This window comes from Cryptomeria japonica, chromosome 5, assembly GCF_030272615.1.
Source record: "Cryptomeria japonica chromosome 5, Sugi_1.0, whole genome shotgun sequence".
Classification (NCBI taxonomy): Eukaryota; Viridiplantae; Streptophyta; class Pinopsida; order Cupressales; family Cupressaceae; genus Cryptomeria; species Cryptomeria japonica.
Window position 1 is genome coordinate 254,937,801 of NC_081409.1, and position 144,179 is coordinate 255,081,979.

General features: G+C 35.9%; 1 protein-coding gene across 1 annotated transcript; it reads left to right on the forward strand.

Moving 5' to 3' along the window:
* Positions 1-12,896: 12,896 nt before the first annotated feature.
* LOC131058583 (protein ABIL1) lies at positions 12,897-92,746 on the forward strand. Its single transcript, XM_057992322.2, has 9 exons — positions 12,897-13,394; positions 15,810-15,892; positions 17,095-17,245; positions 17,545-17,644; positions 17,741-17,833; positions 18,006-18,090; positions 18,264-18,319; positions 18,568-18,674; positions 92,368-92,746. The coding sequence occupies exons 1-9, from the start codon at positions 13,302-13,304 to the stop codon at positions 92,524-92,526; spliced, it is 927 nt and encodes a 308-aa protein (XP_057848305.2). The 5' UTR covers positions 12,897-13,301; the 3' UTR covers positions 92,527-92,746.
* The last annotated feature ends 51,433 nt before the right edge of the window (positions 92,747-144,179 follow it).

The following is a 144,179-nucleotide window of genomic DNA, read 5'->3' on the forward strand; positions in this document are numbered from 1 at the left end:
AATTTCCAAAGCAAATAGTTTATTACTATATGTGTAAGGAATTGCATGATAATCAGGAATAATTTTTGGTCTTTGTTGAGGTTGAGAGACATCTTGATCAAGGTAGACAAAAACCTTACAGTTCTTAGCACTATGAATGGCATTGATTTGATCTTTTTTAGGTTTTTCATTTTTGGGAGAGATATAATTGGAAACATTATAATGATGAGAAATAGTATCATCCTCTTTATCTAAAGTATCATCATGAGTAAGACAATGTTTAGGAAAGGGACCATCATATATCATTAATTCTTCATCTCTAGAGGGAAGAACATTAAAATAAAAAGAAGGTATGGCATCACAAGGAAAAGTATCCACCATATCACCCTCTTTCACCAAATAATCCTTATGGGGGAGGTACTTTTTAGGAGAAGGATGAACATAATTCTCCAAAGATTCATCTTTAGGAGAGAGATATTTGAAACAAGTGTTCATATTCTCTTTTTGCACCAATGTGTCATCATTAATAGGACCAATTTTCGGAGAAGGTAAATCATAGCTATGAATGAAAGGGAATATTAAGTTATCATCATATGCACGAAAGGGAACATCATTAGCATCTTTAATGTAACTTGAAATTGAACTAGAAAAATAAGATAAGAACTCCATATGATCTTATGATCAAACAAGAAACTCATATGTTATATAACCAAAGTAATGTTCACTCAATATATGCATGAAAAATTGAATAAAGGAGGGAAATTTTGAATTTCAAATTTGAAAATTATGATTAGACAATGCAATGTTTTGTAAAAGTGATTGATTAACCAATTAATTAAGCAATTTAATTTGTGAATTTGAAAGCTAAACGCCTCTAAATCATATCATAAAATATCATAAAGATCAAATCTGAAAATGTATTTGAAAAATTATGCAATCCACAAGTCAAATTAACCAAAATAAAATAGGGTTTTTGTGAATTAAACCTCTAAATTTATGCAATTTGATTAAAACAATATCTATGATGCAAAATTGATAACTGTAATGTTCACAAATAAGATCTAAAATAATTAATCCAAATTAGACAACCCACAAGCTCAATTTTAGAATTAAAAATTAGGGTTTTTGTGAATTTAACCTCTAAATTTTTAAAATTCAATTGGAAATTAAACTTTCAAATGTACATTTGAATTTTAAATTTCATAAACACTCAAATTTGAGAGCATAAATTAGAAATAAAGGTGTAAGGAGTTGGTTTCACCAAAATGTAATGGTGAAAATTAGGGTTTCCACCATTAGATGTAATAAAACCACTAATTTTGCTTAAGGACCATTACATTAAGGAAATATGAGAATTAGATAGATCTAAATTTTGATCTAATCCATGGATCTTGAATGAGACTCTTCTTTCCCTTGAGTTGAATTGATTTGTTGAAGATGATAAAATTAGGGTAAACGGGTTGAAATTGAAGTAATTATACATAAGCAATGAGCTATCGTTATCGAATCAAGCCACAAACCTAGATCTGAGGATTGTAAGAGTATTCAGATCTGTTCTTAGAAGGAGGTCCTAATTTGTCAGGACTGGGATGGTGGTCTCTCTGGTCCTCTGCACTTTTCACACTCCAATGGGGTATTGATTTGTTACTACAAATAAGGCCAATTCTGAAGATCATAGCTCTGTACCTATTCCTACACACACTAGAGAAGGAAAACAGATTGGGAATAGGGGCTTCTCTAGAAGTCAAACCTTGGTTTAGGAATTAACCTTGAATGAAATATTGCAAATACTGAAATAAACAATGGAAAGATGTACCTCAGATATGCAATGATTGATAATGATGCGTTTCTTCTTGAATGTAATCACATATGTTGTATGAAATGGCATGAACATGACAAAGCCCTAATCACACACACATGCTTGCATATGAATGATGTAACTCGCTCCACAATGGTTGAATGAAGGAAATGTAGCCTTGAAGATCTCTAGAAATGCTCAATGATGAACACTTCAATGCTTGAATGCTTGAATATGGAGACTTAGGTTGAAATAAATTGATCAAATGCCTTTATATATGAGATCCTAGGTCAATTTACTGATTAGACTGACATTCCCCATCAGAGCGATAGGTCACACCCTCCTCTTGAAAAATGGGCCCCATTGAGGGGGACCAAGGCGCTATCAGAGACCTCAAATTAGTCCCAAGGAGAAGGACATATCTCTAGAGGATCAATTGGAAGGCGTATATGAAATAAAAAATAGAGTTTAAGGCACTACATGGACCTAGATAAGGGATGAAGAGAAGACACGCTAAACTAGGGGCACAAACATGAGGTGTAAATTGGCCCGGTGACAATTTATGACGCTACAACCTTGTAGAAAAAAATGTGAATTTATCTTGTTATATTGATTTAGAAAATAACTTCCTATTTAAATGCACTAGGAAATAAAAAAATAGTTGTCTAGGCCTTTGAATGAAGGTTAACTATTAAAAAAATTTAATATATTTTTTTTACTCGGCCACCTTCGAACGAAGGTGACCGTTAGTCATATTGTCTATGCTAAGTTTGGGTCTTTGTTAAAAGACACCTTCGAATGAAGGGGTTACCTTCATTCAAAGGTGTCTTTGAATGAAGACCCTAAAATTTCACTTTCCACCCTCCTATGCAACTTTCTATAAAAATTTTACTTTCAAAGCTTGGGTTTAAGGTCCAAATGGAATCAACTTGAGAAAACAAGTTGTAGGATTGTAGTCCTCGAAATGAGCTTTCCAACAAGTATAATTTTGATATATTTTGATTTTATTATGAATTTATTTTTTTGGTTTAACTGAACATGAGTTTTTCACTAAACATCAAGTTCTTTATTCTAAACATGTGAAAAAAATAGTAAATTATTGAAAAAATAAAAAAAATATCTATGCATTAGGGATTGATGTCCTTCTTCCAACAAAAATAAATAAATAAAATTTGATACATACAAAACCAGTTATGTGTGGCATCATACACCTATGTCTAACTTGTAATTAATTTGAGTTAAAAACTTAATTGTAAAAAAAATTCAACAAAACATTATGAAACCAAATGCAAGTGTTAGATATCGATGTTACAAATATAAATTCAAAAAAAATAAAAAATTATCCTTTGTAGAACAAAAGTTATGCGCAACATCGTACGCATCACTTTTTAAAAATGTTGGCTTGATGGTGATTTTTTTAATGGATGACTTCATGTGTTGTCATTGATGGCACATGTATACACACACATATGTTCGCATTGTCATAGTCATCTTAGTTAAGACAAAATGATACTACTCCTAAGTCTTTGTATTGCAAAATCAGTATTATATGTATAGAGAAGTCTAATCGGTTTTGAAGGTGTCTAACTGGTATATGCAGGAATGACATTGGTCATGGTCAATTCTACTTGCACCAGTTTGGAGATACTGCGGAGATCATCAAGGAAGCAAATGGAGGATAATTGGTCTATGAGTTGGAAGAGGTTAACTCTTAACCGGTATCGATGTTCCAACCGGTTTCACTGATTGTGTGATGAGTTATCATCGATCGTAATGAGTTGTCCCTAACCGACAGATTTGGCGGCAATCTGTGATGTGTTATGTTAGATTTTCTAGATACATTACACCTAGGAAATTGTGATGAGGTTCATGAGCCAGCATGAAATCTAATGTCTATATAATGACATTGTGATGAACTATTTTTATAATGCGAGATAGAAGTGTTGAGTTATTGTGATTTACTGAAGGCATTGCAGAGTATGTCGGTGATGCAGTTTTGAGTGAGCAGAAGAGGATCTATTCAAGCAAGAGGTGCTACTTCTAGATCACACCACTTGTTGTTTTCTAATCACTACAACAGTCAAATCCCCTAATAGGGTAATCTCTAACAAGATTCATTGTACAAATCCTCTAACCAAGTGATCCATTAGTTTGGGTTTGAAATCCTCTACCGAGGTTACTCCTAATAGGGTACTACCTTTAATAGGGTATAGCTCCTAACAGAGCTTTGGGATCTTTAACAGGATTCGCTCCTAGCCGAGCACTTTTTAGACCTTAACCAGTAAGTCACCTATTACTGCAGATAGTTAACTTGTGAGTCCCATCTCACCGTGGTTTTTCCCAGTTGGGTTTTCCACATATAAACACTTGTGTTATGGTGGATGTTTTAATTTCTGTGGATGCTTTAATATCATTTTGGATTGCATGCATAATATTAAGTAAACTGGATAACTATCTTTACCAGTCTGTGTTTAAAGTGGTATTGTTTTTGCTGTCACTGATTCACCCCCCCTCTTAGTGCTTTATAAGTCTATCAATTGGTATCAGAGCCAAACTTCCTTAAGGTTTAATCGCTTGGAAGTAAACCCTAAAGCCACCATGTGGGATATGAGTTATTTAGAGATGGATAGAGTGCTTGATGCTACCAAGGAAGAGCTTGAAACCCTGAGGCTTAGATTTAAAGCTTCACAAGTTAAAAGGAGAGAGCTGACTGAGCAACTATTGGAGATATCTGACAATAGTTTTTCAGATGAGGCTAACATTGATGCACTGGTTGAAGAAGCTGAAAAAATGAATGGAGAAAAGCTAAATCTGAGGAGAGAACTTGAAGCCCTAACAATCCACATGAGCCAAGAGCTTGAAGCAAGAAGGGTAGTTGAAGACCTAATCAAAGAGAGAGATCATGAGATTGCTAAGATCAAACAGGAGAATGCAACTTTGCATGAACATTGGCATGAGGAGAAGGAAGAGAAAGAAGCACTGCAACTAGATCTTGAAATGGCAACATCTCTAAGAAAGACTCTGACAAAACACAATGAAGATCTAAATAGAGAGCTCACTGAGGATAATGGGAAGCTTGAAAAGTTCAATAAGAGTTCTTCTATGCTAGATGTGCAGATCCGATCTCAGAGGATGAAAGGTGACACATCTGGACTAAGTTTCAATACATTTGAGAAAGGAGAATCTTTTGGTACCAAGAGCAACATGCACAAAGGTAAAACTGCTCCTAAGGCTAACAAGCCTACCGGTAAGAAAGCTTTCAAACCTGTGTTGCTTTATCTGTCACAAACTTGTTTGCTTTATCTGTCACAAACTTGGACATACTGCTAATGTGTGTAGAAGCAGACCTAATGAGAATACAAGCTATAATGCAAATGCTAGATATATGTCTAGAAGATTTGAAGGTCATTGTTTTACATGCAACATGTATGGATATTAATCAGTGGAATGTAGATATGGAGAAAACAATTCGGCACCTCACATGAATCCAAGACCTAATGGTGACTGGAGAAGAACCTATGACAATTGGGGAAACATGAACTGGTATAAACCCTATGTCAACCAGTTTAGTCCATATGAAATGGAAAAGGTAACAAATGTGATTTGCACCATTTGCAATAATTATGGTCATGTGGCTATGAACTGTAGAAGGAGAATTGGAAGAGGTAATGCAGGACCTTGGATATCATCTGGGATGGCTTGCTATCATTGTCACAAATCGGGACACATGGAAAAGTTCTATAGAACTAGGAAGAACAAACCAGTCAACCACTCTGAAGATTAGAAAGGTAAGCAAAAGGTTGATGTTGAGGAAACCAGAGAAGAGATGAATAGAATCTGGAAGAAGAAGAGTGAGGATAAGCCTACAAAAGAATCTATCCCTTCACCTAGTGTGGAGAATCCTGCACCGGTGAACTAAGCCTTTCAAACAGGCCTAAGGGGAGCATAGTGGTAAATCTACTTCTAGACCCCTTGAAGAATGTGTGGTAAGAGAGTTTTGCATTTTGAGCTATTTTTATGAGAATTCTTAATATCATTGTCTATTGGTTTTCAAAGGATTATCAACCAGTTATATACTTATCGGTACAAGTGAGTTTTGTTAAAGCAGTATATTAGGGTTTGTTGCCCTATCGGTTGATCAATTAATGCAGTGGGTAAGTTTATAAAAGAGAGTTTTACTATGTTATTTTTACCCTAATTGCATTTGAAGGAGAGTTTTTGAGCACCTATAGAGTGAAAAAGAGAATCACTAGCTGATTGTGAATGAATTTGTGTTGTGGATCAAAAGATTGAATCATATTCGAAGATTAGTAAAGGAAAAATGGGTGTACATTCAAGAGATCAACCCGAAACCTTACCAGCGGAAAGGGAATCGGGTATTCTTTTGTTAATCTCTCTCAAATCAGGTTTATCCAGAATGGCATCATCGTCTAAGAAAGCAAAGAGACTTATGATTACTGTTGAACCTATGGAGTCTATGAAATCAGACAAAATAATATCATACAATGCATTATCTCAAGTTCCTGATGGTGTTATGATCAAAGGTGATTTATCCAGTTATATTGATTGTAAAATTAAAGATTTAGGATCACTATCAATCTATACACAACTCAAATCTTTGTGTGATAAAAGCGGGGAAATCAAACTAGAGTACATTAGGGTTTATGAAAAAGGTTTTCATAATGCGACATATTTTCTTGAAGATTTTGAAGAAGAGCATGTTAGGATAATTCTTAGTCATGTGCATGGAGAGAATATGTATCTTGTCAGGCCACACACAATCACGAAGGAAGCAATTCATGCAGTGACTGGTTTTTGGCAAATCGATGAAGTTCCAAAGCTGAGGAAAATTTTAAAAGAGACTGCGATTGCACTAACTTAGACCACCTCTGATGGTCGTGTGTTTTCGGTCAACAACATTAAAGATCTAGCAGTTAGACTTGCAACTATGGTCATTGTTTGTAGGATATTTTATTCCAGCACGATGAACAGTGTGCCATCTGCTGCTGTGCATGCAACTTACATGATGATTGCAGATTATGACTTATGTGAGGCAATAAGGAGCCAATTGATGTTGAACTTGAAATCAATTAAGAAAGACAATAGTCAAAAGTTCAAATATGGTCAACTATTGATTGGTCTATTCTTCTATTTTTAGAATTTCCTATTGGGAATTGGTGACATTCAATGGTCAAAAGACATACCGGTAACGACTCAAATCAAGAACAACATTAAGGTTGTAAAGAACACATTTCCTAATGCTATGAATACATATTTTAATGAGTTCCAAACGAAGATGAGCATGAGGTTAAGGCTACCTGAAGATGTGGTAAAACACTTTGCAAAAGACATCTATTTCACAGTTACCACAAACTTTTGTCTTTGGAGGCCGTTGAATCTAGGGAAGATGAGATGGAAGAAATGAGTTATGAAGTCAACTATAACTTATTAATCGGTTATGCCAATTGTATATGGTGAAAATGGATAACAATAATAACGATATTGAAAGGCTAAATGAATTCAACCACAAAACCCTAGCCTAACAACAACAAAGATCCACCATAACATATGAAGATTACCTAAGACAATGCAAATCAAACGAAATCAAAAAGATTATACCATCACATGTCCAATAGGGTTTGGATCTCCATTCTTCCTATCTCCATTGATCTTGCTTGATATATTTGCTCTCAGATTTTATATGCACAAGAGCTCAACAAAGAACAAAATGTGGTTGCAAGTAGGATCACATATGCTCAAAAGTGTAGTGTAGTCAATTGATCAAGTAGTTAGAATGATTAGAATGATTGATTAGGGTTTGATAATGAAGGAAGCATCTCCTTATATAGAAGACACTATATGAAATGGAGGGATAAGATTGAGAGGTGTAAAAGGAGGTCGGCTATGATTAGAAGGTAGGTAAAAGAAATAATAAAATAATGAGAGGATAGGTAGTGTATGAATTAAGAGATGAATGACATGTGTCATGGGTAGAAAAGGTTAATGAATTAATTAAATAAATAAAGATTTATTTAATTAATAGAAGAAGTGGGATCAATTAAATAAATAAAATATTTATTTAATTTAAGAAAAGGATAATTTAAATAAATAAATGTATTTATTTAAATGAGAAATAAGGCTAGAAGAGGATAAATGAATTAATTAAATAAATAAGGATTTATTTAATTAATAGAAGAATTAGGCTTAGATAATTAAATAAATAAAATAAAATATTTATTTAATTAGACTGGACAATTTTGGGTGTCTACACCAATAACCTTTTGGCATCTCCCAAGGATAAGAAGAAGAAAAGATTGGGAACTTACCAGGAAATAAATGCACCTGCTCAACCCAGTAGTGCTAAAGAGAAGAAGAAGAAAGGCAGTGACCACCGGTACAAGGGTGACAAGAAGTGTTCAAGTCAAAAAGGAACCGACACCCAAAGTATATGCTAAGAAGCAGACTGCAATGAATAAGAGAGGTAGGAAACTCATTCTTCAAGTAAAATATGAGGATACTGATACTGAAGAGGAACCAAAGAAGATGAAAGCGACTGGTAAGAAAGCCAAACCAGTAGGAGATACTTCAAAGTAAAGTATCCCTATTAATGTTTTATCTTACAAGCCTATGAATGATTTTGAGAGAATAGTAAAAATATTAGGGAGGAATAAGTTTGATAATGTGAAAGAATGTTTTGATTCATTTTATGATGAACATAAACAACAAATTTCTCAAGAGGTAATCAACCACTTGTGTCAATACAATCGGTTGCCTCGAGATATTGAAAAGGATATTTCTGATTCTTTGTATTATATTCTTGTAAATAAGTGGAAAATAGTTGTCGAACAAGATCAAGAAATTATTGATAGAGTTTTCATTCAATATTTTTCTTGAGTTACCTAGAGATGAATTGTTAGAATTGATTGATAATTTCAAAGGACAATTTCATTCTAAGGCAAGAAGATTGAAGTTATTGAGTGGAAAGGTTCAATCTATTGAATTTGATACTCACCAGATAGCCAAAAATATTCAAAGGATGCATGAGCAAATGAAGTCTCATAAAACTAATCAAATAGAGACTGCAGCTCAACTAGAGCTAGATGAAGAAGAGATTATTACACTGGATAGGATGACACTACTTCTCCATCGATTATTTTCTTTGTAGATGATGATGACGAAATCCAGGACACTATTGATACAACTGGTAATATCATTGAACTAATTAAGGAACCTTTACAACAACCAAACATTACTATTACACATGAAGCAGTTGAAGCTCCGGTCAATGAATCTAGTGTGGATATTCAACTGCCACTAGAAAAAGAACATCAAGTGGAAAATCAACTGCCACCGGTTACAACAGATACACAAGAGAAACAAACAGAGGCAAAAATAGAGAAAGAGAAACTGGAGAAAGAGGTTGAAGTGAGAGAAACTGAAAAGAGAAAGGAGGAAGTGAAAGAGAAAACAAAGGAGAAGATAACAGAGAAAACATATGATAAAAAAACAACAAAGGTAAAGCAAAATGATGACGAGGATGACTCAATAGGCATCAAATGACCTATAGATGTACATAATATGAGTGCATCTGAACTCATGGAGATTGCTATAGTGATGCAATCTAGAGATCAAAAGAAAAGATTGAAAGAGCAGAGAAAAGAAGCAGAAACAATTCAAATTGCTGTTGAGATTCTGTCAAGTCTCCTACTAGAGACTGACACTAGGAATTTGTCAACCCTTATCGGAAAGATTGGCCAATTGGTTGCTGATGCTTCTGACCAACTGAAGTCCCTTGAAGAAGCTGCTTAGACTTTAGCTGAGAAGAATTATAGAAAGAAGAGAGGAGAGAAAATAATGAAAGATATTGATACAGGGAAGATTGCTTTATCTCTGAATAAAGATCTTTTGAAGACTGCTATTGAAACAGGAGGAAGGATACTGGCCTATACATCTAACATTTCATTTTTCTATCCTGATTTGAAGAAGAGGCAAGAAGAGATAGAATAAGAACTGGAGAGGATATGTACTGCTTACATACCTTTACAGGATTCAACCTTAGCATTTGGCAAATCAATTGATGATTTGCAACATCGGTTAGATATTATGATTGTGAACAGGCTAAGAGACTTCGATCCTTGAAAGAACTAAAGAACCAGTTGAGACCTAAAGTGGACATCTTACAACGGGCATACAAGGATGCATAAGCGGTTTTGGCGACTCCAGAGATGAGCACAGTGGATGTGGAAGAATTTGTTGCACAAGTTATGACAACCATTGAGATCACTGAAACATTATTGGAAACCTGGGATAATGATTTTACTAAGATGAAGATTATTTTCAGTGACATTTTCTTGAAAATTACAATGAACACTCCTTGAAAAAAACTCTTATATTTTTGTGTTTTTGATGCAAATTTTGATATAATATATATGTATTTTACTTTTCAATTTGGCATTGTTGTTAAAGGGGGATTAAAAATATGTATGTGTGGTAAAATTTTTGTATGTATTGTTAAGGGGGAGTAGAAATATGTTTGTACAATTTTTGTAAGCACACTTAGTTGTAAAGTTGTAAAATTTTTCCAAGTGTCGCCATCAATGCCAAAGGGGGAGATTGTTGGCTTGATGATGATTTTTGTAATGGATGACTTCATGTGTTGTCATTGATGGCACATGTATACACACACATATGTTCACATTGTCATAGTCATATTAGTTAAGACAAACCGGTACTACTCCTAAGCCTTTGTATTGCAAAACCGGTACTATATGTATAGAGAAGTCCAATCAGTTTTGAAGGTGTCTAACCGATATTTGTAGACAACCGGTATATGCAAGAATGACATTGGTCATGGTCAATTCGACTTGCACCAGTTTGGAGATACTATGAAGATCATCAAGGAAGCAAATGGAAGACAATCGGTCTATGAGTTGGAAGAGGTTAACTCTTAGCCGGTATCGGTGTTCCAACCAGTTTCACTGATTGTGTGATGAGTTATCATCGATCGTGATGAGTTATCCCTAACCGACATATTTGGCGACAATCTGTGATGTGTTATGTTAGATTGTCCAGATACACTGCACCTAGGAAATTGTGATGAGGTTCCTGAGCCAACATGAAATCTAATGTCTATATAATGACATTGTGATGAACTATTTTTATGATGTGAGATAGAAGTGTTGAGTTGTTGCGATTTACTGAAGGCATTGCAAAGTATGTTGGTGATGTAGTTTTGAGTGAGCAGAAGATGATCTATTCAAGCAAGATGTGCTACTTCTAGATCACACCACCTATTGTTTTCTAATCACTACAACAGTCAAATCCCCTAACAGGGTAAACTCTAACAAGCTTCATTGTACAAATCCTCTAACTAGGTGATCCATTAGTTTGGTTTTGAAATCCTCTACTGAGGTTACTCCTAACAGGTTACTACCTTTAACAGGGTATAGCTCCTAACAGAGCTTTGGGATCTTTAACAGGATTTGCTCCTAGCAGAGCACTTTGTAGACCTTAACCGGTAAGTCACCTATTAATGCAGATAATTAACTTGTGAGTCCCATCTCACCATGGTTTTTCCCAGTTGGGTTTTCCACGTATAAACACTTGTGTTATGGTGGATGTTTTACTTGTTGTGGATGCTTTAATATCATTTTGGATTGCATGCATAGTATTAAGTAAACTGGTTAGTTGTCTTTACCAGTCTGTGTTTAAAGTGGTATTGTTTTTGTTGTCACAGATTCATCACCCCCCTCTCAGTGCTTTATAAGTCTATCATGTCTAACTTGTAATTAATTTGAATTAAAAACTTAATTTTAAAAAAAAATCAACAAAACATTATGAAACCAAATGCAAGTGTTAGATATCAGTGTTACAAATCTAAATTAAAAAAAAAAAGAATTTTATCGTTTGTAGAACAAAAGTTATGCGTAACATCACACACATCGCTTTTTGAAAATGTTGTTTACTATTAAGAACTAGTTATTAAAGGAGATGTAAAAAGAAAATTATAATTTAATTCCATTTTATTTTTAAATACATTTAGAATCTATAGACAAAATCTCACAAATCACTATTTTGCATCATCTTCAAATTCCTAACAATTTTGCTACTATGGGTGTCAGAAAGTGAAGATTTAGTACAAGTTGAATTCAATTATCAAGTTTGGGCACAAAGTGTAATCCATTATCATGGGATCACCCATCACTTACCTAAAAACATTATTGTACACCTTTCTAGTTTACTTCCATGTGTGGAAGTGATCTCTATGTTTGCGGATCTAAACCTAATACATAGATTTGAACCTATAACTCATAAACTTGATCTAGCACAACTTTGTGGTTTGAAACCTTTTCACTTATGTATCTATGTTCTTAATATTTCTAAGGACAAATGATGTTTATTAATACCTTTAGAAATTTTGCTAGTTTGGGATGATCAAATTCACCCCAATCAAACATCTAGATAGATCGATTCAATGTCAATGAACCAAGGTCCATAACAAGAGCCAACATAGAGTATGCTCCCAAGATAATGGTGCAACACTAATGTAATCCATTTTATCTAAATTACAAATAGAAATCTAGATGTGCTCTTAGATTCCTAATGCCTTCCTAGATGATTCATTTTGAATTAGGTTAATTTTTAAATACACCACCCAAGTGTGATTAGAGATTATTCCCACTTTAATCAACTTAATCTTGTTAAAAAGACAACAAGAAATTAAATTTTAAAATTTCAAATTTGATATTAAGATTGAAATCCATAAACAACAAATTGTAGATTTAAAAATAAAAAATAATTTATTTGAATGAATAATGTTAAAATCAAACTTACATCATATAAAAATATTTGCCAACTTCCATACATCATACATAATATATTATCTTAAAGACTAGCAAATACATTTAAAGACAATCTAATCCCATGAACACAAAAACATGAGAAAAAACAAAACTATAAATTTATAAGAGTTATAATAACATAAACGTTATCAATTTTAAAAGACAGAAAAAGTCTTACATTTCCTATTGCCGCAAACTATAATTAAGAATTCCACCATAAATGGCATTGATGCGTATGTACTACTTAAAACTCTACCCCCCTGATATTTTATTAAAATGATACAGACATTTATCGAATTCCCATAATAATCTCACCAATATTAAATGATTTAGATGTACTCTTAATGACGCCAAAAATTTCCCTTCAAATTTAAGCGAAAAAATCAATCAATTTGAGCATCCTTGAGATCTACTCTTTTTCTAGTATTTCCTAAATATTTTTATAATCTGTATACTGACATGTTGCAATGTTTTCGTGTATATCTCACATGGCTTTCTGGGATCTGAACTTTACTACATAGACTGATTACTCAATCATTTCAATGTATGAAATACATGCACACTGTTCGTATACAATCATAGGGTGTTAGAGAGGACAGAAAATTCTGTCCATAAATATAAAGGAGGGCAGGGGACAGGCCCCATATAGCCAAGTGGGTTGCTTAGCTCGAGTAACGAAAAAGATGCAGCAGCAAAGTCCGTCTAAAGAAGAGGAGGCTATGACATATGATGAGGCCTCCATGCAAAGAAGCCAACATTTTATCAGTGCTTTACAGGTACTCTTAATTTTCTTTATGTTTTTTTTGAAAATCTGTAGCGTTTGATTTTTTTTTTCTCATCATCTTCAATTTCATACTAACCAATTATACTACTCTCTGCATTTGAGTTTATTCTCCTGTTTGGCAAGTTTTAGAGATGGAGCTAAAAAGTTGTAATCTCAATTCGCTCGTTGTTTTAGGGATGACCCAAAATATGTAGATCCAAACTGCATTTTAGTGTAGTTTGAGAGATGTTTTAGAGACGACTTCAATTATTCTAGCTCAATTATCTCTGGGTTATTGTTGTTGGTGATGTTTACGAGAGAGCCAATTTTTTGAGTTGAATTTACATTTGGGTATTGTTTTTAGAAATGCTTTAGACTCCAGGCCAATTTGGGTGACCTGGTATTCTTTTTGGAGACATCTTGAAAGCTCGGCCAATGGGCTAATCTAATGTGCTTTTGGGTTTTGTTCTTGTCGACTAGTTAGAGACAGCCAATCTGTTCTCAGAAATGTTTGAGACTAAGCCAATTTATCTCTTCCAGTTTGCCTTAGGATACTGTCTTGGACTTGTTTTAGAGGCTTAGCCAGTTTGACAAATTCAGTTTGCATTTGGGTATTTTTCTTAGAAAATTTGTAGTCACAAGCCAATGTCAGTTTGCATTTGGGTATCGTTCTTGGATATGCTGTAGAGATAGCTAATTTGTTTACCCCAATATGCACTTAAGTATTGTTCTTAGAGGTGTTTTAGAATCTAAGATAGCCACTTTGTTTTTTCTCAATTTGCACTTAAGTATTGTCTTAGAGGTGTTTTAGAATCTAAGCCATTTTGTCTACAAGTCCAATTTAAATTTGGGTATTGTTCTTGAAGATGTTTTAAAGATTCGACTAATTCGGTTTATCCAATTTGTTTTACGGTGTTGGTCTTGGAGATGTTGTAAAGTTTTGGCCAATTTATTTGATCCATAATCAACAGGAAACTCAGGTTCCAGGATGCCCTGCCTGAATCGGTATCTCCTACTAACCATATATAAATGTAATATAGCTGCACCTTTATTAACATGGTCATGCATCCTATTTCAGATTCCCCCATACCCAAAGTCTTCTCTGTAGTTTCATCCCTTTTTTCGTGATGAGTTTAGTCTTTCCGATATGCGTTTGGATATTGCATCTAGAGATACAGTTGGTTTATCTATTTCAACCTGTACCGTTTTACAGATTTTGAGGAATATCACAAATGTTGCCATTCTAGGTTTCTTAGTATTTACATTGCCAAATCCCCTTGTTATGGCTGATTTTTGTATTTCATCGTGCAAGTCTTTTAGTCAGATGTTGGATCTCAACTATATTCCTTGAAAATTCAATTTCAATTTGAATCCAACTTGTGTTTGGGCGTTTTATTCAAGATGTTTTAGAGTTACTGTTGATTTTTTTTCTCTTTCAATATTTTACCTGGTTTTTCAGGGGTGCTCAAATGGTGCAAATCTATTTTTCGTTAGTTTTTCGTGTTTCTTGTTCCCTTATGCATTTCATTTACAAGTCTTTTAGGTGAGTGTTGGATGTTAAATATATTTTTTCCTTGAAAAGACATTGAGTTTGACTAATCCAATTTACATTTGAGTATTTGTCTTAGAGTTGTTTTAGAAACATGGCTAACTTATTTGTCTCAATTGCATTATTTTATAAATTTTTTATTGATGTTCAAGATGCTGCCATCTAGATTTCTTTCTCTTTGTGTTGCCAAATTCCTTTCCTTTTCAGTCGAGGGTTTCAACTTCTATGTAAAATCTAGATTGTTTTTGCAGTCTGATTTGGGTGAAGTCTAGGCTGAAACCTCTTTGGTTAAGAGCCAAGGACTGAGTGGTATCTATTCTGCCAAAGTTGCCCAAGGTACACTGCTGCCCTTATCCCCTTATATTGCACCTCCAGGGGATTCAGACCTTGGTCAATGGTGAAATCCAGGAACATACCATTATCTTCACCAGTTGTGCTTAACCAATTGAGCTACAACACTTTGGTTCCAAGTTCTCTTTTTCTTCCTCATATTATTCGTGCTTTTCATTTGGCATGTCCTTTATGTGGATGTTAAATCTAAACCATGTTTTGTCTTTCACCATCTTGAAAAACCACGTTTCTTTTTCCCTTTTCAACTTCCCCATTTTCTTTTTGGTGCTACTTCTTATATGTTCATTTTGTGTGGTCTATTTTTTTACAGGAAAAGGGAATCTGATTATCTTGCATTAGCAATAGGCATTCTTTCAATAACATATGCATCTTTCTTTTTAAGATTGGTGTTGCGGATGTTTTGGTTGCCAAAGCTTAATAACTTGAGGAAAACATGTTTTTGAAACTGAATTTGAAACCCAATTCCCTGAGCTTGGAGGAGTTTCATGACTTTCCTTTTTTGATTCTTTTTTTCTTTTCCTGATGCAGGAGCTCAAGAATCTAAGGCCACAGCTGTATTCTGCAGCAGAATATTGTGAAATGTCATATCTTCATAACGATCAGAAACAAATGTACAATTTCTACACTTCCTTGATGTTGTCACTGTATGTTTTATATGGTTGGTTAATGGGAAATTTCTATTCTTATTTGATTTGGACACTCCATTGAATAAAAAAGCCAAATTGTTTTCTTTGAGAATAGTCAGGATAGTTTCACATGTTCTTTTATCAAATTACCTGGTTACTTTTCTTGTTTTACGCCAAAATTTGAACTAGTTAGTTTTTTATAGTTATAGCTCTACATCTCAACTGTTCACAAATAAAAATGACAAGCATGGGTAATAGACTGAAATGCTCAATTCTGATTTAGTTTGCTGATGATATATATAGACTTTGAATAAATATTACCCACATTTGTTTGAACAACAGTGAGGCAAGTGCCTTTTGGTGGTGATATTTAATGCAGTTCTATGAAATAGTAATTCCCATCTTATTTGAAACAGTTTTCTAGGAGGACATGATTTAATTTAGTAAATGAAGTTACATGATATGCAATAGGAATCTCTATGGAGGGCAGATGTTCAAGTAACTAATTAAGCTCATTGCCGATCATTCTGTACCATACAAACCAGATTATTCTGGGCTCCGTTGTGAATCTGGTTTGAAATAAATATGAGCTTGTTTGTCATTCCTTGGTTTTTTTCGATTTAGGAATTGAGGAAACCAGATAGAGCATTGCTGAATCTTTCAAAAGTATAATCTTTCCATTGTTTAGTTGTAAGGTACTCTTGAAGACAACATTTAGTGCTTTTGGTCATCACCAACTCTTGGTAAAGTACAATTCATCTGTAGACGTTATTGCATTCTGTGTTGGAAGAATGTATACCAAGCTCCTGTTGCATGTGAACTGCCATGTACTGTTGTGTTACAAAAGGCCAAATATTTAAGTTTGAAATACATTGTGACAAAATTTTACAGATTGTAATGCATATTGTCAACTGAATTATCATTTCCAAGGACCTTTTTGATAGAGCTTCATGTGAACTCAACTGCCCTCATAACTAAAATGTTTTTTTCTATCTATGATGAAGTATTCAGAGTGTAGTAGCTGTGATTTTGACATGTAGTGATTTCATTTTTAGTTGCATACATGGTTTGCAGGAAAATACGTTGTAGATATGAGCCAAAAAAATTAAACATTTGAAGAACTAAATGGAGAATATAACTGCCTCTTGAGTTGTTTTAATGGAGCTTCATCACATTTCTTTGTGTAGGGTTTTGAACAATTTAAAAGAATATGCAGTAAAGGCATTGGTGAATGCTGTTGATCATCTAGGCACTGTTGCCTTCAAGCTTAATGATCTCCTCAGTCAGCAAACTTCTGAGCTCTCAAATGTGGAACTTCGTATAGATTGCCTTAATCAGGTGCTTACATGTGGTAAATAGTAGCTTACCTGGTAGATATTCAATGAAGACTTGAAAATATCATTCCTGATTGGTTATTTCACGTTGCAGCACATTGAACCAAGACACTCTAAAATTATTTGTTATGTTCGGGTTGCATTTAAGTTATTACATATTCTGACACCATCCAGAAGGACATTATGTTTTGCAAACAGCACAGCGAACTAAAACACTCTAAAATTATTTGTTATGCTTGGGTTACATTTAAGTACTACATATTCTGACAACATCCAGAATGACACTATGTTTTGCAATTTCAGAGACTTCATACATGCCAAGAACATACTGATAAAGAGGGAATCAAGCAGCAACAGCTGCTAGATACTGTTCCAAGATATTACAAGCATTATGTTCTCCCAAGTGAGTCCAATATTCATCTTTTACTCGACCTGTTTATTATTTATTGTGCAAATTTAAATGATCTGACTTGATCTTTCTCTTTGTTCAATGTGAAAGGCCCACAAACTGGACGATTTGATCGTGATGCAGATAAATTGTCAAGCATAAATCAGGACAGTGAGCGGGCAAAAGCTCAAGCAGTGCCTTTCGGTATCACTCTATTTCTAGTGGATAAATGATGCTATCCTCTTTCAGTTTGAAACAAGTTCCTTACTCTTCTTTGTAGGTGTGGTTAACTTAGAAGTTCCCTTCTCCATCATAATGGGAACTTCTTATGTTTATTTTGTATAAATCTAGCATTTACATGGTGATGCAATTCCAGGTACAAATGCAAATAAATCTCTTTCATGGTATTTAGCAGCAGAGGCTCGAAATACCTCATATGGAAATTCAGATACTTCATTTAGGTATTTCCATGTAAACATACAAACTATAGATGTTTGATACTTATTTTGTTCTATGCTCATTAGTTATGTCTACATTTCTTCAAATGTTGTCGTGAAGACAAACAGTAACTCTTATCCTAGAAAATATTTTACATCTTGTCTGATGCAAAATATGATTTGTCCATTATTGACAGCAATGAGTTCCATTCCACGTCTTCTACTGTGGCATCTGAAACATTTTACTTTCCAGGTATGATTTGTAGAGCAGTTCTCCTCATTATCTAGAAAGCAGAAAACATATTGTTGCAGCAAATAGTAGGAAATTTAACTATTGGTCGGACATCAGGTTCAGTCTATGAGTTGAGAAGATTGTTCTCATATAAAATTGTAGAGTATTAAGGGGGGTCCCTTTCCTATTCATGTCATTTACGGGTCAGTTTTCAGTTTTACAGCTTCTGAAGTAATCATGCCCTGATACTTCTTGTTGGCTGGTTATAGAAAATGAAGTTTCCATTACATCAGTTTCTGCTTCATCATCTCGCCAGTCAGCAATTGGGATCCCTGGATCTACTACTCCTCCCAATTCATTTGGTGCTGGACGACGGGTAAGCTCAAAAGCTCTGACAAAAACAGTGCAGTTTGTACTAGACTGTTCTGATTGCACCAGTGATCATTCCAAGAAGCCAAAGGAAATTAACTCTTGTCTGCCTTTCTAGCACTTGCATATCTTTATGAATACAGTCAAAGTGAACTCTTCAACAATTACATTGCTTGATAGTGATGCATTGCGTCTATAGTCCTTTGTATTCAATGTTCAAGAATAATCATATTTTCAATAATCTCTTTTCTGTTAAAGATGGTTGCTTTGTGGTGCATGCTGACCACAACCGTTATCTCCAATAATAAATGTGATATCGTATTCATCCTTCTAGTTATTTTTATCTAGATGCTGAAAGCTTTACTCTTATTACACTTATCTGAAATTATGACTCATGACATGAGTAGTTTGAAGCATTTTACACAGTCAAACCAGAGATTTAGTAATAAATTCTCTCAATGGTTCCAGAAAAAACGCCAAATACTTTTTGTTTCCTGTTTGGAAATCTGAAATTGAATACAATATCTGATTATTGCCATTATTTCATATATTTCATCTTTCTGATCAACATAGTTAAGATTTATGTATTTTGAACTAAAATCAATCATCGTCTATTCTCTTAGCCATGCAAGTTTTATGGTGGGATACCATTTTAAATTTCCAGTAGAACTTTAACTGCAGATATTTGTTAATCTCAAAGTCTTTGAGCCCTGTAAATATAAATAAGCATCAACAGTTAGCCACATGGAATGGGTTCTTTGATAATACACATTTTGAGTGTTCTAGGAAAATGTTGTAACATATAACTTATGTGGAAATTTTGTAACATGTAACTTATGTGAATAAGATTCAATCTCATCATGCAACCTTTTCAAGTCCCTGATTTTCATCTTGCAAGGATGTTTTTTTTTTCTGTTGATTTCACTTTATTCATTATTTTTGTAAAAGCTTTGGATATGTAAACATCTTTGGAATAGTTGAATAATGTTCTTTCAGGTGGCACCAGCACACTTTTTGTACAGCTGGGGGACCACCTTACTGGTATCGATTACAAATTTATGGAATCAGTATGACAAATTATATGAAGTAAACCTTGATTGGAAGTTTCTTCTACAGAAATATCTAGTGACTTTGGTATCTTGCCAATGCTCTAAAGATTTAAAATTGTTTCTCCAAAAAGGATGTTTATCAAGTCACAATGTGTATGCTACATTGAGAAGCACAGCAGTATCAAAAACTGATACCTCTATGGCTTGGATGTCAATCCAATATTTTATCTGTAGTTGGAAATTCTATGGATAAGCACAATTCATCATACAAACATTTTCCTAAAATTGAAGCACTTCTGTATCTTCAAAATTCCTAAATTTTTGTAAGAAACTAACTACAAATGAATTGTATGCAACAGAAAATCAAATGCTCCTAATTTTCTGTGTGCAAGTAATACGTTATACAAGTACAAACAATATTGTGAAGAAATATAAAAAAATACACTATACATGAGGCAGAAACATTTGTATATAAAAATCCTCTGGCAGTAGAAACAACAAAGTTAAGAGACTGTTATTCCTTGTGGCACACTTAATGACAGAGTTTAATAGATATGCAGTCACTTTAGAATAATTACATTGCTATTGCTTATTAATAGTAAAAATATTATAGTGGGCTCCTCTGTTTTTCCTAGACTCCCTCACCTCTTCAAAAGGGATTTCAAAGATGACTTATAGGTCCCTTCTTTGATTCCTCTGTTTGTTACTGGAAGGCAAACATTTTTTGTCAATTACATAAAGCTGTTTGCCCTTGCTGCTGTGACACTGAAGGGATATTGACTGGTGCCTTTGGTTGCTTTTGGTTCCTTGGATCAAGAAAAACCATCACCTGGTTGAGAAGTGGATGATATACATATGTCAAGTTTTATATCTTTTGGCCCATATTCATTTGATTTCCCTTAGAATCTCTCCACTCAAAACTAAACCATAATCTATTTTAAATATTTTGTATTAAAAGATCCAGATTCGCCACTTGTCTCTTAGAGGGTTGGGAATATTATTCCTCAAAACTGCCCTGCAGTACAGCAAGGAATGCAAAGGATATCACACAAGGTTTGCCGTTTCTTGGCCTTGCAAGGAGTGCTATGCATCAAATCCCCAAGGAGTTGTCACCCTGATCCCACAGGGGAGGGAGAGGAGTTTGGGAAAGGACATCTTGGTTGATTCCAGCTTGTGCTGAAGATGCCTCTATATTGAACTGTGATCTGAATCAAATCTGTTATGTCCCTTTTGGATATCTTTTTCCTTATATGTATGTAAATTTCAAATGATCCATTTTGGATCAACATTACCAGTAATTCTATATTACACATCTTCTATGTGGGACATGTTAATGTGATAGCTATGGTCGGATCCATCAGACTGACATAGCAAATGGAAAATGTGTGAATGGCCTATCGGCCTTACACATTTACAAAGTCCGATTTAATATTAATACTTATCGACTTTGTATTTGCATGTATATCTATCCTGCCACCCTTGGATAATAAGATGTGTAATAATTATGTAATCATTCCCTAACAAATATAGCCGATCACTAATGAAGAGACATGATTGTTAATAAGAAGCCGACCCTTGAAGTAGATGTGTTGTTTGGCATCACCAATGCATGGGTATATAGTTCGGTTTCCCTTTCACTTCGAAGCAGATCGTATTCTTCTTCGACAGCATTGTGATATTCTTCAGCAGTTCAAATCTCCCACATAGCAAGCAGATCGTGTTCATCCTTAAGCAGCGATACATTCATCTTCAGCAGATTGAATCTTAGTATATCTTCATACAGCAGTTGCATCATAGACAGCGAGTGGACTGCACTTCTCATACACAGCAGATCGTACATTTTGTGAATTGAAGTGTTCAATAAATTGTTTGATGCTAGCTTCAAGGAGTGAAGCAAATTCATTGTAAAAACATCTTGTATATTGATAATACAATAAGGAACATTATTGCTGGGTTTTTCACCTTCAAGAGGAAGGTTTTCCCAGGGTATACTCTGTGCATTTTGTGTGAATTTTCTATCTATCTATTTGATCACTAAAACTTAACATGGTATCAAAGCCACGGTGAAAGAAAGATCATGATCAGATTCTCTACAACATCTAAGCTTTCTCTCCTCTCTCTCTCTCCTTCAAGTAGTATCTACTAAGCCTCGAAAATGGTGAACAGTCTTAAAGTCGAGGATAGGCTTGAAGGTGCATCTAACTTCACCTCATGGAAGTTTAGAGTGCTCGTTGCACTTGAAGAAAACGATCTTCTTCAATTTGTGGAGAAAAAGGATTTATCCGAACCTGAAGATCATAAGGAGAAGCTTCAATTAAAGAAAAATGCCATCGAAGCAAAGAAGATATTAAACGACTCCGTGAGGGATCACTTGGTGCCTCTCATCTCCAAGATGACAACTGCGAGAGATATGTTCAAGACCTTGGAAGGTCTATATGAGATTAACAACACAAGTAGGGCTCTTGCCTTGAGGCAACAACTCCACCAAGTAAAGATGGCAAAAGGAGAATCAGTTATGTCATTTTTCATGAAAATTTTAGAATTGAGAGATCAACTAAGCACAATTGGAGATCAAGTGATTGATAAAGACCTTGTCATGCTAGCTTTGAATGGCCTTCCTCATTCATGGGAGCCATTTATCCAAAGCATAAGTGGAAGATCCAAATTACATAAGTTTGATTGACTTCGTGCGGATTGCATTCAAGAAGAATCAAGATTGGTGGCTAGGGGAATTATCAAAAGTTCCCAAAATGAAGATACTCATGTTCTTGCCACTCAATCTACCAAGAAAGGAAAGAATTGGAAGATGGGCAACTTCAAAAGGAATAGAGATCAAAGATCAGATTCTGCACCTGAATCAAAGAGGAAGAAGAAAGATCTCTCTCGCATCCAGTGTTTTAGATGTGACAAGTTTGGTCACTATGCAAAGGATTGTTTGACAAGACCTAAGCATCAAGGGGCAAACATCAATGAAGTTTCATCTCAGAAGGAGGCAAAATATAACTCAAATGGGTTCCTTTTCATATCAGCATTATCGAGCAATGTTCCTACGGATAGTGATACCTGGTTGATTGATAGTGGAGCCTCTAGACATATCACCGGCTATCGAGAGCACCTTTCAAATTTGGTGGAGAAGGAGTCTAATCTTCAAGTGATCATTGGAGATGATGCACGCTATTCAGTAAGAGGATTTGGTGCTACATCTCTAAACCTAGAATCTGGAGTCTCACTACACCTAAGTGATGTTTTGTTCTTGCCAGGGATCAAGAGAAACCTTGTGTCTATTTCAGCCTTGGAGGATAAGGGCTATTAAATTGCATTTTTTGAAGGAAGAGTTCTAGCATGGCCAAAGAACTTCAACATCAAGACTTCTCGTGTGATCGGAAATTGTCATGAGAGTTTGTATAAGCTCTCCACTCTTCTAGTCCAAGGTCTTCTTCATGATTCTTCCAGTTCCAGCGAACTTTGGCATAGAAGACTTGGGCATCTTCATTTTAGGGCTCTTCCATCAATGGAGAAGATGGTAAAAGTTATTCCTAAACTTAATCATGTACATGATGGTAATTGTAAAGGTTGTGCTATGGGTAAAAATATCGAGTCCTTTTCATAGCAGTGAAAGTAGGTCTAAAGAAATTCTAGATCTTGTACATTCAGATTTATGTGGTCCAATGTCAATTCCATCCCTAAGTGGATGTTTGTATTATGTAACTTTCATAGATGACTACTCTAGGAAGACTTGGATTTATTTCTTAAGGTCTAAAGAGTCTGATGAAGTCCTAGGTAGGTTTAAAGAGTTTAAAGCTCAAGTAGAAAAATTATTTGGAAAGAGAATTAAAGTTTTAAGGTCTGATAATAGAGGTGAGTACACCTCGGGTAGCTTTCGTGATTTCTGTATTGAGGTAGGGATCAAGAGGGAGTTCTGTGTCCCTTACAACTCTCAACAAAATGGGGTTGCAGAAAGAAAGAACAGATCTATTGTTGAAGCTGCAAAAGCTATGATTCATGATCAAGACCTTCAGACCTTTCTATGGGCAGAAGCCTCTAGAACAACAGTGTATGTTCAAAACAGATGTCCTCACCGGATATTGCAAGATATGACTCCTGAAGAAGCCTTTTCAGGGATCAAGCCTGATATCAGTCACCTGAGAATCTTTGGTTGTCCTGTGTATGTTCATATTCCCAAGGACAAGAGGACCAAGTTGGAACCTTCTGGCAAGAGAGGGATATTTGTGGGCTATAGTGAAACCTCCAAAGCCTACTGTATTTACATTCTTTGTCAGAAGCAAATAGAAGTAAGTAGGGATGTTACATTTGAGGAAGATGTTGCATTCAAGAAATCAAAGGGTTCATGCATGGAGATAGATGATGAAAATCATGAGACTCCTTAAGACATGGATGTTGATCATGCTCCTGAGATTCAGAGGGAGTCTACAGAACCTGATGAGAATGATGATCCAATTGAACCTTTGGATCGTATTGATGGGTCTAGAGATATTGTTGTGACTCGAAAGAGACCTCTTTGGGCAAGAAACACAATGCAGGAGGCAGAACAGTTTGCAGCTCCTAGAGGCACATTCAGAGAAAGTAAAAGACCACAGAGATTCTCTAGCTATGTTGCATTGATGTGTAATTTTATTGAGACTGAACCTTCCAGTGTTGATGAAGCCTCAAAAAAGAAAGTATGGAAAGATGCAATGGATGAAGAGTATCAATCCATTATCAAGAATGATGTGTGGGATATTGTTCCTAGACCCGAGGGGAAGTCCGTTGTATCTTCCAAGTGGCTGTACAAGATTAAGCATGCAGTTGATGGAAGCATTGAAAAGTACAAGGCTAGATTTGTGGCTCGTGGTTTCTCTCAGAAAGAGGGAATAGACTATGAAAAAACATTTGCTCCTGTTGCTCGCTACACTTCCATCGGGACCATCATTGCCATTGCAACAACTAAGTGATGGAAGTTACATTAGATGGATGTGAAGACAACTATTCTCAATGGTGTGATTGAGGAAGAGGTCTACATCGAGCAACCTGAGGGGTTCGTGATTCATGGGAAAGAGTCTCATGTGTGCAAATTGAAGAAAGCCCTATATGGCCTTAAACATGCACCTCGTGCTTGGTATGAATTAATTGACAAATACTTAATGGGTTTGGGTTTCTGCAAGAATGATGCTGATCCGAACCTTTACTTCAAGGTATTCAATGGTGATATGTTGATCTTGGTACTTTATGTTGATGACCTATTTGTTATCGGAGAAGATCATCTCATTCATAGATGTAAGGAGTTGACTTCAGAATTCGAGATGAAGGACTTAGGACTCTGTTGATGTGTTTTTTATGCACATGCGAACACAGAATAAAATACCGAAGTATCTTATCCTCTCTTGAACAAAGTTCCCGACTGCTGAAGATCTCGCTGAAGGATTAGTCGGAGTAACTCCAAGGTTCTGTATGTAGGATCTCTATGTGTGGATAAGCTCTCTGTGGTATGACGTGATTTTGCTGGAATCACAAGGGGACTTACACTCAATGACCTGAACGTCTGATTTGCTGGAATCACAAGTCCTACTAACTAACTGGAAGACAAACAAAAGGCAAAAGATACAAGGTTCAGGAAGTCTACTCTACTACCTAGAATGCGAGAAGATGGATGAATGACTAGGTGGATTCCTACTGGGCTGGGTCTCACCATCAGGATGAACAATTCAACACCAACTCAGTGCGATCTTCTAAGGGATGCTTCCAATATGTTTAAATCGTACACCATCATCAGCAAGAGGCTAGTGGTTTGGATTAGACGGATTCCACACAGGTGCATTCAACAATTTCCTTGATTCGATCTAATCATCTACCATCTAGAATTGAAGATTCAACAAGAAACCATGCATATTGCAAGAAACGACACACTTCACCATTACTTCAATGAAAATGGAGTTTGTTTACAATCAATGGCAACAATTTCTTGCCTTGTCCTCCTATTCTACTCTAATTGCTATTCTATCAACTGACTAATCACCTTCTAACTACTCTCTACTCACTAACTCTTTTCTATTATCTATTCTCTTAGCCTTTTCAAATGAAGAGTCGGGGCTTATATAGTGCCCATAATACAATTCGATGGCTAAGATCAATTTGAGATCAATGGCCAAGATTCAATAATGAAAACCCTAATTAGGGTTTGTTACAACCATTACATAGCATTTAATGCTTGACCAATGATAAAATTACATTTTTAGGACACGTCTTCTCCGGAAAATTCGACCAATAGATAGCTAGTGTAGGTACATAGAAGTTTGTGCCACCTTCCATGAGTTAGGTACATTGAATCTGGATATGCTAAGGTGGACCAATCCGACTGGAGAAGTGATGACTGGGATGCCACCTCGTCTGACACTTGGTTGATGCCAATTTGATGTTGCTGAGAAGCTAGCTTTAATTAACTCTTCTGAAACTATCTGCTTCTTCAACGAACCCTTGCTCTAACTTCTTTTGTCTTTGATGTGTAGGATGATGATGTACCTCGCCTTGGAATACTGGATTGGAAGAGGTTGTTCCTGATGATGCTTGACCGAAGAAGGTCGTCCTTGTCAATGCTAGACTGGAGGAGGTTGCCCTTATCCTTGCTTGATCTTCTTTGATGATACTGAGCTGGAGGAGATCATCTTTGTCCTGGACCGGATCTTCTTTGATGAGAGCCTACCGACTAGTAGATGCTCCTGCCTTTGGAGTCGCCATCTTGACACCTACACAACATTTCAAAATTAGTAATATATCTTGAAGTCTAGAAATTAAACTTAAAAGGAAGATTTAAGATTTTAATTAGGAAACTTCATGATAAATCTTGAGTTATCATTTCCTAATTAACCATGTAATACTTAGATTTTTCCAAAACAAATGTCCAAAAATCAAACCTTAAACAAGGGTGTCAAGATGATTTTGCCATACCTCCTCTTGAGTATTAAACTCTAAGAAATGATGTAAAAATAGATGAATTTCGCTAGGCAAAGTTTAAATCATAGCCTCCTCTTGGATGAATCACGCCTCCATTAACCTCCAACACTTAGCAAACTTCGCCTCCAATCTTCTGGATTTCGCTCCTCAAATTGCTCCTCAATTAATAGAATTTCGCCTCCAACATGCTATATTTCGCTCCTCCAATTCGCACTTCAACTTTGCACTTGAAAAAGGATGAATGAATGATTAAAACTTGAACAAAGCATCTCCTCTAATATAGAGCGCTCACTCCTTTACTTCCTCTAGGCCGACTTGGCAAAAAAGGAGGTAAAAAATAAGTAAAATCTCAAAAAAGGGGGCCGACTTGGCTAATAAAAACAAAATAAGGCCTTGAGCGCTTTATTAAAAATTAATTTTAAATGCCTCCAAAATAAATTTCGATTTTCTAAGGCTTAAAATCAATTTATTAAATGCCAAAATGCTTTAATTTAATGCTAATTTAATTTTAATTTTCCAAATGCCTCAAAATTAGCAATCCTAGCGATCAAATGCAATTTGGAGAATATTAATTTTCAAAACAAGGCTTGATTAAACTCCATGATGATTTCGCCCTGGACCCTCTCTGAGGGTCAGGAGCGATTTTCTAATTTTAGCCTTGAATACTTCACATCTTGACTTGAAAATCTCCTGGAGGGTAAATTGATATCCAGTTAATGTGTTGCACTTCAAATTTGACATTTTGCGTGAGGAAAAATAGGTGGAAATGTCAATTTCGCCCTGGACCCTCAGCAAGGGTTAGGAGCGATTTTTTTTGCAAATTGGGCTTAATTCTCCATCATTTTTCATTAAAACTTTGTTCGCCACTAAGCAATGATCTTGCTTTAACCACTCCATCCAAATTTGCTTCGTTGTTGCAAGGTAAAATGAGGATTTCCAACATTTTCGCTCTGGACCCTCTCTGAGGGTCAGGAGCAATTTTTCATTTTGTGACCAAAATCATCAAGTTACAAAGGCAAAACAATATTCATCATGCTTTTGGGGGTCTCTTCGCCTTATCCTAACCTTGCCTTAGCACAATTTCGAAGGAAATATGTTGGTTTTTGATATTTTCGCCCTGGACCCTCAGCAAGGGTCAGGAGCGACTTTTTAGTTTTAGGCATATTTCTCCATCCTTTGGACTCCAAATTGCTTCCAAGGCATAAAACATCATCTCCTCTTCCTATCCACACAAGATTTTGTCTCAATTCCTCAAACAAAGGAGAGAATCCTGAAAAATCGCTATGGGCCCTCTCTGAGGGTCAGGAGCGATTTTTTGCTTTGGGCCCTCTCTGAGGGTCAGGAGCGATTTTTTGATTTTGGGTTGATTTCCTCTTTTGTTGATCATCCAAATTATATTCAACGGGTAGAACATGCTTTCCTTCATCCCTTCCAATCATAAAATCACTTTGATCTTTGCAAGAATAGTGCACTTTTGGAAATCTCGCTATGGACCCTCTCTGAGGGTCAGGAGCGATTTTTGCTACCTGGACCAAAATGCTTCACTTTTCATCTCAAAATTTCTTTGCTAAGGAAGATGCCATCTTCTTTCATGTTATGAATAAGTTCTCATGTCCAAGAAAGGTCAAAAAATGTGCACACAAAGAAAAACGCCCTGGACCCTCTCTGAGGGTCAGGAGCGATTTTACCTTTCTTGGGAAAACTCCTTCAATTCATCATCTTCAATCAAGTCTGGATACTTTATCATGCTCACTTCATCCTCCACCATGCCTTTGACATCTCAAATTGACCAAATAAAGGTAGAAATGACCTCTATAAGTTTTTTCGCTATGGGCCCTCTCTGAGGGTCAGGAGCGATTTTTCTGTTTTCAACAAGGTCCTTCATCATTTCAAGTCAAAACTTCTTCAGGCGGGTGGAGAAAGTCATTCATTTCCCTTTCACGCTCAAAGCTTGGTCTCTTTCCATTGCAAAATGAAGGAAATCAAAATTTCGCCCTGGGCCCTCTCTGAGGGTCAGGAGTGAAATTCGCTTTGGACCTTCAGGAAGGGTGAGGAGTGAAATTTGACTTTTTGAACTCTCCGTGAGGATAATTTTATGGAATATAACATTTAAGTATAAGAAAGAAGAAAGACTTATACTTTAAGTTATATTCCATATATACTTTCAGGATGTTTGAGAGTGGTTTCAGACCTCCAGGAGTTATATTGCAAAATCTAGTTTTTGGAGGTTTTTCAGTTTCCAGACTTAGTCAAATTTCAGGATCAGGATATTCCAGACTTGGCCAAATTTCAGGATCAGGAATTTCCAGACTTAGCCAAATTTCAGGATAAGGACATCACTCCAGCAGGACCTGCTATCCAGGTGATCCCCTTGGCAACACTCAAAATGCAAAGGCTAACAGACAAAACCCTAAAAGACCTAAAAACAAACCCCAGAAAAGCAAAAAGCAGGGGTCCCCATTTGCAATGGGGCGATGTGTGAAATGGTCACAACAGACTCATGCACTTCTTTCTAGGTTTGGAAGTTTGGTAGAGGCCCAATGAGATTATCCTAAGTCAAGGAAAATACACCATTGATATCTTGAAGAGATTTGGAATGATAGATTGCAAATCTATGTCCACACTGATGGAAACTAACTTGAAGAAATTGAGGGAAGCTGCAGGTAGTTCAGATCTTGTGGATCCTACTATGTACAAACAGTTGATTGGATCCTTGATGTATCTTGTCAACACTAGACCAGATATTTGTTATGTAGTGAGTGCATTGAGTCAGTTTATGTGTGAACTGAAACAGATACATCTAGTTGCAGCCAAGCATATCTTGAGATACTTGCATGGCACAATTGGATATGGCTTGTAATACTCTTCGAGTGTGGACCTGAATTTAGAAGGCTATTTTGACTCTGATTGGGTAGGGAGTGTTACTGATTGGAAGAGCACCTCTGGTTGTTGTTTCAGTTTGGGATCTGCTATGATTTCCTGGTGTAGCAGGAAGCAGTCTTCAATGGCACTAAGCACAACAGAGGCAGAATACATTGCAGCATGTGTGGCAACTCGCGAAGCAGTGTGGCTTTGGAAGCTCCTTGCAGGATTGTTTGGACAATCATTGGAGCCTACTACCATTCATTGTGATAACCAAAGCTGTGTGAAGCTTTCAGTCAATCCAGTGTTCCATGACAAAACAAAGCATGTTGAGATTCAATACCACTATATCAGAGATATGGTACAAAGGAATGCTGTTCAGTTGTGATACATTTGTACTAAGGAGCAGATGACTGACATTCTCACCAAGCCTCTTGCCAAAGTGAAGTTTGTGCATTTTCGAGACAAGCTTGGAGTTGTGGAGAATGAAGCCCTTGCTGAGAGGGAGTCTCAACATCAGTGATTACTTGATATGTATTATAATGCATTTTTCTTTGTGAGAGAGAAGTTTGAGGTGCAAGCCCTTGTTAATGCATTCTTCTCTGTGAGAGAGAAGTTTGAGGTGTAAGCCCTTGTCCCACCCTCTACGAGTAGGCATGGTGGATCCACCCTCTGCGAGTAGGTATGGTGGATGTCATGTGATAGACTCCATGACTTGGCACTTGTGTTTATTCACCCTCTGGGGGTAGCCATGGTGAACATCATCACGTTGAGTGTCTCCGTGATGAGCACTTGTGTTCTTTTGCATTTCCTTTCATGGGAGTAGCCATGATGGACCCACCCTCTGGGAGTAGCCATGGTGGATGTCATTATGTGACTCTGATATCGAGAAGGATTCCTCCCTAGCTAAGAGGGAGTGTTAATGCGATAGCTATGGTCGGATCCTTCAGGCCGACATAGCAAATGGAAAATGTGTGAATGGCCAATTGGCCTTACACATTTACAAAGTCCGGTTTAATATTAATACTTATCGACTTTGTATTTGCATGTATATCTCTCCCACCACCCTTGGATAATAAGACGTGTAATAATGATGTAATCATTCCCTAACAAAAAGACGTGTTGGTGAAAATATAACCAATCACTAATGAAGAGACATGATTGTTAATAAGAAGCTGACCCTTGAAGGAGACGTGTTGTTTGGCATCACCAATGCATGGGTATATAGTTTGGTTTCCCTTTCACTTCCAAGCAGATCATATTCTTCTTCGACAGCATTGTGATGTTCTTCAGCAGTTCAAATCTTAGTATATCTTCACACAGCAGTTGCATCATAGACAGCGAGTGGACTGCACTTCTCATACACAGCAGATCGTACATTTTGTGAATTGAAGTGTTAAATAAATTGTTTGATGCTAGCTTCAAGGAGTGAAGCAAATTCATTGTAAAAACATCTTGTATATTGATAATACAATAAGGAACATTATTGCTGGGTTTTTCACCTTCAGGAAGGTTTTCCCAGGGTATACTCTGCATTTTGTGTGAATTTTCTATCTATCTATCTGATCACTAAAAATTAACAGGACAGATCACAGAACTGATGAAGTTGGCAATGTAAAACATGTTTTCCTTGGATGCCTATTGATTGGTTGGACACCTTGGATGTACTTGCTATTTATTATAGCATGCATTTCAAGGGGGTGAAAAAATGCTTGGAATTGTAACACTAGATGACATCAAGGAGTGGAACATAAAAGTGCAAAATGGATGTTTGTAGTGAAGCCTTAGCATTAAGAGCTGAGTTTATTTATGACTGTCAAATGCACATGTTCTGAATTGTGTATGCAAGTATAACTGCTGAATTCAAGATTACACTACCAACTTATGTTGTGATTTTAAAGTATGTGCCAAGCCAATTCAAGCGCATTGTAAAAGGAAATTTTCTCTTTCTTGGTAATTTTGCATAATGAGGAAGGATCCCTTTAACATAAGTGTCTCATGCCTTGCACAAATAAATATGGTGTGGAACTCAAGTGCACCACTATTCTTTAGAGTTGTCTAAGGTGATTAACCTCATCACCTAGTTGTTTAGGTTTATTGAATTCATCATACTTGAAATACTGATTCACTTAAACTTCTATCATTTGCTACTATTTATGTGTTAACCAAAAAAAGTAAATGATAGGAATGAAACAACTAGTATGGTGACATATCAAGATTGTGACATCCCATTTGGGCCTCTTAACCCAATATTTTATTTTGACCACAATTTAATTGCTGCAAAGGATTAGTTGGAGGAAGTGGGTCTGTTGATAGTATTATTTGCAAGTCGTTTTGATCTCCTCATGGAATTAACATTTTATATTTTACAAAGTGAGTAATGGGGTCACATTGGGGTTCATGTTGTTTTAGACACTTGAGCTGGAAAGCACTAAGCTCATTGATATCATGGAACAAAGGGACTTGTAGGAGGTGCAAGATCGATCTATCTTAGCAAGATGAACACTTGACACTCTCCTAATACAACACAAAGAGAGTCCACCCCTTAAGTGCATGGTAGCATTCTTAAGTGCATGGTAGCATTTGGATCAAACACATAGACAATGGATCTCATAGTCCATAATTTTTAGAGCATCATGATTATAGACGAAGCTTAGAGGTCCAACCACAATTACTTTGTACTAGTGAGACCATCAACAAATGCCACTAAGCATATGCTAGTTCAAGAAATAGGGGAGGGGGCCACCATTGGCTATGTGGGCTTGAAACATCTAATGGCACAACAGAAAGTTGGCAAGGGTTCAAATGAATTCGTGAATGTGCATGAGCCATTAGATGATCTAGCATGAGTTTTTATCACATGGTCCACACAATCTCACAATAGCTAAGGGCTTTGACATAGCATGGAGCTATGCAAGCCACACAATCCTCTGGCTTAGTTGGAGATCACATAGTTCTATCAATTTCTAAAAACACTATGTTTGGTCTCCCAAGACCACCACTAGGTAACTTGACCACAAACCAACCAACAACACATCACTAAGAACTTGCAAGCTCTGGCAACACTTAGGGAATGTGGGAGTTTCACGTCACTTGTCCATGTCATTTCCACATCCTAAACAAACATAAATGAGAGGACCTAGCATGGTATACTTGGAACTCTCCAAGCCAACAATGCAATGCTATTCTAACACTTTCAAAGGAACTTCATGCAATTGTGTTGGTCGTTAGATCAACTAAGGATGTGATGAATAATGCACTCCTAGGCTAGTGATGTGCTCTAACAACAATTAGAAGTGTGTGGGCCACTAGATAAAATAAGATCGATGACCATCATTTTCTCTACCAAACTAAGCCTTGTGATTACATATAAAACACTAATAGAGAACTTAGAAGACTGAAAACATCATGAAAGCACAATATCTTGACATAAATTCAATTGGGATGATGCAAAAGACTAAATTGATACAAAGGAGGGTTAGGGATTGGGCTCAACTTTTTTATAGGCATGAGTGGTTAGAAGGGATCCAATTAGTTCATGGGCATGATGCACGATCGAGATATTCAGGCTTTAAACTTGATTTAGGTTTTAGTCCTTAATATTGAGGTTGATGGGTTCTAGGGCACCCTAGGACTACTCAACCTTAGTAATGGGATTTTTAGTTCAATTCTAGTATGGAATATAGTCCGAAGGCTCCAAGTCAGTTCTCAAACTATGTAACTTTACATTCTTGGCACACATGGCATGATGACATTATGTTGAAATGTTGAAACACTAATGATAAGGATTTGCTTTGCCAATATAAAATTATCATTACAAATCCTAATATAAAATTAAACACAAACTCAACAAGTTTCTGCAAAGCTCATGCAACTCCCAACAATTTTTTACCACACATAGAATGGGACATCCGATTGCCATTTCTAAAACAATATTACATTGCTAGAAAATCTTTGGTAAATGAGATATAACTTAATCACAAGCAAGCACTAAGGCTTTAAGATTAAATTCATATTGATGGTATCTAGTTAGAAGTTTTAATGTTCTTAGCCTACATGCCCCTTGTATCAATTTTTAGACAAGAATTTAAAGAACATCCTCCCCAAGTGACAAGGCCACATTGTTCCTCTTACACACCCCTAGCATGGACTTGTAGGGTGCTTCTCTTACTCCACTTTTCATTTGCAATTAAATAAGGCCACAACAAGTCAGAATCTCAATCAAGTGATTGGTCAACCAAAATCAAGCTAGGGAATCAGAGTCATAGTAATTCATTCACATCCTAATCCAAATTTATTGAAACTACTTAACTATAAGAACATTTTTTATTTCCGATAATGCAAAGAGCTCTAATTGGAGTTCAACCCAAGTATCTAGTTTGTTGTTCCTCTCAACCACCTGTTTAATGGAGTATACAATTTCAAGGGGGTGTTGTAAGGTACATGGCTTCAGCTGTTCAATTCTCTTTTGAACTCTTCTTGCCAAGTCCCTACTTTATCCAATGCCTTACTTAGACCAACCCATCGCTCACAATCAACACACACACACACACACTTGACTCAACTAGACACAATCGTATGTATAAGGAGAGCTACAACCTAATCTAGGAGCATCTAGGGTGCAATGACAATCTTGCATCAACTAGAAACAGTTTTCCTAGTTTGTTGTTGTGTTTTCCTTATTTGTTTTGCTTGTATGGGTTGAAGGTTCAATTTACAAAGATTTTCAATTGATTCACGGCTAAGTGACAACATTACCTTGAAGAGAATTCAATTGGGTGTTCACATTTCAAATTTAGGGAGGATCCGAGTTCATTCAGACAAGTTATACAATTGCCGATTTCTAGTCCTATTTGGCCAATTGCAAAACTTTTGGGATGATTGAGATTTGTATCGGATCTGTGCAATGACTTTAAGTTGGTTGATGAGAGGTTCCTATGGAGTTTTCCACATTGCTTGGACTTATGTTGGTACCCCTAAAATCTTTCCAATTCCTTGTGTGCTTGGATTCCATGTAGTACCCCGCAATTGCGGAACTTTACATGTTGAATGGATAATATCCACTTACCCCTCGAATCTCCACAACATTCCAGTACCCCTCAAAATCTCACAATTTTCCCTTAGAGCCCAATTTCCCCATAGAACAACTAAATGGTGGAACTTTCCTAGTCATAAGGACATAACCTAATACACTTTTAACTTTCACAATTCTCCTTATAGCCCCATTTTCTCCACAAAATAGAAGAATTGTGAAACTTTTAGCGCTATGTGGACATATCCACATACCCCTTGGATATTTGCAATTGTTGCCAGAACACTAAGAAAAAACTCAGATGGTTTTAACTACCTACATGTGTACTTCAAGGGCAAATGGAGGCTTGACATGTGTCCTAACATGCTTGGATGTGGGTTAACCGCCTCTACCTCCATTATATACTATAAATAGGGCTTTGAATTCATTTTTGGAGAGCTTTTTGGGAGTCTTCTACAAGAGTTTTGAGTTTGTTGGGCAAAGCTAGAGGAATTCAATGATCAAAAGTTGTAGCATGTTTCCTGGGTTGATGCATGTGAAGTTGTAAGGGTTGAATACCAAGGCTATTGGCGTGATATGTCATTGTAAGGATTTGTAAACTTGCTATAATGATTTTGTTGTTTAATAAAGAAAGTTTATAGTATTGTGTTTGGAAATGTGTGAGTTGTGTGTTTTGGCTACATTGTTGGAATCAATGAACACTGAGAGGGGGGGGTGAATCAGTGTTTTGCAATTTACAAACTTATTAAGCTGATTCTCAAACCACTGGATGCATAAGAATGAAAGTAAAATGCAGAAACATAAAGCAATTAACCACACAACCATAACACCAAGATTTTTACGTGAAAAACCCGGAAAGGGAAAAACCACAGTGGAATTTGAACCCACAATATTATTATACTATGGCCAAGAGTAAGATAATATTACATAAAGGGGAATGCACTTGCATTCAGGCACACTGCCTAGAGCTCATTGCTCAAATACAAAAGGGCTACAACCCGGAGGAAGGCTCACTGCCTTACAAACGATTACAATTATTACAATAATGAATGCACTGCCTTACAGGCGATTACAATTATTAAAATAATGAATGAACTGAAGAATAGCATCTACCAATGCCAAATAACAGTTCCGGTTAGGCTTAGATTAACTTCGGCAACTGTTCTATCTCTCAGCTTTGTTTTCTTGCTCTGTCACACACTGGACCACCAAAACCTTCAATCACATTCACCAAACTTCACACATTTGCTCATACAGACTTCTCACACTCATAACATATATCAAAATGCTCAAATGAATCAGTCTTATATATCTGTATCAACAAAATGAATCATTTACCATGTGGGCTTCCAAAAACTGCATAACACGCATCATGAAACGTGTAACCTTAAGTCGGCTCAATCCGTCCACAAAACTTTATGCGGACCTAAAAAGAATGATAAAAAACTTCATACAAGTCGGCCCAATCACTTCGAACACGAAACCAATCACCGAAATCAACCCAACAATTCCGCATCACATGTTGCACCAAAAATATCTCTGTTCTAATTGAATTTCCGAATACCGGACCTTTAATCTTGCTCAGGAATCAACACCGGATATTGGGATTACGGAATAATCTGCCTTGAACCTCGAATCATTTGCCTTTATCACCGCAACCAAAATTACACAACCAAAATCAAGATATGCACACTGTACACATGTTCTACCAGTTACTGTGTTCCACCTTCCAGACTTATGCCTTATGAACAATATGACTTCCAGTAAATCAAATCTATGTACACCAGATATGATTTCTGAACTGAGTTGCCATCAATGACAACCCCTAAGCATTTCTCATGCATCAATCTTCACCGGAATAGTGTCTCTTGCCAACATACATGATTAGGAAATTTGGTAAGATTCCCTAGTCATGATTGCATTGAGTGGTATCAGAGATGGATTTTGCTCATTGGGCATGCATTTGAGAGGGTTAGGGTTTGTGTTGAGTGAGTTGTGTGAGTGAGTTGGAGAGATGAGGTTATGTTGGCCATCCTCCAACAAGGGTCGAGGTTGGGTGGAAGGTGCCAAAGTGTCCTCCATGGTGGAAGTGGGTAGAGATGGTGTAAGAGTTGCATCTTCTAGGGTTCTCGTTGGGTATAGGATAGGGAGTGTGTGAGAGTTTGTTGTAGGAATCTTGTAACTAAGAGGTTGTATTGGCTATCCTCTAGTAGAGATTGAGGTTGGGTAGAAGGTGCACAATGAGAGGTGTGTCTTCCAAAAACTTTTGTTAGGTAAAATATAAGAAAGAGAGTGAGTTTGTGTTGCAAAGAGGATCTATGATTGTAGAGAGTGAGTTTTGTTGCAGACATGAAAGAGGACTTGTAACTGTTGAAAGTGTGTGTGAAGACAATCAGAGGTCACAGACTATGTGTGGTTGTGTGTGTGATAAGGTTTGTTACAAATTGTAGAGGGTGCAAATTGTGAAGTTGTATGTGTGTAAAGATGTCAAGAAAGAGTAAGTGTATGGGGTTTGTTGTGGGAAGGACATTAGGAATTTCCATGTTGGTGAGGAGAGAAAGAAATACAATGCCAAGATTACTGAGATGAAGAGGATGTTGGAAGGTTTGAAGGAGACTAGAGCAATAGTGGAAAGGAAGAAAGAAGAGGAAAAGGTGGGTGAAGCTAAGTACCATTCTTTTTTTGATCTGTATTTGTGTGCAAATGGACTTACGTGTGTAGGAAGGCGTGAAAAATATGAACCTGTATTGTTAAAGAAAGAGGAAACATAAGAGAAGATTGTAGGAGTGTGCCTTTTGGAAGAAATGAAGGATGAGGAGAAGGGAGTTGTTGCAAAGGTAGAGGGTGAGAAGACAAAAGGTATGGTTGCAGCAAGGACATTTCTGAGTGAAGGCTTGGAAGCATTGATGGCTGAAGTTGTAGCAAAATGTGGTATTGCAATAGAGGCAAAGGATGAGAGAAGAGATGTTACAACAAAGACTGGTGAAGAAAATATTGCAGCAGCAACTGAAGAAAATGCAAAAGTTGTTGAGTGTCCTTTGGAGCACATGAAGATGCTAGAAAGTGCTGAGCAACAGAGTACAAAGAGGTTGGTTGTGAAGCAAGGTGTAGCAAAGGTAGAGAAGATGGCAGATGATGGTGAAGAACCTTATTTTCATCTTTAGTTAATGATTGTTTCATTTAGAAACATCGTCTTGTATTTTTGTATTTAAGGAGATTTCATCTCCATTGTTTAATAGAACATCGATTTACCATAATAAATAAGGAAACTTAGTGAATAGGAATGTTTTGAAGAGAAGCCTTGAGAAGCTAAAGCTTTTTGACTTGACTAAGGAGTTTCCCTTTCCATCCAACTAACTTCTTTTGAGCCCTTTCAATTATATGATTCCAATAGTTATTAAAAGGTTTCTTAGAAATTAAAGGGAGCCCAAGATGGGTAGCCGAAAGAACAACAATTTGGCAACTTATTATCCTCATAACTCTATCCTTAATCAGCTGATCAGAATTGAAGAAGTAAAGAATACGTTTGTTATAGTTAATATGTTGTCCTGAAGCCCAAGTATAATCCTCCAGAGAAGATTTCCAATGACCTGCCTCAACCACCGAAGCTTCCCCAAAAAGTATAGTGGCATCTACAAATTGCTGGTGAGAAGCAGGAGGCAAAGAAGAAGCAGATTTATCTTCTTTCAGCAATCTTAGGTCAAGGCTCTTTTGAAGATTTCTTCCAAGAACTTCAGCCACAATGATGAATCATGAACAGATAAGGAGAAAGAGAATCATCTTGTCTAAGCCCTCTATCACAGGAAAAGTATCTTCTAGGGACTCCATTGACCAAAACTGAACACTTTGGAGTAGCAACACGGGCTTTAATCAAGTTCAAAAATCTTCCTTTGAAATTAAACTTCTGCAGAACAACCATCAGAAAATACCAAGAAACTCTATTATTTTTATATATCCGATTTTAACACCATGCCTGAATTTTTGCTAAACTCCATAGAGTGAATATATTCATGAGTGGATAAAGAAGCATTGAAAATTTGCCTGCCTTTAACATACCCTTTTTGATTGGGGGAAATCAGCCTATGAAGGACAACTTTCACCCTATTAACAATAAGTTTAGAAAATATTTTGTTAATGGTATTATAAACTTGTTGGTCTATAATCTTGCATAGAGGAGGCATCATCTTTCTTTGGAATTAGAACTATAAAGGTAGAATTAAGCTGATTTAATAGTCTGCCTGATCTGAAGAAATTCCTAGCAGCATTTAGAAGATCAATAGAAATAACATCCCAAAAATCTTGAAAGAAAGTAGAAGAAACCCATTAGACCCAGGAGCCTTATATGCACCAAAAGAGAACAACACACTTTTAACTTCTTGAAGCAAAACTGCTTTCCCTAGATCCTTGAGGTCTTGATCATTCAGCACATTGAGGATATCATCAGTCAGCTCATCCAAGCTCGAGAAATCAGGATTTGAGTCAGACAGAGTTTCTTTAAAGAAGGAAACAACAACTTCAACAATGTGATTCTCATTTGATAGATTGATTCCATCATATTTAACTAGAGCCCTTATTCTATTCCTTCCTCTATATTTCATAGTGGATTGATGAAATAATTTTGTATTTTTGTCCCCCTTTGTTAACCATTGAATCGATTTTTGTTTCCAGAAGATTTCCTCCACCTTAGATAGCCTAGTCCATTCGGTGCATAACTCCAGCTATTTAACATAGGTTTCCATATCATTATTCTCTTCACTTTCCACTGGATATATTTAAGGTCTATAGAAATGATCTTTTTGTGGAAAATATTGCCAAAGGATATTTTATTCCATCCTTTAACCTATCTTTAACCCTTTTCAATTTCTAAGACAGAGAATACATTAGAGTACATAGCAAGGGAGATTCTGCTAGCTTTCAACAAGTTCTTTGAATTCACGATGAAAAGTCCACTTTATTTCATACCTAAAAGGAAAGGGGACTTTAGCAGTAACATCATTCCAATTTAGAAGAATAACATTATGATCAGAGCTTGTTCTAGGGAGATCCGATAATGAAATATCCCCTGTACTGAAATAACTGAAAACAAGGAATATTTGACTGTTCGAATTGCATGTTATGCTGACAGAGTGTCTCAGAAATTTGCAGTCTGATATAAAGGTCTTCAAACATATACTTCTCATGAATTATCAACCATAAAAGCCTCCTAATATGTTGGACAATCATCAAAGATGTATTTGCTATTAAATTAAAGAGTTCTATGCTACTTTAGACACACTTACATACACCAACAACTTGCTGTCATTTTGACAAACAGTTGGCAAGTAACCTCAGATAATTCATGTAATAGAAATGCAAACTTGTTCTCCCCTCTTATTCAAACCAATGTTCAATGGATCCTTACAATGACAATACAATGACCAAAACTCAACCTACTTATGACTCAGTATTTTCTGAGGACATTGGCAGGCATGGTTATTAGAACTATCTGAAAATAGTACATAGAATGATGTCAAATGCACCTGATGTAAATCGCCTTGTTGGAAAGTTGAAGAAGCAAGCAATATCATGTGAATTGAAGCCTTCAAGTTGCCAAATCAACCTTATTCCAAACCTTATTCCAAATTCGCCCCTGCTGCAATATAGGTGGTCTGATAATAATTGTTGAACAGCTGCTAACCTTCAATTTCTCCTCTTAAAATGTTCACCTTCACCCTATAAGTATAGCGCCATCTTTTGTGTTGAGATTCGATGCCAAGAAGGAGAGTTTTGAGCAAATCTGATGGGAATGGAGGTCTGATTAAATTTTTGTCTTCAGACCTGTTTGTCACTGATTCCTTCATGAAATACTCGTCCAAAAGGCTTCTAAAGAATCGCCCTTGACTCCCAATACCAGCGCTGTCCTCTTTGTTAGTTTTAGCAATCAGATTAGCAATATAGAACAGAGAATCAGAATGCAAAGTAAATCATACGCATAACGCACATGTACCCTGGGAAAACCTCCCTCTTAGAGGTGAAAAATCCAGCAACAACTATCTTAGATTGTATTATATTAACCACAAAGCAGATTTACAATATAGCCTTCTAGGGCACAAGCACAACTTATCTGAGATATAACAATCAAATCCCTGTAGCTCAATTTGGCAGCCCAGATTTGAATTTGCTGTCTTTGTATGAAGTTCACTCAGTCTTGCAAGATGTTCGCTCACTCTTGATAGGGTTCGCTGGGCTGTAACTCTACTTCGCTTGCTAAAGATTGCAGATCAGAACACAAGGGCAGATTGCTGACTAGTAGATCGCTCACAGCTGGAAGGAGTTCGCTGACCTCTAGATTATGTTCGCTGACTTCTAATACTGATTCTCTATCAGTGAAGATAATTCGCTGATTACAGAAGGCAATTCGCCAATTGATGAAGATAGAGGATATTCGCTGAATGTGTGTCTTGTGACCTCAAGTCACTTCCTTTATATACATGCCTTTAACCCTTATGCCTAGGTCAGCCTTGTCAATATTCCCACCAAGAAGAATAGGTCTAGGTTAAATACAATTACACAATGAATAGGTCTTGCCTCATAACCATTATAAGTTACATAAGTTGAGCACCCAAATAGGGCCTGCCCTTAACATTCACAAGTTACATTTATATCTATTTGGGCCTAGCCCAATTACAAGCTATCCAAATTGGGGCTTAGCCCTAAACATTAATCAATTATATCAATACAATTAATTTTAAGGCCAAGGGCCACATTAAAATTAATTACGCTAGGGATTCGACCTAGCTACATTTCAACACTCCCTCTTAGCTAGGGAGGATCCCTTGAATGATCAAGTTACAATGCGACCATGCTTCATGGACTCTTTCCATGATATCCATCATGCATTCCCATAGAGGATGGTTCCAAGATACATGATGAATTCCTTTCATGATATTCACCATGCATGCCCGCAGAGGATGAATTCAATATACATAATGGACTCCTTCCATGATACCCATCATGCATACCCGCAGAGGATGGATCCACCTTGCATTGCTCGCAGAGGGTGGAAGAGGTCTTTCACCTCAACTTCTCCCTGAGAAGAATTCAATGTCACCTTGCATTGCCCGTAGAGGGTGACTCCACCTTGCATTTCCTGCAGAGGGTGGAAGATGCAACTTAGTGCATCACTAGGACCGAGACTCCCTCTCATTCAAGGCTGTGTTCTTAACAACTCCAAGTCTCTCTCTGAAGTATTCAAACTTCACATGAGCTAGAGGCTTGGTGAGAACATCTACAATCTGCTCATCAGTGCTGACATATTTCAGCTGAATGGCACCTTTTTGTATCATATCACGAATATAGTGATAATGAGATCCCACATGTTTTGACCTGTCATGAAACACGGGATTAGCAGACATCTTAATACAACTCTGATTGTCATAATGAATGACAATGGGTTCCCAAGGTTGTCCGAACAACCCAACAAGAAGCTTGTGAAGCCATACTACTCTTGATGCCACTCTTGACGCAATGTACTTAGCTTGCAGTACTTAATGCAACTGAGGACTGTTTCTTGTTGGCCCAAGAGATAACAACAGAACCCAAACTGAAACAAATTCCTGAAGTGTTCTTTCTATCGGTTACACTTCCTGTCCAATCAGAATCAGAGTAGCCTTCCAAGGTGATGACAGTGTTGATTGGATACTTCAACCCGTAGCCAACTGTGCCTCGCAAATAACTCAGAATATGCTTGGCTGCAACAAGATGAACATGCTTCGGTTTGTTCATGAACTGGCTGAGGGCACTCACTGCATAACAAATATCCGGTCTAGTGTTAATAGATACATCAAAGAACCAATCAGCAGTCTGTACTCTGATGGATCTGCAAAATTAGAGTTAGCTGTAGAAACTCTACAATCCATTATTCAAGATATCAATTCATTGGATCCTTGGCATACTTCTAACTCTAGAGAGTAATGCATTAGGCCTAGTTTTATTTTAAATTTTGAAACTAACTCTTTCTAGTTAGAAATCATATGTAAATCAGAATTAGCATTTCAACATTAAACCGATAGGATCAGCATCATGCTTACAAAATCCTAAGCTTATAGAATATTGTCAATTCTTTCATCAAAGCATTTTACTGAGGATTGTAGGGAGCATAGAACTCTCTCTTAATCCTTAATATAAAGTTGTGACAACCAGATCTTATGAAGATTACATAGTATAAGAATCAACTAAGGAAAGCAACCATCATAAGTTTTCATAAGTCAGAATGAGATATGCTAATTTTTCTTTTCCCTTACTTTCACTTTCTATGAAAAGGACCCATAGCACAATCATTATGAACATGGCATACCTTCAACCATCTTCTCAAGTGAAGGAATGAGTTGAAAGCTTGTATAGACTCTCATGTCTATTCCCAAACTCCCTCTGAAGCTTGAAGCATAATAGTTCAAAACTATCTTGAAGAGAAACATCAATCAAACATGATTCAACATCCCAATAGAATGAATTAATAATAACATGAAAATTCATGAACATGATTTAAATATAAGAGAACTTATCTCTTTATTGGCTAGACTACCACACAATCCACCAACGTTCTTAAGCTGCTCCATTTTCAAGCCCATGGATCTCCGATGGCTGCGTGGCCTTCGACCCTTGCCATCACATATCAGCTACCTTCAGCTCAGCGACGACATATTGGAGTTACACGCAAGGGTCGCTTGGAACTTCACCCTTCAACCCTGTGAATTGCCTTAATTCAAATTTGGTGGCTCTTTAGTGTTGACGTGTATTTTGTACACTGCCTAACACAGAATAAAATACCCAAGGGTACCTTATCCTCTCTTGAATAAAGTCTCTGATTGTTGAAGATGTCGCGAAGAAGGATCAATCAGGGTGACTCCAAGGTTCTTTAATGTAGGGTCTCTACGTGTGGATAAGCACCAGTGGTCGTTGTGAATGCTGTTTCATCAAGGGGCCTTACGTTTCCGTACAGGAACAAGATTTCCTAAAACTAACAAGTTCTCAAAAAGATCAAAAGGTAAGGTTTGCAAGAGATGAATTCTAATCTAATCCTAGGAATGACTCAATGTAGGCTAGATTTGGTAAGATTCTACCAATTTCAGTATTGCCAAAACATAACAACTCTACTGAAGTTGATGCGATCTTCTAAGGTGACTAATGATTTTTTTTTTCAATTCATCAAGAATCATAGACACTACCATGAAGGTACATGTCAATAGTTCAATAATGACTGAAGGTTTAAGTAATCCAAATATCTCCAGTTGACCACACAAGGCGTTCTTACAATCAGTAAGAAGCTAGTGGTTTGGAACGTGAATCTCACCAAAGATCAAGCCCAACACTTAGTCCTTCAAATTCAAATACTACTTCGACCAAGAATGATTCAAGAAAGTAAGCAACCATGAAAGTAGCCACAAGAATTGCAATAAAACACCATAACTTCAATATTTTATTGATCTCAAAGCCAAAAATAGACAACAATTGCTCAAAATTCTTTCTTCAGACTCAATCTTGCTACAAAATAACTTTTTTCTCTCCAAAAGCTCTAATTCTATTCTGCTATTCTCTATCTATATTCTAATTTTCTAATGACAAAATGAAAATGAATGAGGGTATATATAGCATCCTCAATTACAATGAACGACCCAGATCAAAAGAAGATCAACGGCTGAGATTCTGACACCTAAACCCTAATTAGGGTTTATTACAAAAAGTTCCCCTTTTATTGAACAATATTAAATGCATAGCCAAATATTTAATTGGCACAAAAATCTAGGAAACATAGACCAATGATAATTAAGGTGCCACATCATCTATAACAACCTCTCTTCTAGAACCTTGTTCCCTTTCCAATGCTCCTTCTTAGCATATGCAGTGAATCTAGACACAATTCCTTCGATCTCAGCAATAGGAATCTCTGGAAGATTCCTCATTCGTTCCTCCAAGTGGATGACCTGATCAAAAGCCTTGAGAAGAACTGCATCCCATCCAGGCTCGAGTTCCTTGATTTTCTCAATCAGGAGCATAGTGGCGAACATTTGATCTCTTTGCTCATCTGTGATAACATTCTCATCTTTGCAAAAGATGACCTTGACCTTCTCCTCCAACTCTTGAAGATTCACATCTGTCTCATCTTCAATCCTTCTGCCAAGAATAGAACATAACACCTCAAACACCTTGTCTTGAATTGGATGGATGACCTCCTCAACTTGATTGCATTTGGTACTAATGTCTTCGAAAAGAACTTCCTTCATCTGGAGTAGGGTTGACCACTGGAGTAAATTATGAGCTCCTCCATCCATTATCTTTTCTTGTGCTAAGATCTTCCTTGGTGTTTGCCTGATTACTTGCAGAACAGGAATGATAACATCTCTAGTGTGGGCAAAGGCGGTTACTGTTATCATTAGGTTATGAATGATCTCAAGGACCTGGATAGCTCGATGGGTGGTCTGCATCATTCTTGTTGCAAACTCAATGGCAACGGTATGGGATTTGTCAATCCAAGAGCTCATAAGCTGGACCAAGCTCTTAACTCTTTTTGCCTCACCAACTGATTCAAGGGGAAGTGCTTGCACAGGAGATACTGCTGGATCCTGACGTCCTAAAGGCTGATTGAGATGGCTAAAGTAGCCTCTCCAAGCATCGACCTCTCGCTCAAGCTTTCTATTCTTTTCCATTTCTTCTTTAAGCTTGTCTTTAAGTGCCTCAAATGAATCAGTGGCCTCATCCAGTGTCTGCTCGATTGTGAGTGGACCAAGCTCAAATGTTTCTACATCATACTCTTTTGCAAGGATTTCACCTTCATATTTGTCCACTGTTGGTGTAGCTATCTGCAACTTCCTGGACCCTGTCTCATCTCTGATCATCTTGGACATTTTGGTGGCCTTCTTCCTTTCTGTTACTTCCTGAGAATTTCCAACAAGGCTTTCTAAATCAATTACATTATCTTCATCTTCGATCACAATCACCCTTGTTAGCCTCTCCTTTAACCAATCTGGAATGGCGGACCTTGTCTCTCTAACTTGTATTTCTTTAGGCACTGATCCCTCTTCTCGGAGAGGAGATGTCACTTCATCATCATTCTTGTCTTCATGTAGCTCATTGACTTGGGGAGATTGACTTGATGAACGTTGAGGTGCTTGCCTTTCTTCATGTTTATCATTCTGGACCATTGATTCCATAGATTCCTCAACTTCAAGTACCCTCTTCTCTTGTCCTTGACTTGTCCTTTTTTCATGTCGAGAAGATGTGCCAGATGAGTGATCTCGATGGGCCTCTTGCTTCTTCTTGGAGGGTTCCCTTTTCTCAGGTCTTTCTTTCCTCTTCGCGCTTCTAGGATGAGGATTGCCTTCACTTACGCATCTAGGGTGAGGATTGTCTTCATTTGTGCTCCTAGGATGAGGATTGCCTTCGCTTGTGCTTGCTCCTCCTTCCCCTGGCCTTTCCTCCAAAGTAAAAGTCATCGATGTGTTCTGTTCTCTCAACTTTTGATGTTGTATATCCACCCATCTGCGAGTACATGACAAAACCGGAGCCATCAAAGTCCTCAAGTCTGTAATCTCAGGCTCGTTCCAATCTATCTTCACTGTTTTGTCCTCTCGGTCATAAGATGATTGGAGATGTCTGCCACTGTCCTGGGCTTGATCGGCCACTCTGTAAACTTTGCATTTCCTGATGAGATCTAAAGGTAATCTGGAATGCATCTTTCTTTTCACCTCTAAATCACTTGAGAGATTCATCAAAAAGTCCTTTGTCTGAAATTCGTGCTTGTAATTTCTACCAACTGTTTCTTCTATATATCCATAAGGATCAAAATTCTCTCTCAAGGCAAAGAATGAAAATGAATATAAGGCCAACTCCTTCTCTGCATCATCCATGGCTAGAGCATTAGGGCATACCTCAACTGAATTCCCTAGTATGATAGGCACAGGAATTCCATTTCCATGCCTGTGTCTGAATGCCTTTGCATAAGCTACCAACTGCCTAGTCACCTCCAGTAACACTATTCTGTCTGTCAGATATCTTGGCAACATATATGGAGGTGAAGGACACCCATGGACTCTAATATATGTAAACTTCTGGAATTGGATAAACCAAGCACCATACCTCTTTACAAGCTCTTGTGCGTCTTGAGATATCCGATTGTGAATCCCACCTTGCAATGTCCTGGTGATGTTCATCGTGAAGGTATCATTAACTAACTTGTAGTTACTGTGGGTGATGCAAATGAACATAAGATTCACAAACTCTGACTTCCCCGGGTCCTCTTCCGATCACTCCTCTGTGAGGTAGTCCTGCATATTCAAAACTCCTGATCAAGGCATATATGATGTACGAGCTCATGTGGAATGACTTGGTAGCCTTCAGTCTTCTCAACTGCACGTCCAAGCAATGGCTAATAATTCTAGCCCAATGAATTGTTCCTTTCCCTTGAACTATCACTTGGATGAAGTAGAACATCCACTTCTCAAAATAGAAGGCTTGAGGAGCCCCTGTAACTCGATTGAGCAAAGTTATCAAATCTCTGTATTCCTCCTGGAAGTCGATCCTATGTGGTGTGTTGGGAATCTTGCTCAGGCGAGGACGACTTTTGAGTAACCAATTCTTATTGATGATGCTCAAGCAAGTGTCTGGATCATCTTCGTACATGGACCTAGCCCCTTCCAAGCTTTTGTAAATCATATCTTTATGTTCTGGCAGATGGAGAGCTTCACTGATAGCCTCTTCTGAAAGGTAAGCCAAAGTGTTTCCTTCCTTGGACACGATTGATCTTGATTGTGGGTCATAATGGCGGGCACACTCGATCATCAGCTCATGACACTGGACTGCTGGAGGGAAACCGGCCGCCTTAATAATGGCACTTTCAATTATTCTCCTTGCAACAGGTGATGGCTTTCCAATGTAAGGGACGTCTCGAAACTTCTTCACACTGAAGTTTCCCAAGTTGGTATCTCCAATGTTACTCCACTTTGACACGATCTTGGTCTCCAATTCTTCATTCTTTTGATCTTCCTTCATGAGGGCTGGACGATTGGTGGATGCTCCTGCCTTTGGGGTTGCCATCTTGATACCTACACAACATTTCATAATGAGCAATATACTTTGCAACGTAGAAATATAGACTAGATTTAAGTTTTAAATTTAGGAAACTTCATGATAAATCTTTGAATTATCATTTCCTAAATATAACTATGCAATTGGAAATTCAAAATTCAAAATTTCAACATTAAACTAGGAAGATCTCGCCATACCTCCACTTGAGAACTAATTCTAAGAAATAATGCAAAATTAGGCAAGTTCACTAGGCAAAATGTGGATCAAGGCCCTCCCTTCAACAAAATGGTCTTCCTCTAGACTTCGCAAGCATTAACTTTACCACCTCTAGTCTTCAACCAAATTCGCTCCTTCTTAGACCAGATTTCACTCCTTCTTAGACCAGATTTTGCACCTTTATTGCTTCTTCAAATCGCACTTGAATGGATGATTAAATGATGGATTAAAATGCTTCAAAACACCACAACTATATAGGCGCTCATTACCTCATTCCTCATAGGCCGACTTGGTGAAAATAGGCCAAAAAATAAACAAAATTTATTAAAAGAAGAGGCCGACTTTTATAAAAAATATTAAAATAATACCCCAAGCGCTCTATTTTTAAATTTAATTTAATAATAATTAATTTTAAATGCCTTTATAATTAAAAATATCGATTTTTTAAAGGCTTAAATTAATTATTAAATATCAATGCACCTTTATTAAATGCCAACTTAATTAGAATATTTCAAGGTTTTAGCGAATTTGGCATTTAATATGAGTTTTTCAAAGTACGTGCTCAAGCATGGGAAAATAGTAGACATGAATAACATCGCTCTGGTCCCTTGGAGAGGGACAGGAGCGCCCATACATTTTAGACCTCGCATTTCTAGTTTTTTACGTTCAAAATCCCATCCTTGACGTTCAAAATGGCACTCTTGCTTGGAATTTTGAGTTTAATTCATGTGACCTTTGGAAGGAGCTTGCTTTAAAACATTTTCGCCCTGGTCCCTTGGTGAGGGACAGGAGCGATCCCACCTTTTGTCCTTGGACTTCATTTTCCAAATTGCCAATTCATGATGTGAGGTAGGCAATGATCATTATTGCTCGTTCTATGCATGCTTAACTCGTTTCTCCAAGGCAACATAGACTCTCCAAAGATTCTCGCCCTGGTCCTCCAGTGAAGGACAGGAGCGATTTTTGTTCTTGAGCCTAGGATTGTTGATTCTTGGGGTCAATTCTTTGTTCACCATCCTCTTAAAGACATTTCTGACTTTGCACAACCTTGCCTTGACGTGGTCTTGGAAGGAAATGATTAATTTTATGAAAAATCGCCTTGGTCCTCCAGTAGAGGACAGGAGCGATTTTTAGTTTATAGCACAAATTCTTAACCACATCAATATCTAATTTCCTTCAAGGCACAAAACATCATTCCTTATTCCATCTTGAGTGTTGGAAATGAAAGTAGCATTCCAAAATGTTAGGCTTTTAGGCAAATTTGAAGATTTCGCTCTGGTCTCTTGGTGAGGGACAGGAGTGCCCTAGCCATTTTTCATCAAGTTTTGTGGTCTTTGCAACTTCGTTCTTCCTTGAAGCACTTTAAATATCATTCCAATCTTATGCCTTGACCTGGATTCGTCCCAATTTGGGAAGGAAGACTTGATAATGTGTTTTTCGCCCTGGTCCCTTGGTGAGGGACAGGAGCGCCTTGGCCATTATGAGTTCACTTGTGTTTTGCTAACTTTCAAAAATTATCTTCAATGGATCGATTATGCCTTCCTCCATTCATCTCGAACTTGAAACTCGCTTTACCTTTGCCAAAAATTTGTCTTGTGAGAAAATCGCTCTGGTCCCTTGGAGAGGGACAGGAGCGCCTATGGCAACTTGGGTTGATTCTCTCCTTTGTAGGCCACTCAAGTTATATTCAATGAATAAAAAACCCTTCTCTTGACCTCTTCAAATTGCGAAATCACTTAAATCTTGTGAGGATAATGCAAATTCGGAATTCAAGCTCCGGTCCTTCAGTGAGGGACAGGAGCGATTTTTGTCCTCAAGGCCAAATCTTTCCACTTTTCATCTCAAATTTCCCTTGTTGGGGAAGATATCATCTTTGTGCCATCCATGAACGAGAGCCCAAGTCCAATAAGGTCCAAGAAGGTGTGTTTGAAGAAAATCGCTCTGGTCCCTTGGTGAGGGACAGGAGCAAATTCATCTTGCTAGACAAATTGTTCAACCTTTCATTGCTAACGACTAAGTCGGGGTGGTCTATCATGTTGATTTCATCCTTCATTGCACCCTTGGCGCTCCAACTTGACCAATCAAGGCCAAGAATGACCTAAGTAAACCATTTCGCCTTGGTCCTTCAGTGAAGGACAAGAGCGAATTCACCCTAAACCTTCAAAATTTATCATTTTCGAGTCTTCAAAATCTTCAAAATCTTCAATTCACGTCCAATTATATCCCCTGGAGACCCTGCACAAAACAATTAAAGGAAGTTGATAACCAATATGCACCAAATAACATTTTCGCCTTGGTCCTTGGGAGAGGGACAGGAGCGATTTCAACTCTATAAGCCAAAATATCCATAATTTAGGTTTTCAGTCACTTCACAAGGCATAATTAGGTCATCTCCAAGATCGGGAACCAGTTATAAAGCCTTCAAAAATTTGGTCAAAATTTACCCAGACAAAAAAAATGCATAATTCCATCCTCAAAATGCTAACACTTAGACCTAGCTTGATTTTGCCCTCAAAAACCTTGACTGGACCTATCCTGAGACGTGCCTGACCTTCTGACAGGCTCATCCTATTTCAAAATTGCAAGCCTCGGGAGGATGCATAATAATCTTCAAAATTTGATTGGACTTGGCTTGAAAATATCCAATAGAAACCCCGAAGGCTTAACCCTAGTCCAGACAACTCACTCACTTAATCAAAACCCTAAGAGCAGAGAGAAGAACAGGCAAAACAAAAGCAAAAAAAAAGAGGGGGTCCCCATTTTAATGGGGCGATGTGTGAAATGGTCACAACATTTAGTCATCAATTGCTCTTTCTAAATGAGGTCGCTGTGATATAATATGATCAATTCGAATACCTTCAATCATAGTATAAAACTACACAACATTCTATAAATTGTTGAACAAATAACAGTAAGATAACCGCACTTGTGCAAGGAACGGAAAAATGTCATATGTTGATCACATCTGATCATATGTTTGTATGCAAAAATAATGACTAATCAGAAGAACTAAAACAAGTGTATGTCTTCATAAAAACAGTGTACATAAGCCAAGTTGTCTTTCCAGCCAATGCGAAAAACTAATCAGAAGGAATACAGGATAATTATGTAAGCACCAACCACTCAATTGTAGAGACACATTGTATAGTTGAGCACAACCATATGATTGATAAATACCAAAAAGAACTGAGGCCACAAAATCTCCATGGTGGGAGCGCCCACATCATTCTAACTGAATAATGTCTGTTCAATAGGTTAGACACTTTTATTCTGCATTGTTCTTAGGTTCCATCATCAAGAAATTGGACAAAGTCTCAAGTATATTCTGCTTTAATGAAAAGAAAGCAAAAACTAATCAAGCATTACTATTTAATAAATGTTTACTTCAAAATGTAATAGGGAGTGTTCCCCATACAAACTAAATACCAAGCATATGTGCCATGATGAATGAAGAAGAATAGACCACTATATATTATATGTTTCCAACTTTATGATATATTTAGATCACCACATCAAAGCATCATCAATATTCAGATCATCATTGATATTTGGATCATTGCATATTCCTCATAGCAAATCATGGATTTAAGAATAATGTTGAGGTGTGCATACTTAAAAATAGAGAATAGCCGAATACCAACTTCCATAACTCAAACTAGGGTTGGAACAAATAAAGACAAAGCTCGAACTAAGGTGACAGTCACAAACCCTAGGATGACAATTATACAAACCCTTATTAAAATATAAGGAATGCTAGGGTTTGAAGATAGAAGAAAACAAATGCACAAAACCAACATATCTTTGATGAGATAGTTAACAAACAAGAAAACCTTGTGTTCTAGTTAAGACCCCAAACTAGGGTTACAACTAAAAGAACTAATACCAATAACAATAAGTCAACTAGATACAAATCCTCAAACTAAGCGAACCCTTCTTAACAAAAGTAAACAAAGGAGAGTAAAGGAATAAGGACACATGTATTCTAATATTTTATTTGAAGCTTTCATACTCTTGTTACGGCCCCATTGATGCCCTCAATCTTCAAGTTGTTATGTTGTTGTAGAACTATCTGATACTATCGATTCCCAATTGCTAAACTTCTTCAGCCCTAGTCTACAAAAAGAATACAGGATCTACCTTCAAGCTGTTAGGCTTTATAGAAGGAACCCGCTCTGATACCATGTTAGTTGTAGCAATCAGATTAGCAATATAGAACAAAAAATCAGAATGCAAAGTAAATCATACGCATAACACACATGTACCCTGGGAAAACCTCCCTCTTAGAGGTGAAAAACCCAACAACAACTATCTCATATTGTATTATATTAACCACAGAGCAGATTTACAATATAGCCTTCTAGGGCATAAGCACAACTTATCTGAGATATAACAATCAAATCCTTGTAGCTCAATTTGGCAACCCAGATTTGAGTTCGTTGTCTTTGTATGAAGTTTACTTAGCCTTGCAAGATGTTCGCTCAGTCTTGATAGGGTTCGCTGGGCTGTAACTCTACTTCGCTTGCTAAAGATTGCAGATCAGAACACAAGGGCAGATTGCTGAGTAGTACTTCGCTCACAGCTGGAAGGAGTTCGCTGACCTCTAGATTATGTTCGTTGACTTCTAATACTGATTCGTTATCACTGAAGATAATTCGCTGATTACAGAAGGCAATTCACCACTTGATGAAGATAGAGGATATTTGCTAAATGTGTGTCTTGTGACCTCAAGTCACTTCCTTTATATACATCCCTTTAACCCTTATGCCTAGGTCGGCCTTGTCAATATTCCCGCCAAGAAGAATAGGTCTAGGTTAAGTACAAGTTACACAATGAATAGGTCTTGCCCCATAACCATTATAAGTTACATAAGTTGAGCGCCCAAATAGGGCCTGCCCTTAACATTCACAAGTTACATTTATATCTATTTGGGCCCAGCCCAATTACAAGCTATCCAAATTGGGGCTCGGCCCTAAACATTAATCAATTATATCAATACAATTAATTTTAAGGCCAAGGGCCACATTAAAATTAATTACTCTAGGGATTCGACCTAGCTACATTTCAACACTCTTTGCATTGGTAAGATGCTTCAATGGTGAAGTAGAAACAAAGTCGTGGGTTTTGGATGGAGAAGCCCAATCTGAAACTGACTTGCAAATTGATTCAACTCTCACCTAATCTCACTTCCAAATCTCTCCAAAAGCATCTCCTCCCTCCACCAATGTTATCGCTGCCTTCTTGAGGATGATTCGTGGCCTTAATGGTGAGACATGAGCCAAGTCGTGGGTATAAGGGCAGAAAATATGATGTTGTCTCAGATCTGAAATTCTATCAGCATTCACCCAAACAACACTTCCAAAAGATCTTCAATAAAAGCGGCTTCCTCCTTCAATAGAAATCGATGGATTTAGGACTCCAATAGGATAAGTCTGAAAACTTCATGAATCCCTACCACCATGACAATGTAGCAACTCAATAGGCTCAATATGGAAGACCGATTTGTCTCCCACTCTTAGTTGCAACCCCTCGGAAGGTCTTTCACTCCCTCAGTTTTGCTATCTATGGGAGTTTTCGTTCCCAAAGACAGAAGTTTGCAGATACCCCGTGGTTCTACAAAACTTAATCCAATATCCAAATCAATAATCCAATCTACCTTGAAGCTTCAGCTACATCTCCTTTTATACCTTTTTCCCATCCATCTCTAGAAGCTTCTAGAAGTGACATTATGATATAATATTTAATTAAGTCACTTTTATTAAATTAATTAAATATAAAGTCATCTTTTAATTTTAATTTATTTGATAACTTTATAAATAATTAACTTAATATTATTAATTAAAATAATTAATTAAGCTATCCATGAAAAATAATAATTTGGACAACTTAACTAATTAAATTAATTAATCAATTCCTTTCCAAAAATGGGGACATCACAGATAAGGAAAGTTTAGGAAGAACATTCCAACCATTGGTGACCAAGAACATATCAAGTTTAACTTGAATATGATTACATTTTGCCTCCTATTAGACCAAGTGAATAGAGATCCTTGTAATTCAATATCAATAAAACCCACAAAGGGAAAAAAATCAGCAAGATCTACCACATACTATTAGAGAAATCATCCAAGCCCCCCAATTTTTCAGAAGGGAATAGGGGCATGTTAAAATCACCACCAACCATCCAAGAGTTCATTTGTCTTCCATAGATCAAAGAGGCTAAGGAATCCCAAAGCTGAACCCTCCCAGCCCTATAATTAGGAGCATAAATATTAAGCAAATTCCATTTAATAGATATATACAAGTCCTCCGTAGAAGTCAACAAGCTGTTTTTGCAATGGTTTCCTTTGACACCTTTAATTCTAGTAGGATTCCACATGGTAGCTACTCCACCAAAAGCCCCTCTACATCACTAACACAATAAATAGTAGAAGGCCAAATATTCTTAACTACTTGGTCAAAAGTAGACAGTAGCATCTTGGTATCTTGAATAAACAGATTATCATTTTTTAGATCAGCTAAACAATTGTTAATAAGATGTTTCTTAAAAGGGCTATTCAACCCTCTAATATTCCGTGACATACTCTTCATAGCTAGCTAGAAGGAAATATTAGTATCACCTTGATATTGACAGTAGGAGGCAAAGCCTCCAAACCCCATCATTTTGTTTGTTTTCTTGGCCCCGAAAGGCTATCCAAAGTTTTCAATTTACTAGAAGCAACATCATGTGCAACATCGGAAGCTCGAGTTTCCCTTTGGGATGGTCCTCCCCCAACATCTGCTTTTTTCTTCTTTTTAGGTTTCCATTGACTTGAGTCCATTCTGTTGGTTGAAAATTTTGTACACTTGGGGAAATATACAAAATTGTGTTTTCAACTACAGCACACGAGTAAAAACTCTCCTAATTAAGGGAAGGCTCCCCCTATCTAACTACAACTTGGAAAATAAAATTGGATGGGACAGCAACCTTTCTTCTTTTTTTTAAGAAAGACAATATCCTTTTTCTCTTCACAGAAAAGGATAGCGATTGAATAACAGCAGTAACCACTTTCAAGTAAAATGAGAGAAAGGAAGTGAAGTTTCCTGAAAGCTCAAAGACTCCCGTCACTTCCTTCGGGACGGGACAGCAATATCAAGCTCAAAGACTTGACTATTGGAAGTCCTATCTACCCTTTGCTATACTAAATTTTACAACGAATAAAAGATAACAGCTCAAAGACTGAAATAATCTATTCTTTTAACACAAAGACAAGAACTAATACAAGCTCAAAGACTTGCTGCTATTTCTTATCAAACAGTAATTTTCCTCAAGAATAGACGCGAGCTCAAAGACTTGCTGCTCCTTCAAGAGAGTTTCCTATTTTAATTAATCTTCTCTACTTGCAGCTCAAAGACTTCAAATCAGATTGGACTAAGCTCCTTTAGAAACACTTGGCATAGAAGAAATAAAAGATTCAAACTCAAACATGTAGCTCAAAGACTCAAAACTTGAGTAGTCCTTCTTTATTATTTCTTCAAAAAACTTTCAATCCACATACATAAGCTCAAAGACTTCTTGCTGTAAATTTGGCAGAGTTTTTGCTTGCTTTCCCAAAAGATAAATATTACAATAGACTCCTCCAGTATTTATAGAAGAGGAGCCTTGAGAAAAAGGTGGGAGGATCCTAACTAACTTGAGAGATTCTCTCAACCACCAAGACTCATTCAATAACTAACTGAGACTTCATTAACTAACTAAGAGTTACTCCAACTAACTAAGACTTATTCCAACTACAGTCCTAATCGGACACAACTTGTAGTTGTCTTACATGTAATTACAAAAGTGCAAGTAATGTGTAACTTGCATTTTACAAAAAATATTTTTACATGTAACTTGTCAAAACGAAATTACAAATGCATAACTAAAACTATTCCATGTGTCTAAAGACACGACTCTAACTGCATCATCCTTTGTCTTTGATGATCTTCATGTCGCTTCAGGATGCTAGAACTTGAAGTATTCTAGATTGGTAAAGACATCTTGAACCGGAACGGGAACTTGCATCCTTGTCTTCTTGCTTGGGGTAATACTAGCTTTTCAAGAGGGAACGGGCTGCCTTCCTCTTTTCATGTCATGACCATCTTTGTCTTGAAAGCATTCTATGCTCTCAACCATGAATTGTTGTTGTATCTCTTCTTTGTATCATCCTTCATTCTTGAAATCTTCTTGCAAAATAAGGCCCATGCCTTAATCCATTGATTTGGCAGATCGTGTGTGCAAACCGGACTAACAAGGGAAGGGATAAATTGATGCGAAAATGGGCTCACAAGTGAATTTCGGGTTTTGGAAGCTGCATTACATGTGTGGGAAAAACAAGAGCATTAACTTGCAAATGTGGGAACAAACATGCAACTTCATATGTGTAATGGGTAACTACAAGTTTGCACTTGTAATTGGTCCTTTAAAACTCATTTTCAAGTGTTTTTTGAGTGCATTTTGGACCAATTTCGGGTTCTGGATGGCTGACTGCAAGTAGACTTTAAATGGGGAAAATGAATGAAGGTGTGAAATGAGTGGATGAATTGGTATGTACGGATGAGGGAATTGGAAGCGGATAGGTAAAAATGAATTTCAAGAAGATCACTTGGAACTTTGCCAATGCAAAAATGGGAAGAACTTTCAACTTGCAACCCGGATTTCAAAAAAAAGATGGTTAAATCTTTTATCCGTAAGGGAAGAACAATGATTTTCATCCAACTTGTAATCGGAATTTAAAATCCCGAATACAAGTAAAGAGGGAAAATGGGGAAGAACAATGCAATTCTAAAATTGCTTTACAAAAGGGAAAATCTCTCTCACAAAATCTGATTTTTGGGGAAGAACCAACCATTTACAAATTTACAACTAGAAAGAAAAAAACAAGAAAAAAAGAAAAAAGAAACAAGAAGAAAATAAATCTTACCTTGCTCCAATGTGAAAATGCCTCTCCAAAAGATAATCAATCTTTGAAATAAAGAAGAATATCTCTTAAAAAGAAATTAACCGTATTCCAAAACCCTAGCCACGTTTTTGAAAAAATGGCAAAAACTGAAAAACGTGGCAGCAAATGCATGAGAAATGGCATGGAAAATGGCCAAGACTCTTTCTAACCTCAATACCTTAGCATACCAAGCCAAAACGATTCATAACATTGCTGATTCGTGGCATTTTTAATGAAGAAAAACGTGGTTTTTTAGCAAAAACGTGTTTGCTGTTATAAACCTAAAAACCAGCAAACTTAACCTCCATGTGGCGTGAAAGGTGTCTAAAAATGCATGGAAATAGGAAGGAATCCAAAACGCCTTCTATCTCCCAAAAAATCTCCACAAAAATTTGCTAAAAATCTTCAAAAAACATGTTTTTCCTTGCAATTCGGGTTTTTTGGAACAAATAGCAAGTTTAAAATGTATGAAACAATGAAAATCGGGTTTTTTGGAGGATATGACAAGTTTAAAATTTCACTTTTTCAACATGTTAGGCAAAATCGGGATTTTTTGGCCAAATAGCAAGTTTAAAATGTCAAAAATGCACTTTATGAGCAAAATCGGGTTTTTTGGACCAAAGTGCAAGTTTTAAATTGTCACTTTTTCACTTACAAGGCAAAATCGGGTTTTTTGGAGCAAACTGCAAGTTTTAAATACTTGTAAATGGGAAATAAAATCCCTACAACAAGTTATACTTGCTTGCACATATGTAATGGGGATTTAAAATCCCTATTACATGCAAAAACCATTAAAGTAGGGGTTTTTTCACCAAACTGCAAGTTTACTTGCACATATGTAATGGGGATTTAAAATCCCTATTACATGTGAAAACCATTAAAGTAGGGGTTTTTTCACCAAACTGCAAGTTTACTTGCACATATGTAATGGGGATTTAAAATCCCTATTACATGTGAAAACCATTAAAGTAGGGGTTTTTTCACCAAACTGCAAGTTTACTTGCAGTTGAGCCAAAAAATCCCTATTTTAACTTAAAAAAGCCAAAAAACAATAAAAAGATAAAAACAACAAAGGGGAAACTTAAAATAAATTACAAGTAACATATTTGAAATAAAAGTGCACATGTAATTGGTCAAAAATTCCCCTACAAAGACCAAAACAATGAATATCATTAAAACTTGCAGTTTGAAGAAAATTCTCCACCTGCAGTTGGGGTTTTAAAACCCGACTGAAGGAAAGACATAGCAAACGAACCCAGAATTTGACGAAATTCGAAACGTAGTTCGAGGATGGACTGAGGATTAAGCCAGTCCAAGGATTAGTCGAAATTTTGCCTCGGGAAGCGTGCCATAGAGTAAATTTTTTCATTTTTTCACAAAAATTTCATGTAATGGTCCTTCATTTTTGAAAACAAAAATGAGGACAACACATTCCTCTTCCAAAACACCGTTGAACAACTTCAAAGGAGGAGTTTGAGAAGCATTAGCACCAAATCCCAACAATGGGAGGGACTCTTGCTGATCTTTTACTTTGGCCCCCAACAATATTGTTAAAAGCACCATCCTCTATAGTCGTCACATTAGGAACCATAACATCTACCACTTGCTGAACTTCCTTTATATCTATATCAATTTCTCCATCTTCTAAGCCATTGACATTTTTGTTTTGAGGTGAGAGTTAATAGGTCCCTCCTCAAGTAGATCTTCTTTTTTAGGAGTATAGACATTCTGTTCCGAATCAGTGGTAGTCTCCTTCACATCAACCCTTTCATTCTCTCTGCTTAGGTCTATTGAATCTTTCTGAAGAACATCTTTTGCATCTTTATCATTAATTTTTGAAATGATAATTTGATGTTGCAATTAATTAAGTAGAGAATACTCCTTATCTAGAAAATTACAAGATGATCTTTTCCATAATGAAAACGATTGAGAATAGAAACACGAAAGATAGAAAGGAAACTTCCTAAAGCTAACCAAAGATGAAAGACATAAATGGAAGTTTCTAAATACTAACTAAATGACTAAAATGACCACTATACCAATACTACAATTTTATTTTGATACCCTACCTTAATGGTCATTCTACTAACTACCCTATAGAAGATGTGACATAATCTATAGGTCATTTGGCCATGAATGCATAGAAGGCTGCCCCCTTCTTCTTAGAACGCTCTGTGATATGAGCCTGCTGTTGGGACCCTCCCTAGTTTTGTATAACTTCTGGATATGACCAAGTTTACTACAATCCTTCCAACATAATGTTGGGTAATAAAGCCATCTCTCCCTTTATTCAGACACATCGAAATCAGCTTCTCAAAACTCGTGCAAAAAATCCATGTTTTTTTTTTGGAAAAAAAACCAAAAACAACACCCTTCATGATTTTTTGTGGAAAAAATCAGAAAACCCTCGAGCAAAGAAAGAACCCACCATTTTTGTGTGAAAATATTGTGCAAAAAACAACAGAGAAACCACAATTTTTGAAGAGAAAATCGTGCAAAATCCTCCATGATTTTTTGCGGAGAAAAATCAGACCTCAAAAATTGTACAAAACTCCCAATTTGTTCAACAACTTTACTCTCAGCCATTAGGAGTAGTAAACAAAAATAAAAACTCCCTGATTTTTGTGGAAAAAATCAAGCAAATCCCTTCCATGATTTTTGTGGAAAAAAATCAGAAAACCCATCCACGATTTTTGAGGAGAAAATTGTACAAAACCCTTAAATATGTTTAAAAACTTTACTTGCGGCCATCACAAGTAGTAAATAGAAATAAAAACTCCCTGATTTTTGTGGAAAAAATAAGCAAAGCCCTTCCATGGTTTTTTGTGGAAAAAAATCAGAAAACCCACGAATTTTTTTACTAAAAAAATTCACTCAGAAAAAACCTTAGCTTTGATACCATGAAATGATAATTCAATGTTGTAATTAATCAAGGAGAGGAATACTCATTATATAGAAAATTACAAGACGATCTTTCCATAACAGAAACAATCGAGAATAGAAACACGAAAGATAAAAAAGAAACTTCCTAAAACTAACTAAAGACGAAAGACATAAATGGAAGTTTCTAAATACTAACTAAATGGCTAAGATGACCATTATATAATATTACAATATTATTTTGATAATATCACTAGCATTCGCACAAAAGAGACAAGACACCAAGAATACACTGGGAAAACCTCCCTCTTGGAGGAAAAACCCAACAACAATAATCCAGATCAAAGTATTTATAATCAACAAAATGCAATTACAAGTTCGCTCACTTAGAGTAGCATAGATTCAACTTATCTGATCTGGACTATAGGCGATCATTTAGGAGTAGAATTAGATCAATATGAATGCCCAACACATAGACAATCTTCAAGGTAACACCTTCGCCCAGTTCTGGAGTATTCGCATATGAGACAAGGCAGATCGCAGCACATCAATAACACCTTCGCCCAGTTTTGGAGTATTCACATATGAGACAAGGCAGATCGCAGGACATCAAATGGCAGTTGCTTGTGTATTGAATGTGTAGATTGAGTCTTGTTATATACAAGACTCAATCTCTCTTTCATGAGTTGGCTGGGCCTATAAGGCCGACTTGTAAATATTATTTTTTTATTTTATTTCCTTGCTTTTGGCGCCACCTTTTAATTTACAAATTGGGGCCACACTTTACATAACATTGACTTAGGGCCCAATTTAAAATTACAATAGTAATCGCTCACATATTACTTAAATTTTAATTGCCAAAGGCAACATTAAAATTTAGCATAGTAGAATCTGATACTAGCTAGATATTTCAACACTCCCTCTTAGCTAGAGAGGATTCTATGAATAATTGAGTCACATCATGACCATGCTCCATCATGCACTTCTACAGAGGATGGATCCAAAAAAACTTTCATTATGCATACCTGCAAGAAATGAATACACAAATATATATATAAATACACATCACAAATTTCTGTCATGATATCCATCATGCACATCCGCAGAGGATGGATCTGAGATTCAATCATAGATATCCATTATACACATCCGCAGAGGATGGATTCAAAGAATACGGTCATGGATTCCTTCCATGATATTCATCATGCATAGTCGCAGATGATGGATCCACCTTGCATTGCCCGCAGAGGGTGGAAGAGGTCTTACACCTCAAAACTTCTCTACTGAGAAGAATAAACTGCCAACTTGCACTCTGCAGAGGGTGGACCCACCTTGCACTCCACAGAGGGTGGGAGAGGTATTATACCTCAAAGAAACTGCCACCTTGCACTCCACAGAGGGTGGTCCCACCTCGCACTCCGCAAAGGGTGGAAGATACACACAATGTATCATAGGAGCTGAAAACTCCCTCTTAGCCAAAGTATATTTCAAAGAAACAAGGAACACATGTTAGTTCTATCATAAAACATAGAATCATGATCAAGAACATCCTTGTAATAACCATATAATAATTATAAATTCAGAACTGATTTGAATTCAAATGTTTAGCCATACTCTCTCAAAACCAACACTAGAGATGTAAATCAGATTTCAACATCAATGGTTAGAAAACAACAATATGTTTAAGCTTTACTAAATATAATGCATTCACTAAGGATTATGGGGAATATGTAACTCCCTCTTAATCCCTATCTAAGTGATAAATTCACAAAAACTTGCTGATTTACTCTTGCTTACGAAATGGACCCATAGCATAGTTTTTGAAAAAATAAAATAAAAAATCTGTCAACTATATCCTTAATTGAAAGTGAGAGTTGAAAGCTTGTATAGGCTTTCATATCTAATCCCAATGGCACGAGCTGATTTGAGGTTGGACTCCTTAGGCCATGCAAGAACTCTTCCTTCAAAAAATACAACTTGATAACTTTTATCCTCTAGAGCAGATATAGAGATTAGATTCTTTTTTATTCCAGGTACAAACAAAACATTACTAAGATGAAGGGAAATACCAAAATCTAATTTTAACGAAGTAGAGCCAAAACCTTTTATTGCATAACGAGAATTGTCACCAATAGTCACATGAAGGTTGGACTCCTCCACCAAATTTAAGAGATGTTCCCGATAGCTTGTGATGTGTCTAGATGCACCATTGTCAATCAGCCACGTGTTACTATCTGACTGAACATTTCTTGACAAGGCTAAGACAAAGAGGAAGTCTTCATTATTCTGTTGTTCTGAGACTTCATTTAGGTTTGCTTCTCCTTGCATGAGCTGAGATTGACATTCCTTTGCAAAGTGACCAAACTTGTTACATCGGAAACATTGGATGTGAGACAAGTCCCTTGGCTTCTTCCTTGAATCAAGAGCAGAGGGTCTGAAATCTCTGTTTCTTTTGAAGTTATTCTTCTTCCAATGGCCACCTTCCTCCTTAGCTGTGAGGACATGATGAACATTGTCATGAGGGCTTCTGATTTTTCCTTTAGCAGCCAAGTGTGATTCTTCTTGAATGCAATCTCCCCTCAATCGATCAAATTGAGGAAGCTCATCTCTTGCACTGATTCTTTGAACAAAAGGTTCCCATGATGGAGGAAGACCATTTAGAGCCATCATAGTTAGGTCACTATCTTCAAAAATCTTCCCAACAGTAGAGAGCTGATCCTTTAGCTCAGAGATCCTCATGAAGTAAGCAGCTACAGGTTCTTCCTTCTCTAATTTGATGTGATTAAGTTGCTGCCTTAATGATAGTATATGACTGGTGTTGTTGATCTCATACATCTTTTCCAAAGTGCTAAACATTTCTTTTGCAGTCTTCATTTTGGAGATGCTTGTCACAATATGATCTTTGACGGAGTCTATTATTATTCTTCGCGCTTGGTAGTCCTTCTTCCAAGCTTCCTTTTCTTCTTCGCCACTAGGTTCAGCAGCATCCTTACTGACATATTCAGCAAGGTCATTCAAAGCCATCATTATTCTGACCTTCCAAGAAGTGTAGTTGACAGAACCTTCCAACCTATCTTTAGTCCTAAGATAAGAAGCCATGAAAACTGAACTTTGAACAATAGGTTAGATTGAAAGATTGATAAATCTGATCACAACTATTTACGAACCAAGCTCTGATACCATGTTAATTTTAGTGATCAGATTTAGATATAACTCAAAAATAATACAAAGCAATCACACAAAAGAGACAAGACACCAAGAATACCCTGGGAAAACCTCCCTCTTGGAGGAAAAACCCAGCAACAATAATCCAGATCAAAGTATTTATAATCAGCAGAATACAATTACAAGTTCGCTCACTTAGAGTAGCATAGATTCAACTTATCTGATATGGACTATAGGCAATCATTTAGGAGCAGAATTAGATCAATATGAATGCTCATCACATAGACAATCTTCAAAGTAACACCTTCGCCCAGTTCTGGAGTATTCTCATATGAGACAAGGCAGATCACAACACATCAATAACACCTTCACCCAGTTCTGGAGTATTCACATATGAGACAAGGCAGATCGCAGGACATCAAACAACAGTTTGCTAACTTCAAGGAGATTCCCCAATGATGATTAATTGAAGTCGCTAAAGAAGAAGTTCGTTAATGTAGATTGCTGATTGGTAGAGACATTCGCTGATGATAATGGAATGCTTGTGTATTGAACATGTAGATTGAGTCTTGTTACATACAAGACTCAATCTCTCTTTCATGAGTTGGTTGGGCCTATAAGGCCGACTTGTAAATATTATTTTTTTATTTTATTTCCTTGCTTTTGGCGCCACCTTTTAATTTACAAATTGGGGCCACACTTTACATAACATTGACTTAGGGCCCAATTTAAAATTACAATAGCTAATCGCTCACATATTACTTCAATTTTAATTGCCAAAGGCAACATTAAAATTTAGCATAGTAGAATCCGATACTAGCTAGATATTTCAACAGTTGGGACGCTCCCTAGTTTTTTAGAACTTCTGGATATGACCAAGTTTACTACAATCCATCCAACTTAATGTTGGGTAATAAAGCCATCTCTCCCTTTATCTAGACACACCGAAATAAGCTTCTCAAAACCCGTGCAAAAAACCCATCATGTTTTTTTTTGGAAAAAAACAAAAAACCAAAAAAACCAAAAAAGAACACCCTTCATGATTTTTTGTGGAAAAAATCAGAAAACCCTCGAGCAAAGAAGGAACCCACCATTTTTGTGTGAAAATATTGTGCAAAAAACAAAGAAAGAAACCACAATTTTTGAAGAGAAAATCGTGCAAAATCCTCCATGATTTTTTGTGGAGAAAAATCAGACCTCAAAAATTGTACAAAACCCCCAATTTGTTCAACAACTTTACTCGCAGCCATTAGGAATAGTAAACAAAAATAAAAACTCCCTGATTTTTGTGGAAAAAATCAAGCAAATCCCTTCCATGATTTTTTGTGGAAAAAATCAGAAAACCCATCCACGGATTTTGAGGAGAAAATCGTACAAAACCCTCAAATATGTTTAAAAACTTTACTGCGGCTATCACAAGTAGTAAATAGAAATAAAAACTCCCTGATTTTTGTGGAAAAAATAAGCAAAGCCCTTCCATAGATTTTTGTGGAAAAAATCAGAAAACCCACGATTTTTTTTACTACAAAAAATTCACTCAGAAAAAACCTTAGCTTTGATACCATGAAATGATAATTCGATGTTGTAATTAATTAAGGAGAGGAATTCTCATTATATAGAAAATTACAAGACGATCTTTCCATAATAGAAACAATCGAGAATAGAAACATGAAAGATAGAAAAGAAACTTCCTAAAACTAACTAAAGATGAAAGACATAAATGGAAGTTTCTAAATACTAACTAATTGGCTAAGATGACCATTATATAATATTACAATATTATTTTGATAATATCACTAGCATTCGCTTCTTGAATCTTTTCTTTTATTACTATCTTATCCCAAGTCTTATCAGATTCGTCTTCCTCCCTTTGCAAAACATCCTCAACTTGCTTCCCTAGCACGAGTTTGATTTAATAAGAGATCATTTAACCCCAAATTTTCAGCTTGGTTACAAATATCCATCGCTAAGGCATGACTTGGGAAAGTTTCTAAATACTAACTAAATGACTACGATGACCATTATATCAATATTACAATATTATTTTGATAATGTCAGTAGCATTCATTTCTTGAATCTTTTCTTTTGTTATTGTCTTATGCCAAGTCTTCCTCAGACTCATCTTTCTCCCTTTGCAAAACATCCTCAACTTGCTTCCCTAGCACATGAGTTTGATTCAATACGAGATCACCTAACCCTAAATTTTCAGCTTGGTTACAAATATCCATCTCTAAGGCAAGTGACTTGGGAACGATATTATGATTCTATTGACTAGGCACCATTTTATTTTTTGCCGTTAGCTATCTTTTGCATGAGTCGCTCAAATGACCAAATCCCTTATAGGTCTGACAAAAAGCTCTTGCATTTTAATACTCAATGATTTGGTTCCACAAGTCAAATCGGGATTTCAAAGATATACTAGAAAGTAAAATTGTGTTAACATCCACATTAACACAAATCCTAGCAAACACGAGTCTGGACTTTTGTTGGCAACTTTATCAACAGCAAGCAGATGCTCAAAAGAGTTAGCAATACCTTGGAAAATTCTATAATTCCAAAATTCTAGAGGAATTCCTAGAAGGTGTATCCAATTTGGGGCCATTGGTGCAAGGTCAGTCAACGGGTCAAACCCTGGCTTCCATTTACATAAGGAGAGGAAATTCTGAAAATTTTTATCAAATGCCCAAGGGCGTCTAGTGAGCACCTTTACTAGATCTTCATAAACCACAAAATTGAAAAGGAACAAGCCAATTAGCCATTACGTTGATACCAAGACTACCCTTGAGTATCTAAACAACATCTGCCCATGTCCTAACTGTTGGATATTTTGTCATTGATGTCAAAGAATGATGATCAAGGTTGTCTAGTAATTGTTTGTTTGAGCTACTTGGTTGCTGAGCTGAGCGACTGATGCAGAGGATACTGGTCTACAAGCACTCCATTATGCAATACTTGTTGTTTTGTCAAATTGACCTTGGAAACCTTCAAGGTTCTCAAGTCTTCCCCTTTCACCAATGGACTCAAATTGTGTTACCAACTCAAACAACCCAATCTAATACCACCCAGGGTCTTCACATGCCCCAACCAACTTGCCTCAACAATAAACACATACCCATTGGCTTGGTTTACACAAAACCCTCTTACTCGAGTGCAACCTAGGCCTTATCGTAGTAGCCCTACCAGACTAGTTTTTCCCACTTAGTTCAACTTTTCCCCAAAACACTTGAAAAATAAATTGGACTTCTAGATACCCTTTTGGAAGTTTCATAACATATGTGAAAATCAGCTATGGTTCCTTTGGATGAAATACCCTGACCAGTACCCTGCTACACACCGACTAGGCCCAATTAGCCCTGTTTTTCAAAGTAAGCACCAACAAATGGTATGACCACAACACCAAACCAAAAAACAGTCTTGACAAATGTTCCAAAACAAGATATTTTCCAACTTTCAAGGCAAGACACACTCATTTGACAGGTTAGATATCAAACCCTCCTTTTTGGGCCTCCTAACCTAGGGCTCACTCAAAACCACTCCTCCATTCACTTCCAGACTCAACCAAGGGTCATTTCACCTTGTATTCAACCCCCACAAACATCTTCCAGCATAAAAACACCACCTTGTTAAGCTACTTCTTCTGCTGCTATACTCATGCCTCCATTTTCATGCTTTTTCTCACACAAACAGTCACTTTTCTTGGTGATCATCTATTCAATCTCTTTTCCCTGTATTCTTGTCATTGGGTTAGTTAAAAATACATTGATAGGGTCTCATTCCTCAAGGAACAGTAAAGACATAAAGAGGAATGAGCTCTAACTTCTCATTTTGACTCCAAACTAACACAAAAAGAGCACCTACAGTAGGGTTCTTTGGGACAGTCAAAATAAATGATCAAAACAGATGTAAAAACCTTAAAAATGGATTCAAATGCTCATCAATACCCAAAGGAATCACCTGCAATCCATTGCCAATCCTCAAAATCTAAGTTGCAGGGTTCGCCCCTGGGAAGCCCTGGTACGGGTCCGGGTTCGACCGGGTCCGTGGTACGGGTCCGGTTCGACCCGGGTTCGACCAGGGTTCGTAAAACCCAGGGTGGGTTCGACCCGGGTCGAACCCAGTCGAACCCGGGGTCGAACCCAGTCGAACCCGGGCGGACCCAGTCGAACCCGCGTGGCTGGGCGGCCCAATAAGTTAAAAAACAAACCAAATTTTTTTTTTTTTTCAATTCCGCCTTTAAAAAAGCGAAAATTATAACCTAAAAAACACTTCTAAAACATCTTATTGACACATTTCACCTCATTTGTGTTGCAAACAAATTTTTTATGAGAGCAGGTTGAAGAGAGGTTGAACAAAATTTGGCTTCCAAGATCAAAGAGGAGGAGTTGAAGACTGATTTTAGAAGCTTCAACAAGTGTTGCGACATCATTTCCATACATTTTCAAGCTTCCATTGGCAGCAAGAGGTAGGTTTTTAAACATTTTTTTCCAACTATTTTTGTTTCACAAATTGTCAAACATGAAACTTGAATTTTTTTTCATTATTTAGTTTTTGTTTTTGAATATGTTTATTTTATTTCTTGCCATAGGAACTAGAATGGCATCTACATCTTCCTCCATTGGCAATGAACAAGTAATTGCAAAACAAAGAAATGATCCAAATTCTCCCTTATGGAAATATGTGGACATTATAAAACAACTTCCGGGAGGTGGGGGATTCCGTTGGAAATGCCATGGATGTGATATTGAACGTAATAGTTCATATTATCGAGTGGTAGGCCATTTGTGTGGAATAAAAGGAAGAGGCATCAAAAAATGCCCTGGCAAAAATGGTAAACCTATACCAGATGAGATAGTGATGAAATATATTAGGGAGCATGAGGCAGCAGAAGAGAGGGAAGCCCGTAGATTGAACCAAACCGCATCAAAGAAAACAAGGGGAATGCAAGGCCCTTCTAATCCCAGTATTGTAGTAGAAGACCACCCCTTCTTTGCCACAAATGAACCTCAAAGTGCACCACCCTTGACACGTAAAAGAACAAAAGGGCCTTTAGAAACCGCATTCCAAAATGAGAGTAGAGACAATGCTGATCAAGATATAGTAAGGTGCATTTATGCAAATGGTTTGTCATTCAATGTTGTTCGCTCCCCATATTGGAAGCAAATGATAAAAAGTGTTAATGAGGCACCAAGAGGGTATAAGGGCCCCGGTTATGAGAAGGTACGTGGAACATTATTGGAGAAAGAGGTGAAGAGGGTTGAAGATGCATTGAAACCCATAAGGGATTCGTGGGTTGAGACAGGTGTAACAATTGTTTCAGATGGGTGGAAAGATGCTAAAAACCGTCTCTTGATCAATGTCATAGCGGTGTCCCCTAAAGGGGCAATGTTTTTGAGAGCTGTGGATTGTGAGGGCCAAATAAAAGATGGCGAATTTATTGCAGAAATTCTCATCTCTGCCATTGAGTCTATGGGACCCCGCAATGTTGTCCAAGTCATAACGGACAATGCAAAAAATTGTAGAGCTGCTGGTTTGTTGGTTGAGCAACGCTATGATCACATCTTTTGGACACCTTGTGCGGTACATTCGCTCAATCTTATGCTACAAAGGATTGGGCAAAAAATAAAATGGATCAGAGATGTGTATGCAGAGGCTGAGGACATCCAGATGTTCATCACAAACCACCACATGTCTCAAGGGATTTTTAGAACCTATTCGAATTTGGAGCTATTGAAGGTAAGTGAAATAGTAATTTAATTTTACATTTTCTGATTTTTTTGAATTTTCAATGTTAATAATATCATTGTGTAAGCTATATTGTGTATTCTTCTTTAAAGTTTGGCTTTATTTTTTAATAATTTGGCATTAATTTGTGTTATAGGTTGCTGAGACCCGTTTTGCATCAAACACAATCGTCTTAAGACGACTTGTGAAAGTTAGAGTGGCACTATGCAATATGGTGATCAGCACCAATTGGACTGTATGGAAGCAAAGTAGCACTGAGAGGGCAGGAAAAATTAGGGATAGAATATTGGATGAGAAATGGTGGGATCTTGTTACATATCTCCTAAGTATCACTGAGCCCATCATGAGCATGATTCGCTATACAGACATGGATAGGCCTTGCATAGGTGAGATTTATGATGGCATTGATTCAATGCTTGAAAAAATAAAGTTCACTATAAATGAAAAAGAGAATGATCCTCAGGAGAAATTCTTCAAAGAACTGGAATTAATTATTGTAGAGAGGTGGAATAAGATGACCACTCCTTTGCACCTTCTTGCCTATGCCTTGACACCTAAGTACTATAGCAATCAGTTTCTTGATAAACCAGGAAGGATTCCACCATGGAGAGATCTAGAAGTATCTGATGGGTATAAGGCAGCATTTCTTAGACTATATCCCGATGATGATTTGCGAGATGTTGTTACAAATGAGTTCATAGAATTCGCAAATGGGAATGGTCTAAGTGTTGATGCACTTCGTCATAGATCCAAGAAAGATGCTCATAGCTGGTGGTACTTCCATGGCACATGCTTCCAACACCTACAACCCCTCGCTATAAAAGTTTTATCACAAGTAAGTTTAATTAATTAAAATTTTTAATTTACAAGTTTTAGTTTATTTATAGTTTACTTTGTCTTCATAGGTTGCTAGTAATTTTATTTTTATTAATGTATAACTTTAATTGTTTACTTTGTCTTCATAGGTTGCTAGTTCATCTGCTTCAGAAAGAAATTGGAGCACATACTCTTTCATCCACTCAGTAAAGCGCAATAGGCTGCTATCAAAAAGAGCGGAGAATTTAGTATATGTGCATTCCAACCTACGTCTTCTTTCACACAAACAACATGACTACACACAAGGGGAAACAAAGATGTGGGATATAGAGCCAGAGCATACTGATTTGGATGCTCCTGGTTCTCAGCTTCTTGCATTGACACTTGATGACTCGGAAATTGAGCCAACTTATAGTGCAAGTGCAAGTGGCATTGGCTCATGTAATGTCAATGTCAATGAGGATGAGGAGGAGGAGGAGGAGGAGGATGAAGAATTAGATGATCCATTTGATGATTAAACTTTTAAGTTTATATTTTTGAAAGTTGAAACAATGATACTTGAATATTTTGTCATTTTGATATTAAACTTGATGTATATGATGCTATTATCAATTATGGTATGATCATGATGCTATGATTACAAGTTTATGTTTGTTTTGTTGTTCATATGATGCTATGTGACATGCATATTTTAATTCATGCTTATAGGCTTTGATATATATATATATAATATATATATATATATATAAATTTACATGTTTTTGTACTAACGAACCCAAACGAACCCAAACCCCTTTTCAAAATTTTGCCGTACCGGCGTACCGGGTTCTTCGAACCCGAACCGGAACCCGAACCCGAACCGGCAACTTAGCTCAAAATGAAAGAAAACAATCCAAACTAGCGAGTAGTTTCCAGATTTTGTATTAAAAAAGAAGCTGTCCGTATAATGCAATTGTGATTCCTTTCCAAACTTCAATCTTGCTTTTTCAGGTCGTGTAACATGAGGTATAAATCAATACAAACCTTCCCAAACCGACCATAACTACCTGTCTCCTTAACAAACACCTAAACCTCTTGTTTGACTAACTAACCGTTGGGTTTCAAATTTGAATTTGGCAATACTAGACATAATACTTTTAAACCCAATTTATCAACACCAAAGGCTTTATTTGAGCCTTATTACATCAAAGTGACTCAACACAACCTAATTAAACTCATTAGGCATCCTTTGTGCCATTTTTACATATTTAGACTTAATGACTCCTATTAGGTCCATTTGCACTCATAACTCATTTCATTCTTCCTATTACATTCAAATGCCTTAATAGGCTTTATTACATCATTTCTAGGTCCTTTAGACCCTTGACTCCATGTTCTATACCAAAATGGCTTTATGTGCTTCCATGTCACAGGAAGTGCTCCTGCACTAGCGACTTGGTTGCTTGGTTGAGCTACTTGGTCGTCTACTTGAGCTGGTTGCTTACTTGCTTGAGCTGCATGGTTGCCTGTTTGAGTTGGCTGTGTCCACTTCACCTGCTTGTTGTCAACTTCTTTGGCTAGGACTAATTGCCATGTGACCAACTGCTTTTTCAATGCTAAATAAGATTTCAGCTATGGCAATGGTTTTGTTTATGATGATTGATGAATGTTAGATCAAAAATATAAGTGTGTTTTTTTTTTTGTGTTAGACTTTATTGTGGCTACCCTTCAATGCATCATTGCCCTCTATAAGTGAGAATAGCATTTACTTTGTAATGCTTTTCTAAGTTTAGTATTTTTTATGGAAGTTAGATCATCGTATCTATTCAATGTTGGACATTGTTTCATAAAGGAGTCATGACTGACCTTTATATGCTAAAAAGGTGAACCTGGCTATGAGACTTCATGTGTTTGCTCTCTCTATATTTTATGAGGTTTCATGTCTTTAAAAATTTAAAATATTGATTCAATCCCCCTCTCAGTATTTTTTGTGTGCACTTCAATTGGTATCAGAGCGGGGTTCCTTGGAAAATAGAGCTTAAACGCTTGGAGATTGATCCTGATTGCACACATGGGTTCTCGTGAAGGTCTTTCTATGAATAGAGCACCTTTATTTGATGGCTCCAACTATGCATTTTGGAATGTTCGAATGCGTACTTATCTAATGTCTCTTGGTTTTGATGTTTGGAATAGTGTGGTGTCTAGTTACACAATTCCTTCAATTCCTCCAACGAATGCCGATGGGAAGGAGTTTCAATACAATGCAAAAGCATGAATGCGATCTTATGTGGTCTATCAGAGACAAAATTTGTGAAAGTCATTCATTGTGATACAACTCATAACATCTGGGAGAAACATCAAAAAACATATGTTAAGAAAGCTAAACTCTAGACTCAGAAGGAATTTTGAAAGCCTCAGGATGTAGGAAGAGGAAAACGTTGCTGCTTATCTTTTGTGAGTAAATAAAGTTTTTAACTCTATCAAGTGTTTAGGAAAAAAGATTGAGAAGTCTACAATTGTTCAGAAAATTTTAAGGTCTCTTTGCATTTTGATGCAAAGGTTTCAGCGATTGAAGAGATCGCAGAACTTGATAAGTTGACTGTTGATAAGCTTCATGGCTTTCTAATAGCGTATGAGATGAGGACCAACTCTGAATCTTCATCCAAAAGGGAGACAACTTCAAAGCTTTGAAGAAAGGAAAAGACAAGGTTTATCGAGTGAAAGTTCTTATGAAGCACATTTTATGAGGAAGTTGAAGAAAGGTTCTAGTAAATATAAAGGCAAGTTGCCTTTCAAATGCTTTAATTGTGGTAAGGTAGGACATTTTGCAGCTAAATGTCCATATGAAAAAAGTGAGGACAACATCTATGAAAAGAAGCCTAAGTTCAACAAGAAGTATAAGGGAAAAGATAAGAAGTCTCTTTTCAAAAGAAGAAAGTTGTACTTCCGATTTTAGTGATGAAGAGTCTTCAAATGAAGAAATATTGTTCATGGCCATAGAAGAAGTACACGCTGAAAATCAAGAAGATGAAGATTATTTTGATGAAGAAGGAGAAGTGGATTTTGAATAAGAGCTAATAAGTGCTCTTAGTGAAATCAAGAGACTTAGAAAGAAAAATCAGAACTTGAAGTTGTTACAAGAAGAGAATGAGATGAAGACCAAGATATCTCAAGCTCTTGAAGAAGCAGATAAATTAATAGTTGATTTAAAGGTTCAAGTTGAAGAAGCAAAGAAAATAGAAGAGGAAATTAGATTTCAGCTTAAGCTCAAGGAAGAAAACTGTGAGAGACTTGAAGCTGAAATAGTTTCACTTAGAAAGTTAGATAAATCTTTGACACATTTGAATCATGAGAAGATAAATAAAAAAAGTTCCATGTCTTTGGATGAAGTCATTGGCTCACAAAAATCATCTACTGATAAATGTGGAGTTGGTCTTGAAGAAGGTCAAAGTTCCAAGTCTACAAAAGAAAAACAGTAAAAGATAAACATGGACAACACAAAGAATTCACCATAAAAAATCAGAAAGAATGCTTTCAAGAGGCCTCCTATCTCAAAGCAAGCACATATGACCAGTTTTAACAATTCTTTCTTTTATGGTTTTTGTTTCTCTTGCAATTATTTTGGACACAAGGCGATCAATTGTAGAATGTTTGCAAGAAATAACTTCAGATTTATGAGTAGGAACTCTTTTGCTCCTCCAAGGAATTACAATGTTATATGTTATAAATGTAATTTACTTTGGTCACACTGCAAAAGCTTGTAAAAGTTGCATGGCAGATTTCTCCAGGTAGAACCAAAAGGTTGAGAAAGAGGACAAAGAAAAGGAGGTTACCAAGGTTTGGAGGAAGAAGGAAAAATAAGTTTTAGTAGAATCCATGATTGTGCAAACAACCTTTCTTGCACAAAATGAAAAAGACATATGGTATATTGACAGTGGCTGTTCTAGACTAATGACTGGACACAAGAGCAAGTGTCTCACTCTCAAAAGGACTAATGGAGGTAAGGTAAAATTTGGTGGTAATACATCTGCGAAAATCAAAGGTACAGGTGCACTTGTTTTGGATGATGGTGAGACAAAAGTTGAGAATGTTTGAAACAAAATCTGTTAGTGTGAGTCAATTGTGTGATCAAGGACCCAGTTTAGTTTTTAATTCAGATTGTTGTGAAATTAGATGAGATGGTAAACATATTGTTGATGCAAAGAAGGGCTGCTAACAATCTATACATTCTTTATGATATCAAAAGGGAGAAGTTGGGAGTGATTCCACTCCATCATTGAATTGCTGTTTGGACTTAAGGGAAGGTTTCATTGTCACATTTTGTTAGCCCCATTTCAGTTTTGCAGATTGGTTTCAGTCGTTGATGTCAAAGGGGGAGTAGTAAGTCAGGTGGAACAACATTGTTTCAGAGCTGTTTTGGTTTCAAGTTGGGTCGCCATCAATGACAAAGGGGGAGATTGTTGGATATTTTGTCATTGTTGTCAAAGGATGACAATCAAGGTTGTCTAGCAATTGTTTGTTTGAGCTACTTGGTTGCTTGGTTGAGCTACTTGGTTGTCTACTCGAGCTGGTTGCTTACTTGCTTGAGCTACTTGGTTGTCTACTCGAGCTGGTTGCTTACTTGCTTGAGCTACTTGGTTGCGTGCTTGAGCTGCGTGGTTGTTTGTTTGAGCTGGCCGTTTGTCCACTTCACCTGCTTGTTGTCAGCTTCTTTGGCCAGGTCTGATTGCCATGTCACCAACTGCTTTTTACGCTAAACTTAATAAGATTTCGGCTATGGCAATGGTTTTGTTTATGATGACTGATGAATGTCAGATCAAAAATAGAAAAGTTTTTTTTTGTGTTGAGTTTATTGTGGCCACCCTTCAACGCATCATCACCCTCTATAAGTGGATGCTTTTCTAAGTTTAGTATTTCTAATGGTAGTTAGATCATCGTATCTATTCAATGCTGAATGTTTCTTAAAGGAGTTATGACTGACCTTTATTTACTAAAAAAGGTGAATGTGGCTATGAGACTTCATATGTTTGCTCTCTCTATATTTTATTGGGTTTCATGAGATTGTTGGATATTTTGTCATTGTTAAAAGATAATGATCAAGGTTGTCTAGCAATTGTTTGTTTGAGCTACTTGGTTGCTTGGTTGAGCTACTTGGCTGTCGAGCTGGTTGCTTACTTGCTTGAGCTACTTGGTTGCGTGCTTGAGCTGCGTGGTTGTCTGTTTGAGCTGGCCGTTTGTCCACTTCACTTGCTTGTTGTCAGCTTCTTTGGCCAGGTCTGATTGCCATGTCACCAGCTGCTTTTTACGCTAAACTTAATAAGATTTTGGCTATGGCAATGGTTTTGTTTATGATGACTGACGAATGTCAGATCAAAAATAGAAAAGTTTTATTTTTGTGTTGAGTTATCGTGGCCACCCTTCAATGCATCATCACCCTCTATAAGTGGATGCTTTTCTAAGTTCAGTATATCTAATGGTAGTTAGATCATCGTATCTATTCAATGCTGGATGTTTCTTAAAGGAGTTATGACTGACCTTTATTTACTAAAAGAGGTGAATGTGGCTATGAGACTTCATATGTTTGCTCTCTCTAAATTTCATATGTTTTCAAGTGCTGCATAGTACAAATCCTCTAAAAATATTGATATATAAAGTTGCATTTTGGGCTTACAAGCATACCTCAATGTCAATTCCACAGTATCCAGCTACTTTTGAAGCATGCGCTTCTTTCTTGAGATAAATCCCTTTTTTAAGCATGCAGAGTTTATCATTCTTAGATAGGGGTATTTTAAACAGAAAATAAGATTCCAACTCCCTTCGTCTCATTCATTGCAATAGAAAAGAATCTTTACGTTTCTTACTCCCTTGTGGGCTTGTCATAACAGAATTCCAACAGCTGCATTGCAACACGAGGATGGGATTAATGTTTACCATCTTGTTTGTTACCCCTCTTATGGTATATAGCAAGATTCAAGATTCAATTACTGCAAGTATGACATTCATATCGTATGGCATGCATTCTGCAAATTATCTGCATTTTCTGGAACTAAAATGTGTTGTGATCTATGCACATATGCTTGCTATCCAGAATATGTGACCTACAATCTTCCATAGTTTATGGCAAACACAAAGCTTTCCATTCTGCGCTGTGTAATTGTAAACAAGCCCTGGAAATGTCTTTGAATGATAGGCAAGTGGATTGCCTTCTTGCATTTAAAACAGCTCCCAGAGGGCATATGCAGAGGCATTAACCACAATTTAAAAAGGTTTTTGCAGATATGGAATTCCCCACAAAGGTGCTTCATAGATCCTCTTCTTTATGGTGTTGAAGGCTGTCTCTTGAATGGTTCAGTTAAATTTCACTTCTCCTTTGGTCAACTCAGAAGTGAGATATGAGCTTGCAAACATATTGGGAAGCTTCAAGAAAACTTCAGACCTCAGTCGGATTTATTGGGCTTGGCCAACTCATATTGTGTGGGCCTCGGTTGGATCAATTTCAATTGTTGCTAATCAGAAATCTCAAATAAACAATTGATTGCCTAGCAGATTCACCCTTCTTGAAATTGAGTTGCATGCACTGCAACTGACCTTTCTGAAATTCAATGGTCAAGAAACTCTAAGATGGAAATGGCATCTTAGAGGTGTTGGATATGTATTGCATACTTTGCATGTACGACATCCCTTGTGTACACCCCACAATACCTAATGGAGCCAAGGGCTGCACCTCAGCTAGGGGTATAGAGGATCATGAGTTGGTTAGGGGAATTTTTATTGGCCATTATAAATGGACTTTTGGTTCACGGTTCTATGCCCCATTGTATTTTAATACTGCTTAGTGGTTTACTATAGTGATGTGCCTATATATACTCACACATGGATTAGAGTTAAGCATAAGAAGAAATATTTTATTGTATAGTGAATGGTGAATACAGCGAGTGCTGTGTTTGCTTGCTTTTTACCAAAAGAATTTCTCAATGTAAAATATCCTGTAACTGTGTGTTGTTATTTCTTTCTGCTACTTTTAATATATTGTTAGTAATGCTTCTCTTTGAATAGGTTTATCAGTGTTTATTTCTCTTTAAGAGGTGTGTAGGAAACTATTAGTGCTTAGAAAAAGAAGCAACACTAAAAGTATTTGCAAACTAGTGAAGGATTTAGTGGTCAAAACCCTTTTAGATGTATGTAGAAGACCATAAATCTAATATCAAAAATGAAAAACCACATGATTCTCAATAATTGTGAGAATATAAGTCTTACCTTTTGTAATAAAGTCTTCTTAGAGACTTTTGTGGTGTGTAATAACATTAACTATTATATTATTATTAGGTTTTAGGGGTTGTGGACTAGTATCATGTTTTTAATCGTTGGTCACAGCTCTCAAACTCTATAAAAGGAGATGAATCCCTTTTCAGTCTAATTTTTCATAATATGATTGAATGCACTTAGTTTTGGTCATGACTCGTTCATTTCTCTATATGGTATTTGAGGAGGATGGGCTCAAGTTTGAGTTGAGCTGATTATTTATAGGGCCATCATATTTGCTAAAGCCTAAAATACAAAGGAAGCACTACGCTATTGTTGAAGGATCTTAGCTGCATTTAATCTATCATGCCAAAATTATGTCCATTACGCCTGTGTTTGATCTGTGAAGAGTAAAAGAATAGACCCTTGTATAGATAGGAAAGGGTGAAACAAGTGACAACATGTGATTTTGATGGAAATTCCTGTAATGTCCCCTACTACTAGTGAGCCTGTTTAACAATAATTGACTAACTCAATATACTTGTAATTTAAAACTACCTATTCAATTTAGGAGACAAACTCTAATTAAACTTATAACAGTGAATCTATTAACCAAAGATTACTATATCATTCAGTTAATCACCTAACATTCAATTCATAACATTTGGAAATCCAAAGTAAGATTCATAACTTACCTTATTCCACAAAAGAAGATGACTTGATTGGAGAGAACCTGCAACCAAAAGGAAGCATACACACCTACAAACATATTTATTTCTGATCAGCATACACTACTCTATTTAAAATACAGACATAGAGAAAGTATAAGAGGCCTGAAGGGACAGCTTGGGTCCTTTGTCTACCAAGACCAAGGGATGATTTCTTCTAACCCCCTTGCCAGACTTGGCGGCCTGTTTGCTATCCTTCCAAGCTTTATACCTTTAAACATTTAAATCCTTTCCAACTTGGTAAGACTGGTATGGAGAAAGTAACTGGTTCCTTGACCTCAGGGGTCCTATGACCACATGAAAGCCCCTCATCACGACTGGAAACCCTCTCCATACTCTCACCAAGATGGACATTTTAACAGTTCCTAAAACTCCTTACTGAGCAAGCAGCATTTATCTCAAATATTATTACACAGTTATGTTCTCAGACAGTAAGAAATCAGACATATTCACACAGTATATATAAACTTCTAGAACAATATGATTTCAGTATAAAAATACACTTTACATTACCAGCATTCGTGATATTATTAAAACTGATAGAAATCTGATTAATATAAATACTGAAGTGTGTGCTGTGAATTCTATTAAAGCATGGAAGTATTTTCCTTACTTGTTTGTGGTGATGTAGAGTCAGACCTTTACGTATCTGCTGGGTCTGTTGTCCTCCTAAAGTTAGTCTGCCTTTTTCTTTATTATTTTTTTCCCTCTATGTCTCCTTTGACTACACGCAAGCTTACCTTTTATGGTGAGTGAAGGGCATGAACAATGGGAGAGTCGTGACGTATTCTTGAATCACATCCTCCCATCTTAAATGATATATAAGAGATTCGCTTGCATTAATTAATCTTTTCATTTGGTTAAATACACACTCAGCCCAAATGAATATTTAATTATTAACACTTTCTTTAATTATCAGCACATTCTTTAATTATTACATATTCATTAACTATTAATATATTCTTTTAATTATTGACATATTCTTTAATTATTAATATATTCTTTTATTACATATATTGAACAACACATAATTTAATCATTAATAAATTATCAGAGCCTTATATTACATTATATTACAATATTTGCTAAGCAAGATTAGATGCTGATTACATAAAGACGATCATAGAGGAATGATTATGTGGGTACATGACAATTCCCTACATAAATTTAACTAACTAGATGTGAAAAGGACCCAAAAGGGAAATTAGATAGGTAACAGATCCATTCTCACCAATAAAAATAACCACAATTTGCATAATATATTCAAATTAAAAAACATATTACAATTGATATTTGATAATTCAATATCAACTGTGAAATGTTAAACACAAATTAAAATGGTTTATGTTAATTCAACCGCACATGGAAAATCAATACAAATCATCATATTGCTCTTCATTGAGAACATCAACATCACTATGCAATGATCTATTCCCCTAGGAGATCTGAAAATCTAAAGTTTGATTGTTTAAAGTATGGGGGTTCTTTATTTTTACCTTTCAAATATTAAATATTCTAGCATGCAATAACAGATAGCCACAGAAATCATAAAAGAATGGGGAAGACGGGAGCGGGAGCGGGAGCAGGAGGAGTTTCCTGCGTAGGAGTTGCAGAAGATGGGGAAGACGATGCTGCGGATGAGGATGATTTCATCCCTCTCCTCCTTTCACCTTCTATGCCGTCTGATGGGGCTCTTCGTGGCTCTTCTTTGCTGGAATGGTGGGTGGAGGAACTTGGTACTGAGGAAGGAGTGGAGGTTGCGACAGCGATGGAGGCATTTTGACAAGGGTTTTTTGTGGCCTCTGTTTTTGGTCGTCAGGGGTGTGCGGTGGTTCCTGTCAATGGCCTCTTTTCTGCTCTTTCTTTGGTGGGGGGTGTTTTCCTGTTGGTGTTTGGGCAGATCTGGGACCCTGGCGGATCTCTTGTCGAGAGGCTCTATGTGTTCTCTCCTCTCCTTTGTGTTGAGGATTTGTTGCTGTTCTGGCCTTTGGCGCTCTGGTTCTTCAAAGGAGCTTCCCTTTTCGGTTCTTCTCTGTTAGGCTACTCTCCTATGGAGGTGGAGAGTTGTCTTTGGTGTGAACCTTTGAGAGGGTTTCTTGGCTCTTGCTCTCTTCCCCTCCTTGTCTGTTAGAGGTGACCATATTTCCTATGGAGGTGGATTTTTGGTGGAGGGGGAAGGGCTGGTTTTTGCTTGCTGCTGGAGAGTGCTGGTTGTTGTCTTTCTGCTTCATTCTTCGTCCTGTAGAGATGGAGCTCTTTCCTATTGAGGTGGAGAGATGGAATGTTGGGGATTTTCAACTTTTGGTGCTCCTCTTGCAGAGTTGTCCTTGGTGTGAACCTTTGAGAGGGGTTTCTTGGCTCTTGCTCTCTTCTCCTCCTTGTCTGTTAGAGGTGACCATATTTCCTATAGAGGTGGATATTTGGTGGAGGGGAAAGGGCTGGTTTTTGCTTGCTGCTGGAGAGTGCTGGCTGTTGTCTTTCTGCTTCATTCTTCGTCCTGTAGAGGTGGAGCTCTTTCCTATTAAGGTGGAGAGATGGAATGTTGGGGATTTTCAACTTTTGGTGCTCCTCTTGCTGCTGGCTATGGTTGCCGGTTTCTTCTCTCTTGGGAGTCTCCTTGGGTGGGGCTGGAAGTTCTTTTTTCCAGACTCCTAGCTTGTCTCCTGGATTGATTCCCTTTTGTTGTTTCTTGGTTTGGCCTCCTTCCTTCAGGTTTTTGGGGTCTTTGTTCCCCCTTCTTCTAGTTGTGGATTCCTAGTTTTTCCTATAGGCAGGACGGTTGCTAATAGTTTTAAAGGGCATAGTCTGTATTTCCGCTATCTTTGGTTTGGGGAAAATCTTGTGTTTGGAGTTATGAGCTCATCATTTAAGGTTGAGGGTGCCTGGAAAAACTCCTGGTTGCTGGTTTTGGGTTTCATTTTAAAACCCAGTTTAAAGGTTGAGGGAGCCTTTCAAAACCCCTTCTGGCCAGATTCAAATTGTATGAATATCCGATGTAATCTGGTGTTGTTATTGAAGGTTAGGGGTACCTTTCAAAACCCTGATAGTTGGCTGAGGGTGCTTGGTATACCCTCGATTATTACTGTTTTGTGCTATAGTTTGGAGTTGTAGCTTTGTTGGGTGTGGCGTGACTATGCTGGTTGATGCTGGTTTTAGTCATCTTTACTAGATTTTGGCTGCGGTTTTTCATAGTTTATTTCTTTTAGCAGCCTACTTTGTTGGGTTCTAGATCCCGGTAAAATCTATTGGGTTTCGGGTCCCTCCAAAACCTATTGTATGGGGTTTCGAGTCCCCTCAAAACCTGTTTTTCCCCTAATAAAAAACAGATAGCCACAGAAAATAAAGAATCAACAGTTTTAATTTATTTCCTTTAGACACTTTGCTAGCAATTCAAATGCTCTTGAATTAATATAATATTCTAGTCTCTGATTATTTCAGTATCGAGGAAAATCCTACATTCTCCACATACCTGATAAAAAGCATCCCCAATCAGGCTACTCAGTCTACCTCAATCTGATCATGCCATGTATACTGGGAAGATTGACCAGGCAGATCCCTCACGACATGGAATGATTTTAATTGTCTGATCAACTGTGATTTTCCTTAACTTTTGCGCCTTCAATGCCCAGCATCATCGCCTCAAGACTATGGAAGGTCGGCTGTAGATGAGACCTGGAGTGTTGTTTGGAGCTGAAAAAGCTGAAGAAGGCCAATCTCGCCCTTATCGCCCTCAAAACTAAAGATTTGCATGCAGCGCTAGATTAATCCACTGTCAAGTTCGCCTTAGGTTTGCGTCCAAGGCTAGTAAGCACAGGGTTTTCGTCCTGAGCTAGAGAACACGATTTGCAGAGAGAAAATTATAAAATTTTATGACATGAATTATCTCCCTGTTGCATCGATCAACCTTAATATAGGCTTCATCATCACAAAAAGCCATCGGACTCTTCTAGACAATTCTTTCAGCTCAACTTAAGCTTGATTTTCATTGATAGCATTAATTATTATTATTTGGTCCCCTTGAAGACATCACCTAGTCATTAAATGTTGGCCCCCTTTTAATGACTAAATGAACAATTATAATTATTCCCTTTTAATTATTTATTAACTTTAGCCAAGGGAATTAAAGAAGCTAGAGTTTGACTGCCATTTGCCTGTCAAAATGATGGGGACATTACACATTAGTTGTTTGATTAATACCATAAACAACATAATGGCCACTCCCGCTAGCTGCACTATGCAAGTCTTCTGTCACACCCTCATGCCCCTCATCTTGAATCAAGGCTAAGGAAATCTATGCAACAATAGCATCCAAGTTAGCTTGCTTTGGCAATGCATCTTAATCCCCCATTGTCTATTTTTTGTACTCAAGTTGCTTTTGTGAGAGGAGACACAAGTTGTAATATACATACACCAACTGCTCTACCTTTTTTGTTATGAATTGGTTGCACTTAACTAAGTGGATAAAGAATGAAGTACTCTATTTTTTCTCAATCAAAGAGAAATTCACAACCTATTGAAATTTGAGACACATTCAATACAACATTTAAAATTATATTTTCCAAAGAAAAGTAAGAGAGTTAAAAATAAAAAATGATAACGTATGATAACACTTTGATAGCAAGAGGTTACAATTAAATAGACCATTTGCCATGGAGGTGTATGTAATGTCCCTTCCCTGGAATTGCCCAAAAAATAACAGTCCTATCTAAGTATAAGTTAATTCAATATTAACATTACCGACATATATAAGTAGCAACACTAATTACTATTTAGATAAGCTAGTATAATAACATCTGCATTCATAGGTAATAACATTAGATAGTAACTTTCAGAATAACATATAAATGAATACCTTTCTTGTGCTCTAAATAGAGTGTAATGGGTTTAGGAATACCTGGAGATCTGTAGTAGAGTCCTGCAAACAGGTTAGGATAAATGAAATTTATGTACAGAGTTGCATGAATGATTATAACAGGTTCTACTATCTGTGCTAAGTAAGATATGAGTTTGTTAAAGATGTATTCATGTATTGAACATAGGGTAGTTTGAACAAGTGTGGTGCCCAAGAGACTCCGCCAACTAGGCTCTAAGGGCAGTCAAAACTCCCTTGACCCCTCATGGCCCATGCCATTGATGAGGTGGCCTACCTAGTGGGTATCCTATCACCGTTCTCCTCCACTTGTCATACCTATCCTATGTTCCACATCTACTTCTTCATCCAATATGACAGAGGGAGGGGGGTAGTCACAGTAAGGTGCCCAGGAAGCCTGTACTTCATAGGCCCAAGGACAGTACCCTTGTACCCCCTTGGCCTCATGGGACTCCCTGGTCTTAAACTATGAGGTGGCGTGCCCATTAGATCACCCCAACACCGTTATCGTAACTGTAATTCCTCCCCCTTCTATCATACCAGCAACACTCAGAATATGTGATTCATTAGATGGATAATGATATAGCGAATTTGTAGAGTACTAATCATTTTAAATATGCAGAATGTCTACATGATAATCAGAAAACATATACATGCTGTATGCAGAGACATTATGATAAATATTGCCTTGGGATTCTATGTGTATGTCAACAGTGATGCATACTGATTGTTCTTATTTACTGAACTTTAGAAGTGCTTAGTATATTATCTCCTTATTCTGATCTGAAAGTGTTATCTTTTTCTGTTATTGCTGGGTGGATGGATTCTTCAGACCTTCGATCTGGTTGTTCTTCCTTAAGGCAGCGATACCCTTAATTGCAATCATTATCGATTGCTCATAATAAAACGTGAATATATTCAAAACTCCTCTAACCAGAATATTGGAGGGGAATACAACAGTATGAACATTATAAGGTTTCGTATTAAGCATACATATTAATCGCATTCCTATGCATACCACCAAGAACAAAGATGTTACTGCCTGTAACTTAATAACAGTTCTGATCTGAACTGATTGATGGGGATGTTAAATATAGTGTAATGGGTTTAGGAATACCTGGAGATCTGTAGTAGAGTCCTGCAAACAGGTTAGGATAAATGAAATTTATGTACAGAGTTGCATGAATGATTATAACAGGTTCTACTATCTGTGCTAAGTAAGATATGAGTTTGTTAAAGATGTATTCATGTATTGAACATAGGGTAGTTTGAACAAGTGTGGTGCCCAAGAGACTCGGCCAACTAGGCTCAAGGGCAGTCAAAACCCCTTGACCCCACGTGGCCCATGCCATCGATGAGGTGGCCTACCTAGTGGGTATCCTATCACCGTTCTACTCCACTTGTCATACCTATCCTATGTTCCACATCTACTTCTTCATCCAATATGACAGAGGGAGGGGGGCAGTCACAGTAAGGTGCCCAGGAAGCCTATACTCCATAGGCCCAAGGGCAGCACCCTTGTACCCCCTTGGCCTCATGGGACTCCCTGGTCTTAAACGATGAGGTGGCATGCCCGTTGGATCACCCCAACACCGTTATCCTAACTGTAACTCCTCCCCCTTCCATCATACCAGCAACACTCACAATATGTGATTCATTAGATGGATAATGATATAGTGAATTTGTAGAGTACTAATCAGTATAAATATGCAGAATGTCTACATGATAATCAGAAAACATATACATGCTGTATGCAGAGACATTATGATAAATATTGCCTCAGGATTCTATGTGTATGTCAACAGTGATGCATACCGATTGTTCTTATTTACTGAACTTTGGAAGTGCTTAGTATATTATCTCCTTATTCTGATCTGAAAGTGTCATATTTTTCTGTTATTGCTGGGCGGATGGATTCTTCAGACCTTCGATCTGGTTGTTCTTCCTTAAGGCAGCGATACCCTTAATTGCAATCATTATCGATTGCTCATAATAAAACGTGAATATATTCAAAACTCCTCTAACCAGAATATTGGGGGGGATACAACAGTATGAACATTATAAGGTTTCGTATTAAGCATACATATTAATCACATTCCTATGCATACCACCAAGAACAAAGATGTTACTGCCTGTAACTTAATAACAGTTCTGATCTGAACTGATCGATGGGGATGTTACTGGATGCTTTGATTCCTTTCCTTTATATCTCTCAATGTGAGGGAGAGGTCACACCTCTTTATCATGTATCCCCTTTGGCAAGAGGCACATCCTTCACCATTAGCACTCCTTGAAAGAGTGCAACTCTTAATTATTTCTGCCCTTTGAAAGGGACACAACCTTTACTTCTGATTCCCCAAATTATCCCCTCTCAATGGAGGCTCTCTTCTCCCTTTTATTCCTCATATTTAGGAGAGTCACAACTTATCATTTCATGCCTTTTGTCCATTCATTAACTTAATTAAATTTATAATTATGTTTAATTATATTCTTTTATATTTTTATTTTTATTCTTTCAAGTTTTAATTTTATTATTAATATTTACCATTAAATTCTATTTCAAAGTGGGGACATTACAGTATAACTACACATGAACATCCTTTTTGTACTTGTCTCAAAGAACACTAAAGTTATGACTTGTTGAAGATATAAACTTGCTAAACTTGTACATGATCATATCCTTTATACTTGGATCATAGAGGAGTTTAGTGAATGTTTTCTTGTACCTTTCTTTAGCTTATATGATGGCATGTTCATAGGCAAAGGAAGTATCTTCATGGCATTTTACTTAGGGAGCAAAGCAAATTTTAGAAAATGCAATGGGGTGGTCATCTTGTTATGTGGTTAAATTAATTTTTTTCACCTACTTGGGAATTTTTTTTGTAGGAAGTCACTACTTAGATGCTATGACACTGCCTTGTTTTTTTTCATAGAGTCAATTCCATCATGTATCTTGCCTAGAAATGGCTGGTCTATATCAATGAACCTGATCATACACATGATAGGCTTTGTGAAACTCAATACATAACAAAATCCCGTCAATCATCATCTAGGACCAATTCTCTGACTTTTTAGGCACTCTCTATATTAGATTACCTCCAGATACTCCAAACTCCAAAGGTTGTTGATTACTATGGCGTTCGATGCTTCTCACACCTTCACAAGTTGTTTTAAGACAATTGTATGTGACATGAATCAAATCTTAGCAACCTAACGGTGTGAAAAAAATTAAATTAAAACAATTAAAAAATTCCATTTTAAAACTTCATTTACTTTGTCCTAAAATAATAAATTTATGAAATAAAGTAGATGTATGATGATTAGGTTGCTAATATTTGATAAAAAAACATTAGTAAACCCTTTTTTAATTAAATCTATTGGAACTTGGAATAAAAAAACTTAAAGAAATCTTACCTTGAATGGAGATTCTCATTGGTGTAAGTTCCTTATCTTCTTGGCACTAATATAGCACTCCTTGATATGTAAGATAGCTAGAGAACAATGTTTGAACACAAAGAAATTCGCAGCCTTGAGCAATGCGTAGAAATTGAGTGAAGTGTGAGTGAGGAATGAGAGGCAAAAGTGTATTTTTATATTTGTTTGTGTTTCTAGTGACCTAGAATTCAATTAGCATTTGTTTTTTAATACCTTTTTGTTTTATATATTTAAATAAATGACTTCTTTATGTTTTTTTTGGGGATGAGGGAGGGGATGGGTTCTTCTTAGGTTTGGCTTTTTCAAAGGTTTTGCTTGGTCTTAGTGGTTTTCCCTAAGTATAAAATTGACAAAACTTGAACAAACATCCATACTTGGACCGTACTTGGGGTGAACCCACAACCCTAAGTAGAACCTTGGTCAAATCCAAACCAAGAACCATACCCATTCGAATTAATCCAAGTTTAGGATGGGTTTTGAGTGAACCTAGTAACTTGAATATTTTCTTAGGGTATTTCTGTTTCAAGACATCCAAAGATGATTCACTATTTTTCAGCAACTTTATTAGAGCTTGCTTTCTCTTGTTGCTTATTGGACCAAAGACTTTTCCAAACTTTGCTCCACATCAAGTGAGATTGTACTTCTTGATGTTCAACGGATCCATTGTTGTTGGTATTTGGTCGCTAAGAGCTTAGGCATAAAGAGAATGAGGAAACCTCCCCTTCTCTATTGAGCACGATTTTTCCTGATTGGTTTATAGTGTCAATAATACAAGCATTTAGCTGCATTGATCACTCTCTTTGCTTCGTTTGCTTCTATAACTGTAATTTTTTGCTTCTTTGTTCATTCTCTTTTCTCGTCAAGATCACATCTCTAATCCACATGTAGGGAGTACCAAATGCTAATGGACACACTTCAAGTGGTACAGCATGACAGTTCACTTCATCAATGTGATGGTGACTATTGAAAAATTCAACTTGAATTGCATAGTAACTTGTATTTTGATATCTTTATGCAACCAATCTGATGAATATGGTTGTGGATGCTCATTTGTTTTGAAATTTGAACCAATTCTTTAGAAATGAAAAAAGGAACATTTACCTCCATGGTCTTTAGTTGAATTTTGGTATGGAAAAGCTTCTCACACTTGCCATTCATCTTTGCTTTTTAATCCCACCTCTGCCTCACATATTGACCTAAAATATCAGATTCTCATCCATATCCAAATTGCGTTCTATTTCCCACCTCTAGTAGTCACAGCTGCATTTACTGTATTTACATCAAAGATGCAATTGTTGTTTTATCTGACAATATAGTTCTGCATGATCCTTTGCAAGCTCCCTAGTACTTTTTGAGAAATGTTCAATATAATTACTTGCTTCTGCAATCAGTGATGTACTTTATTTTGCTGAAAGTATTTCCTCTTTTTTAAGCTGCTGCTCATGCTCGATTGAGTTAAATTTTGTTTTCATTAGTTCCTTGAATGATTCCCATTTTGTTAATTGTGGTCCCTTGCTTACTCTCAAGACATTAACATAATTCTCTCACCATATAATAGCCATTTGAACATCTTCAAGCTGCTGGATGGGATGTTTTCTTCAATGCTGAATCTGTCAATGCCAACATAGAACTGAATTTCCATCTTGAAGGGCAGTGGTGCTGCTGCTCTACTTTGACTTTCTCATTAGGTTGATTCCTTCATAGAATTTTCCCCATTCACTTCTTTTTCAATCTTTCCTTGCTGGTCTTCTTGTTGGAGAGGCATGCCATATTTACTGGTTAAGCTGCTGCCAATTTGTTGATAGAATCAGCAATACTGGCGTGAAGTAAGCGAGTTAGCTTCAGAGGTTGATACAAACCCTTGCAAGTGGCCTCCTATGAATTGAACTAAATTAGCATTCATATTTATATTTTGTCTATATGGTGCTACATGTTTCATAATGGATAAATCAAGTAGCTATTTGATTTTGATAACACCTTTTATGATCTGAAAAACCTAGCACTTTAGGGCTTATCTAAGTATATATGGATCAATTGAAACACAAGGATTCATTCGAGGCTTGTAGGGTTCCATAATCAGTTCCATCTAGAATATTATCACTGGTTTAGCTAGAGTGTTTGTTACTTCTAGCAGTCTGTGCAACTGTGCCTGCTTCAGAGCTCAATGGAAAGCTTTCGTGGTATATATTTCCATCATTGGTACATGGAATTCACTTGAATGATGATTGTGTTTTTGGAAGATGCATTGTTGCCACCTTTTAAGACCTTTGGGCAGTTACATTGACCATAAAATATGGTTCAGAATGTGCTTGATTGAATTTGAATTAAAAATTGTGTTTCAAAAAACAACAAATTCAAACTCTATGTTATTTTTCATCTTCAATGAATCGTGTTGGAGAAGATAATTAGAGATGATTTCACATCTATTTGTTTGACATGGGTACTCATCGAGAGCAGGGTGAAGTGTTCTTGTCTTAATGAAGCTTGGATCTTATGGTTTGCAGCACAACCATTAACAGCTCAAATCTTCTCATTTCTGCAACTTGATGCTATATACAGAAATTCTGATTTATGATTGGCAGCCAGCCAGCTTCTGTGCATATTTTGCACACAGGCTGTGGGCTTGCACATTTAGGAGATATCAGTGATGGCAGCCTCGTATTACAAGAAAACGAGGCCTCCTGACTTGTTTGTAGTGAAGAACAACTTGATCATCATACTATTTCCTATGGATGCAATCTTGGTTGAACAGCTGGAGCTGCTGTCAAGATAGGCAGGAGTAGTTACTAACCAGAGTCCAAAGGGCAACAAATCTTATTTAGAAATTCTTTAAGAGAATTGAAATGTGTCATCTGACAAAGATGTCCAGAAATTCACTTATATTGTTTTAGTCAGAGTTTAAACACTTTTCTATCCAAACCTATTTTTCTCATTTGGGTTACCAAAAAACCCTGTATTAATCTCCACAAAAATCAGAAGAGTTGGGCTACAAATAGATCAGTTAACCTTGAGCAAAATGTACGTGTTGTAGAATATTTCTGGAAATTGAAAGCTTTCACAGGTTTTTGTCCAGGGCCTTACATATTTGTCCCAGAACCAATAGCCTTAGTAGTATAATTCTTTAATCTTTTTGTTTCTTACAATATATTGAGGGAGCTTTGATAGCCCTATAAATTTCTTTGTTTCCCGTTCCTGTAACTTTTGACTTGGCTTTGAGATTCCTTTTCTCATTCTCTGGATTTTCCTCTTTTTTGCTCATTGTCTTCCGATGTTGTTTTGATTTTATAGAGAAATGTACTCTTCCTTTGAGTGTATGCATTTATCAATATTATTATTACTCGTGATTAGTGATGCTTTTTTTTTATTCTAACTTGAACTTTGATGACTTTGTAAACTGCACTCAGCTTAGTGTCTTTTCATCATTTATGAAAGTTGGATTTTGGATGCCCTTTCAATCCAACTCTGATAAGCTTGGGGCTTCTTTTTTTTCAAAATCCTTTGGTGAACATCTTTAATCAGGTCATGACTCTTTAACCATAATAGTGGATGACCTTCTTATGAATATCACTCTCACGATTTGCTATCTGCTTCCACTTCCTCCAAGTCTTTTACTGAAATTTCATCTGGCAGAACATTTCCTTTACCTAGTTCTACTGATAACTCATAAGGCAAGCATTATAACAATCATGTCCCTTGCCCCATCAAACAATATGCTGAATAATTCATTTCCATTTGTAACCTTCTTTTTCAACAAGTGCAAAACAAGATAAACAAGTCTTAACCGAGTTTAGGTGATGCCAAAACCAAGCATGCTTGATGAATATTTGGAAATTTAAACTGTATTAAACAACATAGCAGTTATCAGAAGACATGGGCTACTGTCAGTGACATTCCTTCCATCCAAAGTATCTATGCATCTTTCAGTAAAGAAGTCTAGCACAGAAAAACAAGTATTGCTACCTAGTGCCAACTCATCCCACAATTTTGTCATATCAAGCTAGAAGTTTATATGCCAATGCCTTTATGTAGAGAGCTTGAATTGAAAATGTGTTTGGAGTAATTTTGGGATAGACTATGAAGAAAGGGGTTTCATCCATCTGCTTGACTGACAGTGTTGACCTGAGCTCGTTGGCTTGGGGACTGGAACTTTGAGAGGTCTCTCACAACATCTGAAGATTCTTTAAGCCATTTCACAGCTTCTACCATTAAACACACTTTTGGGCAAGGCACGTTTTTATCCTCACACAAGAAAACTCTTTCATAGTAAATGCAAGATGGGTTCTTGATTCCTTTGTGCACTCTCACAGGGCCAGGATCAGGAGGGTTCAAAGCCTTCTTGAGCTTTACTGTAAGTGGCCAATTGTTTTGAGTCTTGACTACATCCTTGACGTCCTACTTCAATACCTTTCAGACTGACTGAAACCACACATTCATCTTATCAGTTACCATGACATCACAACCAGATTTGGTTGTAAGCCAGTCACAATCATTTTGTTTATTTTGATAATGAAAAACATGTTCTAGGATGCTCTTACGTGACATAAGCACGTATAATTTATATTATTTTGTAAATAGGGTTATATTCAACTTAGAAATTCTTAAATAGGGTTATATTCTCATGGTACTCTTTATCAGATGTTTTCTCTTGTAAACGATTAACAATATATAAAAAAATTTTTATCTACAAACTTACAGCATTTTTTATTTCTTTTAATCTTCCTGTTAATCTCATCATTCGTAAGGCTTGTGGACATTTCCCATCATCTTTTGAGAGCAAGAATAATCATAGAACATTTTACAGAGTAGTTGGATATGCCACCACCCCTCCCCAGCCGCACATATCCCCATACTGGATACAGATACGGGTACAATATAGAAAGGATACATGTCCGATACCATACCCACATGTGCCAAATAATCCTTGATTTTCCAGCCATGCCAAACACTGATTTGATTTTTTAAAAATCTAACATGAATCTTCCTAAAGTTAGTTTTAAAAAAACTGGAATCATGCAATTTTCTAAAGAATTGGTATAAACAAAACCTACACCAAATGAGGAAGACAAATTAAATGTTTTTCTACTTCAGCAACCCATTGTTTTGGGTTTTCTTCCAACACTCTACTACTATTTTTTTTGGTGTTTTAATTTTAACAAATTAAAAAATTATAAAGATTACTAAAAATGAATTGTTTATAATTTAATATTTATATTATGTTGTTTAAGTGTCAGAATTTATATACAAATAAAATTTATTAATATATATTTAATTGTTTATTCTTTACTTAATCATAAATATTAAAGTATATAAATTGAAATATTATTTTAATTTATATTTACTTTATTTTATTATAGTTTTTAATCTTTAATTAAGACTTGAAAAACTAAATGTGAAAGTGAAATTTTATTTTTTAAGTTAGATTATTATTGTGATCTTTATATTTAAATTTTAACTATTTAATTTATTCACATATATCTTTTTTTAATTTATATTTGAAATTTACTTTATTTTATTTTAATTTTGATATAAACTAAGTTACCAGATTCTTCTACAAAATCCTTGGGTCCCGGTTCGATTCTCTCCAAATTCTGGTTCGCACAAAATTCTATGAAAATTCTTCCAGGGTTCGTATTTTGCCCTGTGGATTCGCTGAGAAGGAGCGAGGGCAAATTTTGCAGAATTTGGGTGATTTGACACATTTTTAAATTTTTTTAAAAGTTTTCTTTTTGCCTATTTTGGTCAACTCGACCCTCGAACCCTCAAATAGGCTGAGATTGCTAGTGATCATGAGGCTGCTCCTGAGGCTGAGATTGCTAGTACCATTGCCAATGGCACTGTTTGTGCTTCTAATTCGCCACAGGAGGAGGATGATGATATGTTTGATGACTTTTGAAGATATTTGATCAGTGATGGCTGATTGTTAATGTTGACATTATTATTTTTGAATTTAAACATTGATATGGTGGTGTATTTTGGCAATTTGCTATGTTATTTGCCATTTGGACTAAAACATTAATATATATGGTGGTGTATTTTGCTATGTTACTTTACTATTAGTCTATTAGCATAGTTGACACTTGACAGTGATGTATTATGAATTTATTTGCTGCTGCATGTATGTATATATTTTTTATTTTTATAAGTTTTTGTATGGACAAACCCAAACCCACCCCCCAAAAAAAAATTAAACAAATTTGCAAACCAGAATCTCAAACCAGAATCAGAATCCAAATCTGAACCGGGACCGGCAACTTAGGATGTAAATGACATCATTTTTAATTTATTTATAGGTCATATTTGTAAATTGTAATTTGTTAAATCAACTTATAATTATTTATGTAGCAATTATTTGTTTATATTGCTTTTAAAGTAATAAAATTCTCCTCCAATAACATAGAAAATTGTATTAAATATGTGTGTGTGTTTTTATGAATATCATATTCAACTGTATCCATATGGGGGGTCTTAAAAAATGGCTGTATCCATATCCGATGCTGTATCTGTATCTGTATCCATGTCTGTGTCCATGAAAGTTTGATACTTTACATTGGAGATAAAATTGTCAAAAAACTGAGAACCCATAATTGCACTGGTTGTTTGAAACAAGGAATTTTGAAAGGAAGAAAATGAAATGGGTGTTTTTACATTGTTAGCACAAGTTGCATTGTTCCTGGTTTCAGAAATAATTCTTTTTATCCTTGTTCTGGTTTGGTGCAGGTATCTGAAGAACAGTCCAAAGCAGTATCAAATTCTGTGTCTTTTAATGATAACCGCCGAGCCCTTATTCGTCAACCTGCAAGTCGAAGCAAGAGTATGCTCTCAGCTCTGTTTCACAGGAACAAGTCACTGAAGCCAAAATCAAGTTGTATTCCATAAGTATCCTATATACCCCTAACAGTTTTCATCTCTTTTATATGAACCCAATATGTGTTGTACAGATCAGCTTCTAAATCATCTAATAAAATTTCATGTCAATCTCTGTTTTTAAGTTGAGATATTTCCTATTTCTGGATGAAATATATTCGAACAGCAAGGTGTTATGCTATTTCAAATGTAAAGTTAGTAGATTAACGTTTTCATAGGCAATTCTTTCTTACAGTCTTTCCCTAGAGAATGGGCAGTGCTCTAATTGTGCTTTTGAAAAAAAAATTACTCAATTTCATGCTCTACCCATTCATAACCTTCTTTGGACTTTTGGAGGATCTTGTGCTTTTCATGAGAAAAGAAGATTATTCTCGTCAAGCACATTTATGATCCTGCATTTTTGAACTTCAGTTTGGTGAATATTATGCGAAGATTCAGTTAAGGCCCTTTTTTCTTGATAAAATATTATATATATAGATGCGTAAAGTCATTTTTATGAAAACAAAATCTCAGTGGTACCTGTTATGTTGAAACATTGGTAACACTTGGAAGAAAAGATCATGGTATTAGGTAGCAAATGGGGTAAAAACTAGAGTTTAGAACACCTCTGAACTGTCATAATCAGAATATCATGACCCTTAGACCAAAGGCATTCACTAAAGTGTCCCAAATAACTATTGTGGGGAAAATGTAAATTTATTTCTAACGGCTTGAAATAAATCTACATGTTCCTGTACACTAATTATCTGTGGGATAATGTAGATTTATTCCAAACAGCTTGAAGTAAATCTACATGTTCTTGTACACTAATACCTGTGGCACTTAAAATGCATTCACATGTAAGAGAAGTCAAGGACAAGTACGGACAAAGCAAAAACATTTGCAGTCAACCTTAAATACAAAGAAAGATACATTATCTTAATCTCCACAAATTATCAAGGCAGGGTGTGTTGGGAATTAAAGTGCAACAAGACACTATTAAAAAAGATTTAAAACTAAAACAAACAAAAAATTTCAGCTAATGGGATGGATCCAAAAATCCGTAGATAAGGATAATGATTTTTAAATTTGCTACTGTGACCATCTAGTGTATAGAAGGAATAAGTGCTACAGTGACTGATAGTTGTGAAACTAGCTGGAAACTAAAAGACCATTTCTTGTTTGAATGATGTTATTAGATACGACTTCTTAAACTAGTGTTTGTAAAATGTATCTGTTATAATCTCTTGTGAAAAAATTACCAAATCGTATGAAATCACATGGGTACATCAAAAAGAAATGAATTTATGTACATATTATGGACAAATTTACAAATTTACTATCGCTTGTACTAAAAACATTATTTTGTAATTATCTTAAAAAAAACTCTTGTAAATATTCAAACCTATCCACACCCCACCCATCACCATGCACGTTACCTCCTCTTGCAATGCCCAAATCTAGGTTACAAAGCATCATGAAAAGATCTTGAAGTCCAAAATTTCTAGGAAAAATTTAACTCACAAGCCTCTATACTATATGATGTATTGGCCTATCTGTTTCCAATGGGTTTCATGACGCTTACATTTAAATTGTAGAATAGAAAGGGTGACTCAGTGATCCACAATACATCATGCAATGACACATGTTTGAAATTTTTATATATAATGATAGATTACTTGTTAAATTTGTTCCACATATGTTAAATGCACTAGAAAGGTTCTTCTCATTTACACGCTTCAATCCATTCTTTGCCCAACACTTTCAATTAAACATTGACTAAATGATTTTTTATTTTATTGAGTCTAATGTAAGCAAGGAAATAACGAAAGACTAAATGATTGTGTTATATAAATTGCAATCCTAGTTATAAAAATGCATATCAATTGTTGGATGATGAGATCGGAAGATTGTTCATCAATATTTTTTTAATATTTGATATTGTCTACATAAAAGAGATTTGCAATATAAGGAGCTAAAGCTCCATCAGTATCAGATGATCAAGTTATCAACAACTACTAAACCTTATCATATCATATTACATAACATTATATATCAAAACCAGAACTCAGGTCGACTATTCCCAACAGCCCTTAAGAATGTTGCTTGTCTCACAATAGTCACAATCATAGCTACCAATTGGCGGGAAAATTTCATCTTCTAGATCAATATCTTTCACAGTAGGCTCATACTTGACTCTTTGGGTGGCTGGTTCCATCTCTTCAGGTTCAACAGGTTTAGTAATGTTATATTTTTCCATGTAGCCTTTCAAAATTTCCAACTCTTGTTCAGATTATTTCTTCCTTGAGGGAAGAAATGAGCATTCTTTATTTCTGATTTGTAGACGATTGTTAATCCCTCTTTATAGATCATGAAACAATCTCTTGGAATCTCCATTTTAGTAGAACCCTGAATAACAATGAATAATTAGGTGAGTTCACAACAAAACTGAGTAAGGTTCCATCTTTTACCTTGGAAAACCTCTTTGTTCCTCTTTTTCCAGATGAACCACAAAATTTCATCTGTAAAAATCACCCAAAAAGACTTCAGCATTAAAACCATTCACATATCCAGCTAATATCTAAACCATGAAAAGCCATCTTTTTTGTCATAACTTAAAACACTTATCAAGGAATATAGACCAGATAGAAAAAGCAATTTTACATTCAAAAAGCAAATGTTCAAGAGTCTTAGATTGACCACACAACCAGCAAAAATTAACAGAAATACCCAAAGATTGAAGTTCAGCATTGACAAGAAGTTTTTTCCAAGTAAACAACCATGTTAAGCAAGGCTTTTTTGGTTCAACGGACTTAGACCAGATAAAATAGAAACATGTTGTCCATTTTGAGTTAGGCCAATCAACATTCCAAACATAATTAAGCCAAACAATAATCTCCCTTGACTTGGACAACATAAGACAAAGTTTCTTAATTGAAACTTGATCAAACTTAGAACCATCTTTCTAGCAAGCCTCAGAAAGCAGAGCTGAAATATCTTTTACCATTAACGGGAAACCAAACTTGTTCTAGCTGTTTTCAACATTAAATAAGTCCTTTAAGTCTCAAGAATGTTATATTCTCTTGCTTAAGGGTTTTCCAAGATTTCAAATAGCCATTATCAATGATATATGTGAAACCTGCAATACCTTTCTTGTCCCAAATCTTAGCAGAGCAGCCCTAAGTGAGGGCAAGAGGTTTAGCTTCGTCCCTAGATTCCATAGTAGAGCAACCCTAAGTAAGGGCAAGAGGTTGACCATTGTTCCCCAGATTCCATCAGATTAAACTAGAGTTGAAGCAATATTTAGAGGAGAGGTCTCTATGATTCCATATTAAAGGCTTTACTTCTTCCCAAGACTTCTAAATATTGTTAAAGACTACTAAGCCAAATACTTTTACCTCAAAGTCACCTAAAAGATAATCTAAGAAACGTAGGTGCCTCCAAGATTTGCCTGCCTTGGCTTAGAGAGAGCTAGTTTGTTTCTAATTAGAACTTTCCATGGTTCCAAGCCTTCAGAAGCCTTAATGATCCACTTAGTTGCTAACACAATACCTTAAACCCTAAGATATTTTGACCCTAGACAACCTCCCAAGTCCTTTGACAAACAATATCAAGACCGATTTATTGCATGCCTCTTTTTGTTCCCTTTTCCATCAGACCAAAGGAAGTTCATTAATTTTTTTTGCAATTTCAAAAAATGACATCTTGAACAATCTGCGCTTTGCTAGCAATTTTATTTTCTATTTTCTTGTATAACTATAGCGAAAGGAATTCCAAGATATTTCACAATTTATCAGACCAAAGCCATTGCCAATCTTTATCCCTAATCCATCAAGGAGGAGAGTGATCCCAACTCAGAATGGAGGACTTGCTAAATGAGATTTTAGCCCTAAGGCAGTACAAAAGACAGTCAATATGTTCAAAACACAGGAGAAGTTACTTATCAAGTTCCACAAACAAGTAGCGACATTTGCAAACTGAGCATTTAGCAACATTTCACCATTTGGATAGGAAGATACTTACTTGAAGGGGAAATCAAGGTAGTTCTTAACACAATACAAAGCATCAACAACCAAAACAAAGAGAGCTAGGGCAATTGGGCACCCTTGCCTTATCAATCTCTTGAGGTGGATAGGGTATGTAAGGACACCATTAATATCAACTTTAGTGGAAGAGTCTTGGAATAAAACATTGATCCATTCAATTAAGTTATATGCTTTTCAAAGTCCAAAAGAATCATAGAAACATTATGTTTGACCTCACTCAATGCATACTTTCTTCGCTAATAATTAGGTTTTCCAATATATATCGACCATCAACAAATCCAGTTTGTACATAACCTTGCCAATTATATTAGTTAATCTTCTAGCCAAAATTTTGTGAGACATGTTGAGTAAGGTTATAGGTCTCCAATTCTTGATTTGGGTCTTATCCCAGCTTTAGGGATGAGTTTAATTACCCCTTTGTTTATTTCTTCCCCCAAGGAGCCAGTTTGAAAAGCTTTAGAGTAAACCTTTAGCAATTAAATTCCAATCCATTCAATGTTAGCCTTATAGAATTCAATAGGTAGATCATCACAACCTAGGGACTTGCCATTTTTGAAGAAATCTAACTGTGGAAATAATTTCTTCAATTACAATATCTTTGTGTAGGGTATTAGGATCTTCTAGAGAGATTTTCCTGGGAATGATTTTCTAACAAAATTCTAGCTTCCCTAGCCTTGTTGGAGTCTTCAAAGGAGAACAAAGTTTGATAGAAGAGAAGGCCTTTTTTTATAAATCGACTGTGAGGAGGTACTATTAAATTCCTCTAGGCCAGTCCTCTCTCTATTCTACTTCTATTTTATAAGGTTAAAGAAATACATAGAGACCTTTATCCCCTCCTTTTCGCCAATTCAATTTAGCTCTATCTTTTCCCTCTGATGTTTATAATTTTGAATCTTCCTTAATAGAGATTTAGTTCTAATCAACTTAGTTTGTGTTTCCCAATCCTCAAAATTGATTTGTAATTGGTTTGTTAGCCCTAGCAGTTTGCAATGCAAGAAAGTTCCAGGTTTTTCTTGTTAAGGGCTTTTTCCTTCCCCACCACATTAAAAAATCTAGACCAAAAAGAGATAAGCTACCGCCATCTCTAGATAGCAAAAGGGTTACGCTTAAGCATCTTGGCAATATTGGTGGCAGTTTTGATACCATCCAAACATGTTGGATCATTCAACAAGGAGGTATTCAATTTGAAGTGAGCATGAGACCTTTTACTACTATTCCACTAACCCAAACTAGCTTTAATAGGTGAATGATTTGACATAACTGCAAGGTAAATGAAAACCAATTTATCCTTCTCACTCTTAAGGAAGGAAAAGGAGTTCATATTGGCATAAAATCTATCTAACCTTGAGTAAATGCTTTTTACCCTTAGATTGGTTATTACAAAAGTGTACCAAATACCATTGAAGTGAGTTTTATTTTTCTCAAGAGAAATAACTATAGAATGTTCTTCATTTTGGACCAAAAGAACAATTCATTACCTTTCGATATGTGGTCCTTACCAACATTTTTATCTTCTTAAAATTCATAATGTTAAAATCTCCAATAATCACCCAAGGAACCCTAAGAAGATTAGAATCCATCGATAGCCCAAGATCACCTTTTTATATAATCATTAGAGGCATATATTGATGCTAATGCAAATTGTTTATTATTGAATTCCAAGACAATCCAAACCAATCTATTGCATGAGGATATACTTCATTCCATTTGGGACTAATAAGAATGGCAACCACACCCTAACCCTTCTCATGATGGCTACATAAAGCTTTTGCATTCTTCCAGTCAAAGCATTTGGGGATCTTTTCCTCTTTCCCCTAATCTTCTTTATCTTTTTTGAGCTTTTTTTCACTACTGTTCTCAGAACTATGAGATCTATCCATCATTTTCCTTTTTTTCTTTGCCTCCGCATTTAAGCATCCCTTCATTCCAATTTTGGCCAGTTCAAGACCAGACCGAAAGGATATAGGGTTAAATCTATCTAAGATAATATTGTCGTTGTCATCAATGGTCTTGAAGCTACTATTAGGAGCCTTAACAAAAGATGGGAGGACTTGGTGAAAGAAGATTTTATTTAATAATTTCATCCCTGGCCTTAATAGAATCTAGTGCCAATTGTTGTGCATTTTTTGGAACAGAGAACACAATAGCCATCCTATAGTTTGATGGACCTTTAAAAAGTCAATTCTATTGTGTCTCACTATTTTAATAAAAAGTTATTTTTTGCTAAAGTTTGTTGGACCTTAAAAAAGTCAATGTTCCTCCTACCTTCCTACAATTTGTTGTCATTCCTAATCCTTGAAGACAAAGTATTTATTAGCCTAATTCCTTTATCTATTAGGCTTTTAGACTTCCTCATCCATTCATCCTTTGGTACCCATTCGTTTGAATCCTCAATTCCCTAGTGCTTTATTCATTAGCTTTTTGAACTTCATCCCTTCATCCATGTTGAATTTGTCATCCCAGTCATGGTTTCCTCAAAAATCCCGACTCCCCGACATTTCCCTTGGTCCATTCCAAATTTCTTCCAAGTATTTTAGACTTTTGGCCTCTCTCTTTTTGACAAGCCTTTCCATCTATCCCCAAAAGTATAAGACTCTGCCTTTCCTTACTTGATGTCATTTATCAAGCAATCACATCCATGCTGACATAACCACCCCCATCAAAGTTCCAGAGTGTCTCAAACCCCTTTCCGTGGTATATAGTTCAAAGGTGGCCTAATGGCCTAGGATGTTTGATAACTAAGTGTTGTTAGAATGTCAGAGGTGAATGTGCGACATACTTGGCTCAATAGGCATGCTATCAAAAGGGTCTCTAATGGCCCAATGGCTCAAGCAAGCAAGAGTGTAAATATTTTTCTCAAGGCATTACAAGTTTTAATGCTTCTCTCCTAGGTCTAATGGCATGAAGGCAAGTGATGCCCCAATCCTCTATCAATAGAAACATGGTCGCTCCAAAAGGCACATTTTATTCCATCTACCACTTTACAACACCATTAATGCTTCGCAACACCCGAAATTACTATATTTCAATTTGACATTGATAATGAAAGGCTTTAAATGTATTTTGACATAGATCCAAGAAAATAAAAGGTACCCATACTTCAACTAATGTTGCAAACATTCCTTCTCTAAGAAACCTTTCCTCAAGTCACAATTTCAACTACTGACAGACCATTAATAAAAGAATGTTTCTTCATGTCTCAACCAATCAAATTGTGGCACACATGTTTGCATTTCATTGGATGATGTGGCAACAATGGTTTCTCTCTAGCCTACCACATTTTCTTCGATGGCACCTCTTCCAAAATTAAAAGCCAGTCAGACTATTTTTGGCTCCTACTTAGTTTTCTTACCAAATATTTGCATGCTTTACAACTATTTAATTGTAAGTAGGATCAATTCCTCTGAATCACTAAATTACCTTATTTTCGCCTCTTTTCAATTCCTCTTTGTCATGTAATTTTATCTTACCTCCTTACATGAATGATTTTACTTTCTATACATGTATGATGTGTATAAATGGTTTTCAAGATCAGTTTTGGATTACATCCCTCCCAGTATCTGCCAAATCCTTTACCTCCATACCTACCCATAGTAGTAGTTAAAATGTGAGTTTAGGTGATTTTATTGGTCCTCTATGTTGTAATAGGCAAAAGGAAACTCATTTAAATCTTGGTGCATCACCTTATTTTCTTTTTCTACATTCCTTCTATCCCTTTTCCCTAGTAGGTTAGTAGAATAGGATTAGTTTTTAGATTTGTAGAGTAGGAAAAATGAACTTTTGCAAAAGGATAATAATCCTTCAAGAGCTCAATCTCCAACTTTACACTCAAATAAATCAAAGGCTATACCACCTTGTATTTTATCATTTTTCAATACAAAATTAGAATTTAACAAGGAAGTTTTATGAGTTTTATAATTAATGTGAATGTACAACAATATTGACATGATTAAAATGAACAAAAGCTTTTTAGGAACCTGAACTTGAACCTAAACTACAACGCAACATGTTATCATCCCATATGGATAGAAAGCAAGACTATCACATAAAGTGATGATTTAAAACCTTGCATAAAATGTTGAGGAATAACAATGCCAAAATGTGACAAAATGAAATATACCAAAATAAACAAATTAAATACACAATGGAAGAAAAAGGGAGAAGAAATCACACAACAAATGAAATGTCTATGGAAGCTTCATAAAAAGGACTTCTTTAAGAACATGTATGCATGAGATAAAGACAAGGTTGAGGTCAATTTTTAGGGTCTTGCCTTAGTCAAACCCCTATTTTGGTGACTCCACTTCCACAGATGGCCAAGACAAATAGATATAGAAATGACATGAAAAGACAATAGGAAATTATATATGCTTCTACCAAAAGACAATACAATAAATAATGAAGATTGCTTCAAAGACAACAATTTACGAATCTCTCACAGTAAAGGAAGATAATTTCCTATTATTTCTCTACATCAAACCATGAGAGAGTGAGATGTGCTTGAAGAAGCAAGGTTGTTTTAAGTGTAGTATTGAAAGCTTCAAGACAACACTACTAAATAAGCATGCATTCAAGAAGAATAGAATTACCGGAGAATGCAAGATAGAGCTTCTTGTTTCCAAAATAGAAGTTGAAATACCAACTTAGAAGGTCTAGATTCGTCTATGGTGTCTGGCCTGGTTGACAGGGGCATTATGTTGGTGAAATGCAGGAAGCATAGTGCAACGGTTAGATGAGTCACACATTTTTGTGGGACAATGAATGTCTATGTGTAACTTAAATTCATCCAAGAGGAATTGGACCCAAAGGTCATGGATTGGTCCCAATTTGCTAGAAAGAAGTATATTTAAATAAATTATTGTTTAATTGTAAATTGTCTTTTGTTGAGCTAAGGAAGGTTTATGTGATGTGAAATTCCAACATTGCATTTTGCCCCCACTTTAGCAAGCATGTATAATCTGACAGATATGTGAGCTAAAGTACTAGTATAAGTTTGAATTTTTTTCCCAAGATGTGAAGAGCCTCTAGAAGAAGATATGACACCATTACTATCAAGACAAGAGGATGAGAAAGAGCCCAGGCTATATTGCATCAAGGTCTACTAATAGGCACACAATACAATACATAGATTACAAAGGAAGTGTAAATCATTAAGAGAATTTTCTCCTATAGTGTTGATTGCAAATTTCCAATAACTACTCTTTGGATATTTGAACTAGGCAACACATACAATATTTGAGAAAAATAGAGGTTGATATCTAAAGATAAAATCAATCTTCTTGATGAGGTCTTTGCTTACAATGGACCAAGTCAATGAAGGTAACTTGTGATCCAATGTTCACCTAGAAGTTCTAAAGAAAGTGATTTACTAATCTATCAAATAAAGTAAAACAAGTCCAATGTGATGTCCTTAATTGACGAAGGGAAAAGTTTAGCTAACAAAGCATCTTGAAATAGGAAATCATTGCAAATAGCAATGATGGCTGAGAAGTGTATGTGGATCTCCTTTTCCACTAAACTTATCAATTTTGAGCATCTATTTTCCATTGAGAGAATTGGTGTTGATCTTAGTAATGTAGACATTTGACAAAGCATACAAGAACCTAGCAAATGCAAACTTTTGACAACAATAATTTTTGGCAATCCCAACCTCTTGGTTTTATATCGTGTTGATTATTCATGTGAGAGAACAAACAAGAACATCCCTTAAAGGTGAGTATTCTACCCTCTTGGAATTAATTGTGTCTTCATACATATAGAAAAATATAATAGATACCCTCGTTATGTCTAAAATCCTAGTCAAGAGCCCCTATATTAACAACCTCTCCCAATTAAACAAAAGAGCATTTCATGCTCTTCCTATGGCTATCCCAAGAAACCATGTCTTTGACAACTTTAATGGAGCTAGTCCTCTTATCTTGCAATGACATCATGACATACCAATAGCTACTTTAAAAAGAATTCCATATTTTATTGGTGAAAATACTACCACCCCTACATAGCACATTCATAATGTTGTCGATATCATAGAGGACAATATAGCCGTTAGGCTTCTTGCTTGCTATTTAAAGGGGAAAGCACTTCAATGGTACAAGGGACTACAACCCAATTCCATTAAGAGCCAAGATGAGCTTAATGAAAATTTTTGCTAGCAATTTGATGATGAAAATGACCACATATTCCTTATTGAGCAATTGTCCGCCATTAAAATAGCCCCTTGTGAGTTCGTCAAGGATTTCAACTACAAATTCTAGAAGACTTGGGATAGAATCCCAACCTTAGTGAAGCCTTCTTCCAATCATTATTTCTTATATCACCTAAGGTGTCTAAATTGCGATTGGTTTTTATGATTTAATCTATGAGAGGATCAACCTTATTAAATGCCTATAACATTTTTATAAGAGAAAAGAATTATTTAATTCAAGCAAGAAAGATAGCTCCTAGGCCTCCCATGCCTCTATTCCTAGAAATTTCACATACTCAATCCATCTTGGTGCCTATTCCTATGGTATTTAGTGAACCAATCACATCTACTCCTAATAAGCTACATGAAATAAAAAATATACTATAGAGTTTTGGCAATGATCTAGTGGTTTTGAAGAGATAGCAAGCATAAAACCAGGTGACATATCAAACATACAATCAGGCCTATAAACCCAATAGGCAACCTTATTAGGGGAATTTCCAAGGGTAGAACCGTTTAAGCTATGTAAGGCTCTTGAACACCATTAATCCAGCTATTGCAAGCACGTAAGAGACTATCATTCCAACACAAAATAATTTGATTCAAAAACATGAATGATGTTATTCATGTAATTTAATCCATAACTGCAATTCATGTTAGAATGGGACCTTCAGTTACTTTCTAATGGTTCAGGGCACAACACTCTTAGAACAATAAGTGGTATCAAATCAAGGAGGAGTGCTAATGTGGGAGCAAGTGTAGGGTGAGTCAATTTTTATGAATTGGGATAAGGATGTCTTATGTGATGGAAATTAGTAGACATTTCTATTATTTGACGAGAACAATAAAGATTGCCAACCTGGTAATGCAAAATCTCTTCCTATTATACATTGTATCAATATAAACTAAGAGTATGTATGCCAACAAAAGATTCTAATGAATTGGCCCATACAACTAATATTTGAATGTCATGTCCCCTCGATCATTATACATAGCATAAATGAATTATTATTTATTAATTAATATAATATTTATATTTAATTTTAATAAATATTTATTTATCAATAATAATTTTCTTGAAATAATTAAATTAATATTATATTCCATAAATTACAAACAAGTATTACAAATCGGTCATGCCCCGTATCAATTGACATGATGGTGTTTTGATAGTTGATTATTTATTAAGTATATTTGATATAATAGTTCATTAGTTATTTATTTAATTTAATATATCTAAATAATAATAATAATAATCACTGATTGGTTAAGTCAATCAGTAATCAATGATTGGTTAAGACAACAATTATTATAAGTGACTATTAAAAAAGCAAAGAAGAGCAATGATTAATATTAAGGAAACAACGAGAGTCCATTACTAATAGCAATTAAGACACTTGGACAGTGATTGCAATGGACTAAGTCATCACAGTAATTAAGGCTCTCATAATTGCAGCGATTAATAAACTAATGATTTAGTGAAAGGGTGCAATCAACAAAAGAGTTACATTTGAAGAGTGAGTAGACAAATTGAGGAAATTCGAACATGATGGAGGGGAGCATTGTATTGGAAACTTATTAACTTCTATTCGAATATTTGGAGCACCTACCTATTTGGTTCTTATTGGTTTCAAGCACATCAACCACATATCTGATATAAAAAGCATGATAATGTTCTTATGCAGAACTTAATGATAATAATATAATTATAGAGAATAATATATGAGGGTGCCACCCCATTTAAATCGTATTAAAAAAATGTCACAATATAGTGGATTAGTTAAAAAAATAATAGATAATAATTGTATCGGTTTGAAGATTAATGAATTATTGGTCGTAGAATACTATTTGACGAATATTTTTTAATATTTATTATTCTCCTTTGCCATACCTTTACTCTTTTTATTTTCTCTATCCCGAAATAGAAGGATATTGCGGGAGGATGAAAGCATCTTATTGGGTTTAGATTCATGAGAAAACGATGCAAAATTTTGACTAAGGCGAATATACGGAAAGAGAGGGATTCGAACCCTTGGTAAACAAAAGCCTACATAGCAGTTCCAATGCTACGCCTTGAACCACTCAGACATCTTTCCTATACGATCTCTTCATTTGTATATTGTATAATACTATCTGAAAATTAATTACACACACAAAAAAAAATAGTAATTTGAATGAACATATAAAACTGAGATTATAAATCAGATTAAATTACCAATTCAATATCAGGGAGAAAATTATGTTATCACTGATTGGATTCACGTTAAGTTAGACTTGTCTCATAATCAACTTAGTTAAGTTATAAGTATATTGAAATAGCTTAATTATGGTTAAAACAAGTCTAAACCTAGTAGGGGACATTACATTGAAGCATACACTAGGGCACGATGAAAGCTATCATAAGGCCAAAATGACTCTTTTTTATTGGTATGTGGTAACTAATCGTGTTGTTGGGCTTAAATTTTGGTTACTTTGTCAATTGTATTCCCCCACCCCCCCCCCAAAAAAAAAAAAAAAAATATATCAATTAACGGGGGAGTGTGAGAGGGGTAGGGGAAGGCAGCTATTATTTTAGCATGTAAACCAACCTTTGTAAACCGGCAAAAAGGGCTTGATAAATAAGTGGTTGTGTAATGTGAAAGATCATCAGATTGTAACTTGCTCTTCCCTAGATAATAAAATAAAGTGGATGATTGTTTCACGATGAATGTAGCTCACATTGGATAAACCGCATGAATTTTTTGTATTATTATGAATTGTTATTTTTTTGCCTCTTTTATTCTAGATTATATTCAATATTGTTAAGATGCTTTGGTATGCCTAAACCCTAACACTACCATGCATAAAAGTAGGAAAGAGCTTGATGAAGCCCTTTTTGGGATGAAGTAGAGGACTTTTGTTCATATTTTGACATTAAAAAAAGCACCTCATAAATTATAAAACCATGAGGAGGAAGTGGCCATCTGTTTAGATGATTCAAAATAATCATACCATTCCGACTAGCAAGATGACAAGAAGAAAATCACAAGCATGAGATTAACACTAGTTTTTTGCACTTTTTTTCATGAGTATGTCCTACTAAGCACCTAGCCCAATTGGAGATCAACAAGTCATACGCTGTTCTTAATTCTAACCATGAGGTTGAGCAACAATAAGAGTAGAATTAACTTGCCTATCTTTTTCAAGGATGTTGCATTAACAATCATTACAAGTGGGTAGGTGAGTACGTTTTCATCCTTAGAGAAGCATTTCAGTAGTAGATTAATCACCTATCCTCTCTCCATCTTTGGTTTGTTGTGTGAAGCAAAAGAAACATCTTGAGATAAGAAAAGGCATCTATTTCAACAAGCAAATTGATGGATATATTTGAGCTTTTTTTAGTTTAGGTTATTTTAATTTTGTTTTATCTTTTCTCTTCTTCCAAGTGTAATATGTATATTGTTGTTTTCTATTTTGTTAATATGAGGTATTTTGTAGTTTGTTGTGAGGCACTCTCCATTTGTTTGTTATATCCTTGTGACTCAAGAGGGCTATTATTTTGGCATGTAAACTGACCTTTGTAAATTGTCAAAAAGGGTTTGATAAATAAGTGGTTGTGTAATGTGAAAGATCAATAAATTGTAATATGCTCTTTGTTGGATAATAAAAGAAAGTGGATTGTTGTTTCTCTATGGATGTAGCCCACATTGGGTGATCCATGTTAAATTTGTGTGTTATTGTGAATTGTTATTTTTTTGCCTCTTTTATTCTGCATTATATTTAATATTGTTTATTTGCTTCGGTCTTCCTAAACCCTACCATTATCATGAATAAAAGCAGCGAAGAGCTTGATGAGCCCTTTTTGGGATGAAGTAGAGGACTTTTTCTCATTTTTTGGCATTAAGCAAGCACCTCCAAAATTATAACACCATGAGAAACATGAATATGAGGAGGAAGTGGTCATGTTTTTAGATGATTCATAAGAAGCATACTATCTTGACTAGAAATATAATAAGAAGAAAAGCACAAGCATGAGATCAAAACTATTTTTTTGCACTTTTTTTCATGAGGATGTCCTATTAAGCACCTATCCTAATTGGATATCAACAAGACAAGTTGTGTTTAATCCTAAGCATGAGGTTGAGCATCAATAGGAGTAGAATTATGTTGCATATCATTTTTAAGGATGTTGCATTAACAATCATTACAAGTGGGTAGGTGAGTATGCTTTCATCCTTAGAGAAGCATTTCAACAACCGATTAATCACCTATCTTCTCTCCATCTCTTGTTTGTCGTATGTAAGAAAAAGAAACATATTGCGATGATAAGAAACAACATCTATTTCAACAAGCTAATTGATGAATGTATTTGAGATTTTTTAGTTTAGGTTAGGTTAAATTTGTTTTATCTTTTCTCTTCCTCCAAAAGTAGTATGTATATTGTTGTTTCCTATATTTTTTAATCTAAGGTATTTTGTAGTTTGTTGTGAGGCACTCCCCATTTGTTTGTTAGATCCTTGTGACTATGTGCCCAATGGACAAATAAGGCTACTAGATACTACTATTTATCAAGAAAATGAACCTTAATAGGTTGCCAAAATGTTGGCATTTCATGCCCCCCTTAATACGTTCATCTTGCATGAATATATGACTTTGGCTATTGTGTTGCTTATCCTTTTCATGTCTTAGTCAAATGTCCAAGTTGAAAAAAGCTAAAACTGGTTAAATGTGATTGTCTTAGAGTTTCAAAGTTTTAGTGTTGTACTTGCTAGTATACTTTCCCTTTTGATGCCAACTCCCCACTCCAATCCTTTCAAAATTGGCTAAGTGTTGTGTTTTTCAAAATTTTAAGTTCACATTTTCAGTGGTATCCATCCCAACACACCTTCCCTTTCACTCTCAAAACCCCACCTAGAAGCCTTATGAAGTTTCCTAAGTATTGATTTTGTCAAATTTTCAGACTATTAGGATTTCACTTACACTCATACCCTCACTCATATCTTTGATCTTTAAAATCTAAAACCTAAAAGTGGTTAAGTCTTGTTTTGTTAGAATTTTGGAGTTTCTCTTTCATTTTTACCATTTATTTGCATTCCTAATCCCCGAATTCCAAAGTGTATTCTTCACCAAGTGTTGCTCTTTTGAAGTTTTAGAGATTCTAATCCCTTCATACCATTTCTTTTTTCTCCCAATCTTTGAAGTCTAAAAGTTAATTCTTCCTAAGTGTTAAATTTATTTGACCTTTAAAAAGTTGGTGTTCCTCTTACCATCCTACCATTTCTTGTCATTTTTTGTCCTTGAAGCCCAAAAATTTCATAAGCCTAAGTCCTTTATCCATTAGAATTTCATATTTCTCATCCACAATCCCCCCAACTCCTTGGTTTACCACCACTTTGATCATCAAATTTTCATACTTCTTATAATCCCTTCATCCTAGTCAAACTTGGATTAAAAACTTGGAACATAGAATAGAAAATTAACTTCATGCACTATATTCATTACATAATACATATAAATAGACACGGGTTTAATTGCATCCTTCAAATCTATTAACTAGGGTGAAAATTAACAGAAGACTCTTGGTAGAGAACTAGAGAAGATTGGACACATCAGCTACTCTTGATTGACATGTACATAACACAATTATAATTTAGTTATGAAATTATATTCTCTAACACTTCCCCTTAATAAATAACTTAATTTTGAGGGACTTTTTTCATATCTCTACATAATACAAACTCACTAACAACATAAAACAAAATAGTTCATCATGTAAAAGCTATCATTTTAAAATAGTTCTTAGACAGGGAAGACTTCTTCAATTGCTCTCCAACTATAGTCACCTAGCTATCATCCAAGTTCTCAACATCATTGGACACCATTTCAACATGAAGTGTCTCATCACCCTTATATAGGTATGATGTTGAACTTCCAAATTTCAGATCTCCTCTAAACTATTGGACACCTATCCTCAAATGTGTATGTCTCATAACTCCAATAAGGTATAGTTTCTCCAATCCACAAGCACCTTGGACTATTAAGCATCTATCTAGCCTCAAGTGCACCCCTTTCTATCTTCGAAGTGATGGACTTTTCAAAATAGGACAATTGCCTCATCTTCAATGAATTTAAGATCGACATCTTGTCATTCTTCAACAATCTCACTCTTTCTTGATATTCTTGTGTTCAAAATTATTCACACAGTCTTCTAACCTTCGTCAAACTCCTCACACATGACCTCTAGCGATTTCTTCTAGATCACTCTCTTCATCATCAATTCTTCAACTCTTCTCTTTGATGATAGCTCTCTTTTTGTCACAACCCTCCTTTATCACTTTTTGATTTTAAATACAACTCTATTATATTTTTGGATAAGCTATTTAAATGATTGAATGAATATTGCAAAAGAATGAAAATAATAATACACACACACACACATGGAAAATATTCATTATTTTTATTTATCTAATTTCCACTTCCAATTATGACACATGTTGTAGGAAGAATAAGAAGCTTCTAGAGGATTCTCCACCACCTTGCATGTAACTCCTCCACTAAGTCTAATCAATTTGCATGAAGTCCAAAATTGGGAAAGAATCTCCTTTTTAATTAAATTATCTAGATAGTGGAGTAGAGGGAATTTTCTTATAAAATTATATGCAAGTTTCAAAGAAGGGAGTTGATTTTGTTTTGAAGGAAAATTTCCTAAGTTTTAGAAATAGATCTTTTCTTTGGTAGTCTCTTTTTTCGTTGCAGGAATTCTAAGTTGTTGATGAAGGATTCTCTCAAGTGGCAAGGAAGGATCAAAAGGATAACTAGTGGATCCAACATCAAGCTCGATAAACTAGGTTCTCTCCCTGTTATTTCACATTCGCTTATGAGAAATTCGTATTATCAATAGTTATAGATCTTCCTTCATATAAATAAATTCTTTTAGTTGATTGTTAATCTTTTATTTGGGGATAGATGATAATGATGATGCTTTCCTATAGTGCACATAAAGGATAGTTATTTATTTATTTTATTTCCCTCAAGAAAATATGCACAAGATCTTACTTTTTGTTTTTTTCCTTTTTCCAAAGATTTTAGCAAAAAGAAAATCATATTCTCTTATTTGTTTTAAATCTCTCTCTGTGATTATTTTAAACCTCTGTGATTATTTTAAATCTTTGTGATTATTTAAAATCTCTCTCTGTGATTATTTTAAATCTCTCTCTGTGATTATTTTAAATCTTTGTGATTATTTAAAAAAATCTCTCTGTGATTATTTTAATCTTTCTATGATTATTAATTAAATAAACCTCCCTGTGAGTTGAATAAGATCTCTCTGTGAATACTGGAGATAAGCAATCTTCCTGTGAGTGTTGGAAATAAACTCTCTATCCGCTTGTGAATGCTGGAAATAATAACTTCCTGTTTACTATAAAATCCATCTAAAACAATTGTTGATTTATCTATTTCACTCATGCTCTTATTTTCATAAATAAATACTCTTTTATTGTTTACATATATATATCATTAAATAATTGGAGATATAAACCATATATATATATATATATATATATATATATATATATATATATATATATATATATATATATATATATATATATATATATATATTATTTCGAATGATAAAATACATTAAATTTAATTCAAATGATGAATGTATTAAAGTTTGCAAAGGCCATATTCTCGAAAATCTTTTTTTATGGTATCGGGCGGTGTGCGGGTTAGTGCCGACGGTTATTGTAACTGCCGGGGGGGGGGAGTGGTACCCTCCACTTCCCCTGCGGTCACTGTCATGGCAGTGGCCGCAGGGAAGTGGAGGGGACCATGGGGTCCCCTCATCACTGCGGGCCTGCTTCCACAGACCCGCAGTGGTGATGGGACCCGTGGGTCCCACTCCCACGTACTTCCCCCTCTTTACTTTTTTTTCAAAACAAAAAAAAAATACTATTTTTAAACGCGGTTATTGTTATATTTTTTTGTTAATAAAAAAAAAGGTTTTAGGTAATTTTCGGAAAGTATATATATATATTTTAGATTTCCTTTTTCAATTGCAAATTAAATTGTATAATTGCTTTAGGAAAATTTATAATAATAATTTAAATTCTTTTTGCAATTTTCAAATTGTAATTGTTTTAAATTTAATAATTGGAAAACTACTTAAATTTCGTTGGGTTACTTGGTATTTGGACTCTTGGAAAAGCAATTATGGCACATTATCATGATTTGAATCTAATGACTGAATTAATCGCTATTTTTGGAATCTAGGACCATAAGGAATCATGCATTACTTAATCATGCACGCAAGTACCCTATTCTTATAACATGCAAATTACTTATAGATTAATTACATTTATTGGTGTTTTCATGCAAGATGCATTATTCTTATAACATGCAAAATTACTTATAGATATGCAAGTTTCATGAGGGTCATTGTTATGCAAGTTATATTTCAAGTAGTTATTTCAATTAATTAAATTTTGCGCGTTCAATTAGTAGTTGTTTTCAAGTATGATGTTTTCATAGCTCATAGTTAGAAAACTAAATAAAGGAAGATGGAAACCAAAACATAGTAGCGTTCGGTATATACGGTGCCTCTGGGTCACGCTTACGGGTAATGTCGTCGTGTTGAACTACTACACTTAACACCTAATAAAGCTACATCAATGACGTCTGTGGCATCGTCCCTATAAATCGTCGGGGAGTAATAAGGGACACTTGGAAGTTAAAATCCAAGAGGCGGGTAATCCCTCTTGGATCGATAATCTAATAAGATAATTTTTAAATGATTTTACATCCGTTGAGATAAACCATAGTAAAACCCCTTTAGGGTTAGTTAAGTAAAATGCTTTTATGAAATTGATTTTTTGAAGAGATTTTGGTGATTGACAATTTGGTCAAGGGTGACACTCATGATAGGTGTTAGGATGTAGTTGTTAGGCCACAAACAATTGGCCATCTTGAGCCTTTGTTTAAGTGCTACCACCGTGGGTAGCAACCGCAAAGAAACTGTTTGGGACATTGACCCTAGAAAGGGTTGCGTACCCACTAATCAGTTTACATCAAACCATAGAGTAGAAAATAGAACTGCATGCTTTACGCCTTGATCCCGTGCCGAAGCGGGTATGTAGGCAGTCTTGGGCCGGAGTTGTCTCTCGTACTCAGGGATTCGTGGGTGGGGTCTAGGCTTGGTAAAGGAAGGATTGAGTAAGAATCCTATTTTGAAAGATAAAAATAATTAAATTGGAAAAAGTAATTCAATGCATACTCGGAAAGAATCCCGTATGGATTTGCTTGACTTCCCGAGGCTTTAAGCCAAATTCTGAGGCGGAATTCAAACTTGTATTATGTTATTTAATTACTCCTAAGGACGGCGACCTCGGTGCACTTCTGTTAGAAGAGTGTAGTACTTAGTGAGTGGCTCAGGACCCGAATGGTCCCGATGAGTCTGAGTCTCTGGCTAGAGCACCTCCTATCCCGATTGGATAGATGCCTACCCCGTATGGGTAGATGCCTATCCCGTATTGGATAGATGAAATCTTATGTCCCGTATGGACAAATGCCTAAACCGTATGGTTAGATGCTCATCCCGGATGGATGAATGCCTAATCCAAATGGATGGATGCCCAGAGTATGCAATTGAATCAAACATAATGATTAAATTAAACACACACAAAAAAAAGAATGGTCAATTTTGTTGAGTTAATTATGGTGGGTTATTACACTTTTAAGCTTTGATCTCCCTTAGCACCAAAATATATAGTTATACTTTAACATAGAGTAGGCAAATTCAAAGACAAAAGAAGTCTCTCCAACAGGGATAACTTTAAGAACCCCCCCCAGGAAAAAGTGTAAAATCCTGGCGAATCCAACATTATTTTTGGGGGGAAAATTTCATATTGATGGCGAAATTTTTTTCAAATTAGGAAAAAAAATTAATTTGTATTGGCGATTTTTTAAACGTATGAATCCATAAAATACTGGTGAATAATTCATTATTGTGGGGGAAAATATATAATGTATGAGGCGAATGTTTTGTGTTTAAAGGAAAAAATATATAAGTGTATGGGCAAAAAGTTTGACTGCGAAGGAAAAATTATTTAATTGTATTGGTGAATTTTATCTACCGTTTGAAAATTGTTTAATTTCATGGCTAATCTTTGGTTATTTATGGAAAAATAAATATTTTATTGGCGATTTCATTGCCATTTTCGTTATCTATTAATAGCCACTTTTCAAGAGTTGTGACTCGTCATGTGGGCCAATGCAAAATTTATGCAACATCGATCAATTTATAATTTTAAAAATATTATTTAAGACCGTTTGATGATCATAGATCAATGGCGGAAGTTTTATTTCGGCCCAAATTTTTGAAGGAAACATAGTTCTCTAGAAAGTCTTTGAAATGTCAATGGAGACATGTATCAAATCTTAATCTCGTGCCTCAACCTTGATCGTCGATTACAACTGGATAGTAGGTTACGTGGATGGTCAATAATGTTGCACGGTCCTAATCGATATTTATTAATGTCTTGTCACTGACATTCTCTAACTGCGATCCACTCAGCACACACGGCTTCCAATTTGGTAGTGGCATCGACGATATTACCAATTTCACACACTCGTGCATTTATGGGAAAGATTTGCAAAGAGACGAAAGATTTAAAAAAAATTAAAGCACAAAGGAATTAAGAGGGTTAGAGAAGGAATTTTTATTTATAGACAATCTATGCTTCTTTCTTTTTCAATTCGCCTTTGAAATTCTGACTTTGGTTTAGGTCTTTAGGCTGTATAATTTGATATTCAGATTTCTGAAGATGGACACTCCTATCCGGTTGAGAAGCACATATGAGGAGGACCAGAAGGCCTTTTTGGGATTGGTCAAAGACACAACCCTCGCATCAGTTTGTAAGGAGGTTGAGATTTTTACAAACGAGGCTGTGAGGATGGTGTTGGGCCGAAAGTTTTTGCGAAATGTTGATAGATACCGAGTTAACACAGACATTACATCTCATTTTTTGGCATCTCTTCTGGACCTCAGCGGAGACAAGGTGGATATGTTGATGTTGTTAAGGAAGATCTTCAAAGAAGAATTTTTGGGGGATGACGTTCAAGTTGTCATCTTTGCAGAAATAGGGGTGGGGATCCCTTGGGCAAGTGATTTACACAACCTTCTCCAACCAAGCCGAAATGTGGCCAGACAACCTTTTATTTTGAACTTGAATGTTGAGCAATTGACGCGACATAGGAAATGGGCGCGGATTGGTAGGGATTTACTTCGGAAATGGTTTCTCCTGGATGAATTTCCAGACTACGGATGGCTCGATGAATTCTCAGAGCTTATCCTCTCTATATAATTCTACTTAAACAGAGGGGAAGATCCTTAGGGTTACTCATGAAGGGTTTCAACTTTTTGTTTTGTTTTTTGGATGCCATCATACCACTGGTCCACTGCCAGTGCCCTAGTAGTTTTTTTTTTTTTGGCTAGTTCCTCGTAACCTCCCTTATTTTGGCTTTAAAGTTTTGGAGGGACTCCAACAGTTGACTATTATAAATTTGTGGAACATATTAATGAAAATTTTGCCTTTTATGGATTTAAAAAATGCTTTTAGTCTCATTCTTTTGCGCTTAGCAGATTCCATTTTGTGAATGAAATGACCAAAATTGTGTCACTATGTGTAATAATTTATGGGCAAAATTAAAATTACAATGCAGTACCGAGTTGATAATTTGTGAATCTGAAAATGAACCAAACAAATGTATGTGTGTGATTTTGTGAATCGTTAACAAAATGAGATTTTAAATACAGTAGCAAGCACTCGGTTAATAATTAAGAGTTAGTTGAGTAGCAATAATTTCATACAAGAAATACATGACGACTGGCAAATACAGTGGTTGGGAAAAGTAGGAGTGAAAATGGATGAGCTCATTCTTCTAAGGGCCATGAAAAGGCAAATGGCCTTCATTGACACGATTACAGACTAGAGGCTGATCTCAACTCTGAGAACATACCATCATCTTGTCCTGCATGCAATCAAGATGATTCTGGGAGAAGAATTTCTTCTTGAATAATTTTTTCCTAGGCTAGATGAGGAGCTGAGAGCCTTCATGGCTAGGGCATGGTCCAATGGTTAATATTATTTATTTTAATTAATTGTCAAAACAAACTATGATTGGAAATGTTTTATAATTTATAAAATATTATAAATTGTAACCTTAATCAATATATTATTTTATAATCTTTCTGATTTTTAAAATACTTAATAATTACATTGAATAAGAAACATGAACAAAATTTGATGAACGTTGGACTAGGATTATATTCTCAAAAGCACTATAACTATGAAAAGAATTAGGAATATAGTAAGATTAAACTTAGAATTATTAAAAAACTAAAATAAATAAATAATTTAAGCATTCCTAATAAATATCACTAAAATATGAATAATAGATATAACAATATATTAGGGTTCAATTTTCTTGGATCTTTTTTATCTAATATATTAGTTGCACTTGTAATTACTATGAATCAAAATTGAAGCCAACATCACTTAGAAAACAATATTATAGATTTCAATAATCAGTTTGACTCTAATTATGCCGAGAGGCATCTACAATGACATCAAAATGTCCATAAACAAAAATTCAATTTTGAAACAATTTGACAAGCAAAAGATGGGTAAATGCATGAAAAACAACATCTTGAGGTTTTTATGGAGGTGTTATTTTATTACTCCAAATAAAATAGAACCCTCGCCACTTGTCTCCAAGTTCCAACTATATGAAACCATTACATTCAAATGATAGTGGAAGAGTGCCATAATATTTAAAAGGGAACAATCAATAAAATTATTATCCATATTTTTGAAACTCTTGTATACTACTAATATTATTGCAATTGTCAAATTCTCTTCTATTATAAGATATCTCTTGACATAATTTACCTATGTCATAGCTCATTGATATCAAAAAAAACTATTATTATAATACTATTAAATTTATTATTTGTATTACAAGATTAAAACGACAAGTACTCACCACTATGTGGCACTTGTTAGTACTTGTCGTTAGGCTAGTACTATTGCAATCGGTTGCCATTGTTTTTTGTTAACTCATTATTATTCAATTGTTTCTCCACCAATTAGAACTATGAATTTTTTGTTTGGATATATGTTTTTAATTTTTATAAAGTTAAGATGCATGCTTTTAAGTTTCTAAATTATAGAAACTAGTTTTCTCCAATCTAATTGGCTTGGAAAATTTACATCTTATTAGCATATTTTCGGGATCCACTATCTGAATAAATTTTTTTAGGGATTTTTTTAGGTATGTTAAAATAATATTTAACATACTTAAATTTTCGTATCAAATTTATTTTACACACCACCAAACAAATTTTTAACAAATTCTAAATCTTTTGAAACTTTATATAAGTAAATAAACATATATATAATTTTAATTATCCTTATTAAATTTAATAATATTAAAAATTGATAATAGAATAATATTATCAATAATATAACATTAAAATATTATATTCCTTGGAGCGGGAAAGATTTTTAAAATCAAGAAAGTGAGTAGGAGAGATGTGGGCCTGTATGAAACCAAGCTGGCAGTACATATCATCAAAATTTAAACGGACTGATTGATTCAAAAAGTATTTTGAAGAGTAGCGATATAGTCGAGTTGACATAGGATTTTTTAATGAGTCATAATGGTCTTTAAATAAACATCATTAAATGACATAGGAACGTGGGCATTTTGAGATACGAAGTCAGATAGACAGTGGGAAGTACCTCCAGTGCCAACTCTATAGCCTATTCTTTCGTGGGGTAACTTCACACGAGCGAACCATGTTACAAAGATCCCTGCACCAGATTTGATTTGAGTGTATTCAGGCACTCATTATGGGCTTCAAACTTGTTTGAGAAGCTTCACCGTTTTTTTAAGACGAATTTTTCTAACAAATTATCAATCATTTTCTCTTTGTGTTTTGCAGAGCAGAGCGAAGCTTTTGAATGGATTCCAATATCAAGTTAGCTGCAAAGAAGAGACAAGTGGCTTTTGGGGGGCCTATCATGAGCAAGAGGCTCCAACAAGTGACAAATATTTCCCATCTGCTTCTCCTGGATGTTATCTATGACATTTTAGGTGTTCAATTTCTTATAGATGATCATAGGTATCGAGTAAATACCGACGTTCCAGCTCATTTTCCGGATACTATCCTGAAATTAGGGGAAAATAAAGGGGCAGCGGAAGAGTTATGCAGAAGAATATTTAAAGAAGGCTTCCTGGGCGATATGGAAAGAGCTCTTCACGAGATTGACATAAATCTCACAATCCCCTCGTCTTCCTTCTATGGGTTAGCAAGTAGAAATGGTGTCGCGGTGCCTAGGTTCCCAATATTGTTCATTTGGGATCAGGCGCACTAGGAAGTGAGTATTCTTGCAAAGAGAAGAAGTTTAGATTTCATCAAAAAGGTTAGGGGATTTGAGGAGGATGACATTCTGGTTCCCTCAATAGGGGATGAAATTGATATCAATCTGCCATGCGTTCGTGAATTCAAACGTCTTACGGGTAGGCGAGGAGAAGATGACCCCTTTTCAGAGTTCGAGAGTAGTAGCTAAAGCAAAAATGATGAAGAAGAGGATGATCCAACTTTAGGAGGGGATTGAGCTCTGTAGAGGATGATAGATATAATTAATATTCAAAAATTATGTATGAGAAGTATATACTAGCAAAATATCTATATTTTTGAGTAGCAACAGAGATAATAGTTTTACTATGTATTTTATCCCTATTTTGAGTTTCAGGGATTAGCGACAGAGACATGAAAATATCTATGTTTTGATAAATAGATGCTCTCATGAGATCTAAGAAGGATCATTTTGTATGATGTAAACTTTTGAGTATTATAATACAATCCGGCTACAAGCCCTTTACTGATAAAATAATCATAATTACTACTATTAATATTTAATAATAGTTATTGTATATGTACTGTCTTCGGACATGTAGTGTCGTGGTTAAAACACTTTGTTGGTGAAGCGACCACCAAGGTTCAAACCCCTGCTAGGCCATTGTGCTCGCAGGCCTTGTGTCTTCGTTGGGCCGTTGTGCTTGCGGGTTTCAACAAGTGAAGTGTGGGGATGAGGTCCCCCTTTTGTGGCCTCCTGGTTCATAGCTCCGGGTCAAAAGCATATCACGTGGAGCTGGAGGGTGTGTCATGCCAGTGTCGCCAATCACGTTAAAAAGTTTACCAAGCATTATTTAAAAATAAATAAAAATAGTTATTGTATTATTTTATTTTTAAGTTTTTAAAATAAATGTATAGGTTTAAACTATATTAATAAAGTTAAAATTAATATTATAAATTTTTAATGTTAAAAATTATACATTTAAAAAGAAATTATTCATAAATTAAATTTTACATAGATATCTCTCGGCATATTTTACTTAGATTTATTTAAATCTAGGTATACTAGTTATATATTATAATATAAATTATTAAATGTTGAACATGAACACTGATTTAAAATTATAGTTAAACATTTCTCAATATATAATTAATTGTTAAACATTTATACAGTATACAATGTACATGTTTAAACATGGTTAAACATTTATATTGTTAAACATGGTTATTTATATATGATTCATCCGGAAGAGGGACACTTGTCGCCATTTAATGTCAGTCTTCACATGAAAGAATGTCTATGGCCCATGGTACGATGAAGTGTTAGGTGACGTGGCCCCCAAACTGGCAAAAATCCTATTGATAATGGGACCCATGACAACTGACAACATATACCATCGTCCATTGGATGAGCACAGATCAATGGCATAAGGTGTATTTTGGGCCGAATGTGGGAACGATAAACATTTTTTGCAAACTTCCATCGAAAACAAGACGTGTCATTTAATTGTATAGTTAAATTCTAAGTTTGTAATTGTATACTTAATTAAGTGTAATAAGCTCTATTCTGTGTAGAAGTTGTAAAGGATTAAAAAGTCTTCAAAAACATTTTGGAAAAGTGACACGTGTGACATGTTAGACTGCCAGTCCTTAGAATTTAGAAAGAAGCAATAAATTTTTTGCCCCGTGGCTGCGAATAGTTATTAATAATTTATAAAATTACAACAAGATTCTACAAATTTTGCCCCTTAGGTTTTGAACTTTTGACTTTTGAGGGTTTTGAAACTAAAGGACTCATATTGGTATTTCGATTCTTGGACAAACCAGTAAATCCAGGGAGATTAAAAAACGGCTACTAGATTGAGGAATGCAATAGAGTCTGTCTACGCTAGTCTACTCAAATAGAAATTCTGGGTAAAATCCAGAACACCTATATCCCGCGTTTTTAATTTTTTAATCTTGTTGCTTACCGTTTAGATTGTAGAACTAGAATTAGGAGTTCAACTTGAGGGTTAGCATTTTCAGGCTTGTAGTTACTAGTTGTCTAGCATTATTTTGAGCCATTAATAGTACCAACGATGGGGAAACCAAATAGTAGAACTAAAAGCCAAGTGAACGAAAAAATAGACTCAATCAAACTAGTTAAAACAACAAGTTTCACTAATGAATACCATCATATTTATGATCTTGTTATCCACGGTACAAAGCGAATAATGGAAATTAGATATGCATTGTCTAATAAGGCAAGAGATCAAATAGGAAAAAATATACTATTTTAACACAATGTTAAATGTAAGTACAAATAAAATTGAATCGTGGTATGTTGGATTGGGACGCATGATGTTACTTGAAGTATTCCCTTGCCCAGAAATTGTCATGGTTTGTGCCCAAAATTATGATAAAGATAGAAAAGAAATTGTCAATAAAAATACTCAAGAGGAAATTTTATCCATAACCGAGGGAGAATTTGCTCGATTTTTGAACCTAGGGTTTTAAGCACAAAACTCAAATGCCCACATTGACCTAGAAAAGATGGCAGAGGAATATGAGAGAAACAAAACAAATAGTAAAGATTCATTTATCAAAGGTCTAATAGTGCATGGAGCTCGATTGGATCGAAATCATAAGCCTCCTTATGATTATAATATTTTTGTGCCATGGGTTCAGGATACTATTTCCTTGCTAACATTTTGCTTGGGATTGGAAAATAATAGGGAGGTGGGGGCCAACCTTCTTGAAATGATTTTTCATCTCCATTGTGTAAGAGAACTAGTAAGATTTAATGTTGTTGAGCATGTTGTTCAATCCATGCAAAAACAATTACTAATGATTAAAAGAGGTTCCTGTAAGACATCTAGGTTCACAACCTACTTGTGTTATCTTCTTCTAGCAAAGTATCGTGCAATATTCGAGACCAACAAGCTTCACATTCAGGTCTAAAAGATTGCTGAGAAGACTCAGGACAGAACATAGTGTCCAATATATGGATGAACACCTAAGATAAGGATGCATGATAACAGAAAGAACTACAACCATTTTGTAGACTTCTTTTTGGCACCAATGTATCATGAAATTACAAGTACTCCAATGCCTAGATTGTCCGTGTCTTGTAGAGATTGCATTCAACTTGGAAGTCAAATACAATTGGCTGACTAGTTGTTTATGGAAGAATACACTGTGTTAAGGTTGTACTGATCAACTGTAGAACCCTACAAACTTCCAATACATGTGAGAGAGAGGGTATTTGCATTGTAATATGTATGAAAAATGGAGAGTATAGATTTACTCTTTCATGGTTAGCAAAAGAAGAACATATTTCCTTCCTTGCCTTTCTCATGTGGAGGGTTCACATTTGAGAGAAAATGAATGAAAGTGACACATGATTTTTTAACAATTTTTAGCTTTGGTGTTGATAGTTACTGGAAGTATGATCCAATCAACGTCATTCAAACAAGGCTTACAACAAATAGGAACTCTACAAGCAAATTTCAACACAAAAGTAAACCATTGCTAGAAAAGCTTAAAAACATGGACTCCTGGGATGAGGTAAAAAAAGAGATGGAGAAAATTGTTGCTGACAATAAAATTTCAATAGAAGAATTGTCATAAAAAATTATGGCATTGCACACATAGAGAACAATAGAGTAGGGCATCCAAAATAAAAATAAAAATAGGAGGTCCTACAATTTCTACCAAAATGTTGTTGATCCATCTAAGAAAGCTATTCCAAAAAATATACTGGAACAATGTAAAGACAGACTTTGGACTCAAACCAAAATAAGTGATTTTTGGACTATGAGGAAGAATCTCAGTGAACCAAAGACTAGTGTAGATCTTGATGAAGTTGACAAGGATATTGAGTTTAAAAAAAATGTGAAACATGGAGCATCCCACATAAGCATATGACAAAAGTGATGATGAAAATGAGTATGAGATTGAGGTCATTCCAACAGCTACTATAGTCTCTACAAAATTGAGTGGAGTCAATGAGTCCATGAAGGAAAAATATAGCAAGGGGGTAACCATTATGGAACAAATGGGTTTTGAAGGTGGTGGTATGGGTCCCAAAGGAGAAGGCCCTTGGATTCCAATTGAAACAACACTTCCACCAAAAGGTTGTGAGAAACCAGTCATTGGAGTTGAATCATCAGATTCATCAAAGAAAGGTACTACTCATCCCCTGCATCTTCATTTCAATTTTTAGAGCTTCAAATCCACCTTGTGACACTACCACTGATGGGGATGGCATGGGTACTAATACTAGTTGTCCTCAACAAGTGCAACAACAAGATATCTCTCACAAGAGGCCAATAGTAGTAGATACTATACAAAATCCTAGTGATCAAGGCATTGTGAAGAAGCAAAAGATTATGACAACAATGGTGAGTACAAATCTATTGTTTGCAGCTTTAGAACAAACCCCTCAAAAGGGTCCAAAAAATCTACTTGCAAGTTTTAGTGGGGCAGGTTTAGGAATGGGTGTTGCTACTCCTCAAAATGCATTAGTTAGAACCACATGCATAGGTGGAGGCGCGCACATCACTGCAAGTGATATTTCACCTTTCAAACATTCAATTGCTTCAACAAACCCAGATTTTTCGTTACAATGATTTCTTTAATAAACTTGCACAAACAACAAGTATGAATAAAGAAAATAAGAAGACATTGAAGAGGGGTGCCCTTACTGCAGCTTTAGAGGAACAACCTGCATCGAACAACCCGTATTTCCCACATATGACCCAAACAAAGATATGATGGAGTTCATGGTTGTTATGCCCCCAAATAAAGATAAAAATCCACCACAAAATCAGGTAGATCCCTTTGAATTTCACATTAGCACCCTCCGAATGAATTTTTCCAAAGTTAAAAATGCGGACAAAATTAGTGTGTCAAAAAAGACCAACGAAGTGATCTACACTTCACTGCTCAAGGTGGAGAGAGAGAAAAATAAGTTGGAGAAGCAAATAGAAAGGTTACAGGAAGACCTAGAAAATGAAAAAGCAAAGAGGAAATCAACAGATAACAAGTGCAATGAATTACAAAGAAGGATAAAAAATTTGGCCTATACATCAGCATTTACAAAGCAGGAATAGATGGAGACAAAACTGAAGGAACTGAGGGAAAAATTGGATGAAAGCTTTAAAAACTTTGATGATGAAAGAGTCATTTCAGCAAAATTATACAAAAGCCTGGATCTACTGCTTCCTTAAACAAAAAATTATAGAACCAATTAGAGCATGAGACAGAAAAAGAAAAACATTTGGAAGAGAATGCAGAGGAAGAAAGAAAAAAATGTGCACAAATGAAAGAAGAGCTGCAAAATGCAAATAATAAAATTAAAACTTTGGAAGACAATATGAAAAATACAATGAAGTATATAAAAGAAAAAATTTGGGGGCAAATAATGCAGATGAGTGACAAGTTGTCTGAATGGTTTCAATTGAATGAAAGTTTGAGAGTAATTTTTTGGAATCTCAAAGACGACATTGAGAAGAACATAAATGTTTATTCAAAAGAGAATATTGCAAAATAGATTTTGTAAGAAGTCTCCAGTTCCAGTGACAACTATTTGGAATCCAAGGGAATTAAGAGCCGCATTGATGCCTCAGTAAAGGCATCATATATCATTAAAAAATGCCAGAAACAAAGGGAAGCATAAGAAATTGTGGATAAAGGTGGGAAAAAGATAATTAAGATGCAAGAAAAGACAACCAAATTGTTAAATCTTGGTTTGCCAAAGAGTGTTGACACATCAAATAAATTCATTGGAAAAGAAGCTTTCAAAAATAGGATGGAGGACAAAATGAAGTCTGAATTAGACTTGCTTCCTTGGGACACAACTCCTCACAACTTTCTGAATTTCATCAAACCATTGATAACTTTGTATGCGATATTGGGTGAAATAGTGGAGTCAAGTCACTCTTCCAAATATGGATTTTTGACGAAGTTGCAGTTGACTTAATATACTTTAAAATAAATTGGACTTCCATTAGATGGAGAGTGGAGCACCCTACAAAAACTGGCACAAAGATCTCATGAATCATAGTATGTATTGCATAGTTTTCTGCTTTTACTCTTAATTTCAAGGTTTTCTACTTTTGGCATCGCTTGAAATAACTTTGTTTTATGAACAGGAAAAATTTAGCACTCACTATTACTAATCCAACATATGATGCACACCTTCAACCTTGTAAATTTGTATTCTCAAATTCTCTCATATTTTAACTTTTAGGTCTTTCTCTATTTCTAATTTCTAGGTTTTGTGCACTGTTATTCTCTATATTTAATTTGTCATGGCTTGAATTAAGTTTTAAGTTTGAACTCTGTTTTTTGAATAGGATGAGGAGACATGTAGCAATTGCTAAATTGCTAATTCGACCTATGATGGTCATAGATACCTTTAGCCTTGTAAAATTGTACTGAGTTTGTGATACTGATGGGACAATAGATTCAATGCCTTGGTAATTTATTTTGATGTTGAGTCTTCACATGTTGCAAATAGACCTGAAGTTGTTGTTGCTCCCTTGTTTCTATAAAAGGAAATTCAGGGTCATTTGCAAAGGGTTCTAAAATTTCATATTGACTTTTGCATAGAGAATCACACAAAGTTGTGTATTGAATGAATTGTATCATATGGCTATATTTTGAAAGAATCAATGAAAATTTCAGCATGTCTAAATAAACATTACTCTATCAATAAACACATTACGCTCTTTTATTTTGCTATTTTCTATCTAAAATTAGAAAGTTGAAAAATGAAATTGCAAATCAATATTAAATTTTAATTGTAAAAAGTTGACAGACACATAAAATATCTTCAGGTTATCAACCACAATAATATTTTTTTCTAATATGAATGATGAGATATAGTAATAAATTAATAAATACCTAGGAACTTCTAGTGCTAAATCTCTTATAGTTGCCATTCCTCCTCAACAAATTCAGAGCTTCCTTGATTCTTGTCTATGTTTTCTTCACTTTGAGTCTGCATATCTCCATTGAGTTGCATCTCAATGCTATTAGTAGGTCCAGTACATGAGTCAATTGTCTCACTACCACTTTGGTTTTAAGTGTTTCCCAAACCTCTTCTTTCACATTTGGACCTCCAGATTTTAGTGCCCTATCGTAAGGAAAAGTGTGGACATCATACCTAGATGTATAGAGCCTCAAGAAATTTTCCAAATTCTTGTCTAGTTTGTTTCTTAGCTTTGATTTTAGGAACCCCAAAGCACTGAAAACTCTCTCATCCTCCACCTAACCCAATATCATGGTAAGGCATAAATCAACAAGCTTGAAATATTCTGATATTGAATCATGCATCACTTCACTCTGACCTAGTTTTGTCCAAAGCCTTGTTACTGATCACTCTTCATGGGAGTTCTCCATTATGTCATATTGTTCCCTCATAGTGTATGCAAAATGGGTTGATTTCTCTCTAAGAAGAGTTTCATTTAAAATTCCATTTATAGTTACTCCATTGAATTCTTTGGATTTGCAAAATTGCTTTATCAACGTTAGTAGCTTAGGTCTAAAATCAGCTGAACTCTTGAGGTTCCAATATTGAGGAAACACAATAGACATGACTTCAAGTAGTTTCTTAAGAGGGAATATGCTTCTAATATGTAAGGAAAGATCATAAGCAATTTTCTTCACAGAAGCAGTTACAGACTCAACAATCTTGCTAAACTCTTCCCTTGTAACTCTTGCTAGTTGCTTCTTGGGGTACTTTCTTGGTTCCTCAGGCTCGACCGTAACAAAGCAGTGCATTGGTATCTCAACTCCACGTACATTGGCACATAACTCCTTGTTCGCATCGATCTGTAAAAATTTATCAAGATTGTTCAAATCTGTGAGTGGCCGCCACACCAAATTTTTCATCAGATAATGTTGTTGAGATCTATAGAGATAATCAAGGGTGAGGCATGTCATCTTATGCAGCTTAGTATATTCTCCAATATACATAGCTCTTTGCTAGGATTGTTTTCATAATATTCCTCATTTCCTCTATCATGGGGAGAAGAGATACTAAAGTTAAGAGTGTTTCTATATTACTTAACCTCCGAAACAGGTCAAGAAATTTTGGTTGCTCTAATTCGTCGCGATTTTTGTGAAATAGTCCAATCAAGGATGGATATTCTGTAAAAACTTGATGTGCTGGTCCATCCAAAGAGATCCATCTCGTATCATTATCCTTAAGAATTTTGTTCCCATTGGTTATTCCATTAGCAAAGCGTTGAAATTCCATAAATCGTTTAGGACTTTGACAGAAGTGTGAGTAAAGCTCTTTGATTAAATGTTCAATTTTTTTTATTGGAGCATGCTTTCTCACAATTCCAAAAGCTAGATTCATTATGTGGGCCATACAGTAAATGCCAGTAATGTAGGGTGCATAAGAACTTTCCATCTTTGCACAAATACCGTTCTTGTGACCTTGCATTACTGAAGCTCCATCCGCTCCAACACACACCAACTTTTTGGTAATTGTCATGTCATCCATACCTCCATATTCAATTAAACAACTCCTTACTAGTTGAAATAAATTTTTCGTTATCGCACTATCCTTCATTTTAGCAACAGATAGTAGATGAGGTTGGTGGACATGATTTTGTACTATATAAACATGCATGCATACCCACAAAGTATTATCTACTGTTGTAACTTCGTCTAAATACAATGCAATTAAGTTTGACTCTCTTATTTTTTCCTTTACATCTTTTTCAACCTCAGCAAGATAACTTGCCCATTCCATCCACTATTTACTGACCAATGACTATTAGGATAGTTAGGAACTTTCAAAAAATGTAATAAACCACTCATTGATGGGTAATCTCTCATAGCATGCCCTCTGCTCAAAATATAAAAAACAACACGTAACTGAACAACTTTTCCCAGTTGTTCTATTTGCATTTATTTTCCAAGAATAGCTTCAATAGAACCTTTAACTTTAGCAGACTTCTTCTGTATTTTCTACTAAAATAAAATTCTTCGACATTCCTCACATGCTTACATTCCTCTTTTGTTTTCCATCTTATCACTTATTTTTCAACTCCATCTATCATTTGTTTTTCGTAAACTTTACCCACATGTTTTTCTATGGTGTCAATTTTTAGCTGCAACCTCTTTTCCTTTTTATGTTTCCAAGTGCAAATCTTACACCTGCATTCTATTGGAGGCTTGCCTTCAATTGGATTCTCCACTAGTTCAATGAATGGATACTTTGACACCCAATTAATTTTAAAATTCCTCACTAACATATCCCTCTCGATCCTTTTTTATTTGGGTTGATCCTTTTTTTATTTGGCTTTTCTTTTCCCCTTCAGTGCATTATCATTTGTGGCATTATCACCCAAGTCGATTATATCATTCTGGGTAACCTAGGTATCTACCAGAAAATCTTCTTCATGTTCATCATGATCTGAGATAATAGGTTCACTGCCTTATTCAATATGTGGTGTAGGTTGTGAATCTTGTACTTGTACTTGTGATGATTTACCTTCCTGATTTTCACCACAATCTTTGGCAACATCAAAGTACAAAGGCAATGTTTTGCATTTTGTTGGTCTCTCTTGGTCTTCCCCACATTTAGGATTCCTAACCTTCTTCATATTTGACATCTCCAACGAAATAAAGGCTGCAAAAAAATATCAACTTGTTGAAGAAGTAATAATAGACTATATGTTTCATTGGCCCTATGGCCTACAATCTAGATGTCTGAGGTCTCTCGGGTGACCACTGACGAGTCCCCACTGAATAAGAATGAACTCAACAATGCAAACAGATAGAGATGAATTCAAAATAATATTATAACACTTCAAAAATATGATCACTTACCTTTAGGTCACTAGTAGACGCCAATGCAGTCAACAACAATGGTTGTTCCTGGTCTTAAACTTTTCTATTGATCTGAATTGAGAGCTCAGAACCGACCAAATAGTGTAGAGATAAATTTGATCTTTGACTGTATTTATACCAATCCTTATTTGGCTAATTCGGCGGGAATTTTATATGGTATACAAATATTTGGCGAATCACGCTTAGCTATAACACGTCTAATGTAATTTTTGAGGCGATTATGAGCCGTCCCATTAATTGGCAATTATAATAGAGTTGGCAAAAATTAGGGTGAATTGAGACATGATTTCGCAAAATGCCAGGCGAATTGGGTCCTCCTGGCTAATAAATGTTTATACAGCTATTGGCGAATTATGGTCGTCTATTAAGACAACCTCGAAAATTGTAGGCAAAAATATTAAATTTACCGTGTGGAAAACGTAGATTCTATTAGTGAAATCTTGATAGAGATACAATTAGTTATATAGAACAATGGGCAATTGGGCCATGCATTTGAAGAATATTTATAAATTCCAGGTGACATGGCCACCTCGATCGATACAATATATTCGCCATTTTTCAGGTCGCCAATATGAAATATTCACCATTGGTGAATATTTGCCACTAAAGTAAACCCTGCTCTCTAGCCAATGAACTCTATCATGTGTATTCACATTTACAACTTGACACAATGAGAAACATACCTACACAACCAAATGGAAAAAAAAAATTACAAAGATAATAAGCCACCTTTCTTGTGATTAATGACCATGCCATAAATGGCATACCCAAAACTCGGCCTACAGGAATTTCTAAGAACTCATTACATACTTTCCACCATGTTCTAGCCCCTAATTATTTTTCCATGTTGTTGATCCTATTCAATGGAATCCATGTAATATACAAAGGTATTCACATTCCTCTTTCATGACTAATTGTTCATTGCTCTCATAGACTACCCACAAAGAGATGATTTCGCTAAAAATAGAGAAATAGAGACAAAAAGAGCTGCTATACAACACAATGGCTCATAGGAACAAGAGGAAAATACTCTGATGCCATATTAAAAAAATTGAATAGAGAAAATAAATAGAACTCAATGCACTAATTTATTCATTACATAATACATATAAATAGTTACAACAACTTTAATTGCAACCTAAAATTATGGTACAAATCTATTAACCGAGATGAAAATTAACAAAATACTCTTGACAACAAATTGGAGAAGACTAGACACTATTAGGAAAATGGAATCTCAACCTTGCATTCACACAAGGTTACAATTTATAGTAAGTTTACATTTCAGCATGGATTGGTATGAAATTTTCCCCAAAGCTATGGATTGGCTAAATAAGCATGTCAATATTTTTTTGTTGCAAGATAATGCCTATATTTGAAGATATTAAAGTTTTCATTTTTGAAGGTTTCAAAGTCAATTTTGAATGCCTTAGAGACAAATTTTGGGCCCAAAAGTGGTCATAATTGGAATATCATGGCATAGCTTGATAGAGCATTTTACAAACCTTTGAAACTTCAAACGTTTCATCAATCAGACTAATAGAACAAAAGTTATGGCCTCTATAGTTTGGGTCTCCTGAATAGGAAATATAAAACATGTTGGACACATAAATGGGTTGTAAAAATGAGTTGCATATGTTGATGTTTGTTTAGACACACCATAGGGAATCTTGAATTGGAGATAAGTTGGGCACCACCTTTTGGGTGGTGTAGCTCATGGTTTCGTAATACAGTTTGATGGTTTCATATTTTTTATCTCCTATATATTAGTTGTGATATGGAGGTTGTGTGTAAGAGTCTTACAACTATTGAGTTGCCTTCAGATATCTGGTTGGTGATACTCATGTGAGAAGCTTTCTCTACAAGTATATTGTATTATGTTCTTGATTTTTAAATAATATATTGGGCAACTTTTGGAGTGTGGTATTTTTCTCCTGAAAGGGTTTTCCCTATGTAAATTATTATGTTGTGGTATGCATGTTATTTATGTTTATTTCTATTAAGTTTTTGTAACTGTTGTAAAGTTTTGAATTTTTTTTTTGCAAAACCCTTCTCTCAAGGTTGGTGTAGGAAGTTGTTCCACTATCTTAACTACCTTACAAACACATCAACTTCTCTTGATTGACATGTACACAACACAACATGATTCAATTTTGATTTATATTTTTTAACAAATTGTCATCTTGATCATTATGTTTTCCCTAAAATTTGAATTCCTCGACATTTCCCTTGGTCCATTTCAAATTTCTTGTAAGTCTTTTGGACTTTCAATCTTTCCCTTCTCAACATGTCTTTCCATCCGTCCTCAAAATTTTGAAGCTTTACCTTTTCTCTACTCACTTCATCCATCTCATTCAATCTCATCCATGTTGACATCATCCTTTGCTTATATCATTCCCCAATCGTAGGTTTAGAATGTCTAATTCATCTTTACATGGAATGTAGTTTGATAGTCTCCTAATGACCTAATTTATAATAGTTGAGTGTTATCAAGATGATGGAGGTGTATGTTCCCGCATCCTTCATTCTATATACATGTAAATCAAAGGAGCCCTGATGGCATGACCAAGCAAGAGCAATACATATTTTTGTTGAGGCATCAAAGGTATTAATGCTTCTCTCCCAGGTCTGATGGCATAGAGATAAGTGATGCCCCAATCCTCCCTAGATAGCAACATGGTTTCTTTGAAAGACATATTTTCTTTCATTTACAAATTTTCAATACCATTACTACTCTATGATGATTGCAACTACCAAATTTTGATTCATTGACAACAATGAAAGGCTTTAAATGCATTTTGGCACAAATCCAAGAGAAGAAAAATGTGTCCATACTATATTTAATTTTGTTAATATACCTTATTTGAAACACCTTTCCCTAAGTTGCAATTACAATGGATTTCTTGGTTAGATTGGATGCACCAACAAGCCATTAATAAAAGAATGATTCTCCATGACTTAGTCAGTCAAATCATAGTACACATGTATGCATTTTATTGGATAATGTCGCAGCTAGGCTTTCTCTTTGTCTTGCTATGTTTTCTTCAATTTTGGTGTCTCTTTCAGAATAAAAGGCCTACTAGACTCACTTTGTACAGGCTACCTATTAGTTTTCTTACCAAATACTTGCATGCTCAGTAACTCTACTACTGTAAGCAAGTTTCATGTCTCTGAATCAATTGATTACCTTAAGTTTACCTCTTTTAAATGTTGAGAAACAAGGTGAAGAAATCTTGCAATATTAACTTTCCTATATGATTACAAATCTAAAAAAGATTACCAAATATGAAATTAAATTTGAATGAACATCTAATTACACCATTCAACATAAATATAAAAAAACCATACCAAAAGAGACACCAAATTTATGTGTAGAAACCCTTTCGAAAAAAAACTCCACCACAGAGCAAGGGAAAGTATATTATTATTCTTCAAAAGAAAGAACGTCATAATAATACACTTCACTATAATTGTCCAAATGATACCATAACTACTTGGAAACAATGACCAATTTATGAATAAACAACTATGCCTTGGCTCCAATTTATAGCCTAAAGGGAGAGAAAAAAACATTGTTATTTTCCCCAAACAAGGGGCCAAAACCACTTGCAAAAACCCATGTCTTGGAGAACTTTCATAAGTGAGGTTTTCAAGGGCCTTCTATTTGTGTTCTTTATAAAAATAGTGAATAATGTATTTAACATCTTGTCTTTTAGTGTCCTTACTTGAGGTATATTTGGCACCTTTGGTGGGAGGCATGGTATCATGCCTATGTCCATGCCACTTCTTTAGTTGATTTTTGGGAAAGTTTGGGTCGATCTGCTGCTAAGACATATATTCTTCAAGTTTCTTGAGTTATTTGCCCCACTTTTATTATCTAGAACCTTTGGTTAGAATTAAATCAAAGGATCTTTCAGGATTCATAAATGATGGGCAATTACTTGTGGCATAATATTGTTAGTAGGCTTCAAAGACTTTTAGAAAAATGTGATCCTTTTCTAATAGTGGATTCTAGTGATTTGGTGGTTATAATTTTTTTAAATATGGTTGGCATTGGTTTAGTATTTTCTGTAGGTAGAAGATAAAATTAGTCCAAACAAAAAAATAATAGAGAGGGGTGATTCTTACTCCTTTCGAGAAAGTTTTGAAAGTAAACATTGATGGTTCTTCCAAGGGGAACCTTGAACATGCAAGAATTAGTGGTATTGGTAGAGGTAGTGATGGAGGTGTTGTGTTATTTTTCTCTATTTATAAGGGGCAACACTCTAATAATCTTATGGAGAATCTAGCTATTCTCCATGCAATAGAAAGAGGGTGCTCCCTTGGTTGGAAGAATATTGTTTGTGAATCTGATTCTCATATTGTAGTTGATTTGTTGAATGAGCAATGATTGGATAGAGCTAATTGGCATTTATCCTTGGTAGTTAAGTACATTCTAAATATTTTTTCTTTTTTGGATCATATTTCTTTGTTTCATATTCCTCGTGAATTGAATACGGTGGAAAATTATTTGGCTAAATGGGCTTCAAATAATGTTGAAAGGTGGGATGTAGATGATTGGGGGCTCTTGTCTCCACAAAAATTGAAAACATTGGAGAAGTTATTTAGGGAGGATAGGATTGTGTAGTTGTTCATTCTATGGAGTTCCTTTGGAAATTCTTCTTATTGTTTGTTGGGTGTCCATGGTTGGACCTTTGGCCTTTTGCTTTGTATGTTTTTCTTTGATCTGAATAAATTATTACCCCTTTAAAAAAAAGGTTCCCTCAAGTCATTATTATTGTCTAGGGCATTTTCGTTATTGTTCTTTGAAACAACGCTTAAAATCGCATTGTCTCAAAGAGGGGCAAAATGTAGACACCCAAAAATGGTCAACGCTTGCAAGGTCATACTTTAACATTTGCGCATTGCCTCATTTTATGTTTTTGCGTCGCATTAACATTTCTCCTATGTCACGCACTTGGTCTTTATCATTTACGAACATCGAGTCATTCTTCTACATTCTTCAATCATCTCGTCCTCGAATTTGGTCTTGTCGACAACATTATCCAGTCATGATTTTGATCAATCTTATCCTATCGCATCAATGTGCGTATTCAATCTTATCATTCTGGACATCGTCAATCCTAACTAGGGTTTTGGTCCTTCTATCAATCTTATCAATCGTATCATCAATCCTTCAATCTTGTCATTTTAACAATCGATTTGTCATCGATCGCTGTCATGTGCAATCTTGTCATTTTTGCGATCGATTTGTCATCAATCGTGGTCATTTCCAATCTTGTCGTCTTGCAATCTATTTTATCATCGATCCTCGTCCTCTTGTCAATTTTGTCATTTTGTGATTATTTCGCTATCGATCATTGTCTGTCTCAATTATGTCAATTTGGATCAATTTGTCATTGTTCCTCGTCAATTGGCGCATTTATCAAATCATTTTGTCGCATTGGTCATTTGTCAATTCAAAATCATGACATTAATTATCTTCAATCAAGACCTAATTGTCATTTTCGCATTTCTAATTCATCTTCTAGGGTTTTATGGTTTATTCATTTAACCTAATTTGCCATTTCTTCCTCTAGGATTACTAAATTATTTATTAATCCTAAGTTTCCTCATTACAATTAAATATTCATTTAATTGGCTAATTATTCCTCTTTGTGAGTGAATTAATTAATAAATGAAAAATTATTGATTAATTCACTAAATTCTAATTTTCCTTCAATTTCTAAATTCCTAATTTGTCATCAATTTCAATTTCCTATTTTCTTAATTTCTAATTTCTTTTCCCTCCTATTTCATCTCCTAATTCTATGGGAATGACATTTCAATTTGTCATAAATTATCATAATTGACAATCAATCAATTTGACATAGAATGTGTCATAATTTGTCATCAAATTGTCAATCAATCAAATTGTGCATGGAAAGTGCATAATTTGTCATAATTTGTCATATTGATTTGCAATTTCCATTTGAATTGCATCATGCTAATCTTGTCACTTATCCAATTCTTCTATAAATTGGATGATTTTCAATCAAATCAAATCCTTCGAATCCTTAATCCCGAATTTCTATCAAACTACCGAACTTTCGCTTCTAGTACTCTTGAGCTTTTTGCTTTCAATTGTGTGAGCACTTGTAGGTGAGATCCACAAACCCATTGAAGAGGAAAGAACAACAATAGAGCCGCATGGAAGAAGCATCCGAATTGTTATATGGTTTGCATGACATTTTCTTTTAAATGCTTTGTTTTTGTCCCTCTATTGAATGTGCTTTGGAATTAGGTTCATTTCAATGAGAGTTCTTTTGATTAAGTTATCATGTTTAGTGTTTTGATTGATCTACTTGTTTTGATGATTCCTAATTTCTACGCCACATTAACTGGTGAACCCTAAACCCAACTGGGAAAAACCACGGTGAGATGGAACTCACAAGTCACTATCTGCAGAATAGAAACTAGACCGGTTAAGGTCTTACAATGTTCTTCACCAGAACAGATCCTGTTAGGAATCTCAATCTCTGTTAGGAGATAAGTCCGATTAAAGACTACCTTGTTAGAGGATTTAGATTCACATGTGTGAACCACCTTGTTAGAGGATTTTACAAAGGCTTTCAGGCCTACCCGGTTAAGGGTTACAGACTTGTCAAAGATGTGAGTAATCAACAAGTGTTTGATCTATCTAATAGCACAAACTGCTAGGTTAGATCCAGTATTGCTCATAGCTAATGCATTCTAGCATTACTTCAGTCTTCTCTCTCTCTCACACAGTTACAACTTGATCTTCTCAAATAAGATCGTTCTCAACTTCCACCTTAAACCCTAGCACGACATTAACCCTTTCAGCAACAACTTAAAACCCTAGACATGATGTCCTTTTAAAGGAATCTGATTTCATGTCGATCCAATAGGATTACATTACAATTTCCTAGGTTCAATGAATCTAGACATACTCAGTAACACAACACAAAAAGCACCGTCAATGTGTCGGCACCGTCAAACAATCGGTGGATTGGTAACTCATCACAAAATGTCGGTTGGTAACTCATCACAGAGTATTACCGGTTCATACAAAATACCGGTTGTCGGTTTGACAAAAATTAAGACTGGTAAGAATGTGTTGTGCTGCTTTGCTCCCTCATACCGCTTGGGATCTACGAACCGCTTGGGGTTGACATGCCGCTTCAGACCGGGAAACACATTCTGCAAAATCACCACTAGTCTAAAGACCAGAATACAACATACTGGTTGGAACAAATACTGGTTGAGTTTGAGCTCATACATATAAAGGGGATCTCAATACAAGTTAAAACCCTAGACATGATGTCCTTTTAAAGGAATCTGATTTCATGTCGGTCCAATAGGATTACATTACAATTTCCTAGGTTCAATGAATCTAGACATACTCAGTAACACAACACAAAAAGCACCGTCAATGTGTCGGCACCGTCAAACAATCGGTGGATTGGTAACTCATCACAAAATGTCGGTTGGTAACTCATCACAGAGTATTACCGGTTCATACAAAATACCGGTTGTCGGTTTGACAAAAATTAAGACTGGTAAGAATGTGTTGTGCTGCTTTGCTCCCTCGTACCACTTGGGATCTACGAACCGCTTGGGGTTGACATGCCGCTTTAGATCGGGAAACACATTCTGCAAAATCACCACTAGTCTAAAGACTAGAATACAACATACTGGTTGGAACAAATACTGGTTGAGCTTGAGCTCATACATATAAAGGGGATCTCAATACAAGTGTGTGTCCATCAATGACAATCACAACATAAATAAACAAAAATACCAACAATCTCCCCCTTTGGCATTGATGGCAACACTTAGGAAAATAAAATTTTGACATCTAAGTGTTTTACAACAAAAACTTGCCATTAACAAAATTGCTCCCCCTAAGCATATACACTATCCCTTAATCAACACAATGTATAACAATTTGCATACAAAGCATAATCATCAGAGCATATAGCATAATTTCAAAACCAAATACTTCTCCCCCTGTGTCAGAAGATCAAAATTTTAAAACCAAAAACTAGATATACTTCTCCCCCTTTGCCAACAATGACAAAGTACCGCTGAAAAACCCCATTTCCATATATATATATATATATAAGTTTATGACAATAATGAATAATACTTGTCAAAAACCGATTTATAGTCCTGCAAAAATTGTTTCATGGATAGAGACTAGGACTCAAGTAGGGAGTTTGCCACTTCCTTCTCTATTTGCATCTGGGATACCTGTTCCTCCATGGCATCTACTGTGCTCAGTTCCTGTGTGACTGTCAGGGCATCCAGGTTCAGATAACACTTCTGAAGAATTTGCAGTCGTGGAAGTAATACCAATTGAAGCTCCTACAAATCCCTAGACCGTGTACTCATCTCTTGCTCCATCTTGGCTGACTGGATCTAAAATCGGTGAACGGTTTGCCCATATGCTGCAAAGGAATCATAAGGTGTCTTCAATGTGCCCAAGTAGGATTGTAAGTCCATTTGAAGCTTTTGCTTCTTGGCTAGCACATCGTCACAGAATAGATGAGCTTGACAGATTTTGTTGAGTAGCAAGTTTCCCTCATCCAAGGCATTCCTTATGTCCTTTTGATCTTTCAGCAGTTCAATCCTAAGCTCATTCATCTTTTTCACTAGAGCAACATTAAGAGCCTTTTGGTGCTCTTTCTTTACATTGGCCTCTGCTGCTTCTTCCAGACTCTGCACCTGATCATCCACTACAGTACATAGAAGTTTGAGCTGTGCTAGTGATGATTCAGTGTCAGGAAGATTAGTATCGGGGATTAAACCGGTAAGTGTGTCTACAACCGCCTGAATAATATCCTGTTCCTTTTTCCTGAGAATGAATTCAAGGCGCTCTTGGGCAACCTTGATACTCTGCATAAGCTCAGACTCACTTGCAGATTGGAGATCAATAGGACTCGAGATAGCAGCCGGTTTGGCTTGGCTCCTGGTTGCCTTAGGAGTCTCCATCTGTGTGCTCTTCATTGCTTCAACTGCATTGTCTGCTTCTTCCTTCTTTTTCTTCTCCTTCTCTTCTTTCTCTTTCTCTTCTCTCTTTTTCTTCTCTTTCTCTTCCATCTTCTTCTTGTCTTCCTCTTCTTTCTGCTTCTGCTCTGCTTCTGCCTTCTTCTTTTCTTCCTCTTCCTTCTTCTTCTGTGCTTCCTCTTCCTTCTTCTTCTTCTCTTCTGCTTCCTTCTTCTTCTTCTCTTCCTCTTCCTTCTTCTTCTTCTTCTTCTCTTCTTCTTTCTTCTTTCTCTTTTCTTCCTTATCCTGTTCTTCTTTCTTTTTCCTATCATCTTCTTGCCTTTTCTTTTCTTCATCTTTTCGTTTCTCCTCTTCCTCTTTCTTCTTTTTCTCATCTTCATCCCTCTTCTTCTTCTCTTCCTGTTCCTTTGCTGCTTCCTGTGTGTCCTTAGCCTGTTCACTGCCCTATTCTACTTGTTGCCCCTATTCACTTCCCTCAGAAGGTATGTCCTGAGTGACATCTTCTACATCCAGGGCATCGACATCGATAGTGTCGATTGGTTCTTCCACTAGGTTTCCTTCCTCATCAAAAACCTCATCCGGTTTGGAAATAACCAGTTCTTTTTCCGCTTGGAGGTTGGCCATTCGTGCTTTGTGAGCTAGAACAACATGATTCATGTGCTAATGAGTGTCTTTTTCCACATCATCAATTCTCCCCTCCAACAGCCAGTGTCTTCTTCTCCTTGTGAAGAAGAGACCTTTATTTTGATCCAATACATCAAACAATTATGAATTTGAGAGTTTGGGAAAGTATTGTGAAAAGACTTTCTCCCTAATCTCCCGTTCCTTCTCAATGGCAATGTGCCATTTATTATCTAATGCTTTAAATAAAGAAGCCAGTGTCTGAGATTTAATCTCTGATGGTGACCGGTCATTCTTGCACAAATAAACAATGATTTCTTGTAGTATTTCCTCCTTCTCCTCATCACTGAAATCATCATAGTAATCTACTAAATCATGAAGTAATTTTCTCCTAATATTCTTAACTGTCCTTTGAAAATGTGTCAAAGGTTTGTATGAGGAGATGTCAATATTTACCGGTGCGAATGTTGCCACTTCATTCTTCTTCATCTTCTTTGTCTGTCTTGCCTTCTTTGGCTTTTCTTCAGACTCGGTTTCTTTGAAGTCTGGTTCATTTTTCTTAGTCTTCCTCTTTCTTTCGAAGACTTTTGCCAGTGTTACCTCCGGTTTCTTCTTCGCCGGTGACCGCTTGGTCACTCTTGGAGTTGTAGTGGTAGCTAGTGCCGATGCTGCAAGCACTGCCTTGGCTTTCTTTGCTGCCAGTTCTTTTCCTTTCTTGACTGATGGTTCTTCAGCCGACGCAATCCTCTCCAAGTAGGTTCCGGTCCTCTTAGCCTTTAGATCAAGAGGCGAGGCAATAAGGGTTGAGGCATACCCTTCCAGCATGTCATACATAACTTCATAGCCCATTGGCTCTACTTCCTCCATTCTAGGCTCAACAACTTCCATTAAACATTTGTCCACCTAAATAGTGAAACAGATGTCATCTTCGTATTTCTTCACTATTTCACCTAAGATTCTTACCCTCTGACTCATCTTTCTTCTGAACTCATCAAAATATTTGTTCAATACTTCAAGGTAGCCGGTTCCAATGGCTTGAACGCTTTCCTTTATCTACTTGGTTACCGGTTGGTCAGGGGACCACTGGACATCTCCTACACCTGGAAAGTAGCCTTGGAAATAGAAGAACAACCCTACCAGTAGTTGTCCAAACTTAAACCTCAGTAAATTATCCTGTTTGATGCCTTAAGATTCAACAGGAGTTGCCTCTGCATATCGGTGCATAAGTCAAAAGATGCATCCTCTTTTATCATCTGGTAAGCGGCATTTACCGCTGCAGCAGATACAAAATTAATCCTGCTGGTTGAAAATGTTCTGTAGCCTATCACCACGCAGGCGTATTTCACCAGATCATCCTTGATAGGATTAACTGTCATACCCCGTGAGTCATTGGTTGAATCGGTGAGCTTGGCTATTTCGGTTTTGCTCACTTTTCTCAAGGCTGGCACTTCCCTTGTGTTGCAAAAACCGGTGACTACATGAATTGCCTGAGGCGTAATATCATGCGTCCTCTCCAGGTACATCTTGTCACCGTGGACTCTGCTTAAAATAGTTCTGATGTGATCCTCCGTGAAATCTTCTAGAAAATATACTGCATTATGGAATTTCTTCTTCTCTAAGACACTAAACTCCGGTTTGATCTTTTTGTCCTTGCCACAAAATAGACCTAACTGAATGTGAATAGCTAAAGACCCTAGGTCTTCTATTTTGCAATCTATAAAATCAGAAATTCCCTCTTCAACTATGACTCCAGCCGGAACTTGTGATAAAGCATTATATTTGGACTTCCTCTAAATAAAACTTTTTGACTCTATGGATGTACTTGAATGGTATGAGATGCGGAAGCCATTGTAGAGTATTTCAAGAACATGAAAAATACCTTTTCAAACGCGAATTTAGGGCTTCTTGATTCTGCTTCACTCCACTCTCCGTCAGTTGCCAAATCACCGCTTTGTGTTCTCCACTACCACTTGCAAACTAGATTTGAATCTCTTTCAAGGTTTATCAATTTCTTGAAATCTTAGCTCAAATCACCTTTTCTTCACTCTGCACTTGAAAACTTTTCTTCACTCGAAAATAGATAGTGAGAAATGATTTGAAAAATGCATTTATACATGTGTGTCACCTACCGTCATTTAATGCTCCTCTATTAGGGCGTAAATCCTAATTTGCCTTTTTACCGTTTCTAGTCTTCTGCTAAGCGACAGGTATCGCATACCGATTGAGGTCTTTTACCGGTGTAAACCGGGGGTTCGAAAGCATTTCGCCGTTTGCTCCCCCTAAGCCTTTGAGGCTTAGTTTGTCGGTTCCGATATTTGCACACTAGGTGCAGAAACCGGTTCCTCTTCCAACATTGTTGGTTTCTTCCTCCAGGTTTTCTTCATGTCCCCTTGAACTTTTTCAACATCGATTTCTCCTTCCTGAGTGACCGGTATATCATCAGATATACTTTTTCTGCTTCTGCAGAATCTTGCAATGTGACCCGGTTTGTTGCAGTGATAGCAAACAAGTCCAGGTGCTCGCCAAGGTCCATTGTACATGTTTCCATTCTTCCTTTTGCATGTTGTAGCAGTGTGACCATGACCATGACAGATCATACAATTTTCTCTCCATCCGATTGCCGCTTGATGGCCACTGCTTCTCGACTGATGATTGAAGACATTAAACTAGTTGTGGTTCTGGTTCACAAAAGGTTTAGGACCAGTTCCTTGGGTCCTTAGAGGATATCTTCCATTGTTATCCATCACAGACCTGCATTCAAATGCTCTATGCCCAAACTTGTTGCATGCATAACAATGACCATTGAACTTATTGGATCTAGGTACATTGTTGATAAAATAAGGAATATTATTGTAGGCTTTTCTCCTACATACATTGGCAGTGTGTCCTTCTTTAAGACAGTTAAAGCAAACAGGTTTGAATTTTTGCTTACCTTTTCCTTTGAGTGTCGGCTGCTTCTTTGATGCTTCAGCATTTGTTCCTGAGGATTCTCCTTCCTCATGTCCAGAGAAACCAAGACCATTGGTATTCTTTGCCAGTCTAGATGACTCAAGCTTTTGCTCTAGCTTGACAGTACTTTTGCCAAACTTAGCAAGTATTTCCTTTGACTCAAAGAGTTCTTTGGAAATAGCAGTGTTTGTCTCCATTAGACTTGCATTTTCTGAGATGGCTATGTTCAGTTCTCCTTGCATGTCTTCTTTTTCCATTCTGCTCTCATGAAGGCGAGCAGTCAGTGCACTAATCTCTTGTTTCAACTTGGAGATCTCATGATGTCTATCCTTTATCCGATCTTCAGCTTTTCTCTGATTCTCAAGCTCTTGACTAAATTGAATAGTCAGTCCTTCCAACTCCTTTCTCAGGTTGGAGTTTGATTCATTCAACTTGTTTACTTCTGCTATCATGGCTTCCATATTAGCTTCATCTTCAGAACTACTTTCAGATAGCTCCATCAACTTTTCTGCATGTTCTATCATTTTTCCTTGAGATGCCTTGTATTTGACCATAAGATCATCATAGGCTTGCTCAGACTTAGTGAGCCATTGAGTAAGTTCCCTCATGGTGTATTCCCCCATATCTCTTTCCATGTGGTTAAACTTATAGAAAGGTAGGCTCTGATACCAATTGATGAATACTAAGAGGGGGGAGTGAATTAGTATGCCAAAAATCTCTGCACTAAAATACTTACACAGTCTAAAGATAAACCGGTAAAGCAGTCTAACAGTCAGACCGTTTACCACACATGCAAACCAAAATGCAAATAAAGCATTCACCCACAAAAGCAATACAACCATAACACAAGATTTGATGTGGAAACCCAACTGGGAAAAACCACGGTGAGATGGAACTCACAAGTCACTATCTGCAGAATAGAAACTAGACCGGTTAAGGTCTTACAATGTTCTTCACCAGAACAGATCCTGTTAGGAATCTCAATCTCTGTTAGGAGATAAGTCCGATTAAAGACTACCTTGTTAGAGGATTTTAGATTCACATGTGTGAACCACCTTGTTAGAGGATTTTACAAAGGCTTTGAGGCCTACCCAGTTAAAGGCTATAGACTTGTCAAAGATATGAGTAATCAACAAGTGTTTGATCTATCTAATAGCACAAACTGCTTGGTTAGATCCAATATTGCTCACAGCTAATGCATTCCAGCATTACTTCAATCTTCTCTCTCTCTCTCTCTCACAGTTACAACTTGATCTTCTCAAATAAGATCGTTCTCAACTTCCACCTTAAACCCTAGCACAACATTAACCCTTTCAGCAACAACTTAAAACCCTACATATGATGTCCTTTTAAAGGAATCTGATTTCATGTCGGTCCAATAGGATTACATTACAATTTTCTAGGTTCAATGAATCTAGACATACTCAGTAACATCACAAAAAAAGCACCGTCAATGTGTGGGCACCATCAAACAATCGGTGGATTAGTAACTCATCATAAATTGCCGGTTGGTAACTCATCACAGAGTATTACCGGTTCATACAAAATACCGATTGCCGGTTTGACAAAAATGAAGACTGGTAAGAATGTGTTGTGCCACTTTTCTCCCTCGTACCACTTGGGATCTATAAACTGCTTGGGGTCGACATGCCGCTTCAGACTGGGAAACACATTCTACAAAATCACCACTAGTATAAAGACTACAATACAACATACCGGTTGGAACAAATACCGGTTGAGCTTGAGCTCATACATATAAAGGGGATCTCAATACAAGTGTGTGCCCATCAATGACAATCACAACATAAATAAACAAAAATGCCAACATCCCCCATATTTTTAAAATTGTTTCAACCTTGAACTTTGTGAAAATTCACTTCTCTACCCCTCCTCTATTTTACTCAATCTGGGTCTGCAAACTTTCTTTCTTCTCATGCATTTTCTCTCTTATATCCTGATGATAGATCACAAAGTTTGATCTAAAACCTTGATACAAAATTTATACACAATTGAATCCATAAATCTTCATACAATAAAAACATGATTTTTTCAATACTATAATTTGATTAAGCTATCTATTCAAGGATACATTTAGTTCTCATGGCCCATTAATGAAGGTTTAAATATCATTGATTAATTTCAGAAAAAGAGAAAGGAAGTATAGGAGAAAGAAGAAGAAGAAAAGAAATGAAACACAATCCTAGTTGTAGAAGCTATGAAATATCCTATTTTCTCATTGATGGTATCTACATCTTCAATGACTACTCTAAAATAATCTCCAATGGTTTCATATCCTATGCTAATTTTTATGGTCTTGTCACCTCTAGCAATGTCAAGGCTACTATTTTTTATTTATGCTCCTTTAATTTCATAATAATTTTTAGGGGCATTGATTTCTCTCTTTTCTTTCATATACTCATGGATAGAAGTGGTCAATTTAGAAGTTTTCTTTCTTGAGAACCAATCCCTTTTGTCAATGGATGCTTTCATCATCAAGTTACATTATGATCCACCAACCAATTCCCTAAAGAGAACTTTATCAAAGAAAAATAGAAAGAATGGCCAAATAATGGTATGTAGACATGAAAGTGTCCTAGTTAAATTATCACATGGACCACAAGGACTCAAAATGATGATATTTATTATCATATTTCTTAGTGTTGTAGGTTGCAATTTGACAGGTTTGTCTCACAAGAAAATCCTTCTTTGATTATTCCAATAAACCTCTGCTAATACTTTTAGAGTTTGATTTGTTTTCATGGGTGGTTGGATTAAGGAATTTATGGTCTTGATTCAAATATTTTACAATGCAATTAACATATAGAAGAAAAAAATTGATTCTAATTTAGGAAAAGTTCAAATTTATTGTCCCCTCTATAATATACCATTTACCTCCCACCATCTACTATGACATTGTAGAAGATGATAAATGAGCATATCCATTTTGAAATGGTTCTAGTTGGCTTGGTAGCATTATATGTTTATGTAAAAATAAATTTATTCTTAAGCCATGTCCTTGATTTTAAGGGTAGAACACTAGTTGACTTTAGTACAAGCCACATAATGTAAGAACATGAATGATTTACATTTTTCTAATAAATTCAAAGTTATTGTTGATATTTTTGTGTAGGGGTTTAAGGTACAAATCGTAAGAGCTGGTAAGGAATTCTCTATACCATGCAAGATTTAGATGAAGATTGTAGCCACCCAAGATCTAAGAACTTTTATGAAAAAATAAGAGATATCAAATATGAGAATAATTTTATTCTATAAAAGGATGAAAATGATAGATTAAGCTTATAATTTAATTGAATTGAATTAGATTAAAAAGGGAACCCCTAGTTATATAGGCCAAGGTGAACATAGGTACATAAAATTATGACATGTCTTAATTGTATGACTTGACACATAAAGTGATAGCTATCCTTTGTGTACCCTAAGTAAACCTAAGTAATAAGTGTGAATAAGACCTAGGTGATGAACTAGCTAGGTAAACCACCCTTTCACATCAACACTCCTCTGTAAGAGATACTTAAGGGAGAATACACATAAAAATGATACAAATACGGGTCTTGGTCACTAGGCGATGTTAGGTACACATGCACAAATGAAATCTCTCATAAACATATAAAAGGAGAAACCCCAATGGGATAAAACTCCTCCCCAAAAAAGAGAAAATATAAAATTCTCTTAATGAAGAATGAAAAGGATAAAACCCAATGTGATAAAAAATTGCCCCCATAGGAGAGAAAAATAAGTGAGGCCATACAACCCTTAATGTAGATTCTCCTACAATGATGGTAGATTCTAGGGACTTAATTATTAATATGATCCAATATTTTGAACAATATTCATCTCCTTAGAAAGAAACAAAATTAAGTTTATATGCAATTTTTTTTTCCATTCCTAAAATGAATATAAGGGAAGAAAGATGATGAGTGATGTATCTGAGCTCTACTCAATTGTCTTCATGTTGATGCTAAAATTTGTCACATTCAAATTAGACATTTTAGGCCACACTGATGAAAATAACATTCATAATCTAGTATAGATGATTGAAACGCAATCGAAAGACAAATATACCTCCTCTAAAGATAAAAATTAATCCTCCAAATGATACTCAAAATTATCCACACTCATGTCAAATTGTGAGTAATGATCATGTGGAGAATGAACAAGTGGATTTGAATGTTCCCTCACAACAATTGAAGAAGAATCACTCTCATCAAAGAGATGATGAATGATGTCTCCTAAATATGAAATGTGTGACTCAAAAAAGAAAAACTTGCAATGTCTATCAAGTGATCATCTCAAGTAGCCATCTCTGTAAGACAATGAATGTCTTTCTATACCAAAGCATAAGTAGTTATAATTGTAGCAACACAATAATCATAAAATGAAATAGTAGATGAAGGAGATGGAATATTAACACATTTCTCTAGGATCTTAGTAAATGAAATAATACTAAGACTCAAATGACTATACCAGGTCTCCTCTAAATTATCCACATTAGATTCCATAGTGTTTAAAATTAATTGAAGGAATGATAATAGAGAAATGTGAGAAGGTGTAGCCTTGAGATTGGTGATTAACATCTCCAAATATGACTATATCTCTACTA

Coding starts and splice junctions, on each gene's coding strand:
- LOC131058583 (XM_057992322.2), top strand. CDS start 13,302: ATGCAGCAGCAAAGTCCGTCTAAAGAAGAGGAGGCTATGACATATGAT. Junction 18,091..18,263: donor AATTCAGATACTTCATTTAG/GTATTTCCATGT, acceptor CATTATTGACAG/CAATGAGTTCCATTCCACGT. Junction 18,675..92,367: donor CATTTGGTGCTGGACGACGG/GTAAGCTCAAAA, acceptor GGTTTGGTGCAG/GTATCTGAAGAACAGTCCAA.